General features: G+C 47.5%; 3 protein-coding genes and 2 long non-coding RNA genes across 11 annotated transcripts; 1 reads left to right on the top strand and 4 right to left on the bottom strand.

Annotated features, from left to right (window-relative positions):
• Window positions 1-695: 695 nt before the first annotated feature.
• On the bottom strand, window positions 696-4,050 carry LOC114094021 (uncharacterized). 3 transcript variants are annotated; one of them, XR_003582969.2, is made up of 3 exons: window positions 3,856-4,050; window positions 2,673-3,246; window positions 696-1,639 (listed from the first exon to the last, which is right to left on the bottom strand). It is a non-coding gene; the product is annotated as an uncharacterized lncRNA (long non-coding RNA). The 3 variants fall into 3 exon arrangements; XR_003582968.2 differs by having other exon boundaries at window positions 696-2,855; window positions 3,111-3,246; XR_003582970.2 differs by having other exon boundaries at window positions 696-3,246.
• Window positions 4,051-18,657: 14,607 nt separating this feature from the next.
• Window positions 18,658-43,070, top strand: Wnt4 (Wnt family member 4). Its single transcript, XM_027937665.2, has 5 exons — window positions 18,658-18,734; window positions 30,519-30,754; window positions 39,143-39,274; window positions 39,365-39,507; window positions 40,109-43,070. Exons 1-5 carry the CDS (start codon window positions 18,658-18,660, stop codon window positions 40,574-40,576), a joined length of 1,056 nt encoding a protein of 351 aa, XP_027793466.1. The 3' UTR covers window positions 40,577-43,070.
• Window positions 43,071-67,801: 24,731 nt separating this feature from the next.
• On the bottom strand, window positions 67,802-107,581 carry Cdc42 (cell division cycle 42). 4 transcript variants are annotated; one of them, XM_071617453.1, is made up of 8 exons: window positions 107,482-107,504; window positions 90,825-90,901; window positions 88,500-88,596; window positions 81,482-81,633; window positions 78,526-78,598; window positions 74,482-74,591; window positions 74,164-74,361; window positions 67,802-69,349 (listed from the first exon to the last, which is right to left on the bottom strand). In XM_071617453.1, exons 4-8 carry the CDS (start codon window positions 81,584-81,586, stop codon window positions 69,260-69,262), a joined length of 576 nt encoding a protein of 191 aa, XP_071473554.1. In that variant the 5' UTR covers window positions 81,587-81,633; window positions 88,500-88,596; window positions 90,825-90,901; window positions 107,482-107,504; the 3' UTR covers window positions 67,802-69,259. The 4 variants fall into 4 exon arrangements, with proteins under 4 accessions (XP_071473554.1, XP_071473555.1, XP_027793030.1 ...); XM_071617456.1 differs by lacking the exon at window positions 67,802-69,349 and adding an exon at window positions 70,638-70,822 and having other exon boundaries at window positions 107,482-107,505; XM_071617454.1 differs by lacking the exon at window positions 88,500-88,596 and having other exon boundaries at window positions 107,482-107,499.
• Window positions 107,582-111,516: 3,935 nt separating this feature from the next.
• LOC139707216 (uncharacterized) lies at window positions 111,517-120,133 on the bottom strand. 2 transcript variants are annotated; one of them, XR_011708784.1, is made up of 3 exons: window positions 119,756-120,133; window positions 119,560-119,666; window positions 111,517-112,037 (listed from the first exon to the last, which is right to left on the bottom strand). It is a non-coding gene; the product is annotated as an uncharacterized lncRNA (long non-coding RNA). The 2 variants fall into 2 exon arrangements; XR_011708783.1 differs by lacking the exon at window positions 111,517-112,037 and adding an exon at window positions 116,788-116,965.
• Window positions 120,134-130,020: 9,887 nt separating this feature from the next.
• LOC114094401 (chymotrypsin like elastase 3B) lies at window positions 130,021-142,163 on the bottom strand. The gene is made up of 8 exons (XM_027937553.2): window positions 142,014-142,163; window positions 135,315-135,400; window positions 133,800-133,897; window positions 133,566-133,700; window positions 132,437-132,573; window positions 131,961-132,103; window positions 130,962-131,114; window positions 130,021-130,113 (listed from the first exon to the last, which is right to left on the bottom strand). The coding sequence occupies exons 1-8, from the start codon at window positions 142,108-142,110 to the stop codon at window positions 130,096-130,098; spliced, it is 867 nt and encodes a 288-aa protein (XP_027793354.2). The 5' UTR covers window positions 142,111-142,163; the 3' UTR covers window positions 130,021-130,095.
• Between the last annotated feature and the right edge of the window lie 332 nt (window positions 142,164-142,495).

Genomic DNA, 142,495 nt, shown 5'->3' with positions numbered 1-142,495 from the left:
CCGTGTTGAAGGGCTGCTGGGAGCTCCCTGGCCCCGGGGGCTGGCACTCCGGGCTTGGGAGCCAGGGAGCCCCGAGGCGACTCACGGCTGGAGCAGGACAGTGTGGCTCCTGCCTCAGGGTGGACACAGCCATCTCTTAGCTCAGATTCGACTGCAGCAGAGGAGTTGCTGTGTAGCCCACCTGGAAGTGAGGCAAGGCGGGACCCCCCTCCCCCCGAGAGGAGAGGAACCCCGCGTGGTAGGCTTCCAGGGAGCCGATGCTGGGAGCCAGGAGCAAGGAACGTTCTCGAGGGTGACACACTCATCAGGTGGTCCCCAGGAGGACACGCCCCCTCCATCGGGAGCCCTCCCCTTAGAGTGGGGGGGTCAGTTACGTGGCTATTACAGTTACCACCACTCTCTCTTTTTTTTTTTCCTTTTTGGTTATTCTGGAACATTCGCTTGGATTTTTCCCTGCTCTGGTTTTCTTTATGTTTCCATAATCTCGCGGCTCCTGGGTGGTCTGGTTTCCGACAGGCAGCAGCGTCAGCTGGTTCTCACAGAAGTCCATGTGCTCATGGAGGAAATGTGGCCTGAGCCGATGTCACCCCACCCACAGAAAGGAAGTGACAGCTACACAAGGTGGAGAAATGTATGGGCTGAGCCCATAAGGATGATTTGGGTTACAAGGAACAGAAAAGCCAATTCAGACAGCCTTAAGCAGTAAAGTGATTTATTGGCACATGTTATTGAAAAGTCCTTCAGGAAAGGCTTGATCCAGCAGTTTAACAGTAATAGCAAGGGCCCATTTCTTGCTCTCTCACTTGACTGGCCTTTTTTAAGACTGGATCTCCTTACAGTTCCAAGTTTCTGGCCAGGAGATCCCAAGACCAAGACGGCCTCCTTAGAGAAGCATCTTTGCTCTAGAATTCCCAGGAAAATCTTGAACTTCCTGCTGAATGACAGATCTGGGTCATGTGGGTCATGTCCCCAACCCTAAACCAATCCCTAAGACCAAAGGTTGAAATGTACTTATTGACTTAGTCGCGCCCTCACCTGGCAGAGTCAGCCTTGGAACTCCCTGGATCCCCAACCAAATTCAAGTCTACCTGGGAGGGAGCGGGCCCACTGCTGTGGGGAGTCGAACTTGAGGCTCATCACTCATTGCAACTGCGACTCCTATTGTCGTCTTCAGTGGGCATCTCAGATGCCCGTGTCAGGGGATTTCGTGATTGTCACCACACCCTGGGGGGCAGCCCACTGATCCTCTTTTGCAGATAAGGAAGGAGGCCAAGGCAGGTGACTTGAAGCATCACAGCGGGGGTAAGTCCGAGGCAGGACTTCAAGTCGGGTGTATCAGACCCCCAAATCCCTGCTCCCAGCCTGGTCCCCGGCCTGCCACTCCGTCCTGGGCCAGGGTCTGAGGGGACACCAGGAGTGGGAGCACATTCACTCTCAGGCCTTACCTGAGCTCCTCTGAGGCCACGGGCCTCCTGCCCAGCTCCAAGTAGCCAGAGGCCTTGGGGGGGCGGGGTCAAGCCGGAGCCGGCACAGCCCAGCGACCCCCAGCAGGAAGCGGACGCACACTGCCTTGGACTTCCCATGCACGGTCCCTTCCAGTCGGACAAGCTCTGGGAGGTGGCCTTATCTCCTCTGGATCCTGAGTTAACAGCTGACAGTGAGGCTGAGGAACACCAGGTCCCCGGCTGCTGGGGAAGCCCCACCCGGTCTCGCTCTCTGGGGGCTGAGGGACCATTCCGGAAGGCTCCATCAGCAAGAAGGCAGCCATGTGGGACCCGGGTCTGCTGGGAACCCGGCCTGGAAGAGGGGAGGCGGCCCGCAGATGGGTGAGCAGAGGCCGCTTCCTGGAGGGGGCGAGCTTGCTGGGCGGGGAGGGCTGACATCCAAGGTTCAAGGAGCCCGGCGGGGAAGGGGCAGGGGCAGGGGCTGGCCCCCACCTCCGCCAGCCCTGGGGCACTTGCCCACACCTGGGAGTTTCCATCTCAGAATCTCCAGCAGGAAGACCCACTGGGCTCGAGCCACTCACACCCAGGCGGCCCAAGGGCGTGGCCATCGCTCTATCCCATGCAGGCCTCTGCGCAGGACCCAGCCGTGTCCACCCCGCAGGCAGCCCAGGGAGGGCTCAGAGACACCACCACACAAGGGAGGAGAGGGGTCTGAGACAGAGTTCAGAAGTCACAGAGCCAGAACTCACCTCCAGCCCTGGCCCCAGGTCCCTGCAGGTCCAAGGCACTGCCCCAGGTGACACAGGAGCACACACACACAGCCACATGTTCCTGGGCGTCAGCGTCCTTCGGGGCACCTCCCTCCAGGTCTCTCTGACCTGCTGTCTGACCCAGGGTCTGGGCTGGAACCCTCAGGCAGCTCGTTTGAGCGGGAACCTGAAGTCCCCAGGCCTCTCTGAACTTGCCCGGAGGGAGGAGGAGGGGACTCTGGAGATGGCATGTTTCAGGCACAGGCAGGACCTGAGTTTCCACCCACCAAGCTGCTCATGTGCTGTGTGATCTTGGGCAAGTAATTTCATGTCTCTGAGCCTCAAATATTTTTTTTTTAGTGCAGTTAAATGAGAACCACTAACCCACCGGCAGGACTGCCCGAGAGCCGGGAATCTCCCTAATGTGTCTGTCTCGTCCCACCCCCTGCTCCACCCAGTCAGGCACTGAGCATTTTACCTCCAACATGTGCTTCGAATTCCTCCTCCTCTGTCTGCTGTCACTTCCCCCGTTCCGGCCCTCTCCTGCCTGGCTGACCACAGCCAGCTGGGCTCGGGCACACGTCTTCCTCGGATTCCCAGGTGCAGCCGAGAGGCCTCTGCAGCGCACCTGTGCTCAGGTGGAAACTCCGCCAGCTCCCTGCTGCTCGCCAAGAAACCCCCAAATCTCACTCTTGCCTCCACAGAGAGGCCCTCGGGGCTGACCCTGCCGCCACCCTGCCCATTCCTGTCCACCTCGTGCCCTCTCCCTGGCGCCTTCTGTGCTGGGCCTCACAGCCGCTCCGTTCCCTGTGCTGGGAACGCTCTTCCCTGACCCGGCCTGCTACACGTGGCCTTCAAACCTCCATTCAGAGTCCATGAAGCCCTTGCAGATCAGATCCCCATTGGCTGAGCTCACCCTGTACTCCTCCTTCCTGGTGCCAGTCACCGGGCAAATAAGTATTGGTGAACTGGCCGGTGAATGGCTGTCTCACGCTGTTTTTGCCACGTCCTCCTCAGGAAAGTGACTTCTCCCGGTGGTTCCAGAGGTGGCCCTGGATTAAGACTGAAATAAGTGCCCAGTGCCGTGGCACACACCTGTAATCCCAGCGGCTCAGGAGGCTGAGGCAGGAGGATGGCGACTTCAAAGCCAGCCTCAGTAACTTAGCGAGGCCCTGAGCAACTCAGCGAGATCCTGTCTCTAAATAAAAACTAAAAAGGGCTGGGGTGTGACTCAGGGGCTAAGCACCCCTGGGTTCAATCCCTGGTACCAAAAAAATGACTGGAACCTGTGTATTAGTGGGGGACAGGGCTGCAGGGACGTGGGTTAAGGCCACAGTTGTCCCATCCCATGGAGAAAACCCAGGTGGGAGAGAAGCCCCAGAGAGAAGGTAGGAGACGGAGCAGCTGAGCCCCGACGGCCGGGGCCTGGAGCAGCCGTGTCTGAAGCCGTCCTGGGGCATGGCGCCCGCCACCCTGTTTGGCTTTGCTGAAGCTCTGTTCACGGGCGTGGCTGGGGCTGCAGCCCTCCCAGCACGAGCCAGGCCGGGGTTCCTTCCCCAGCACCCGGCGGCGGGGCCCAGTTCAACCTTCCCGGCCTGGGGGCCCCCGAGGGCAGCACCGGCTGTCCCCACCGCTGACCCCGAGTCCTGGCCAGAGCCCACCTTGGTCACTGTTGCCGATGAGCAGATGGAGTGGGAAGTGGGCAGCCTGGGATCGGCGTCAGCAGGAGCAGCGAGAGTCGGACACTTGGTGCCTCCGTCCGGCTGAGCACCACCTCCGGGGGTCCCACCGCCGGGACCCCCCAGGTCATCCCGGCGCCCCCAGGGGGGCAGCTCCTGCTGCGAGCCGGCTCCTCTCGCCCCGCAGCTCTGCCCCCCCCGCCCCGCCCTCAGAACCCAAGGCCTCCAGTTTCCTTCCTGGCTTCCCAGAATATTCCAGAGCTGACCCCTCACCCCCGTGGCACGCCCAAGCAGCCAAGGTGACTGTTTACCCTCTGCCCTTGGAAACCATCTCTGGCTGGTGGCATGGCCTCCCCACACAGCTGCCCTCTGCCCACAGCCTGGCCAAACAAGCCAAGGTGTTTCCTGCCCGGGGTTGGCACTGCCAGGCGGGGCTTCCTCCACTCCACCCCCCCACCCCCACCCCGCTCACGGTCCACCTGGCTCCCCAAAGCTGCGCACTCACCTTGGGGTCAGTGTGGGAGCCGAGAGGGTTGACAGTGGGTGCCCACCTCCCTCCGCCCCTCTGCCCACACTGCCTGGGGGCCAGCCAGCACCGGGGAGCCCAGTGGACAGTAAGCCCCAGGTCCCACTCCTAGCTCTTGCAGCTTTGTGACCCCGGGCAGGTTGCTGGCCCTCTCTGAGCCTGCTTACTCCGTAGGTAGCAAGGGAATGACGGGGACCACCCTGGGACGGCATGACTGTGAACACAGAGTAGCACCTAATTCTACACCCGAGTGGCCAGGCCCAGAGGGTCCGTCTGTCTTGAGGTCCTTCTTGGCTGGGAGACCCTGCCTCACCCGGCTGAGGTCCTTCTGCCAGGCAGCCTCTGGCTGTCTGGGAACCTCTGCCACCTGACTAGTGGTCACTTGGGGAGGCCCTGGGTGGCTGCTGGTGTCACGGGCCTGACGAGTTCCCCAGTCCCCTGTGTGACCTTCCTCCACCTCTTGGACACCTTCCCTGGTCACCTGTCTAGAACCCGGGCTTGTCGGCCTGTGCCCCACTCCCTGCTGGGAAACAGTCCCCTCCCCTGCCAGCCCTGCTCTGTGGCCCCCGCTCAGAGCAGCGCAGACCTTCTCCTGGCCACGGGGCCTTGGGCAGCCGCCCCCACCCCCAGCCTCCTGGGACAGGAAAACACCGAGGACGTGGAACCGAGGAAGCCGTAGCCGCTGCGCAAGCCCCGCACGGTGACCAGCGCACTGAGCCGTGAGTGCTCAATCCCGCCGCACAGCCGTCTGGAGGGTGTTGGGGTCCTCGGGGCTCCCCACGTATGCGTGGGTTAACAGCATCATATAAAGGACCCGTAGTGTCCACTCCCCTTCCGCCCCATGTCCTCCCAGGCCTCTGCAGCAGGCAGACCCTTAGAGTCCGCCGACCCCCCACCTCCAGGACCCCGAGGAACAGACTCCCACTCCACTTGCTGATGGCACAGATGACAGTGAGTCTATCACCCTCAGGGCCCCAGGGAGGTCAGGACCTGTGGCTGGCAGTGTCCCCCGGGGATGGCCCCCAGCCCGCTGCAGATTCCTGCCCTCCCCAGGTCCCTGGCACAGGCTCCATGGCCGCCGTCTTACTGGGTGAACCAGGGCGTCCTGACGCCCAACATTCAGGAACCAGGTGGGAGGGAACCTGCTTCGTGCATGTATCTGCATATTTTTATTGAGCACCTACTGGGTGCCTGGCCCACACAGGCACTGAAGACACACTTGAGGACAGACAGGGGCCATGGGATCAGGGAAGCCTGTTGGAAGAGGTGACACTTGAGCTGAGCCCTCAAGGATTCCAAGGCGGGTCCGACTGGCCTCATCCTACCCACCTTCGTCCTGCGGGCCCCGCAACCCCAGCTCTGAGGGACCAGGGCGGAGACAAGGGCAGGCCTCCTCCCCGGGGAGAAAACCCTTCATGAACCAAGAGAGGACGGAAGTGGTGATGAGGACCCGCCACATGTAAATAGGCCCGTCCACTCCAGAGTCGCCCTGGAAACCTGCGGTCAGCTTGGACTTTGCTGAAGGCCGAGCTGCCGGCCACCAGGAGCCCAGAACGGCTGAACAAACTTCGAGCTTCACATGGGGCCGGCCCGCGAGGAGTTCAAGGCCGGAGAATTTCTCCAAAGTCAAAACCGCAACAGGAAGGCCCAGAAACAGGCTCCGGAGGCGGGCGGCCTGGCACAGGGCTCCAGCCAGCCTTCCCGAAGGAGCAGGGCTGGAGGGAAGCCAGGAGTGTCTCCTGGCTCCCAAGTCTCTAGGGGCCACGGTGCCCAAAACCTCACCATGAGAACTGGGGTCCAGTGGAGCACTGCCCTGCCCCTCACCCCGGGGAAGCAGGGCACTCAGTCCCAACACAAGCCAGGGAGGGAAGAGGGGAACGTGCATCTCAGAGCTGTGCTGACTGTGAACCTCGGAGTCTCCTGGACAGTTGTAATTTCAGATCACCTGAACCCATTCCCAAGGGAACCAACTGGTGTCTGAGAGGGAAATGAGAGCATCCTAGCCAGGCATGGTGGCATACGCCTGTAATCCCAGCACCTTGGGAGGCTGAGGCAGGAGGATGGGGTCGGAGGCCAGCCTCAGCAACTTAGTGAGACCCTGGCTCAAGATTTAAAAATGAAATAAAATGATGATGTAGCTCAGTGGTAAAGTGGCCCTGGGTTCAGTCCCTAGCATCCCACAGCTGGCTAGAGAAGAGCCACACAGGTGTCTGGAGTCCTCGGTTCTGGCTCTGCCACTTGGAACAGTTGACCAGTTTCCCTCCCATCCTGGGGCCTCAGGTACAGGGAGGTGCCCCAAGTGCCCCCCCCCCCCAGGCTCTCCCTGCCGAGAGGAGGGTGCAGGATGCAGAGTGAAGGTGGTAGGAAGAGGCTGGCACTGGGGAAGAGGGAGACCCTGGGACACACATCACCTGCGGCCCTGGGCCACATCTGCCTACTTTCTCCCCCCACGGGCCCTCAGGGAGCTACACCCATGTGTCCCTGAGCAGACCTGAGCAGACATGAGCCCACACTCAGGCTGGGTGACAGCCAAAGCTAGGACCCCCAACAAGGATGCTGGGACGGTCAGTCTGGACCTCAGCGGTCAGTAGAGGCCGTGACCATCACAGAGGCCCCAGCACTGTCCAAACAGGTGAGAGCGGGGTTGGGGCATCAGGGACGTGGGCTGGAATCTGCCGTCGACCCTTCACTCACTGTGTGACGGGACCAGGCCGTCCCTGGAGAGCGGGGCTGGTGACCCCGAGAGCCCGCGCCAGGCTCCGAGAGGCCCCTGCTCTTCACAGCAGCGTCCGGCACCAGCGGGGGTTTCAGAAAAGAGGACTCCCCCCCCAGTCCAGCAGCACTGTGCACTGGACCTTGTCCTCCACTTCACCCAGGAGCCCAGCCTCCTCCACCAGAGGAACAGGGTCTGCTCAGTCCGACATGCAATCCCGCCACCACCCCAACTCCTGCCACCAAATCTCTGTCACAACCAGTGGTCGTCACCACGATGGACAGCACGCCTGCCACACGCTGGCACTTTGAGTGATCACTGCCCAGCCCCTTCCCACCGGACCCTCCAACCAAGGAAACCCCCATCTGACAGACGGGAAAACTGAGGCTCCGGGACCACAGAGGTGGAAAGGGACACGGTCCCATCGTCGGCAGTGCCCGAGTGCTGACCACTGAGTCACCTGCCTCTCAAGGCTGAGGGAAGCTCCCCATCCTGATTCTCCAGTGAGGGCTGCTGGGGAGACACGAGGGGACAGCAGAGGCCCAAGTGGCTCCCCTGACCCCCGGCATTGGGCAATTTCACTAACCCCCCATTTCCTCATATCGAGGGCTCCCCTTTCTTTCCAAAACAAGACCCAGGCTTCAGGGTGGACCCCAAAGCTGCTCTGAATTCTGGAAGGGCCAAGAGGGGTGTTGTGATACGTTTCTAGGGTGATGCGACCCAAACATACGTGTGTGAGGTCTTCAGAGGACATCGTCACAGTCAGACAGACATGGGTTTGAATTCTTGGATGGACGGATGGTGGGTGGATGGATGGATGGGTGGACAAATGGCAGATAGATGGATAGATAGATGGAAAGATAGTTGATGGATGGATGGACAGATGTATGGATGAATAGTTGATGGATAAATGGATAGATGGACAGATAGATGGGTGGATAGATAGATGGGCAGATGGACGGATGGACAGATGGATGGATGGATGGACAGATGGGTAGAGGGATCATGGATGGTGGATAGCTGGATGGATGGATAGAGGGATGGATGGATAGATGGATGAATGAATGGGAAGATGGGTGGAGAGATCGTGGATGGTGGATAGTTGGATGGATGGACAGGTGGATGGATGGATGGACAGATGGGTGGAGGGATGGTGGATGGTGGATAGTGGATGGGTGGACAGGTGGATGGATGGGTAACTATTTGAGAGCATGAAGAGAGGGAGGGAGGGAGGCCTGATTTGCCCCGGGCTGTATGTCTCTTGCTGCTCCCATCTGCCCCCACCCAGAAGCCACAGTGGACACTCTGGGCCATGCCACAGGGGATCAAGACAGGGAGGGTCTGGCCCTCGTCCACAATACATCCTTGTGGTCAGCAAGGGCCCTGCTCCATGTTGTGCTCCCTCAGGACCAAGTGGCCACCATCCTGCTAGGTGCTAGTTGTCCCCTTTCACTGGCCAAAGCTAGTCCAATGGCCACTCCAAACTTGACGAGGGAGGTGAGCCGAGCCTGCAGAGGGTCTGGAAAGAGGAACACTTGGACTTCTGAGAACAGCCCTGACCCTGCCACCCAGGCCATGTCCCAGGCCTGCTGCCTGGGAGCTCTGTCCCCAAGTCAGCAGGACGAGGACCAGGCAGGGAGGGGAAACAGAGTGGAGACCCCGGTCCCTTCTCCTCAGTCCGGCCATCCCCGGGGCTCGGGGAGGCGTGAGGGGGCTGGAGAGACTTGGCGGCCAGCCACGAGCCACATCTCTAGGGCTGGAGCGCAAATCTGTCCTTGAACAGTCTCAGATGGGCCTTTCTTCATGACGATGCCCTCATGAGCCCGAAGAGAGGCCAGGGGACACCTGGAGGGAAAACACGGGCATCCACGCTGAGACGTTCCCTCGGATCACCAAGTCGGACGCTTCATTCAGAGAGAAACCGAGGCGCAGAGAGAGGGGGCTGGACTCCCCAGGCCCCTTCCACCCTCCAACGCAGGCAGGAACCTTTGCCATAGGACACAAGGGACGAGGGCAAAACCTCTGCCTTCACCGGCGGGTCTTCCTGCTGAGCGAGGCTTGCAAATGTGGTCCTGGGTGGCAGTGCCCTCCCACTGGCCAGGGTCCCCCATCTGCCGGGATGGAGCACTGGACTTGAAGTCAAACAGGCTTATGTGCCCAGCACCCCCCTGCCATGTCACCCCCGGTGTCCTTGGCCACCCCTGGTGTCCTTGGGCAGGTCTCACCTATGGGCCTCTCCTGACCTCGGCTTCCTAATGGGCAACACTGGGACAGTGACACCGCCCTGCCTGGTTCCCTGGGCTCTTGGAAAGTGCGCAGATGCTTCTCCCACCGTGGTGAGCTCCGCAGAGGTGCCCGAGGGAGGCCCCTGTCCACTTCTCTCCAGCCCGCCCAACCAGACCCGGGGCCCGAGGCTGTCCCAAGTCCTGCCCAGAGGAGCACCCTGGACACGTCCTGATGAAGCGGATCGTCATGCTGAGCTCATTTCAGCAGGTACTAAGCCGACCTCAGGGCTGGCTGTGGGCGACCGGATGGCAACATTTCTTAGTCCTAGGAGGTGCCCACGTTTTTTTTTTGTTGTTGTTTGTTTGTTTTTGTTTTTGTTTTTTTGTGGGGCTGGGGATTGAACCCAGGGCCTTGTGCACATGAGGCCAACTGAGCTATGTCCCCAGCCCACGAACACATTTCTTCAAGAGGCAGAATGAAGGGTCCCTGGGCCACGCTGCGTGCTAGATGCTTGTCTATGGATTTCTCTGTTCACTGGGTCACAGTCTCTCTCTGAGCTCCGGGGACAAAGGGACCCGTCTGCCTGGTCAGGTCTCCAGCGCCCGGCCAGGGGCCAGCATGCTGCTGATCATGGATGAATACGTACTGACTGAGGAGAGGCTCTGATGGGTTCCTGCTCTGTCACTCCCCTCTGCGCCCCAGCATCTTTATCTGTAAATGGGGAGGTTGGCAAACCAACTGAGATCACCAGGGACAGGGAAGACTTAATCTGCAAAGCCCCAGGATCACCAAAGGCCAGCAGTGGGTGTAGCTGTGTCACCCTAGTCATTATTAAGCTCTGTAGAGATGAGAGGGGTCCTTGGGGGCTGCTGGCCGGCCATATGCCCCCAAATCCATTCAGCCCGCTGCCACGCCCACCATTCCAGTTCGGCCCCTGGACGGTGGGTTTGCTCCCCACATTTCAGGAGAGAAAGATCAAGATGGACAGAGATGCGAGCTCTCCCCGCTCACACCGCCCCGGGACTGGACCACGAGGGAGCCCTTCCTGAGTGTCCCCGTACCTGAGCAATGCCCCATCCCACAGACGAGGCCTGGAGGCTCACACAGGGGACGGGACTGGCCCGAGATCCACAGCACCTCCTCCCCCACCCAGGACCTGTCCCCCGTGTCCCCTCCACCCTGGAGGCTGGGATGGCGGCCGCGGCCTGGCCACCCTCCGCTGCTCCGGAAGTGCCCTGTGTCTGCACCTTGATCTCCACACCCACGGTGCCAGGAAAGCCCGCAGGGGCGGAGAGCCGCGAGATATTTATAGCGGACATGCCGAAAAACTGCCACCCCATCTGTTTACCCAAGACGCTGCTCCCCTGGACGCCGAGAGCCCCGCCGGCCACAGACAGACCCTCGCGGCCGCCTCATCTATTTTTTCCTCCCCACTTAATTTTGCATCATCGCGGCTTCCAAAATAAACTTCCCCACACCAGCCAAGCTCCTTCTGGCCCAGGATGCCTGCGCGAGAGCCCCCTCCAGCCCCTGCCCCCACGTCAGCCCGGGCAGAGCCACCAAGCCCAGCCTGGCCCCTTGGCTGCTTTTGGCCTTGATTTAGAAGCAGCTGCTCCTGCCCCGGCGGGTTTCTGACACCCCAGTGCCGGGGTGTCTGCATCTCTGGGGACGCCAGCTGGCATCTGTGCGCACGGCTCCTGGCTGCAGGCTAGGATGCTGGTCCCGAACTCTCCACCTGACCACACGCCCCACGAGCCTCCGCCTCCTCCCATGTTGGATGGCTCCTCTCTCAGCTCCCGCGTGGCACCTGCCACCCTCTTCCAGCTTCATCACGTGACCCACTCACGCGTTTGCCACCCAGCACCCCCAGGCTTCCTCCGCTCCCCAGACACCTCGCCAGCACCCCGCTGCACGTGCCATCCCAGTAGCCCAGCACTTGCTAAGCTGCCCTTACTAATCTCTTGGGACTCCGACGTCACCTCTTCCAGGAAGTCCCCCTGACCAGGGGAGGGGAGCAGGTGTTCTGAGCCCTCCCGCCCTGCACGTCCAAGGCTGTGAGAAGTGGCAGCCAGGACAGGGTGGAATGGGGCATCTAGCTCTCGGCGGATCCCTCCGCCCAGCCCTGGGCCCTGCCCACGCACAAACCAGCCTCCCACCCCCAGGCGAAAGGACTGCTCCTCCTCAGGACCTCAGAGGGCCACTTTACAGAACCCGAGGACGCGTCCACCATTCCAGAATGACAGCTCCACCTTATGTTTGACGTCTTGAGCTCTGGGGTTTTCAGACGAGCGATTCAAGAGACCATTTATCTTTTTCTGCGTTTTTTGCAAGCGAAGAGAAGAAGGCACCAGCGTCTGTCGGGAATATCCATTCCCCTTAACGAGAAAATGCTCATAGGCCCATTTTTTTGTTGTTTTTGTTTTTAGATGAAGAAACTGTGGTGAGAAGAACAGCACCCACTGGCTCATCCAGCACTTCCTAAGCTCCACTCTGGGCCAGGCACACGGTGACACCAGCGACACCGCAGTGAGCAAGACAGGCATCTTCTCTGCCCCCTCAGAGATCAGAGTCCACCAGATGAGACACATTCAACAGATTATTTTATGAACCTTTTTTGTTAGGTGGATAGTGCTTCAAAGAAAAAATTCAGGAGGCACCGAGAGAATATGTGACCAGGGGACCAAGGACCTCCCCACACCTGGGGTGTCAGTGGAGACCTGCAGGGAAGGAGCACAGTGACCGGAAGTCGTTTGGCATTCTGGGCAGAATGGAGGGCAGAGGAGGGACAGAATCCACGATTTGCCAACCAGCCAGCCAATGGGCAGCAGCAGGCCAGGGCCCCCCACATGAGGGCACCCTGAGAGTGCCCCGTGACCGTCTCCTTGTCCAGAAAGTTGGATCCCAGACAGAAGCCTGACAAGCAATGGCATCACGAACTCCAGCTGGGAATGTTAAGACAACAAAGACCTCCACCCAAACACCCAGGAACCCCCTTTTTTTTAAGCTTCTAATAAAAACAAGTCAAGAAAATAAATGTCCAAGAGCAACCTGGAACCTTCTGCAGTCATCCCAGGCTGTCAGTTACATTCCCTTTCACCGTGAACTTGACAGAACGCCTGCTCTAACCTACCCTGAATTTTTCTTTATAAGACACACCTTTTCCTGAGGCTGCAGGACTGCAGGGGCCTGAGGACTCCTGAGCTGTCTGCTTGCCTCTTCGTGGTGACGCCAGGCCTGGCTTTGGGTCCTCTGACTTCTTCCCTTGAAGGTGAAATGAACCAGCTTTGAGAAACAGTGGAGTTCACTGGGCCGCCTGGCAGCGAGGGTTCCAGCCTTCTGGGGCGGGCAAGATGGAGGCTAATTCCTGCTGGACGCAGAGATTCTCACGGGCAGCAGCTTCAACACAGGCTCCGCCAGGCGCCCATTTCCATGGTGCAAACACCCCACCTGACCTCCATGTTCCCTGGACACTGTGCGGCTTCCCGAAGGGCCAGCAGCCTCTGGCATAAGCCATGTTCAAGGTCAGGCAGAGGGCCCACGAGTGCTTCCCCTCGGCTCTCTGCTTCCCCAGGGAAAGTGCAGGCTCCCAGCTGACTTGAAGGAGCTGGGAGGAACCAGCGTCCAGGAGCGCATCCGGTTTGTGTCCAGGCAGGGACAGGAGCCTTGTCGGGGAGTCAGAATCACAACTTGAGGCTGGGCCTGTGGACAAGACCCCAAATTGCCCAGCCAGGGTACCCAGGGAGCCACCAGGCAAAGGCAAAAACCCCTTGTTCTGATCTCTGGGAAGCCCCTTTCTTCAGGTGGATGGAAAAGTTATGCCCAACTACTGGGCAGGGGCTGGGGACACTGCAAAATTACAAACATGATCATCAGTTCAGGTGTAGGACTTAGGGTCCTGGAATCACTGCATATTTGAGATAGTTTCTCTCCTCAACTCTCAAAGAGACCTGAAAGAGGTTGAGAAATTCCAACATTCCAGGTAAAGAAAATGGGCTTCGCTTAAAGCAGGAAAGACTGCAGTTAGACATGAGGTAGGAATACCTGCCAGTCCAAGTGACAGCATCCTGGTATGAACTCCAGGAGGCAGCTGCAGTTTCTTCATCCCCCAAGAGACCGGAATGCAGAAAGACCTGCCCTGACTAGTGAGGTCCAATCAGAGAGACCCAGTCTCCCTGAGTCTGTCGACCCCTCCTGAACAGCAAAAGGCTCTGTGATGTTGAGAGTTTAAAAAAAAAAAAAAGACTGAAATTTGAAAACACTTTTCAATGAGTTGATATTTCACATAAAATCATCTATAAACATTGAGAAAAATAATTGTGCAACCCGGAACCATCTACAAATCATCAGAAAAAGTTAAGCTGAGCAGACTCAGACTTCAGAGCCCACATAGGACGCACAGGGACCGAGGGACACACCGACTGTACAACAGGCACTGCGGACGGGGACCCTCAGATCAACCTGCTCTCTATCTGCCAAGATTAAGGGCCTTTAGAAACGCGTCAGGGGACACTGCTCCAGGTCAGGAAAAATTAAGACCCGTAATAAGACAATGTCACACGTGGACCTTGTTCAAGTCCTGACTCAACAGCCTGTTTGTAAACAGACATGCTTTTCAAGTCACTGGGGACATTTGATTAGGATGTTGGTGATCTTTTTTTTTAGGTAAGAAACTGTGACTTAGGCTGTGGCGAGGGCTCTCTGGAGTGTCGAGGTGGAGGAGGGGTGCAGCCCTGGTTTGTCCCGTCTGCCAATTTTCGTGGTGTAAACACCCCACTGTGGTCCATTCCAAGCTACCAGCATGCTGTCACCAGCACGGAGTTGGAAAGAGACACGCACAAGCCGGAACCAGCTGGTTCTCACATACCCTGGTCCTGCAGATGCACACCAGAGTCTGGGGGGAGAGGGGACAGCAAGATATGTTTTGAAATAATTCAGTAAGGATCTTTTTAAGTAAAGGAAGCAAAGAGGTAAAAATACCGACCGTCATTGACTTCAGGTGATTCAAATGGGGGTTATTGTACTGCTCCTCCTTCTATTGGGTATATTTGAACATGTTCCTGATAAAACATTTAAAGGCAGGATCATCACATATATATAGGAGAGAAACCTTTATTCTGGGAAGTCTAGGTGTGCACATTGGCTGCTGGACCCCTGCCCTCACTGCACAACCTGCAGGGGTCAGAAAGCCAAAGAACCACAGGCATTGACATCCGGGGCCTAAGTTCATCTGGCCAGTCCCCCACAGATCACACCACAGTTTCTCCAGAGATACTGTGCTGGGTGTGTCTGGAGAAACTGAGGGTGGAAAGAGAGCCTCCAAAAGCAGCAGGGACATGGTCCCTGAGCGGAGGCCTGGCTGTGCCGTCTGCTCACGCTGTGACCTTGGGCAGCTTCTTCCAGCTCTCTGAGCCTCTACTTCCCGATTGGCCACTGATGATTTCTGAAGAGGATCAAACACAATATGTCGGTGCAGCTCCTTCCACGGTCTCTGAAGCACAGTAGGTTGCTCAGGAAACCGGGCCCCTGTCCTCCCCAGAGGGATCTGACAGGGGCCGAAGGCACAGGAGTGAGCCATTTGAGGTGTGGTCCCTGTCCCAGGGCCGGTGGCTCTTCACCGTGGTGCTCAATCTCCATATCTTCAAGAGAAACAGGGGTTCTTAGGTGGAATCTCCCAATCTTGAACTCTTATCAACAAATCCATATATTTAAAAACACGGAGCAGGCCAAGCCAAGCACCTGCGGATCAGCCGTGGCCACTTCTGTTCGTGGCCACAGAACAAGCTGCCTCGCTCAGAGTGCAGCAGCCCCGCCTCAGGCCTCGGGGACTTGAAGTGACTTCCAGAAGCAGCCTGGAGAAAGCCCACGAGCCTTCCCCCTCTGGACCTAGACATCACTCCTCACCCGTGGAGAATTCTTGTCAGGAGAGTGAGGTCCAGGGCTGCGTCCGTACCTGGCAGGGCCACTGACCAGCTGTGTGACTTGAAGCACCCATTCAGCCCTCGGTGCCTCAGTTTCTCCATATGCAAAGTGGAAAGAGCAATCAATAACACCTAAGTCACGGGGTTGTGGGTACATTTAGAGCACTTTAGAACAGCATCCGGGATTCAACACTCCTAAATGGGACTCGTTCAATATCTACTTCCCAGGGCTGTGGCCAGGATTAAGTAGAGGATAGAGGACCGGGGAGGGGGCTCCGTGATAGAACACCTGCCTGGCCATGCGCACGGCCCTGGCCTTGATCCCCAGCACAACAGAGAGAAAGCCAGAATCAACAGAAGCAAAGCATTTGGCACAAAGGAGGCCCCGGATACACCTCACTACTGATACAAGAGCTGGTGGCGATTGAACTTTTTAATTAATTTGTTTTTATCTTCACAGGCTGTCCTTGAAGTTAGAAGAGCACTTTCCTCAAAGAGGCTTTCCTATTAAGACTTTCCACTGACTCAAACCAAGGCCCCTCCTGTCCCTTATCATACATCAGGGCGAGACTTTCTGGCCAGGGCTCCGGTGCCCCCCCTCCGCAGCTCAGCCTGTCCCCGCTCACAGGGCTCACACACACAGCTTCCTATGGGCCACCACACACCCCAGGAGGAGGAGCCGAGTCAGTGAACGTTGTCCCCTGATGCACAGAGACACAGAAGTTCCTGCAGCTTCCCAAAGGTCAAGGGCACATGCTTTGGGACAGGGAGACAAGTAAACTCCTGAACCATGTACACCACTTTTGGCAAATCACGACTTTCTCTCATTTCTGTACCTGCAAAATGCGGAAACGATGCGACCTACTTCCTAGATTTATTGCACAGCTTGCCGGAGGGAAGACACGCCCCTGACCCACGGGTTTGATATGCCGGCTTAGTCCTGGTTTATGCCTGACCCCCCCCCCCCAGAAAACCTTCCAGTTAAGGTCTCTTATCACTCTTAAAAATGTCCTGATTTTGAAGAAAACTATACGACCACCCTAAAGTAATTGCTTGCTGCTGTTTAATAATAATGATGATGGTGATTTCCCACCCTAACACACCGAGTCTCCAGGAAGTGCATGGATTGGCTAAAAAAGTGCTCAGTAATTCAGTACCACCCCTAGACCCAGGTGAAAGTGATCCCTACCCTGGGGGCTCCACACTGGGGCCCTTCTCCAGCTACCTTCCCATCACAGGGAATGGAGACCATGGGCCTAAGGGAAGGGGTTCCCTCCCCTGGGTCAAGGCTGGGATCCAAACCCCAGGATTCTCAATACAGATGATTCTCAGCCCACTTACACGACACGTAGTTTCTTTCCCTGAGGACAGACTGGACCTCTGGGTGTGCCCAGTTCTAAGGCTGAGGAGTGGCCAAGGGGCAGCTCTTGGGGGGGTGGGTAGAGGGTTGAGAGGGTGGACAGATCTTGCATATGGAGGCTGAGATGTTCGCATGTATTCACAAAGTCTCTTGGAGGACAGGATGGAGGCAGGGGTGGGAAAGGGTAGGGGACACAGGCCAGGCACCAGGGCCTCCTCTCTCTGCACACCCATGCTCCACTGCAGGGTCCAAAGAGCCCGAGGAGTCTACATTCAAAGCAGACCTTCCATGAAAGTGTATTTGTTAAGGTAGAAGACTAGAACATATTTTATTTCACATTTTGTTAGCTTGATTTATAACCTGCAAATATTTAGACATATGGTACGTGAACTTCCATCTGTACTCTTGCTGGGCTCCACAAATCCCTGCCACCTTCTGCCCAGCCTCAGTGCCAAATGTTTACAGAGCCCCTCCTCTGTGCTGAGCCCAGGCCGCTCTACGGAATGAAGAACACCATCTCAGCACCCCAACAAGACCTGTGGCCTCACTGCTCAGAAAACAATGAGGAGCACCAGGAGGGAGCTGAGGGCCTGATCCTTGCCTCTGTCCCCAGCCCCTAGTGAGGTGGGGTGAGCCCCTGCCCCTCTCAGGACTTTAGTTTCCGCATTTGGACAAGAGGTTCCTCTAGCACGGAGTGGCTGTGGCATGCAGGTGAAGGCAGGGGTGAGAAGGAACTGGAATAGTTTCGGTGACCTGGAGAGTGTGTGACCTGGCCATGGGCAGATAATTATTATGGGTTATTACTGTGTGAACTGAGCTCTCTGGGCCAGCCAGGCAGCCTATTCCATGTCATTCATTCATTCCACAAACATGGCCGCCCGGTACGAGCTAGGGGCTGAGAGTCGGCAAACCAACAAGGGGCTGACTCTGCCATGTGTGGGTGGGAAAATAAAACCAGCCCACGGAAAACCAAAACGCAAAGCAAGCCTCGGTGAGTGTGCTGAAAGGAGATCTTCCCTCAGCTCTTCCATCCCCAGGTTGGTGCGTCTAGTTCTCCGACGCGAAGGCGAAGGCTCGGATAGGTAAGGGACTTCGTCAAGACCTTGCTGCTTCGGGCGCGCCCAGAGCTTGCGGCTAGCCAGAAGCGAGGTTTCAGATTCCCGAAGTCTCAGGCCACTGTCCCAAGCTGCCCGAAGCTGGGAGGCCCCGTCCAGCTCCCGGAAGGCTGGAGGGAGGTGAGCGCCAGGGAGGGGCTGGGCCGCAGGACGCGCGGGCCGGGAGGCTGGGAGGGGCCTGGCGGGGGCGGCCGGGCGGCACCCAGAGCCCGGGTGTGCAGTCCTGGGCGTCCGGAGCGAAAGCTCCTGGGTGCGCGCGAGTGGCAGGCGCTCTCGGGTTGGTCCGCCTCGGTCGGGGATCTAGGCTCCTTCAGCGCCGGCTGGGGGCGGGGGGCGCGGCGAGGGCGGCGCTGCAGTGCCCTAAGCGGCGGGCTGGGGGAGCTGTGCCCGCCTGTCCCTAAGGCCCGGGTGGGGACCAGGCAGCTGGGTCGCCGCGCCTCTAGCGCGGCCGGACTAGGCGGCGCGCAGCCAGGCGTGCCCTGAGCGAGCTTGGGCCCCAAGTCTTCCTGGGCGCCCGGCCGGGGAGGCTCCGGGAGGAGCCCAGTCCCGCGGGTTAGGGTGGCCGCGTCCGCTGCCGCCGCGTCCCGCCCCCGGGGGGTGTCCCGGGCCGCTGGGCCCGCCCAGGTAACCCCATCCTCGGCCCGCCCCCGGCCCGCCCCCCCGGCAGCCCGCCCGCCTCCGCCGCCGCCGCTGCCGCCGCGGCATCCCGGCTCTGGGGCGGCGCTGACAGTCTGGTCCGCGCCGGGCAGCGGGCGCAGCAGCGGGCAGGGCGGCCGGCAGGCACGGAGGCAGAGCCCCGGCGCGCGCGCCCCGGCCCGCGCCCGGCGCCGCGCCCCAGCCCACCCGCGGAGCGCCCACCTGCCGCTCGGACAGGAGGCCCCCCGCGGCCGCAGCGCTGCCCGGGGCCGGGCGCCCGCGGCGGCACCATGAGTCCCCGCTCGTGCCTGCGTTCGCTGCGCCTCCTCGTCTTCGCTGTCTTCTCGGCCGCCGCGAGCAACTGGCTGTAAGTCGGGCCGGGACCGGCAGCGCCGGGCCGGGCGGGGCGGGGCGGGGCAGGCCCCGGGGGCAGCGGCCGGTGCCAGGCGGCGCGGGGCAGCGGGCGCGGGGGCGCCCGGCAGGTGTCTCGGCCGCCGGACAGAGGCTCGCTCGCTCTCTCTGCCGCCGCCGCCACTGCCGGGCCTCCATCTGGAGACCCTGGGTCCCGCTCTCCCCACGTCCCGCTTCCTGCCCAAAGGGGATGGCGGCGTAGTCCGCACCCATAGGCGGTCCTGGGCGCCCCAGGGCGCAAGGGGTGCGAACACGGGGCGGCGGCCCAGATGGGGTACCCTGCTCAGGGCGCAGCCCAGCGGGACTGACAGGTCACTGAGGAAGCCCATTACAGGGACATAATAGCAGGTTAATCCCGAGAAGTCTGGGAGCGAGCTCCCCGCGCGAAGCTGCGCCGCGCTGCGGGCTGGGCTGGAGGCGTGCAGGGACCTGTTTCTGCTGGGAGGGAGGGAACCAGGCTTAGAAGGAGGAAAGGGACCGGGACACCGAGCCTCTGAGAACCCGCTGCCGGCTCTGGTTGGACCTTGGTTTTCCCTGGAGCAAGAAGAAACTCCTTGCAGCCCTTAAAGAGGACAACAGCCCCCACCTCCACGCGTCTTGCCTAAGGAAGAAATGGGTGGTAACCACTGGTGACCTGTCTCTTTCTCCTTGACTGGGTCTGCTCAGAGGGTTTCCTGGGAAGGGGCAGGATGTTTGCTGGGGGAAAGAGAGCTAAAGGGATGAGCTGCTCTGAGCCAGTGAACGGGAAGCAAGAAGAGGACGCTGGACTCCTTCATCCCTCCCAAGTGACACTTCCCCATGCCCCAGGCTTAACCCTGGCCCCAACTCCTCCTGCCCAGAACTCTTCCCCCATCCGCTGTGGGCAGCCAGTGGGGAGCCAAGCTCCAATATTGATCTGAAAAGCATGAGGTGGGAAGGGGGATCGCCAACAGTGTAGCTGGGGTTTCCATGGAGACAGCAGGAGAGGAAAAAATTCTCTCTGCATCAAGACCAAAGAACAAATATCTCCCATGAAATTGCCCCGAGTGTCCAATGGCTGTTGCTATGAGGTCATTGTGGCCAGCCGGGGCCCTGCAGGCTGGAAGGAGTGTGTTTGTTGGGGTCAGAGCCACCCAGGGCTTTGGGGGACGGAGGTGATGTGGAATTCTCCCAGCTGTTCCGAGAGTGAGCTACTCCAAGACAGCCCAAAGTGGCTGTGGCGCTTTTGTTTTTCTTGGAGCCTTAATTTGATTAACACTTCAAGAGCAGTGGCAGTATGTACAGAAACCAGGGCACCACCACCTCGTCCCTCTGGCCCCCTGCAGACCACCCCCCTCAGTGGATTCTGGATCAGAGAGCTGAGGAGGGGAGCTGGTTTGAATGTGGGGGCTCTGGAGCTGGCTCTTAAATGCATGGGCTCAGAGCTGAGGTCCCCAAACAGGTCTGAGTATCAGGAAGAACAAGAACTGGGTTCGACCTGCCCAGCACAGAGGGAAGCAAAAAAGCAGAGGACAAAAGTGGCAATTTGAGTGCGTGACCCAGGCCTTCAGGGAATATGGGGATATCGGCAGTGGAAAGACAGGCCTGTAGAGCATTGTGGCCTTTTGGCTCCCTTTACAGATGAGGAAACTGAGACCAGGGAGCAGAAGTTACTTGCCAAACTCAAGTTGAGAATGGAACCCAGGCACTCAGACTCCCAGCCCCTCCCATGAGACTGTCCCAAACTGAGCCAGTGTGGCCCAGGTGATATTACCACACACCTTCAGCCACATCCACGCCCAGGATCTCAGGCAGAGACACAGCCCTGGCTTTAGGTCACACAAACCCCTGGGGAATTCCAGCTCCCTTCTTGAGCCTGTGCTGCCATGAGGGGTGGGTGAGGAGGGGGGCCTGGAGGGAGAAGGGAGTTGGCAAACCTGTTCTCGGTGACTGTGATGGTTCAGGTTGCCATGCAGCAGGCTCTGGGTGTCCCAGCTCGCTCCTGCTCCACCAGGGCTCCGAGCCAAGGGTCTCTCTGCTCAGCCCAAGGTGAGAGGAAGAGGGCCTTCCCAGGACCCTGTGGAACCCGGGGTTCTGAAGGAGAAGAGACCCAGGGCTCTGTCCCCCCAAGCCAGTGTCACTGCCTTATGTTTATCACCTCCGTCCCCAGGTCAGAGACTGGACCAGCCCTGGGGAAAATAGGTGTCACAGCCAGGCTTCCTAGGAGCTTGGGGTCCAAATAGAAGGACACATAAAACAAAGCCACAAATGGGTGGGACAGTGCATGCCACATGGCTGTCGGGGGAGAGAATTGAACAGGAGCAATCAACGGGGGAGTGGGGGACACACCACTTGGCCTGCAGGCTGTGGGATCCTGACAGCAATTCCAGGATAATAACTCCCTAGTCCAGAGTATATTCAAATCCCAATTTACAGATGAGAACAGTTGGGATCCCAGAGGTAGTTCTCCAAAGCCACCTAGCTGGTAAGTGCAGAGGTGTCTGGCCCAGAGCTGCCTCTAGAAGAAAAAGCTGCAGTCAGGCAGCTTCCATTCAGCAAGGTGGTGACACTGTATCTTTTCAAGGGTGAGCCAAGCTAGAGGCCTGACCCCGAAAGGATGGCTGGCAGCACCCACCAAGGGATGAGACCTAGGTGTCCCCTCCCGTCCCAGCAGAGGCGTCCATCCAGGGATGGTCAACTGGCCAGTAGCAGAGCTGGTACTGTCTGTTGTCTCAGAAGGGCAGGTGGCCCGGGGTGGGGGGAGGCCAGGTGTCCTGCTGTGTGCAGCTGTTGGGCAGGACAGAGCCTGGAGCTGGGAGGACTCTGCAGCCTGAGGCCTGGGCAAGCCCAGAGAAGCTGGGAGCTGCCGACTGGGCTTGCATCTGGCACCCAAAGCAGGCTGACAGCTTGTGGCAGCTCCTGCTCAGAGGGAGGGATGTGCACAGTCCTCTGCCTTCAAGGGGGCTGCCCTACTGCTAGGGTCAGAAATGATTCTGAATGGTCCCCCTGGCACTGAGACTGCACCAGGAGACAGGTGCCAGTCCCAGCTCTGTGCCAAGTGCTGGGCAGCCTTGGGTGGGCCTCTTTTCTTCCCTCTGGGCCACTATCCTCTGCAGCTTATTCTCAACCCCAAATGGAAGAACTGGCAAGAGCAAGGGAATAGATAAGCCAAGGCTTCATCACTGTGGGTTTCTGGGGGAGGTCAGTGGTGTGCTGGGCAGGAGCCCTACCAGGAACCCAGCAGGCCAGGGGAAGGAGTCCCTGCTGTACTCAGAGATGGGCCAGCAGAGTGGCCAAGTAAGTCTTGGGGACAGATAGCCTGGAGTTCCACCCCAGCTCTGCTACGGCCAGTCCAGTGACCTTAGACAGGTTACTTAACATCTTGGAGCCTCCAGTGCCGCATCTGTAAAAATGGTACCCATTGGTGCAGATGGGACATACACAGTGGTGTTGGGAGGAAAGAGCGAGCCCGTGCATGTATTGTGCTGGGCACAGTGCCAGGACACCAAGAGAAATGGTAGCCACGGGGGCTGGTGTCAGTGGGCTAGAGTCCTCTCTGTCTATGGGAGGATGGAGGGAGTGGCCTTCAGGTTGCCCTCCAGCCCAGTTTGTCCCAAACTCTCCCATCCCAAGCCCATGATTGTACACAAATAGGAAACTAGACTGCCACCCCCTCCTCCTCAACAAGGGTCTCCACAGGAGCCTCAGAGAGCCAGGGAGACCCAGCCTGGCTCAGAGGCAATCCTGCTGGCCAGGGGGACTGGCGCTGGAAATACCCTTCAGTGCCCATGGGGGAGGCGGAGGAGGCCCCAGTGCCCTGCTGGTCCAGGTCCCACAGGAGTGTGTCTCGAGGCTGAGCTCCTAGGTGCCTGCTTGCCCAGGGAGGATGTGTAACTCTTGGCATGGCAGAGTGAGGCCCAGCTCTCAGGTCGCGCCTCCCCAGTCCAGGTGTGGGGGAAAGCCAGCCCCACCAGGAAAGAAGTAGCCCATCTCCCCCAGGAATATCTCATGGTTCCCCAGCTAAAAAGAAGCTCTCCCTTCCCTCTAAAGAGTAAGAGCCCATCTCCTTGGAGCACCTCCCATGGTTCTGGGCAATGAATTACAATCACTACACCCAGAACTTTACAGTTTAAAGCAGGATTTCCCTCAACCTTGGTACCATTAATATTTGAGGCCAGATAATTTTTTGGTACGGGGCTGTCCTGTGTCCTGCAAGGTGCTTAGCAGTATCCCAAGCCCCAACCTGCTGGAAGCCAGGAGCACACACACTGCCCCCCCACCAGGTGACAACCAAAAATGTCTGCAGACATTGCCAAATGTCCCCTAGGGGCAAAAGCACACCCCACACTGCGAGTGAATGGTTCACAAAGCACTTTCACGCCACCCACCCTGAGCCACTCTACCTTCCTCTCCCCCCTTCAGAGGACAGGAGTGTCTTACTCTCAGCCCCACTTCAGAGGCCAGAGGTGCAGCAACTTCCCCAAAGAAGCAGCTTGGCTGACTCTCACATGTCCAGGTCTCACGGTTTTCGTCCCCTGCCTGTAGAACCATCTCACGTTATTTATAAGCTCAGCAGCATGGCTTCTGCTTCGGAAGGCCAAGGCAGTGGGATCCCAGCCCTGAGGACCCCCAGGCTGGCACCCCCAGCCTGTAGAAGGTGCTCAGCTCACACTCAGTGGACAAGGAAGGAAGGACTCCTTCACCCCAGAACATTCTTGTCAAATGGCGGCCCATCTTCAAAGCCCTTGAGTAGGAGGAAGGCTTCCCTCCACTGCCCCAAGGTTCGGTGATACTAAAATGCGCCCCAGTGGGTGTCAGGAAGGGTGGCTGACCCCAGCAGATCTGCAGACCTGCCGCTGTCCTTAGCCAAGGCAGACCCTCCGAGTCAGACGGGGCTGCTTCTCCCCTCCTCGGTGGGGCCTTGGGACCGGGCCTGCCGGAGGGGTTTGCTCAGCAGCAGGAGCCCCAGCTGTCTGCCGTGGTTAACTTTCTTCCCTCAACCCTGGATTAGCAGTTGAGCAACTCAGCAAGCTCCTGACAAGACAGCGCTCCCCAAACCTGTTGAAACTCGCCCAACTCTAGCCCTGTGGGTGCTCTTGGAAAAGCCAGTGTTTGCAGCAATCCTCCTCCAGTTCCTCCCTCTGGGAGGAAGAGCTCAGGCGGGGCACAGGCAGGCCAGGAGCTGGGGGTGACAGAGCCTGCCATTGGCCCCTGCAGTCACCCTCTGCTCCCAGGGAGCTTGCAGCAGCCAGGGCTGGTTTGTTCTGTAAACCCAGCTGGAAGGTGGAGCGGGACCCAGGGTTGCTTTCCAGATTTCCACAGGAGTTGCCAGGTTTTATCTCTGAGACCTGAACTGCATCTTCTGTGAATGAGCCAGACCCGGGAGAAGGCTCTCTCCCCACCCTGACCCCAGCAGCTCCCCCTTCCCCACGCAGTCCCTCTCCGCCTCCCCAACTCCTGGCAAACTGAAACCAAACTGCGTTTTAAGTTCCCGCCAAGTCAGGGCCAGGCCAACCCCTGTGGTGGAGGGGACCCGGTCTTCAGAGAGGAATGAAGGCAGGTGGGAGGGAGGGACGCACCCTCAGGGATGTCTCCTTCGGGGGCCCATTTTGCACAGCAGGGGATTGCTGACGGGCCTAGTGGGGCCTCTTTCCCTCTGGGACTCTGACTGAGCCCTTCCGACCCCATTTCTCATTCTGTAATCTCATGATGAGGTCCCAGGAGTTTTCCCCAAAGTGGGAGACGGCAATGTTCCCTTCTGAGTCAGGGGTGCCCTGCTTCAGGGTTTCAGAACAAAGCAGACATCAGAATTGGCCGCGGACAGTCCTCAGGGTCACAGCTTCCTGCATGGGGGTGCTCTGTCTGCCCCCCTCAAACACATCGAGTACTTCCTGGCATCAGGCACGGTGCGAGGCTCAGGGCCATGCAGCACACTTGTGGGAAAGCTGGAGTGCGCCCCCGGACTTCTCCTGCAGTCCACGAATCAGATCTGCAGCCCCAGAGCCCCAGCCGGTCACTCTGCACAGGAGGGGAGAACAACCAAGGTCTGCCCACCCGGCCTGCAGCGGGTAGGGGACATTCAGCCACAGGTTCTCCCAAGTGTGGGCCTTTAGAAGGTACCTGCCATAGCCAAGGAACTCGCTGGAAACTGGGAGCCACCCCAGCCTCACTCCAGGAAGCCAGTTCTGGCTGCAAACAGCTCAGCTGGGGTTTCCAATGTCCCTTCATGCCCCACCGCAGCCTCCCTCAGTTGGGGAGGACACTTCAGTGGTCCAATGGCCACAGGGCACAAAAGGCTTTCTAGCCTTCTGCTAGGGTAGGGGCAAGGTAGGTCAGGAAATGCCTTAGCCTTGACACCGCTCCCCCCCACAGCATTCCCTGCCAGGGCAGAGAAGGAAAGTTCTCACCAGCTGGCACAGCACTGGGCCATGCAGACCCAGGACTAAGTGGCTCCTCCTTGGCCCTGGGTCAGCCACCAGCTCTCCTGGGGACAAACACAGAGAGATGGGAAATGGGAGGGGAGTTCCCAGTAGGAAGTGGGGTATCTGGAGCTTCAGGAGTAAGACACATGGGGCTTGGGTGTCAGGAGGCTGCAGGTCATGGCCACAGGGGAGGCCAGAGGAGTGTGAGTGCTGAGGCTTCTGAGGGTAAAGGAGCCCAGGGATCCCAGGGATAACATGCAGGGGAAGGAGGGGAAGGCACTCCAGAAGAGGCCATCGTGTCCCTCCAACTGGGGGAGGCACCTGGAGCCCAGGGAAGTTGGCTAAGGCAGAGAAGGAGGTGGAGCAGAGGCAGCCCACTGCCCACCAGCTACCATGAGGGTCTCCACTGCCAGCCTCCCCACTCCTACGGCTGTCCTCCAGGGTTCCAGACCAGCAGCAGCACTTCCTTCACAACCCCAATGGCTAGGGACCCCAGGCCCAAAAAACATGGTCTAGGCAGATGCATGACCACTGAAACGCCTCCCTCCCCAACACTCCCCTCTCTTGTCCAGAAAACACGGGGCTCTAGAAAGATCCCTCCACAGAAGAATCAGGTCACCTCACCCAGTTCAGTGTCTGGGGACCGCAGTACCACAGGCCATCTTTGGAGCCTGAGCATCTAACCCCCAGGCTCAGGAGCCAGAATGACCTGTTTTGAACTTCTGACCACTCTGACCGGCTCATGACCTTGAACACGTGCCTCTTGAGTCTCAGTTTCCACATCTATGAAATGGAGAACAGCCTTCCTGACCCGCTCTGCATTGTTGTAACAGGACATGCTGAAGCATGTAACTGCTGATTAAGGGCACGGGTGGCAGGGGAAGGGAAGGTCCCTGCTTCCAGTCACCTCTCATTCCTAAAGTGATTCCCATGTCCCCTCAGCACCCTGACTGGTCTTGGATGCCACTGCCCTAGCCCTTGCACCCTAGGGTCCTAGCTTTTGGTCTCCTGACACCAGTACCATCCCCCCCGACCTTCCCTTGCAGTCCCTGTCCTAGGGTCCGCCACATGGGTCACAATCACCAGGAAACCCATTCTCCAATTCTGCAAACTCTGGAGATTCTGCCAAAAATCTGCAGTTGGGGGCTGGGGGTGTGGATCCATGGGAGAGTCCCTGTCTAGCATGTGGAAGGCTCTGGGTTCCATCTCCAGCACCACATTAACAACAAACAACAAAGAGAAACCCCTCCAGTTGGGATCCTGTCTGAAGTAATCCACATTCCCACTGGGAGTGTGTCTCTCTCCCTGGATGTGCTCAGCTGAAGGGTGGGGCCCAGGCCTAAGAGGGTCCAGAGAGCCCAGCATCTCCACTGAGATGGGCACAGGCTATGTGGGAGGCAGTGAGAGGGCCCCTGGAGTCCATCTAGATAATGATGGTGACCCAGTAGTGCCGCAGCGAGGAGCAGCACCCGCCACGCACACATTTCATTTAATTTAGTTTCAGGGGTTGAGCATCAGTCTCCCCATTTTATAGAACACACTGAGGCTCTGAGATGTTTGCTAACTTGCCTCCAGTGACACGGAGATGCAATTCTGACCAGGCTGCTCCCTACAGCCCTTACTACACTGCTTATCATAAAGGACAGGGTCTCTGGACCTGGGACAGCGTGGAGAGGAGGCCAGCCAGCCACTCTACAGTGGTTACAGGAGCACTGGGAGATCTGACATGATTGGGGGTGTGGCAAGGATCTGGTGGAACCAGGTACCCCTGGGTGCTCCTTAAGATCGTGGTCCTGGGTGGGGTCTATGGTCCTCTTGCTTCCACCCAGCCGTGTCCCCAAAGCAGCTCTCTGCTCAGCAGACACTCCATTTCCTTCCGGCTCCCCCTCCTGCCCGCCTGGCCTCCTTCCTCCCTGGTATTGCAGGCACAACCACTCCTGAGGAGGCTCTAAATGTGGCCAGGGCAGGCAGGGAGGCCAAAGGGAGGGGCAGAGAAGCCTGGGCTGGCGTCCCAGCCCCCACCTGGACACCCTCAGGCTGGGACCTGCGACACTGACCTGCTTGGCCTCCCCAAGGCTCCAGTTCTTTCCCTTCCCCTCTCCTCTCCATGTGCAGAGTGAGAGCCTGGGAGGAGTCACAGAGGTGCAGATTCTCCTCTAGGAATTTGTATATTTTGTTTAAAAAAGCAAGCAAACCTGGAAAAGCTTGGGACAAGCCCAGCTAATTTTAGTTTCTAATGAAAACAGCAGGTGGCCGAGAGGATCTGATCTCCCTGGCAGGGCCAGGGCTCTCCAGCCTTGCAGGCTGCGTGCACGGGCCTTGCGGGGAGGGCCTCCTGGGAGGAGCCTCAAGGACCCATAGCCCCCATTTGAGAAGACCAGGGCACGAGCTGGCGGGCAGCGGAGCCGGCAGGGGCAGTCTAGGCTGGTGGGGTAACCTGATCGATGGCAGGGCAGTGGCTGGAGTCCTGGGTGGCCAGGGCAGCAGGTGGCAGATTGCTAAGCCTGGACTCAGAAGCAGCAGGAAGAAGCCTACACGGGGACACCGCACCAGGGCGGGAGAAGCAGGGATGGTCGGGGCCTCCACACGCAGGCAGCCGGCACCAGCCAACACCCATCAGGCCCTGTCTCCCTGAGAAATGGCTTGGCAGTCAATATTCAAGCCCAACCCTGCTCCAGGGTCAGCAAGTGGCACATGTGTCTCTGGGGGAAAGGTTGAGCCACCTTAGGGCACCAGGAGGGACCCTGGAGGCCCTTGGGACCAACTGGGCCCAGCTCCTAGGGTCCCCAAAGCCCGCAGCAGCCCCGCCTTCCTTCCTCAGCCCTGCCCCTCCCTGCCCTGAGCACTCTGCCAGTAGGTGAGCACAGGGGACCCACCAAGACAAGCCCTATGTAAGGCCAGACATGATGCAGAGCGAGTTGGCAGCCCCTAGCCATCCAGCGGGGGCAGGTGCATGGCCAGGGACACAGGGAAGAGAGGGGACTCAGGGCCGCTGCTGCTGACTGGCTGTGGGGCTTTGGAAGTCATCTCACTTCTGTGGGCCTCAGTTTGCTCTTCTGTAAAACCACATGCTGGGATAGATACGCAGAGACGGTGCAGACCGAGGCCCCCGATGCGCTCCTCTCTCCAGCCCCCAGCCCTTCCTGTGTTCAGCTCTGGTGCCCGATTCCCATCACCACCACTCAGACAAGCTCCTAGGTTCTGGGAACACAGGGCTGGGGGAGGCTGGGCCTCACATGCTTGCAAGGGGCAAGGGTTGTGCCAGGGGAGGAAGGGGCTGGGCAGTGGGCATTGGTGCCCACCGAAGAGGTTTCTTCCTGGACACTACCCCAGTGACCCACAGCCATGGCAGGCTAGCAGCGCCCCCTAAATCCCTGTTGCTGTCATTTCAGCCTATCTTCCTGTTGCATTTCCGGCCTAGAGGAGGATGGTGCTGCCCTCTGATCCATCTCTCCCCTGGTAACAGCAGGGGCTCCATCTATCAGCCTGGCATGGGACCAGGGGTCTTTGAGGCCTGGAAACCCCTCCATACTTCTGCCAGTAGGAGGAAGACCACCGACTCTGACAGGGGGAAAGGCCCTAAGGACTTACCCATTTATTATGCCCATGAACAGAAGCTCTGAATGGGGAGGTGACTTGCCCCAGGTCACAGTAGGCCTCCAAAGCCTACTTCTCCTACCCAGGGACCCCCTGCCCTTGAATGACTTTCCTCACCAGAGGCTAGGGCCTGGCATAGCCAGAGGTGGTCCCCTTGCTGAATACAGAAGGAGTGGCCTAGCTGGGGACAGGCCAGTTCTATGCCCCTGTGTCAAAAGGCAATAGGGACCTCACCCTTTATCTAAGAGCCAAGCCTGGGTGGGAGCAGGAAAAGATCCAATGCTAGGTGCAACTCCTTATCCCCTCACAGAAAGATACCTGTGGCCTCCCCAAACGTGACCTGGCCCATCGCCAGTAGGTGTGCTGAGCTTTTGGCGCCCCCTGCAGGCCAAGCACGATAGGTGGGCCTGGCCCAGTAGGAGACCCCCAATTCCTTCAGCTATGATAGTGGGGAGCACCCAGGCAGCATTGAGATGCCAGTTGGCCCCCGTTCAAGATGCATCCTCTTCCCACTTCTCAGTCTTCTTCCTACTGTCCTCCCCTCCAAGAGGCTCAGGCTCCTGCCTGGGCCTCATCAGGACCCTATCAGTCTCTTCACATCCCCTGAGTAGGACCTGGTAGAAAGGAAAGGGACAGGAGAGGGTCCCTGGGAGACAGGAGTGCAGGAGGGAGGGGAGGTTGGGCACCTGAGCCCACCCACCTCCCACTCGCCCACTAGGCTGCAGGGAAGAGATTGTTACGACACCCCCCCTCCTAGGATGTGCCCAGCTGACACCCAGAGGCGTTGCCAATTATGTTCATCCCTCACAACTGCCCTCTGGGATAGGAACTGTCACTCCGTTACAAACAGGGAAAGCCAGACTCCAGCCCACACAGGGGATGAGGAAGCTGCCCCTGGGGCTGACACTGCAGAGAGGACAGTGGCACCCAGACTGAAGAAACATCACTGGTACTTACCCAGGCAAGTGGCTTCCCAGCTGTGCCTGGGGACATGTCCAAAACTGAGATGCACGCCAAGCCCTGCTTGAAGCGGGGCTCAGGAACCTGAGTGTTCCTCAAGCCCCATAAATGTTTCCAGTGCACAGCCAGATTGGAGAACCCTCCCTCATGCCCAGCCCACATGCCCGGCCAATAGAACCTGGCTGCTGCCTGCACACCTCCACAGCCAGCGGCAGCCGACTGCATCTTGGCCTGATCCCTAGGTTGAGCAAGCCCAGCTCCCAGCAGCTTCTGTCCACACTGTCAATTCTAGCCTTTGAGTCACATAAAGGAATTGTCATTACTGAAGGCTGTGAAGTCAGACAAACCAGGTTCAAGTCCTGCTCCACCTCTCACTGGCTGGGTAACTTTGCATATACACATATGCACCTAAGTGTCCCTCTCTTTAAAACGGGGGTTCACTGGCTTGCTGAGAGGATTAAATGCAATAAAGTACTTAGCCCAGTTGTGACTAGGTTCCATAAAAGTTGGCTACGCTAATTATCATCGTCATAAAATTCCCCACATTTTAATAGGCCTTTCTATGTACCTTTCGATTCGGTGGCCATTCATTCATTCCCTTTGCTCAGCAAACAATGACCGGTTCCTGTCTCATTGCCTCAGTCCCCGTGTCAAACTGCACACACAGATCCCCAGCCTGAGACCAGGAGAGGCAGGCCTGTCACTGGATCCAGAGAGAGGGACCAGTCCCTGGGACAAGTCGGCCCCCAGAGACCGTGGCGGGGTGCTGGAGCGGGCTCTGCAGGCCTCTCCCCTCTTCCCAGGTACCTGGCCAAGCTGTCTTCAGTGGGGAGCATCTCTGAGGAGGAGACATGTGAGAAGCTCAAGGGCCTGATCCAGAGGCAGGTGCAGATGTGCAAGCGGAACCTGGAGGTGATGGACTCGGTGCGCCGCGGCGCCCAGCTGGCCATCGAGGAATGCCAGTACCAGTTCCGGAACCGGCGCTGGAACTGCTCCACGCTCGACTCTCTGCCCGTCTTTGGCAAGGTGGTAACGCAAGGTGAGGGTGTGTGTGTGTGCGGTGGCAGCCAGGGACCAGCGTGTGAGACCCAGTGAGGAAATGACACTCTGGAGGGGCTGGACTAGTCAAAATCATTTCTGAAGCTAAACCAGCAGGAGGCCCAGGGAGGGGCGCCAGGTAGGGGGAGGACCCAGGCTGAGGCAAGCTGGGGATGGCCGTGGGAGGAGGCCGATGCAGTGCTGTTCCCCCCACCCCGACCCGGGCAGAATTCAGTAGTATGCAGCAGTTTCAGTGCTAGTCTCAAGGGAGTGTGAGCTGGGATCCTCCTTGTTTTAAGGAGGAAAAACTGAGGTTCAGGCAGGGGACAGGACTGCCCTGCCCAAGGCTTTTCAGAGGGTGAATAGCAGAATCAGGCTCAAGACCCAGGCTCGCGGCCCTCAGCCAGTGCTTCACCCCCTTGGCTCAGCCCAGGAGCTTGTTTCATGGATTTCTACACCTGACAAACCCCATGGAGCACCCTCAGTATGGCCTTCCCTGATACAGCCAGTTCCTGTCCCCCCCACTCCTCGCAGCCCAGCGGGGGGCAGACCACAGCATAGGAAGAGCAGCTCACCCGGCCGCAGCACTAACACGGGCAGATGTTGTTGTAACATTAATTCGGCTGCCATATTGCAGATGAAGAAAATAAAATACATACGTGGAGGCAAAGTAACTTGCCCAAGGTCACAGAGCTAGAAAGTCACAGAGCCAGGACCAAACCCACTGCAGGGTCTGTGCTCTTCGCCACAATAGAAAAGTCACCATGATGGACAGGATAGGAGGTTGACATTTCCCCTGGCAGGGCTGGGGTGCTCAGGAAAGGATTTCTCAAAGATAAAGGTTCTCGGCTCAGTCCAGAAACTTGAGAATGCGCTCAACCAAAGGGAGGTGGGCTAGAGCCCAGAGAAAGTTCTAGGGAACAGGAAGGTTTCTTGAGAGGCTCTGAGAAGCACTCTAACCCAGCTGCCTCTTTTTCTACTTCCTGAGCACAAAACTGACACTTCTAAGCCACCACAGTCAACGGGGCCCTCTGTGACTTGCTCAGGCAGCAGGAAAAGGTTCCTTGGGCCAACCTTTGTCTTGGCACTTGTGGGCTGGATGGCCAGGGCTGCCCAGCTCACTGCAAACCATTTGGATGTTGTTGGAAACCAACTGTGATAGAAATTTGGAAGCCATTCTCCTGGGAGCTGGCAGAGGCCAAAAAAGCACCATCATGCTTGGTGTTGCTGCTCTCGAAAAGAAGCACAGACCCGGGGAGCAGCCTGACAGCAGCAAACCTCCCGGGATGAAGGGGCGCTGCCTGGCTGGGGAGCCTCGCACAGTAGACCTGAGCTAGGAAAGTCCCTCGCACATGGTGGGTATTCAGAGAGTGTTTGGATGGATTGGTTGGATAGATCAGCAGGGTTTCATACACCATGTCTGCCAAAACCCCTCACCTTCGCGCACGCCATGTCCTGTACCCCAAACACCAAACCCCTTCTTAGGCTCAGCAGTCCCCTCTCTAAGCCCTGTCAGTCCTTTCCCCTGGGCTCTAAGTCTCTTTGTTCTTAGTGGGGATAGGGATTCTCCTCTTATTTTGTAACTTTTTGTTTTGATATAATTTCAACTTATAGAAAAGGTACAAAAAATAATAGAGGGTATTCCTATGGACCCATTACTGGATCCACCAAATGTTTGTACTTTATAAATAGAGGAGAGTAAGGCAAATGGTCAGACACACACACACACACACACACACACACACACACCTTTGTCTAAAGCACCCGTGTTCACACTGCAACATGACGCTTCCGGCCTGCAGTGTGAAGCCTCCACCAACCCATCACTAAGGCTTAGCTCCCCCCAGGCAAGGGGCTGGCTCAGCTGCCCATTTCCCCACACGTGACCCAGCCTGGCATGGAGGAGAGTCTGTGGATATAATCTAATGACAGCAGGTTGGGGACCGCAGGTTGAAGGTACATAAAAAGAGGGGAGGCAGGGTCAGTATTGGCCTAAAGGTAGTGTGTCCACAGGACTCTGCCATTAAGTGCCTTCCTCACCTAGGGACAGAAACCTAGGAGGGGACCTAGCCCTGCTAGAATCTACCAGGCCTGGTGAAAGCTGGTGACAGAGTAGCTTGGTCAAATGTCCTGTCCTCTTGGTGTGGAGTCGAGGCACCCAGAGATTGTCTTGGTCAGAGCAGGGAGAGACCAGCCATGTTCAGAGAACTCTTCTGAGCTCTTCCCATTCACCCAACTCCTTTTCCTATTTTTGGCTTATTCCCTAGTAGAATTCCTCTTGGGACATTCTTAAATGCTCTCCACAAACAAAAAGAAAAGGGACTTGTCCACCCAGTGGCCTGAGAGCCAGGAATCCCAGGGATTACTGATGAGGCAGATGGAGGGTGAGCATGGGCAAGCAGATCTTAGACAGGTGACTTCACTCCTCTGAGCCTCAGTGGCCTCGCCGAGCACGTGTCCCTCTTAGGACTGTCACCAAGATTCAGTGAGAAAGCCCGGGAAGTACTTCGTGTGGGCCCTGACCCCAGAGGAGCTGAGGCTGTTGCCTTTAGCAGCAACGCTAGCCTGGGCAGACCACTCATCCCCCGGCTCCCAGGATGGGGGACTTGGCAGGGGCCCACATGCATAAGCAGCTTGGCTGAGGTAGTGGCCTCAGATGTGAAAGGACAGAGCCAACAGATCCCACCCTGGGTAGCCAAGGAGCCCCATCTGTTACAGGACTCTCACATGCTTGTGCTGTCTTGCCTTAAAATCATCCTCTCAACAGCTCTGAGCTTGTGACATTGTTCCTATGTCACAGATGAGGAAGAAGGCTCAAGGAGCCAAAGGGTGGCAATGCACCCAGATCCTGGACCAGCCTGCCTGCTCTTGACTAAGATCATGGGTTAGGCCCATGCCCTCTCAAAGACTCAGTGTTCTCTTTCCTGTAACATGGGAATAAACCCAGAACCAACCTTCTAGGACTCCTGGGGGAGGATTCATACAGATGGTGCTTAAATAGGGCTAACTGATGCCCAGAGGGCCAGGGCAGGGGTTCACATATTGCCAGTACTACCCAAACTCTCACAGCCCCCAATTCCATACTTCCCCACTCCCAAGCTGTGGAGGCCTCTAGAGGCCGGACACGCAGAGAAATAATGATGAGGCCAGTGTGTGGTTTAGGGTCAAGCTATGTGTTCTAGCACAAAAAAAAATCTATCAGAAATTTGGTAAAGATGGTGTCTGGGGCAGCCAGGAATGTGGAATGTGGCAGTTCTTGCCTGAGCAGACATTAAGAACCAAGGCCTGTGTTTTAGTCATGGCCCAATCCCTGTCCTTGCTCGGCACTGTGCATAATGGTAAACTGTACTGAGTGAATGGAAAGGTCCAGGGCAGGGAGAGAAGCCATGGAGCTGGCACAGGTGTCCTGGGCCTCAAGGTGGGCTGCCCCTAGCAGGGTGGGATGACAAAAACCATTCTGCTTTCTTCCATCTGTGGACAGTGATGGGCCTCCTGCCTCATCACCTCTCTCTGTGACCTCAATCAAGTCCCTGTCCATAGAGGGGACTCAAAGAGCCCTGAGGCCCCTACAGGCTCTGCCATGGTTGGGAGGCACCGTGATGTGTTGGCCTGCAAAATGAGATTCAAACCCGGGCATGTCTTCCCACTCCCCACGTCTGCACTGTGTAGGACACCTCACTGACTGTCCCCTCTACCCTGGGCTGGACTTGAAATGCTCCGCAGCCCTAGGTACTCTTGCCTTTGTCCTCAGTGCCATATCAGGTGGACCCAGTGAAGGGAGAACATTCTTTCCTTCTGGGTGACCTTTTGGGCCACTTTCTGATGCCATCAGATATATTACAAGAGCTCTGGGAAAGCCAGGCGTGGTGGTGCTCGCCTATGATCCCCAGAAATTCAGGAGGCTGAGGCAGGAGAGTGGCAAGTTCAAGGCCAGCCTCAGCAACTTAGCAAGACCCTGTTTAAAAATTTAAAATAATAATAATAACAAAAGATGACAAAAACCCTTCTGCTATTATTTTTTTTAAATAACAAAAGGTTATGAATGTAGCTCAGTAACTAAGTGCTCCTGGGTTTAATCCCCAGTACACCCCTCACCCAAAATCAGCTCTGGGGAGGATGTGCTGCAGACACCTCCAGGCTGGAAGCCCCTGAAGGCTTCAGAGGGCAAACACACAAGATGATTGAGGGGGAAAAACTGTCTGTGGCCTGATTCTGACAGAGTAGGGCAGGCAGGTCAGAGAGAGCATCTGGAGTCCCAGGAAGATAGTGGGAAGGGATATGTAAGGGTCTGTTTGAGTTGTGGAAAAGGTCACTCTGCAAACGAGTCTAACAAATGCTCTACACTTTCTGGCCCCAAATGCTCTACACTTTCCCTGGTCACATAATTTTTCACAGGGCTGTCACCAAGATTCAGTGACAGAATGCAGGGGAAATACTTCTTATAGGCCATGACCCCAGGAGAGCCACTTATTCTCACATCCCCTAAATTCAGAGAGACTTCCTGGAGGGAGTTTTTCTCAGAGCCCAGGAGCCCAGGGCCGGGTCTGGCCTCACTTCCCTACAACTCCCCCAGGTCAACAGGAAATGCTGGCAGTGTAGGTATTCCCTGGCCTCAACCACAACACCCGCCCCGGTGCCCAGGGCATCACTGGGCCCATGGATTTCTTGCCAGCCCAACTCAACCTCAGACAGTTCCCCGAATACTCCTTCCTGCCGAAATGTCTTTCCTTTCAATATCTGGAGAGACAGCACGCATGATGCGCTCTGCAGAGCTCAGGTCTTGTGTCCCACAACCCTCCTTGGTTCCAGTTCCCATTCAGCCATTTGCTGAGGACTCCTCCAGAGTCTGACTGCTGAGATTGTTGTGACCCTAGAGAGCATGTGGAAAGGCTCCAGAACACAGTGGGGCCCTCAGAAAAAATAATATTGGATATATTGGATCTGCAGAATCACTCTGAATCCCCAGCCCCTTGGAAAAGATGTACTGAGGCCAGACCCAGAGGACACACAAGACTTAGACTGGTAGAGTCAGAAGACAGGGTACTCTGGGAAGGAAAATGGCAGGAAGGAGCTGAGTGTGAGAAGCAGCAAATGGCTTATGGAAAAGAAGGCCAGAGTATCCTTGGCACTTGAGAGTCCTGCCTTACCCTAGTCCAGTGAGCACAAAGCGAGGATCTACCCCTCCTGCAGCTGAACAGGCAAACCCCTGACCCAGAAGCAGTATCTACCATCTTGCTGGAGAAGCCCCTGCTGCTACAACTCCCAAGAGTACCAGGATGCTTTTTCCATGCCTGGGTGGCCTCTGGGGAAAACAGGCCCTGCTAGATCTTCAACTAATGAGCAAAACTTCAGCCTGGGACCTGGGTAGGGTGAGGAGCCCCCCAGGGCCATAAGTGATGGAGTTGAAGAGCTCAAACCTAGGGCCAGCTAGAGAAGGCTAAAGGAAGCCAGGCATGGTAGAGCACACCTGTAATCCTAGCGGCTCAGGAGGCTGAGGCAGGAAGATTGCAAGTTCAAAGCCAGCCTCAGCAACTTAGCAAGGCCCTGTCTCAAAATAAAATATTTAAAAAGGGCTGGGGGTGCTGGGATTGTGGCTCAGTGGTAGAGCGCTTGCATAGCATGTGTGAGGCACTGGGTTCAATTCTCAGCACCACATATAAATAAACAAAATAAAGGTCCATCAACCCCCCCCCAAAAAAAAAATTTTCTTTGTGACTCCCTATTTAAAAAAAAAAAAAAAAAAAACGGGGCTGGGAATGTGGCTTGGTGATTAAGCGCCCCTGGGTTCAATCCCTGGGAGGGAGGGAGGGAGGGAAGGAAGGAAGGAAGGAAGGAAGGAAGGAAGGGAGGGAGGGAGGGAAGAAAGGGAAGGAAGAAAGGAAATAAATGGGATTGGCGGGGCTGGAGGAGCCACTGCCTTTGGCTTTGCCTTTGGGGACACAGCAGCATGCCCCTGTCCTCCGGGCCTTCTGGGGTCTCCTGTGCTGAGCAGAGACTGACTGCTCATCACCTCTTAGAAAACCCCCCAAAGAGAGAGCTGATCCTGCAGCACATGAGACTTAAGGCACAGCTTTCTTGCCTTCATCCTTGGGAGGTAGGAGATGGACTACGTGTGCATTCCCAGACACTCAAGGCCTCTGTGAGGCAGAGAATGTCAAGATGGAAGCTCTGGAGCCAAGATTCTGGCCCCACCACTTCCTGGCTGGATGCTTCACCACTCAGCACCTGTTCTCTCATCTATAAAATGAAGTGGGGGGGTAGGTGTGTATGTGCACACACACACTGTGGTACTGGAGGTTGAAACCAGAAGTGCTCTACCACTGAGCTATGTCCCCAGCCCTTTTTATTTTGAGACAGGATCTCACTAAATTGCTGAGACTGGCCTCAAACTTGTGATCCTCCTGCCTCAGGCTCCCAATTTGCTGGGATTACAGGTGTGTACCACCATTCCCAGCTAACAAGGTTAAAAGTACTGATTTCACAGGGCTGTGAAGAGTACCCACAGTGCCCAGGCACCACCCAGCAGTGGGTCAAGCTCTAAGCTTTACCTTTTGTTTTACCTTCTTTTCAGAGTCTCTTCCTTCAGGGCCACTTCCAAGCTGAGAATATTATGGTGTCCTTGTTCCCCTGTGGCCAAGGCAAAAGGGACTCTGAATCCCAGGAGATGGATATTGATTCAGGGAATGAGGCAGTGGTCTCCCTGGCCACCTCAGAGGAAAGCCTGCACCCCAGGGGCCATTGGCTCTCAGGAGCAGAGGTCAGCCCAGAGCTGGGGCTGGGCCAGAGACTTCCTGAAAACCAAGAAAAGGAGAGGAGAAAGGACCAAGCAAGGTCAGGAGCTGAGGCCACCTGCCAGTTCCATCAGCCCTATCTCCTACTCGGACTTCCCCTCCCCCTTAGTCTTTGGGGTAAAGATTTGTGCTGGTTCAGGCCTGGAAATACCAGAAATACCAGAAACTGAAATCGGCTCTCTTTGGGCGGCCACAGCATAAAACCAACCAACATGATCCTGCTATTAACCTCGATTAACTTGGAGAAGATTCCACCTCCAGCCATCGAGGCTCCATTGCTCCAGCCAAGCCCCCCAGTACTGGCCCAAAGTGGCCAAGCCAGGGCAGAGAGTGGGCAGTGAAGAGGGTGGGGCAGTATCCCCAGCTCAAGGGCCACACCAAGAACAGGGCGTCCTGAGTGGTTGGGGGCCGAGCTGCCTCCCACCCTAGTACTCAGCTTCTGCTGCCTCTGTCCACAGACATGGGTACAGAGACAGCGATTGTTTCTGTCTGACCACGGTGACTGCTCCCTGGGGCAGCTGGGAGCACAGGCCTGGGTGTCACAGAGGTAATTGCCAACCATGAGGCCAAAGCCTGCCCCCGCCACTCTTGCGGACACAGACCCTCCAGCAAGAGACAGAAGGACAGTCACGGCACACAGAGGCCCTCACAGGACCCAAGAGAGGAGCAAGGCCTGCTGTCTGGTCACACACCCAGCCAGCCACGCACACTCTACTCACCCCCAGAAAGAGACTCCACAACAGCTACACCCCCAGGCACAGTTCCTAGGAGGATAAAAACATCCATTCAGGCAGGGGAGGAGGGCCGGCACCAAAATAGAATCACTGAGCAGTCGTGGGCAGAAGGAAAGAACCAGAACAGAGGAGAGGCCCAGACCTGTGCTGGAGCACTGGTCCTGTCGCCTGCTGGCAGCGAGACTGCGACCAAGTCCTTCTGTCTCTGAATCTGCATTTCACTGTAACTGGGGATGTAATTTAGGCACCTGGCTCATCAGTAGGAGGGATGAAGTATTAGGAGCTGATGTCATCTGGCTTAAAGGCATCCGAAGGCAAGGCATCTTGAGCAATGGGCCCAGCCTAGGAAGGGCCAGGGCAGAGTCAGGGAGAGGAACCCCTCAGAGCTGGAGGGGAGCAGCTGGGGAATAGGTCAAGAAGGTCAGGAAGGCTGGGGCTGCAGCGCCACTCGGCGGCCTCACAGCTGTGGCACGGAACCAGCTCACCTCACCCAGTCTGCCTGGTCTCCCTTACACGTCATATCACTCGACTCCTGGAAAGGCAGTGAGGACAGTGAGGCACAGGAGCCACGGCATGGCCCTGAAGCCAGACCCTCTGCCGGCTCAGCCACGTGCTGTGACAACCTAAGTAACCCCTCCGTAAGAAGTTGCCTCCTGCTGCCGAGAGGATGAGCTGGTCCACAGAGTGGTTGAGGTGGTCCCCGCTGTTGGTGCCCACTCGGCCCTGGCACACAGCACTCTGCCCGCCTTGCTCGCTCCTTGGCCTACAGCTCCCAGCAGGCCCCACGTACCCCTCCCTCATTACTAAGGAGGGTGCTGAGAAGGAGCCCTGGGACCCAGCCCTGTCCTCCCTCTGTCTCCCCAGGGACTCGGGAGGCGGCCTTTGTGTATGCCATCTCCTCAGCAGGTGTGGCCTTTGCGGTGACACGGGCCTGCAGCAGCGGGGAGCTGGAAAAGTGCGGCTGTGATCGGACGGTGCATGGGGTCAGTCCTCAGGGTAAGCTCAGGATGGGGTTAGGGGGAGGCAGGGCCCTGGGAACCTGGCCCACCCTCACTGGGACCTTCTTCCATGTCCTCTGCACCCCAGGCTTCCAGTGGTCGGGATGCTCAGACAACATCGCCTACGGCGTCGCCTTCTCCCAGTCATTTGTTGACGTGCGCGAGAGAAGCAAGGGGGCCTCGTCCAGCCGGGCCCTCATGAACCTCCACAACAACGAGGCCGGCAGGAAGGTAGTGTGGCACTACCCCCACCAGCACCAGAGTAGGGATGGCACAGGCAGGGTCCCCAAATACTCACCACATGGCCACTCAGGAAATGCTCAGGCTCTCACGGGCACAGGCACCTCAGTAGGCCCATGCCCATGGGGTGTGTGGAGCAGGCCCGGGAAGGAGTGGGTGCCACACAGAGCATGCGCGGCCCTGTCCCTGTACATATGCACCTGTGTACTGAGCACATATGCTCATCCAGCCCTGTCACCCCAGATATCATAAGCTCAACTATGACCCCATCAACGCCTACTCCCAAGGTGCCCTTCCCATCATATCACTTGTCGCTGTTTCATGTGGCACTGCCCTTTAGCATGTCTGAGTGCCCACATGTGGGGACAGCACCTTGTTCATCTGTCCCCAGTTGCTTACCAGCCCAGCATGGCAATTAGCAGGTCCTTATACAGAGAAAGCATGACAAGAACCCTCTGACTCTACAGAATCAGTCCCCAGGGGCTGGATTCTGGGGTGTCCCACATCCATGTGCCCCTATTAGCCCCCAGGGCCCTCCCCAACCTCCACTACCATCTCCTGATGGCCCCTTTCCCCCACCCCTCCCCCACAGGCCATCCTGTCACACATGCGGGTGGAGTGCAAGTGCCACGGGGTATCAGGATCCTGCGAAGTGAAAACGTGCTGGCGAGCCGTGCCACCATTCCGCCAGGTGGGCCACGCACTGAAGGAGAAGTTTGATGGCGCCACCGAGGTGGAGCCCCGCCGTGTGGGCTCCTCCCGGGCGTTGGTACCACGCAACGCACAGTTCAAGCCGCACACAGATGAGGACCTGGTGTACTTGGAGCCCAGCCCAGACTTCTGCGAACAGGACATGCGCAGTGGCGTGCTGGGCACGAGGGGCCGGACATGCAACAAGACGTCCAAGGCCATCGATGGCTGCGAGCTGCTGTGCTGTGGCCGCGGCTTCCACACGGCACAGGTGGAGCTGGCCGAGCGCTGCAGCTGCAAGTTCCACTGGTGCTGCTTCGTCAAGTGCCGACAGTGCCAGCGGCTTGTAGAGCTGCACACGTGCCGGTGACTGCACAGCCTGTGCTCAGCAACCACCTGAGTGGCCCAGGGAAGGCCAGTAATTTAAAGAGTCTCCCACCACCTCCCTGAGAGATCCTGGTTGTATTTTTTGTTCTGGTTTGGTTTTTGGGTCCTCATATTATTTATTGCCGAAACCAGGCAGGCGACCCTAAGAGTACCAACCGTGGCCTCCCACAAAGCCCAAGGCTTTGTGGCTGCCACTGACCAAAGGGACCTTGCTCATGGCTCTGGATGTCCACATAAGGCTGCTGCTGACCACTCAGTTGTTATCTGTGTCCATTTTCCTACTTGCAGACTTAAGATAGGTAACAAGGAGTGTTACAGCCACATGGCTACTGACCCCGCCGAGAAACAGGTGGCCCCTATGGCAGGGAAAATAGGTGCCATCTTGATGGAATTCACATCACCTGGAAAAAGAGCTGGCAACTCTCCACCCCACACATACACAAGGCCCTCTGGCAACTTGGCCCTGGTAGCCTTGCCTCTGGAACTCCCTGGAAAGAGCCTGGGCAGGTACCAGGTCAAAGGCAAAGAGTTCACTTCAGCTCGCACAAGGGCAGCTGGAAGGTCAGCCTCTGTGGGATCTTCCAGGTAGGAAGTACAGGTGAGGTGAGGGCAAGAGAAGGCTACAGTCCCACCCTGGAGCCCAGCCTGCCCCAGCACACCCTTTAGCGGAGCCATCTCGGTACTCCCCAGCCCCTCCTAGTCAGGCCCCAAGTGAGTCACCTCTCAGGGTGCTGTTCTCTTGTGAAACTGAGAATGGAAATCTCACACTCAGAGACAGGAAAGGACTGTGCAGAGAGTCCTCCTCCATTATCTTACTCACTTAACTAAATTTACTGAGTAAATACTGTCCAAGGCCTTGTATTGGGGCACCTCCCTTGATTATTACACCAGTCCTGGGACAGACAGGCACATGCCATTTTACAGCCGAGGGCAATGCTTACCAGCTCCGTAGCAAGCTGAGCAGAGGCAGAGCCACAAGAGTTCTCCAGCCAGGCTCCTCCATGGCCCCTGCACCCAAAGGCACAGACACAGAAGGTGTCTTGGACCTGAGCCTTGAGAGGGGTTCTGGCTGCAAGAAAAGGGATGGAAGCAGCAGGGGCCAGAGACCACAGGCTGGGCTAGAGCCCACGTGGCTGCAGAGAGAAAACAGGCTGTGAGAAAAGAGGCGAGTAACTGGAAGGCTCACCAGTGAAGTCTCGGCAGTGGAGACCCCTCCACCCCCAGACCTCCAGGTTTCCAAGGCCTTGGGTGCATGGGGACTCAAGATCCCCAAAAGAGCACCAGCAGTCCAGACTTCTGTCAACGGGGTGTGCACAGACACAGCTACTTCTCAGTTGGGCTCCCAACCACCAGAGGACCTTCTATCGACCCAAAGAGTGCCCTCCCCAACACTGTTTGAGGTCTTGAGTTCTAGGATCCCCATTTGGGGTTCCAAGACCCCAAGCTCTTGATTTTAGGGTTCAGTGTCTGAAAGCCAAGTCCAAGATTCAGAATCTGAACTCGAACCTGCAGAAACTCTCCTTTTGGTTTGTGCCGCCTGATGTTGGCTCCCCCTGCAAAGAGGGTCAACACCCTTGGCCCCCAACCAAGCTCTCTGCTTAATGCCTAACCAAGTAAGAGGCCAAAACCAAGTGACATGCTGGAGCCACATTCAAATACAGAGATAATCTTGGGACCGTCTGGTTCTGATGTGGATGAAAGCTAAGCTGACTAAGGGTCCCCACAGCTGCCCAGCTGGGCCCACTGCCACTTTAGCGGACTCAGTTCAGCTGCCTGCTCAGCGCCAGGGAAAACACTATGCCTCACTGGCAGAGCCAGATCCAGACAAAAGGCAGAGTGGGGACCACCCGGCTCCAGGGAGCTGAGCTACTTTCCCCCACCCTGGGGAACCGTGGGTCCAGGCTGCTTGCTGATTGGACGGGCAATGCCCCAAGAAGCAGCGAGAAGGTGTGTGCCCCATCACAGGCTTCAGCCACCTTTCCACCTGCCAGGGAGCACCTCGGAGCTGATCCTCCTGGGGTTATGAAAGCTGTGCCCTAGGTCAATCAGACCACATTCTAGGAACCTCTGAAGAGCCCTACTGCCACTGCCACCTTCACTGCCACTGCCACCTTCACTGCCACCAAGGCCAAAGAAACTCAAAACCACAGAAAAAAGCAGCTTCCTTGGACCCACTCAGCTCCAAACTGTCCCAAATGAAAAAAGAGGAGGACTGACAGAGGCCTGTCATAGCTGCATGGGGCTTGGAAAGCGGTCAGTAGGCTCACATCCTGCCCAAACCCTTCTCCACCACTCTTATACCAAGGCAAAAGTAATGTCCTCTGAGGCCTAGGGCTGGATAAACCCCAGCTCTGGATGCTGCTTCCCCACTCTGCTGCCCACCCATCCTTCAATTTTTATACTAGGCTCCTTGCCATTGTGACATCCCCATGACATAGTCTGATGCACGATAAAATGATTATTTCTTTATCTGGCAATTGTGGCAGTGACTCTTTCTTTAACATAACAGGAAGAAGACCTGGAAAGGCCATGGACAAAGCAATAAGTAACAGCAAATTCTAGATATGGGGACCACATTGATAATTTCTTCTGAAGAACTGGTTTGGGGAACCTCCTACATACTGTCTGCAACTTTTCCACTAACACACAGTGGCTCTATACACATTTCACCAAGCCATGACCAGCTATTTAAACTTTGGCCTTTCGTGATATAGACACGGGGAGGAGGGTCTGGTGAAGAGGGTGCTGACCCAGGACACAGGGGACAATGCAACAAAACTTAGTTCCTGTTGAGGGACAAAGGAATCTGAAGTCTGAGGCTAGAGGTAAACTCCAGGGTTGGGACCAGAGAACAGCAGGATGGAGAACCTGTAACTCTAAGCCTCAGCCCCAGGGATTCCCTGCTGCTCGCAGACCCAGAGTGGCTTCTCAGGACCCACCCCCTACTCCAGCTGGCGAGGTCCTCATCCTTACCGAAAGAGCTTGTCCCTCACATCCACGGAAGTAAATCCACACCAGCCTGCAAATAGCTAGGCTGTGTGCCGGGCTTTTACTGAGGTCAAGCTCTGGCTGAGGGAAAGTGTTCTCAGTCAGCGGGTACGCACGATTTGTGAAGGACTGGGAGGTTAAGAATGGATAGAAAAGGACATTCCAGGGCTGGGGCTGGGACTCAGTGGTAGAGCGCTTGCCTAGCATGTGTGGGGCACTGGGTTTGATTCTTAGCAACGCATATAAATAAAGGTCCATTGACAACTAAAAAAAAAATTAAAAAATAAAAGGACTTTCTGTCCTCACAATCAAGAGTCAAAGGTGGGAAGAAGGACTAGAGATGCAGAGGGTCTAGGACGGTGGAATAAAGTAACGGTATCCATGCCCTAGCATTTTCTAGAACTAGGAAAGGTTACAGCTTTGGAGTCAGACAGGCCCAGGTTTATATCCCAGAACTATAAGTTCTTTACTATATGAACCCTTAGAAAATTCACTGTTTCCTCTGGGACTTGCTTTCTCGTCTGTAATATGGAGCTTCCCCCAAATGCACACTGTAAATGGGGCTAAATAACAGAACCTGTTTCTTGAGGATGATGTTGCCTTAGCTAACAGACATGAAGCTCCACAAATGGCAATTCTTACTATAAATGCCATTATCCTCCCTTCCAGAACATAGGAGGTAGTTATAAGATGAAGGGGGCTGGACAAGGGAGGAAGCAGGGACAATGTGGAATGGTTAGGAGCCGAGGCAGGCACCCTAACTTTGGCCCCATCCCAGACATTAGAAGCAGGCTGGTCTCCCCGGGGTGGAAAGCCACAGGGAGGAGAGCAGGGACTCCCAGGGGCCAGGATACCCAAACAGCAGTGAGAAAGGTCAGGGCAAAGGGGCCGCAGACACCAGCTGTGCAAGTTGAGCTGAGGTCCCACTGTGAGCAGGAAGAGGGCGAGGCCAAGGAGCACCCTCAGAAGTGGAGGTGGGAGGGACAGGATCCCCCATGGGCGTGGAAGGCCTTCAGTCCTCAGGCTAGGCAGGCTGGCAGAGGCTGTGTCCAGGCTCCATCCTGGGCAGCTGTGCTCAGAGCTCAGACCTGAAGGTGTCTGGGAGAGCTGTCAGAACAGTGACAAAGTGGACCTCCAACTCCACCTCTTCCTGAAAAGAAGTGGTCCACAAAGTTTGGGGCACCACAGCAGGCTTAAGGTCAACCAGTGCCAAGCAAGGGCAAGAACATAGGACCACAGGGTTGAATAGAAGGGAGGGAACAGGGCAACCAAAGGGGGCTAAGAAGGGCTAGAAATTGGGGGGCAGACAAGACGAACAGAGGGAGAAAAGCCCAAGAAAGAGAAGGCACTGAGGGACCTAACGGCAGTGGCTGAGGTGAAGAGCCCAGCAGCTTCCTACTAAGACAAAGTGCTGGGCTGCAGGAGAAGGCATCTGAGGCAGAGTGGGGTGAGGGTGTCTAAGGATGTGGGGGAGGCTGTGGAGCGTGCCTGGCCCAGCCCAGGCGATGACTTCATAGACATCTCCCCCCATTCCTTCCTGAGCTGCCAGTCCTGGTAACCCCCTGCCCGCATCTCAAGGGTCTAGGCCAAGCAGGCGCTGACAGGGGAGAGAAGGGGCCCTTCTGGGCCAGGCCCCCAAGGCTGGCCCAGTGCCTGCTGGGGGAGGAGGGGACTAGAGGCCCAGCCCTTGTCAGCATCCCGGGCAGGCACTTTGGAGGCAATTAGCAGCCCAGCTGAGCTAATCCCCCGCCTTCGAGGCCAACACAAACAGGCCCAGGCCGGGTGCACACTCGCCTCCCTGTTTGCTGAGGGGCCCGGTGGTCCGCCAAGAACAACACCAATAACCCAGGGCCTACTCTAGGTTAAGAGCAGGACCGGGGCTCACTGAAGAGCTGACAGGGCCGATAGAGCATACTCTGGCCAGGGGCCCTGGCTGCCCCAGAAAGAAAGCCACTGTTCCCAAGCCCTGGGCCAGGCGGGAAGAGGAAGCTGGACACAAGGAGCCATGTATTCTGATTCGGCACACACTCCCATCCCCACCCATGCCACCTGTGAGGGAGAAGGCCCAACTCAGGCCTGCTCCTCCTTGGCCAGCCCAATAACTAAGGCCACAAGCGACTGGACCCTCTGGTCAGGGGCCAAGGATGTAGGCTCCATGCTGGTCATGGGAGCCAAGAGGTAATTCAGACCTGGCCCCTGCCCTCAAGGAGCTCACAATCTAATGAGGAAATCAACTATGCAGCACCCCGGAACAAGGCCAGCATCTAGCCCCATCAACACCTTCTAGTACTGGCAAGGATAAGGCAGAACCCCAAAAACAGAGCAGGCAAGAGGGACCCAGGAGAAGAAAAAATGAAAGTGACTGTGCCAAGGGAGGCGGAGGGGACCCAGGACAAGCTCTGCCAAACTGCTCCTAGACCAGGAAGTGGCTCTCTCAGGCACTCAGCAATGACAGGGCCAGCCTCAGGGGCACACAAGGCCTTAACTCCAGGCCAGCGCCACTTTCATCATCCCTAGGATTGGGGATGCCTTCTTATTAAGCCAAACCCTCTACTCTCATCGGTTCCTAACCTACTGAGACCCCACTTCTCCTCCTCCTCACAGACCTCCTGCCAGGGACAAAGGCCATAAATGGACTTAAAAGAACTACTGCACCCTGGGAGCTTCTACTTGGGAAAGCAACAGCTACAGCCTCCCCGGTGGGCAGGTCCCCTCAGGACACGGTGCTGGATCATCAGTGCTGGATCAACACCACCACTTCTTACAGAGTACTACATCAACTGTGGGTGAGGCCACAATAAAACTACTTACCAGCATCATTTTATGTCATGGAACGAGGAAATAGATGGACATAAATATTTCCCACTAGACAAGCCAACTTCAAGGCAGGTACATGCTTTATCTAACCTTTAGGGATGAGACTGAAGCCCACAGAAAAGAAACTTGCCTAAGGACACAGCCCAGGGCTTCAGGCTTCTGGTCATGGTACAGTGTGTCATGTCACCAGGGTCCCTCCCCAGTCCCTTAAGCCTTTCCATTTTCCTCACCCACTGCTGGCCTAAACCTGCCTTTGATGCTTCCTGGTTGGAGGGCCACAGAGCATTAAGCCCACACCCTCCCCTTGAAGAGGCATCCTCCGTCCCTGGCTGGGCCAGGCTGGATCCTGTCACTCTGCTGGGGATCTACACACTGTTCTGCAGACATCTTTCTCTTTAGAGCAGAGAGGGAGGGAGGCTGGAGTCTCACTGCTGGGCTAATAAAGCCATAGCAGGAAACAGCAGCCCTCCCCATCCCCCTGCCCAGCTCTGTGGCAGATGACTTCAAGCCCAGCTCCAAAGCTGCCAGATGGGCTGACAGGTTCCTGCCCACAACCAGAAGGGGCTGACAACCCACAGTCCCAACCCCTTTTGGGCTGTTGCACACCTGGCTCTAGAACATCTAGACCAAGGTATAGAGGAGATGAGTCCTTCCTCCTCCAGTTCAGCCAAATAGGGGGATATTTTTCAAAAATATCTTTTACTAGGAAACTGAAGGAAAACAAACAGATCATAAGCACACAAAAACAAGCAAATTCCTAAGCAGGACTTTAACCAACTCCTAACCAGAGCCTCTAGATGCCGCTCTCCCTTCCTTCTCAGGAAGCCTCATTTAGCCTCCACTGCTGGCAGCCCATGTAACCTGAAGCAAGTCAGTAAACTCCCCACTCATCTGTAAGGCAGAGATGGAGACAACACAGGCCAGGACTGGACGTGATCTGATCTCCGGGTCTAATCTAAAGTCCCTGCTTTACACAGCATTCCTGCCCCAGCTCTACACCATTCTGGTTGTGGGAAGACCAAGTGAGACGCTGATGGGGAAGTGCTCTGCAGACGGGGAAGGGGAAGGGCTGTCAGATGCTGATAGTAATCACAGGCCTGTGCCTGGCTTGCTCTTTAAAAGTGAGGGGCCAGGGGCTGGGGTTAAAGCTCAGTGGTAGAGCGCTTGCCTCACACATGTGAGGCCCTGGGTTCAATCCTCAGTATCACATAAAAATAAATAAAATATATTTTAAAAAAATAAAAGTGAGGAGCCAGGCATGGCAGCACACACCTATAATCCCAGAGACTCCAGAGGTGGAGGCAAGACTCAGCTACATAGTAAGACCTTCGGCAACTTAGCAAGACTGTATCAAAAGTAAAAATATTTAAGCTATGCACAGTGGCACACACCTGTAATCTCAGCAGCTCAGAAGGCTGAGGCAGGAGGATCGCAAGTTCAAAGCCAGACTCAGCAAAAGTGAGGCGCTAAGCAAATTTGTGTGTATCATGCTGGGGATCCAACCCTGTCTCTAAATAAAATACAAAAAAGCACTGGGGATGTAGCTCAGTAGTTGAGTGCCCCTGAGTTCAATCCCCAGTACCCACCTCCCCAAAAAAAAAAGAAAGAGTTGGCAATGTACATCAGTAGTAAAGTGCCCCTCAGTTTAATCCCCAGTACCAAAAACATTTAAAAATTTAAAGTGAGGTGTGGCACAGTGGTACACGCCTGTAATCCCAGCGGCTCGGGAGGCTGACACAGAAGAGTTCAAAGCCAGCCTCAGCAACAGTGAGGCCCTAAACAACTCAGCGAGATTCTGTCTCTAAATAAAATACAACACAGAGCTGGGGTTGTGGCTCAGCAGTAGAGCACTCGCCTAGTACATGAGGTCCTGGGTTCAATCCTCAGCACCACATAAAAATGAATAAATAAGTAAAATAAAGGTATAAAAATAAAATACAACATAAAGCTGGGGGTGTGGCTCAATGGTTGAGTGCCCGAGTTCAATCCGTGGTACCTAAATAAATAGACAAGGGGAAGTGTGTGTGTTGAGATGTGAGGGATGACATTGTAGGTTCCTGGGGCAGCAGGTTTAGCTGACACCAGGATTTGCTGGGTCTCTCTTCTCCTTGGAATCTTCCAATCCCTCCTTCTCCCTCCTTCCATCAACCCTTGTGGCCTGGGCCTCCTCCCCCATCCCTTCTTGGACAGCGCCTGGAGCCACCTGGGAAGCTTCAGGAATGGCTGATGGTTATCACAGCCAGGACAGGGCGAGTGGCTGCCCCTCTGATTCATCATGGTCCTGGAGTGGATCCAGAAAAATGACCAAGAGGATATGTGGCTGCTGCTATGAATTCAGGCCACTTCAATCCGGGAAGAGGGAGGCTGAGATGGGGGCAGCTCAGCCATTCAAATCAGATGTGAAAGAGGAGAGGGGGCTTTAGAATTGCTCTTCCAAAGAACAGTCATCGAAAGGCAGAAGCCTGAGAGCTAAAGTTGCACAGATCTAGGTGTGAACCCCTTTCTAGCCCCTCCATGGCTGGTGGCCTCAGATAAGTTAACCCTCATGAGTGTCAGCCTCCCCTTCTACACCATCTCAAAGGACTATGTGAGAAACAGACCATAATGGAGGGAGATACCAGAGCTCCCTCTCCTGTTCCCTGCACTGCAGACCTAGGCCATGCACTCCCCACCCCTGAGAAGTTACCAAGATTTTCAATACAGCACTCCACACACATGAACCCCAACCTTCTCCTCCAAGGACCTAGGATATTCTCAACATGGCATGTGATTCCTGGTCCTCAAGCTACTCAGAAGCCCAAATTCAACTAAGTAGGCCTCAGTTTGATAGGAAGAACCCAGCAGAGAGAGGGAAATAAGTGACTCTCCCCCAGCAGTCCTCAAAAGAACCGCATACAGTTCACTCAGCAGAAGCATTGTTTAAGGCTCCCAACCTTTAACCTACCTTCCCTCCTCTAGACACAAAACCCTCACCTTGTGCATTCTGACATTTCAGAATAACTCTATGACTAAAACCAAATCAACAGTGTTTTGTTGTTGAAGTTTTGTGTGTGTGGTGCTGGAGATCCAACCCAGGGCCTTGCTCATGGGAGACAAGAGCCACAGAGCCAACTCCCCCGCAGAAAGCAATAGTGATTCTAAAATAAGCATTTTAAACAGTACTCACTTTCTCTCCCTTGGCTATGCTATTACTCTCCCAAGGTAAGTTCAGTGGTTAAAAGCTCAGGAGTCAAATAATCTAGACTTCACCACCTCCTCGCTGTGTGTACCTTGGGCAAGTCATTTAACCTATTTTCTCAACCATACACTGGGAAAGAAAAGAGCAGCCATCTCAGAGCCATGTGAAGATAAAGTGTACGAAGCACTTAACACACTGCCTGTCATGTGCTAGAGCTTGGTCATCAGGTATGACAATGCTGAACAGTAATGTTCCTGCTTCTCCCCAGATCCCAAGAACCCTGTGCCAGCAGGTACTTGAAGTGAGGTCCCCAGACTTGAGTTGGGCAGAGCACATACTTCACAACAAAAAGGGCTAGTAGTATCCTTTTAAAGACCTGCACTTCCCCAAGTTACATTTACATGTCACATTGTCACATGCTATTGCTTACATGTTCAAATCTCTCCCAAATTGTGAGCTTCTTCAGCTTTGAACTGAAGTTTTGAACTTCTACTTCACATTGTGCAGGGTGGGGGGGGGGCAGTGCTACATAAAGGACAAATGAACTGAGGCATGCATGGACAGGTACAACATAGACTGACTCCCTGATGGGAGGCAGCACAAGAAGGGACTCTGATCCTTTATAAAGTTCCCAAAATGCTACATTCTATATCCATTCCTCTGGGCCCCTCCTCCAGAACAAAGGAGTCCGGGAAATGGACGAGGCCATCTGCACTGGCTACCCCCAGGTGTCAGGACCGAAAATTCCCCTTTCAGGGCCCCAGAGAAGAGCCTTGGCCTGGGTGTTTGACCCCTGGCCCCTGCACAAGGCCTCCCTGGAGGGCCAGCTCACACAGCTTTGTTATAATTGATGCCCTGGACGGCCATCTGACCCACTGTCTCCTGGTCTCATCTCCAAGTTCCTGAAGTCTCAGCCAAAGACAACAGTGTGGGCTCGTTTCTTTGGGGCCCAGAGTGGAAGGCTCCCCAGCACCTGGGAGCAGCTGGACACTGGAACTCAAGGACTCATCACGGCTGGTCTCCCTGTCCTGTGCCAAGTGCATCTATAAACAAGCCCTCTCAGTGGCTCCCTACAGCTGCTCCCTAAGGGTGGAACCAGGCTAGAATCAGGGCAGCCCACAGCCAGTGGAGCGTGGCCTGAAAGGTGGTCCCTGGGTAGAGTCAGACTTTGCACTGCTGGCTTTGTGCCCAGAGTCTTGGATGGATTCACCAATGCCCAGGGCTGTTGCCTTGTACCAAGCTGCTGGAACCCCAAGAGCCATGGGATGTGTGTCACACTGCTGTAGGTCCCACTGTGTTACAAGCTGGTGGGGAGCATGAGCCTGCTGGAGATGCCTGGATGCTGGGCTGTTGTGCGTGATCCTGTTTGCTATAAAACAGCCAGACATTCCTAGGACCTGGAATCACGCCGAGGCCAGGGAACTAGCCTTCCCAGCCATATATCTCCAGGCGGGGGACAGGCCTGAGACATCTGAGATAATAAAGACATGATTGTCTCAGTCCTGGGGCTTGTCTCCCCTTTGTCTCAGGACTCAACAGCCAGCAAGAAGTTGAAAGACATCCTCCCCCTTCTCCTGGGAAAGTACAAATTCATCAGCTTCTATAGCCCCTGGGGTGAGTGTCCCAAGAACCATGCCCAGGCTGAGCCTCCTGCTCTCAGTTCATCAGAGCAAAAGGTAGTCCAGGGCCCACCCATTGGCAGTAAATGGATTCACAGACAAACAGAGGCAGTGCACACTCACAACACACCATTTTCTGCACACACCTCTAGTTCTCACCACCCCTACTACACAGGAACTATTTAATTTTAGGGATGCAGAAATTTAGGAAAATTAATGGACTTTTCCCAAGTCACACCTATTATTAGATGGCACAGATGGGTCAGAAACCTACATCTGTTTTACTCCAAAACCTGTAATTTCTGAGGTATTTTCAACATTTTTCAACATTCCTTCCTCCACCTTCAGTTTTTCATCCCTTTAACATCTGAAAGGAAAAATGCATGTAAGGGAGGCAAAACCCAGACTCCTTAATCTGGAAGCCAAAGCAGCAGCTGCCAGCTGGTCCTCCCTGAGTCATTTCTACCTCTCTCTGACCAGGCAATAACAGAGCCTGCCACTAGGGTGTGTGGCTCCACGGAGGGAACACAGGGACATGAGAGGGGCTAAGGATGGACCTGGTCCACACTTTGTGAAGTAGTGGAAAGTTGGTCCTGGCCTTAGCCTCAGAACCCACTGGCTTGAAACAGAGCACCCCAACACCAAAGCAGAGGGAGCACCGACTCAATCAGACTTGGTCTACCTGGAGAGATCTTGTGCAAGCTCAATTCCAAATCAGTTTTTTCATTTATAAAATAAACCACCTGTTCTACTGGCCTCATGGGTCTTTATGAAAATGAACATGAATGCATTTCATCACAGCTTTATAAATAGATGGTATTCTGGCCCACGTGTGCTTTCCCCTGTTGGTTTCTTTGGCATTCCTGACACCTCCTTCTCCCTGCCTTTCTTCTCTTTAAACATGTGAAAGTACTACGTGCTCAACACCATGCTGGATATAGAAAAAGGCTCCAACACTGGTGAAGAAAAGACAATAGACATAATAATCATCAGGCACTAGAAGCCCGGAGCTGGCTGCAGGGCCAGATCTGCAAGGCACGGACACCGCAGGCCCATGCACTTTTGCCTGAACTTCAGGCTGGCAGCAGAGTCCAGTGTGTTGGCTTCCCCAGCTCAGGTTGTTCATTATAGGACCTCATGCTCTTTCCAAGCTACTTCCTTCCTGGCCCAGGATCCTACCAGACCTCTCCTAACTCACCTGACCTGCTTTTTCCATCCTCTACTCACTTGCCTATGCAAACTAGGGTGCTTCCACTCTTGGATCCACAACTGTTCTTGGGAGCAAGAGAAAGTTGACAGAAACCAAGCTGTAGGAAATCTTCCTAAACGGCCCAAGAAAAAGCGAACATTCCCCTTTCTGGCCATCTTGGCTGAGAACCATGAGAGAATGTGAAGGTCATCTGGTCTAATGGTCCCAGCACATCCCTGAAGATGTGCTGTCTGCCTGCACACATTCCAACCAACCCCAACTTCTTCACAGCTTGGAAACAAACCACTTACCTCTAAACCCCAACCCTCACGTGGCCATTTCACTATTCCATAACAACACAAATTTGATGCTTCTTATAGGGGCAGAACACATCTGTCTATACCAGACAATGTCTTGGTCTGCAAGCTTCCCAAAGACAGAGTCTGCACCAAGGCTTAATCATGACCCAATTCTTTAAAGTTAAAAAATCTGAGCCAGGCATGGTGATGTATCCCTGAAATCTCAGCTACCCAAGAAGCGGGGGCAGGAGGATCACAAGTTCAAGGCCAGTCTGGGAGATCTGGCAAGATATTGTCTCAAAATAAAATAAACAGGGCTGGGAGTATAACTCAGTGGTAGAGGGCTTGCCTAGCATGAGCTAGACCATGGGTTCCACCCCCAACTCCGCATATACATATATACACAAACAGTTTTAAAAAAAGAGACTAAAGACTGATCTTGGCTGAAGGTAACCTGAAAGGCAATTTCATGAGAATTAAGAAGACTGGTGTCTAAGGAACTGGCAGCAATTATTTGAGAAACGGAAAGGAAGATGATTGGTTTTGCAAGATAGTGGGCTTCTCAGAAATGGAAGTACAGGCTGCAGGTAGAGGATGATGAGACTCTGTGGGCTCCTTTTTCAGCTGTTGTGGAGTCTGTACTCTCCTTTCAGGGGCAATAAAAAAAAGACTCAGAGATCTTGCTAAGTCCCAGGTACATGAGTAGCCAGACTTTTCTTGCTATTTCTCTGCCACCTAGTGGCTGCTTTGGGTCATTACATGTCCACCTCAAGGCCTTCAGTATCTCTGAAATGATGGCACCATTTAGATAGCCAGCAGGCTGGTGGGTGCTTGACCTATATGATTGCTACTGTTCAGGACACCACAAGATAGGCATGAATTCCTTTTTTAAAAAAAGGAAAAACTAAGGCTTACACAAGTCACTTATCCCAGGCTTCAGGGTCAGTAGACATGTGACATCAAAGTGCATCCTCAAGTCACTGTGCACTCTTGAGCAAAAGGTGACCCCAAAACTAAGGCAACTTCATTCCTTCCACAAACCCCTACATGCCCTGAGTTCCTCACAGCTAGCTACCAGCCTGGTCAAGCAGATGGCACCACAGCCTTCCTGGCAATACATGTTTCTCCGTTCTGTTCCCCTTTCTGAAAAATGCAAGGCCACACAAAATGGGTACTTGAATGTTTGTTGGAACATTATCAATCATCAAAGAGTGGCTGGGGTGTGACTCAGTGGTAGAGTGCTTGCCTAGCATGAATGAGGCCCTGAGATCACTTCTCAGCAGCACAAAATAATTATAATAATAATAAATGTGACATACCACACAACAGAATGCCAGTTAGCCACAAAAAGGAATGAAGTAATGATACATGATACAATAAGGATGACCCTTGAAAACATATGCTAAGTGAAACAAGTCAGACACAAAAGACCATATAATATACAATTCCATTTAAATGAAATGACCAGCAAGGGCAAAGCCAGAGACAGAATGTAAATCAGCAATTGTTTAGGTCTGAAGGGATGTGGAGGCTTTAGGGGCGACAGCTGAAGAATACAGGGTTTTTTTTCCTGAAGTTAAAAAAAATATTCTAAAGTTTTTTTGTGGTGATAGTTTCACAACTCTGAATAGAATGCATACTACATGAGTCATATCTCAGTGAAGCTATTATACCCACCCCACCCAAAGTGATAGGTTGATCTAAATCACCTCGAAAGCCCCTTCCAGCTGCCTTTTTAGCTGACAGTCACCTATCATGTCATTCCCAGCATCAATATCTTAGTCTGAATGGACACAAACTGATGCCAACACCAGTCCCATCAAGGTTAACTTAATTGCTCCATGGCCTCCCTTCACCTGTCTACCCACAAGAGGCGCATGCCCTCTCTTCTTACCTTAAGGAACCCAAACCTCAGACACGTACCCACGGTCTCCGGGAAAGAAAAGCAGGGCACATCTCTAAATCTAAATTTCCTGTAAAATGGTTATAAATAAGCTTCCATCACTGTTACGGACACACCATGCCTCACTCAGAGGTAATGGCCAATAGGCCAGGCCCACTGAGACAGACATTAGAAACACAGTCTCTGCTCTGAGCCTGCTGAAGAGCTCTCTTCTTAATTTCTACCTGACAGTCCCAAATCACTAGCACCTTCAGTCTTCCAGGCACTTGGGGTATAGTATAATGGCCCATAAGCTCAGGAGGGAAACTCCCCTATGTCTGCTCAGTTCCTGTTTTCCTATTATGTGTTGCAGACTAAGTTCAGCTACTCTTCACTAGCAAGAACTGTTCATCTGATACAAAACAGCAAGCACCTGCCAGGCATAGTGGCACACGACTATAATCCTGTAATTTGGGAGGCTGAGGTAGGAGGATCACAAGTTCAAGGCCAGCCTCAACAACTTAGCGAGACCCTGTCTCAAAATAAAAAAAATGGCTGGGGATGTAGCTCAGTGGTTAAGTGCCCCGGGGTTCAATCCCCAATACAAAATGGGGAGAGGGGGGCTTCTGTTGCATACCTACTTCCTAAACTGTGTATAAGATCCAGGTTGGTTCTGCCACTAAATGAGCTTTGTATGCCTTTGAGCAAGTAGCTTCCCTTCTCCCTGTGTAAAATAAGGGACTGAAGATAATCCTGACTCTCTCCTCAACATATAAAACCTTCCTCTAAAACTTGTTTGTCACTAATACTGATTTGTTTAAAAAACAAACTTAAATAGGCAGGAAAGACACCTGAATAAGAAAGTAGGGGGTCAGACTGGGCACCTGCCAAACTCTGAGCCACATCAGGTTTCCTCTTTCTACAGGACTAAGCAGGGATTTGTTGCCCTGGCTTGGGTGGGGAGAGAGGTAGAGGGGGATGACACATGCCCCGACTTTTTGAGGACTTTAAGTATGTCTAAGACTGTAAACATTCTAGCTCTTCAAAATACTTACAGTTCTATGATACATATAAAACCTAGACTTTTGAAGACTTCCAAGGACATCCTTTCTCAAATCCCAGAAGTCTAAGGATTCAGAGATAAACAGTGGAGTCCCTACTCTGATTTCTCCTCAGCACTTAACACAATCTCTGACATGCCTTACACTTCACTCATGTGCCTGACACCCTCAACAAGAATATAAACTCCAAAAGAGAAAAGAATGTTGTCTTGTCACCCACCTCACAGTGAATACAGTATTCTAAAAACTCTACTGACAATCAGAGGTATTCCCAAAGTCAGCTCGAGCCACCCTTGATGGGATAAGCCACACTTTGTTTTTTCTTTTTATTATCATTATTCCCAGAGGGGCATCAGATCTACTATAGCACCAGGGACCAACACCATTAGCTCCTCTGAGAGCTCCATGAGCCAGAAGTGCATTGGTTACCATTCTTCCACCCCACAGATGGTAACCCTTGATTACCCCACATTTTAGAGCCCCCATTGAAACAGAGTAGGGTCAAGCTGCCATAAAGATCACAGGTGTAAACACAAAAGAGGCCTGGCGTTTAGTCACCAAATAGCTGTGCTAACCTAAGCAAACTGTTGTCTGTCCTAGAGCCCACACCTTTCGTTATTTTAAAACGTAATGGATTCGGAGCCCTAGCTTGCCCACCTCAGAGACTGTGGGAACACATTAAAAGGAAGTCAAACACTGTACAAATAGAAAATCTTGGTTGCCGTTTTTAGGGAAGAAATGGGCAACAACACATCTTAGCACGAGCTGGGTCTTACCCAAGGGACTTGAGGGTCCAGAAATGCTACTGGGACTGCTCGGCAGATTTTTACACTGCATTCCCCACCCGCAGACACTGCTAAGTGTGATCTCCAGGGAGGGTTCGGTTCAAATGAATCTGCCATTCAGGGCATCTTTAAAGTCCCTCGACTCTTCAGAAGCAAGTTTCCCTCAAGGTAATCACAAAACAGCTTAGAGCCAAATATGGCTCTAAGCACCTTACCAATGTGAACTCACTGAATCCTCATAAAAGCCCTATGAAGTAGGTACTGTGACAAGGAAGACATCAAATTTCATATAGCTGGAACAACCTGGGCAGTGTGGCTCTACGCCCACGTTCCCACTCACTACTCTATATTGCCTCCTGTCAAATGGACTCAATACAGACCAGCCACCCTGTGACGCCACAGTCAATCACAGTAAGTGACTGACCAACTAATGTTATAAAAGTGGACATTCGGGGCTGGGATTGTGGCTCAGTGGTAGAGTGCTCGCCTCGCATGCATGAGGCACTCGGTTCAATCCTCAGTACCACATAAATGTAAAATAAAGTGGATGTTCTTCTATGTGAAAAAGTCTTTCACAAAGTTTTGACTATCTGCCCTTTCATCTGAGTGTTCACTGAAGCGGAGTAAGAGGAGAGAACACCACATTACCCTAATCTTCATGACAATTCTGCAAAAGGTCAGCAGGTATTACTGGTTCAGTTTTAGAGACAGGCAAATCAAGCCTCAAAAGCCAAAGTTCTTTGCTCAAACCAGTTAGTTTAAAAGAAGCTAAAGCCGGGCACAGTGGCGCACACTGTAATCTCAGCAGCTTGGGAGGCTGACAGGAGAATTGCGAGTTCAAAGCCAACCTCAGCAACTGCGAGACGCTAAGCAACTCAGTGAGACCCTGTCTCTAAAAAAAATACAAAATAGAGCTGGAGATGTGGTTCAGTGATCAAGTGCCCCTGAGTTCAATCCCTGGTACCCTTAAAAAAAAAAAAAGCCAAGTTCAAATTCAGGTCTCCTACTCTGAAATGTGTATACTACTATTTCGCTTTAAAATTAAAAAGTTCTACACAAAATCTACACTAGAACGATTCCTGAAACAGAAACAAAAGCAGCAAATTTGCTACCTAATTTTGCAAGAATTATAAAAGTATCTAACTTCACCAATGAGTTGTATTTATGCTTGGATCCTACCAGTATTCCCAGAAGACAAAGTAATCCATAAGATAGGGAAATATCATGTCCACCACTGTTAAGAAGCCATATTGTACCTCCCAGCAAAACCTAAGTCAGCTTTTAGTGGACACTGCAAAAATTAAGCACTACACAATAAACCAAACCTAGAATCTCTCAAGTGTATCCATAAAAAGTCTAAACTCAGGACTGGGGATGTAGCTCAGTGCTAGAGCACATACTTAGCATGCATGAGGTACTGGGTTCAAATCCAAGGCCAAAAAAAACCTCCCTAAATTCACTGAAGAAGATCTTAAAATGGATAATAATCAAGATTCCTAAGGACAGTCTGGTGTGGTAGCACATGCCTATAATCCTCACAACTTGGGAGGCTGAGGCAGAAGGATCACAAGTTTGAGGCCAGCCTTAGCAACTTAGCAAAGCCCTAAGCAACTTAGCAAGATCCTGTCTCAAGATAAATAATTAAAATGGGGGAAGGGGGCTTGAGAATGTGGCTCAATGGTAAAGCACTCCCAGGTTTGATCTCTGGTACAAAAAAACGGAGGACTGGGGTTGTAGTTCAGTGGCAGAGCACCTGCCTCACACGTGTTGAGGCACTGGATTCAATCCTCAACACCACATAAATAAATAGATAGACTAAGTCTCCTAAAAACTCAAAAGTCTACTTGTATATTTACTACACCAATACCAACTGTATACATTTTTTATTAGCTACCTATTATTAGCTGGCAAAAAATATTCTTATAGCTATAAGAAGCTAGAGAAGCACCTGATCCTGTATAGGTAGTGTTCGACGATTCTCCTGGCAGTGCCTCAGAGGCCCCCAAAGGGAGCATACATGCATGCCCAGGACTTGAACCCAGGAGGCAGTGGTAGGAGCAAACCCGCTGGGCCCAAATCAACACAGCAGCTATTCATGACACCTTCTGTTTCTACAACAGGGTTCTATGTAAGATTTGTTGGAGTGGTGGATGAGGGGTCTATTACTAAAATACATATACCAAACAAGAACAGAAAACATAGGGCCCAAAGGAGTGCAGCAACTTGCCCAAGGCAATTCTAATGCCCCAATTAGAACCTGTGTCTCTAACTCCCAATCCAGGGCTTTTTCAAGTAGTATTATAACTATCATGGGGAAAATGAAGAAATAACATCAAACATCTTAATACAAGTTAACAGCAAAAATAGGCTCAACTAGTCACATATTAATTTACCAGGGTTCAAGGTCCCTAGGGGCTAAGGAAAGAGTGGTCTTGGAATAAACTGACAACCAAGACAAAGAAGTTTTATAACAGCAACAGAGATAAATGCAAACACAGCCTCCTTTGGTGAAATGGATGAGGTCATTCACACGAGAGGCCAATGAAGAACTCACAGGTGCTGCCCACCCTCCACAAGTTGCCAAAGGATGCATCTAACTCCATAACACCTCAATACCAACAGGACCGTGAAATTCTAAAGTAACAGGAAAAAAAAAAAAAAAAAAAAGGGCAGTCCTTTCAGAAGTACATACTTCAGAATCAAGCCCACAATCCCTCTCCATCAAACCAGGCAGACCTTGTGACACTTCACAAAGGGCTAAGATACAGGCATCAGGGCCCATGATAGGTCTAAAGCTCCAGACATATTTCCTGTGGTTAGAGTTGAGACATAATATAAAGCGAGGGAGGAGGACATACTCTCACATTCTCACATGAAGACTTTAAGCAACAGGCTAGGGGTCCCCTTAACTCCCCCAGCAGCCCAAGAACCCAAAGTTAACCGGGTTTTCTGATCCTGGTTTGCCATGAGTAAAAAATGATGATGGAAGTAATGACAACTACTGTTGATCCCATTTACAGATGGTACCTACAACTCTCAAAGTATAGCTATTTCCATCTCAAAGAAGGCAAGCCTCTAAATATGTAAGTTACTTGCCTAAAGGCAGAGATCAAATGACAGAGCCACTCAAATTCAAAGCCTACACGAGCACTTTGTAAAGCATCACAATGCCAGTTGTCTAGCTTAAGTTTTGCCATCTGACAAAGAATGGCAAAAAGAACACCATCTATTCCTGTCTCCCTTACAGGCTGTGTTTATGAGTTTACTACCCAAACTCAAAACTGCCCGAGGTCCCCTCACTGTTGAGCAGCAGATACAGCTAGAGCCCCAGCACAGCATTAGAGGTACTGGGTTTAAATCCAAGCCAACAGAAGGGAGACACATTTTAGAGGCAGCTTCCCATCCCCTGGCCTACGGTACTCAGCCAGGTCCAGTTTTCTCATCAAAAACCTGCTCTGTCAACTCACAGGGCTGCTATAATGAAACCAAGGGCAGCGAGGCACAGACTCTAGAGGCAGACTACCCAAATTCAACTTCCAGATCCCTCGCTCAGCTCTGAAGCCACATCTGAAAAATGGGGTTGCTATGAGGATTAATTCACAAAAGGGCTTAGGAGCACAGAATAAACACTCCAATGTTCTTATTCTAAAAGACCAAATGACACAATGGACAAGGTGCCTCAAGATCCTCTAAGTCCTGCAAGGGAAAAGGATGTCATTCTCTCATGCTATAACTGATTTCAAAGCCTGTTTCTCCAAAACGCTGCTTCCCAATCAACCTACCCTTGTACTGGAAGCCTTTTCTAGGATTTTACTTGCCCCGGCTACCATGAGATACTTGAGCTATAATTTCAGCTTTGTAATTAGTCACAAACACTTCATTTCCTCACAATAAGTAATAGTCAAGCCCATGGGGTTTCAGAATAAGAAAGATCTGCATTCTAACTTGATTGGAGATACTAAGCACACAGTTGGTCTGACCTTCAGAGATTTATTCCCCTGACACCCAGGAGTCCCAAAAAGACATGAGCAATTTTGAAGGGGAAGCATATAGAACTCTTGGGAAGTAATGCATTGTGCACATGAAGGCACCACCTATGAACCAAAAAGCACCCTCACTAGACACCAAATCTGCCACACCCTGACCATGAAATTAGAGAGCTTGAGAGAATGTCATCTCTGTGTCTTCTTCTTTTATATATATATACACATATATATATGTATGTGTGTGTGTATATACATATATATGTATATATAATATATATATATTAGTTGTAGTTGGACACAATACCTTTATTTTATTTATTTTTATGTGGTGCTGAGGATCGAATCCAGGGCCTCGCACATGCTAAGCAAGCGCTCTACTGCTGAGCCACAACCCCAGCCCCATCTCTGTCTTCTTAAAGAGAAGGTAAACTGCCTTGAGCTGAGACAGTCTACCTCTCAAAAACGCTAAATCTGCACTCCTATAGCAAATCAGAGAAAACACAAAATCCCTTACACACTCCCATGTGCACATCCAAATGCCATCAGTCCATACTTTACCCATGACCTAAACTCCTCCTACCACAATGCAAATCTGGTATCTGCTAATATTTGCATAGCACCTCTGTGTTCACAAAAAAACTTTCACAGATATGATCTCATTTCACCCTTTCAGCCTTGAGATGTAGATATTGCCATTATTCCTGATTTACTGATGTAGCTTAGGGACATTCAGAGACTTTTCCAAAATTACACAGTAAAGGCAGAGTCAAGGCTTTGGGCAATTATTTCCCTAGGGTAGACACTACCTTGAATTTTAGAGTTGGATTACCTATGAATTCCCAGGCTGACTCCTAACAGTCTCTCTTGAATAATTCAATAGTCTCTCCAGTTCACCGAGGTACTGTACCAATCTCTATTATTTTATGCCATAAATCAAGACTCCATAAGAAAATGGTTTAGGTAGAGGGTGCCATGGATCCAACCACCAAAGTTTTAACAAATTCACCACTAGGTGGAGCTAATCTCAACCACGCAAAATGCTCATGGGTTAGCTCATGGGAAAAACAACAAAAAAGGCCAGAGTTAAAATTAGCTGGATAAAAGAAGCAAGAAACAGCCTGGTACTGGGACAAGCTTTCCCACTCTCATGAGGCTATGCTACAAAACCCATGATCAGAGAGTTAGAATTTTCAGTTCAAGGCTCACAGCTCAATCACTGAGTATTTAGAAACCCACAAAGGCACACCCTCTCCAGTTCCTGCCTCTGAGAAGATGTTTTCTTGTGACTGCCTCAATTTACAAATAAGCCATAAATCAAGACACAGAAACTAAGACTTTATGCAGTCAAATGTTAATCCATTACTATCAAACTAATCCACGAATGCAGCAGCTACTTGTTTAATCATTCAGTCTTAAAATTCAAACCATCTGAAACTAGATATGCACTGATACAAATGAGAGCCATATTAACACTATCCTGCCCAAAGGTCTCACAAATAATGGGGTGGGGGTGGCATCTTAGAAAGGAATAAACTCTTTTTTGTTTGTTTGTTTGTTTGAATATTTATTTTTTAGTTCTCGGTGGACACAACATCATTGTACGTGATGCTGAGGATCGAACCCGGGCCGCACGCATGCCAGGTGAGCGTGCTACCGCTTGAGCCACATCCCCAGCCCAATAAACTGTTTTTAAGTTAGCAAGAAATTTCCTTTCCCAAAAAATCCAATTTAGTTTGCCAGATAGTTTCAATTTCATTCATTTCTAGCACTAACTTGTACTATTTGGAATTTAATCCTCTATACACTCTGTGGACGAATTAAAATGTTTCTGAGTACAAAGAAAATCCATTTCCAGTAAAATTTGTCCAGTACAGGTGTCTTGAAATTAGTGGGGAAATATAGCCCTCTTCTACATTTTAGCTTTGAGTTGAAAACCTTAGCTGATCTTTACAGTTCAAATGCCTGCCCTCTCTCAAATGGCTGCTTACGTAATTTAATTACTTTGGAGTCTACCCCAAGTATCTTCAGTGCTATTTAGCCAATAAGATTATATGAGTGCCAGGTGCAGCAGTACACACACCTGTAACCCTAGATACTCAGGAGGCTGAGGCAGGTGGATCCCAGCCCAGGGAACATAGAAAGATCCTATCTCAAAATATAAAGGACCAGGGATATAGCTCTCAGTGGTAGAACACTTGTCTATTATGTGCAAGGCCCTGGGTTCAATCCCTAGTATCACCAATTAAAAAATAAGAATTTATATGACTATGAACCCACTTTCCGATTAAGGAATCAAGAACCAAATGCTTGTTTGGGACAAGTGTGGAAAACCTTATTCCTCAAATAAAGAGCAGCTCAGTGAAAGAGTGCTTAACTAGCATGAGATAGGCCCTGGATTCAATCCCAACACTGGGAAAAGAAAAGATAAACCTTTAAAGAATAATGTCCCCAAAATATTTTTTATAAAAATGTGATAACCAGACCCTATGTCCATAAAATGACTAAAATATAGGTCCAAGCATTATTTTCCTTTTTAAAGCAGGGCACAGTGGCAGCACAGGAAGCTGAAGCAGAAAGATGGCGAGTTCAAAGCCAGCCTCAGCAACTTAGCAAGACGCTGTCTCTAGATAAAATATTTAAAAAGGGTTGGGGGGACTGGAGTTACATGTAGCTCAGCAGTAGAGTGCTCACCTAACATGTGTGACACACTGGGTTCGATCCTCAGGACCACATAAAAGTAAATAAACAAAATAAAAGTGTTGTGTCCATCTACAACTAAAAAAATTTTAAAAGGTGAGGGTGGGGCTAGGGATGTGGCTCCATGGTTAAGTGCCCCTGGGTTCAATCCTTAGTACCTAAATAAATAAGTCATTGAAAAAAATGTCTGTAGGTGATATTCACCAAAACTGTTCTGTCACCAAAGTGTGCACTGGTCCCCAAACATAGCTAGCCAATATTATATGTAAGAAACTTTTAAAACTTCGACTGATCCCCAAGTTCCACCCCATACCTGTAAATTCAGCATCTCAAGGAATTTTTTTAACCTTCTGGTGTAACTGCTGACCAACCAGACACCTGACTTACCTTTGAGATCTGAACACTGACCAAGTGCAGTTATTTTACAGAACCTGCCAAAGGGAGTGCTGTGAGCATAGCCCCCACCGACTTCATCGCAGTGGAGGGAGGCCTGTTTAAACTGAAAGCGCCTCATCTCTACCCTCAGAGATTCACATTCACCGAGTTTTGCAGGGTCCAGGAAGCCTGGTGACTGAGAGGTGTCCACAGCTCACACTGAGAAAAACACTGCCACGGAGCAGAGAGCTGATTATGAGCCTGTACTCTATTTTAATAGGTTAGAAAATACTTACCTCTTTTTGAAAAATGTTTTTTAGTTGTAGATGGACACAATACATTTATTTATTTATGTTTATGTGGTGCTGAAGATCAAACCCAGGGCCTCACAATGCTAGGTGAGCGCTCTACCACTGATCCACAACCCCAGCCCCTTAGCTTACCTTTTATCTTGAAATATCTGTCACTTCTACTTCATGGTTGTCCATTTACAACTATGACACCACACTAAATTTAAGGCTTTCTTTACATTTTAATCCCACTAATCTGCAAAATGACCTTAAAACTCCTAATACACTCCTTTATTATACTTTTTCTGCAATATAAGGCTTCAATGACTCACTGGATATGCCTCTAAGTTTAATAGTTCTGTGAAAAATCTAATTCTAATGCCAAAATTACCTGAAGGCAGCCAGACAAGAAGTACAGAAAGATTCTAGGAGAAACTAAGTAAAGCAGGAAGGCAGTGCTCACATTTGAGTAGGACACAAAGATGCAGACCTAAGATGCAAACCTATACCTAGCAAGACAGCACCGAAATGGGAAGCCAGGAATGTAGGTTTTAAGCCACTATACAGCTGTGCAGTGACAGGCAAGTCACCTATATTTCCTCAACTTTCCTCCCATGTGTAAGATTAAGGGCTTATACTACCTATTTCCAATTCTGTGAATGTAGCATATAAACCAAAAAGCATTATAAAATTGTTCCACCACCCAGCTGCTCTTAGTGTATTCTAAATCCCACCACTTAAGTCCATTACAGAGTAACAACACCAAATATAAACTGTGCAAGGTACATACAAGGTATATAGAGTTGGTGCACAGGGCATCAACTCTAAGGCAGTACTCTTAGCCTCACAGTCAAAGTTGATTTGTGTATTTACTATGACAATTATAATACCAAATGGCAGCCAAATGTCTTGTTCTTAAAAAAAAAAAATCAGAATATTATCACAACACTTTCATAGAGACTTGGGACTTTTCCAATTGGCACAAAGGTTCCATGTGGGCTGGCAATGGCCCAGATACCCATTGGGGCTCCAGCTGACCACCACACTGCAGCACATGGAACACAATGCTCAGAGTACCCTATGGGATGGTAGGTGGAAGTCTTTATCTCTGCCTGCTTACATCTACACTGCTTGAAACTACCATTCTCCAAAGTCTCCAGTGGCCAATACAGAAAGTGCTCAATAAATAATGACAAATGAGTGTGTCATGGGTATGCACACACAGACAAGGCTTTGACTCTCTTGGAAGCAGTTTGAAGTGGGATGAAACCACATGGTTATTAAAGAAGATGCAGCTATCAAAACCACAAGGGAAAGAAAATTCCAACCAAAAGTCAGGAGATATTTATTTATTCTCTCCTATATTCTCAATGCCTTAAGCCCTTAAGAAAATAAAACTATTTACTGAATTTACAAATGAGTGTAGGAATAAGTGAGTGGCACTAACTTTAGCTTGGCTATGTGACACCATCTAGACAACAGAATATAAGAAACTGTAAATGTGTTTGACTTGGCCCTCTTTTGCCCACCATGAAGGTCCACTCAGGTAGACCTTGCTCTCTGAAGATAGTCTCCATAATGAGAAAGAGAGTCCAGCTGAGCCCAATCTGAAGCCTAGAGGCAAATCTGACTGTCCCAGAAGTGAGAAAAACAAGTGCTTACTGCAGTAAGCTTCTGTTCTGATGATTAATAATGCAGTATTATGGCAGCACCAGCTAATAAAATGGGGCTTTAAAAAAAAAGGTGGGGGAGGGAAGAAAGGTGGGAAAGGATAAGTACTGGGGACTAAAATGAAGCAAACTGTTATATACATTTATAAGTATGTCAAAATGAACCCCACTATTATGTATAACTACAATGCACTAAGGAAAACATTTTTAAATGTAAAAGAAAAAAAGCAAGAGAATATATTCAGATTCTGAAGTCTCTTTACTGTGGGTTTTCATTTAAAAAAAAAAAAGTGGGACCACTTTGGGTAAAAAGACTCAAAGCAATACTTAGGCAATAACATGTTGGTGAGGTCTTCAGTTGTTCTATGTAATTAAATCACCATTCTCTGAAGTTCAGTGAACATAGGGTAAGACTCACAGAGAACAAGGAAAGCTACAGTAAGAGTGATTTAAAGCCACTTTGCTGATAAAATTTATCAAGATACCCTAATCATGAAGAATCCAGCCCTTCCTTAAAGACAATGGAGCTGCTACTTCCAGGTGAGATGCTATCCCTTCCCTGTTACATAATTAACTCCTAATGTGGGTCAGCTGTGTCCAGCAGGGACTAAGTTTCAATCTTTCTTCAACAAAGCTGTGGTACACTATGTTTCTCAGCACCCAAAACACAAATAACCATTAATAACCTCAAAACTGGAGAAAGAAAAGGGGAAAATAATCCAAACTCAACAATGAAGAAAAGGGACATAGCACTATTATACTCATTCTATAGATAACAACTATAAGACACCACTGATTTAATATCAGTTCTTCAAAGCAAAAGGGGGCAGGGTGCACAATTTTAGACATACACAAATTGGAGGTCTTCTGACTATACTGTGAAAAAAAAGTCACTTCAGAATAAAAGACACATTGCAATGGTTCCACAATCCTTTCTTCCCCTTTAACAAACTACAGAGCCTACTTCCAAGATCTTCAGTAAAACACATTTTAGAACACCAGTGATATATATTCATGTTGTATCAGACTAAATACTGTAAATTTTGCTTCAAGCTAAGTCTGCAATAATCATTCACAATAATCCTTTTCCAACCTCTAAACCACACTCCCTGGGCAACATCACTTATCTACTATAAACAATTTGAACAATTTGTTGAGTCAATGAGAAAACAATATTTAAATAGAAAACCATGCCTCTTCATCTGCTCCGCTACCCATGTTCTTTTGATATGCAAAAGTCAAATTGTTCTTCATTACCCTTGTTCTGATGCATGCATAATTCATCAACTCAGCCATGTGACCTATGTACTTTACTTGACTCATTCATTCTTAACATCATGTATCCATCCAATGACTACTTTCAGAGCCATATCTTAGGTCCATCACTGCCCTCAATCAGGGGTACAGTAATAATTAAGGACCTACAAGTAAGGATACACATCTCTGCTCTCCAGGGTATCAAGTAAGATCCAGATACCTCTCCCTCGTATAGTAAACAATAAATATGATACATTGGTTTAAAACTGGTAAAGTTTAGATGCGCCTCTTCCTAACCCCTTCCCAAACAACCCTGCTTAATTCTAGCACAGTATGAAATCGTGGGAATTATGGCAAATATAACTCCCTACGGAGAACTATCAAACCGAAATATCAACCTTAAATGAATTAAGGTTTTAAGATTCTCATACAGGTCCATACAGAGCCCTTAGAGCAAATATACTATTCTTGCCATCTAAAGAAAATGCTTCAGAAGGATGAGATGTACTTGCCTGGCATGAGTAAAGTCCTGGGTTTGATACCTAACACTGGGGAGTGGGGAGATGGAAGGAAGAATCAATGACTCAGATTCACAATAATCTAAAATAAAATCTGAGAGTCACAGTTTGGGACAACAACCTAGGAGCACTGGTTCTCAAACTTAGCTGTACTTTAAAAATATTTGGAAATTTTTTAAAATTCTAATGCTCAAGCTGCACTCTAGTTAAGTTACTAGTCAAATTTGAGAACTACTAATGCAGATAACCTAGGGCAAACTGGCTTCTTTCCAATTAATGATTAGAGATGTGCTAACATTTCCTTCCAACAACACAGCAGTGAGCTTCCTGAACAGTTCTGCACTAAGAACTGATGCTTACCTATTCAGTGTAAGGAAAGTAGTTTCTGGGCTGCCTGTCAAACTTAGGGAAAAGGCACAAACCTGAACATACAGAGGGGAAAATATCTCAAAGTGAATGCCAGTAAAGAAACAAAAATAATAAAGCTTTAAAATCTTACTTCAAAATTTGATAGAATTTGGTGCTATGAAAGAGTCAAGTTCCCACTCCTAAATACCTGAAAAATAAGAGGCGGAGGGAAAATAACAACCCTCAGGCTGGCTTGTGAAGGGTTTTTGTTTGTTTAATACATCTGAAAAGAATGCATATACAAAGAATTGAGACAGGAAAAAGCATTGGTTCAACACTAATGAATCTACAAGTTTTAGGATTTGGGGAAGGTGGAAAAAGATTATCTAAACATTTTTAAAAACTGGAAACTGCAACCAAATAAGCTTGGAAAAAAAAAAAAAATCCCTATTAACACTTATGAAGAGTCTCCACAATCAAGACTCTTGCCATGATTTTCATTAAAGAATATCAGTGAGCTAGGGGGGCCTCATATGCAAAACAGAAATAAGGGGATTCCCAACTGGTCAATCCCCTTGTTGGTAAATGTTCTCCCACCCCATCCACCACCAGCTTCTTTATGAAGCAGGCCCACATCCTCAAACCTGAAAGGATGCCAATCATCCTGCAGGCATCTGTCTTCTAGCACCACCCCTCATAGTTCCTCTGTGTGTCAGGTCTTCAGCTGGGTTCTAGGACCACCACACAGTGAGTTGCAAATCTATGCTAAGTATATAAAACAATGACTGACAGGGGAAAAAAATGTTTTTTAATTACAAAACAAATTCATTTGGTGTATTTCAAAAGGTGCAATACTTTTCTTCATTTATCAATGAAAGAAGTTAGAAATGAACCCACCCACCCCCCCAAAAAAAAAAAAAAAAAAACAGCAAATGGCAAACAAATTTCCTTGAAAGTCACAGTCACATATAGAGTGCATCCTAGAAAAGAGGAGGGGCAAGACAGCTGCCACCCATTTTCATGAATTTCATCAAATACTGGATCTACTCAAGGGTGGAGAGAAAAGGCAACTTTCAAAAAGGAGTATATTATTAAACGAGGCATTTACTATACTCCTTCCTAAGAGCACCAGGTGGGGAACACATGTTCTAAACTAGATCTAGGAAGCGGAATGTGGAATCAATTTGTCCTCCTCTCCTAAGGGCTGTCCATCAGTTAATTTAAAAAAAAAAAAAAAAGACTAAAAAATAAACCCCACACACACTCCCCCCCCAACCAAAAGGGGGGGGGGGGGGGGGCAAAAGTGTCCCAGATTACTCATTACTCTCCAGGTTGGAACCAGGGAACGGCTTCAACAAATTAGTCTGTTACAAAGTCATCACAAGCATGCCTTGCTCTTAAACAAACAAACAACAACAACAAAAAAAAAGTGGTTTGGGTTTTTTTTTTTTGTTTTTTTTTTTTTTAAACAACAGAAACTAGTACTTATCACTTTCTGACAATACACAATTACTCAAAATTAACTAGTATGGCGGGGTGGGGGGGCATACCTATGGGCCTTGTCTCACATGAGTGCATGTGGGTAGGTGCAGGGCATTTGTCATTATTGCAGAAACGAATTTTAATTTTTAATCTTTAGTTTGATTTAAACATTGCTTTTAGTATGATGCCGACACCAGCTGTGCAGAAAGGACTCTGAAGAGATGTTCATAGCAGCACACACCTGCGGCTCTTCTTCGGTTCTGGAGGCTCCAGGGCAGCCAATATTGCTTCATCAAACACATTCTTTAGGCCTTTCTGAAAAGGGGTAGAAAGAAGAAATCGGCAGTCTGATTTTCAGTATAATAGAGTTGGAGTTCAAGTTTTCAAAACAGTCAAACCTTCAAGAGTGGGCAAATGAAGAAACATTAAGAACAACCCTGAATATCAACATCACAGTCTCACTTCACCAAGTTTTGTCCAGGCAGGGCACTGGAAGGATTCAGCAATGCCAGAGCAGAGGAACAAATACTCATGTGTAAGACAATGGTCCCTTCATACAAGTTTTTACAGACCAATGTATGTCACAAAAAGCAAACAAGCACATTTGCTCATTCAATGAGTTTTGTTAACGTGCCACTGAAACACTTCACACAGAAACAGGGCAGCAGCTCTGCATTCAAATGAAACAACTGGATGTGAAAAAGGACTGAGAGGCCACCCAGGCAGTGGCATCCTTACTGTATGGAAGGCACAGGCAAAGAGCACAGTTATGGCAGCTGCGTAGATATTCACTTTGAACTCCCTTTATCCCACCAATTAGAACCAAGGGGATTCAAGGAAGCAAAGAGATGGGTACCTGATACATCTGTAGTTAGAGCCAGTCAATGCAACAGGAATAAAGCTTCATCAGCCATTTATACAAACAATTGTATATTTTTAATTTCAAAATTTAAAGGTAACCACAATTGTATGTTTCCCTCACAACAATAAATCAGAAGCAAGAAAATATAAAGGTGGTAGCTTTACATCTCAATGTTAACAAACCTTAAGTCAACTATTAAAATGGAAGCTATTCTTAAAAGATAATGTAACAAATGAACTCATAAAGCAGTAGCAGATACATCAATATCTTCCCCACCCCACACTGACAAATACTCCACTACAGCACAGACAGCCAAAGCAATAGCAACACAAAGTTTCACTACACAAAGGAAAACCAGAAAAGAATCCTCCCTTCCCCATTACACTCTACTAGCAAGTCACCCTTTTTTCATAAAGTTCATCATGCAATTACAATTAACAATTGATCATAAGAGTAAAAAGACGTTTGTGTTGCTTTCTCCATCTAGAACTAAGATCTAGAAGTGTTAAAAACTCTTCTTATTTTCTCCAAGAGGACATTCTTAATGCCAGACCACATTCCCTTTTGCAACAGTAATTTCAAACCAAAAAGCTCTGAGCATCAGGCAACTCAAGCAGCAGAAAGTTAAACAAGCCCAACTTGACTACTGATCACAAAAAATAGTCTATTAAGATATTGCATTGTTGATCAAAAACTAATACAGAGATTGCTCTAAGGTGGTGAGTAAAAAGACGCAGAGGCTTTCAAACAGGATGATTTTATTCCTTTGTTTTTAAATTAATTTTCTACAGTAGTGGGACAGAAAGCAGCAGCAAAGAGGGGAAGGAGAAAACAGTTTAGAATATACAGCACTTCCTTTTGGGTTGAGTTTCCGGAGGCTCGAGGGCAGCTAGGATAGCCTCATCAAACACATTCTTCAGACCTCTCTACAAGACAGAGGGGAGGAGAGAGAATAGCAGCCAGGTTAGAGGATTAGAAAGACTAGCAGATACAATAGCAGTCTGGATTAAATGAGCTGAATTCACAGAAGCAATGTGCTTTTAGAAAAATAAATGCCACAATGTTAGATCTTCAACTCAATATTGGGAAAGTATATAACTGAACAGGAACTTCACCTCAAAAAAAGGTTCACTGAGCACTCAAGACAACAATTTTTATGAAAGTGCACTATTTTGATTTCTAAAATAATCATACAATGAAATCTAATATTACAACATTTTAATGTAAATAATGCCCAGGAAGAAGAATGGATATGTAAACACAAGATACTTGTGTTGGAAAATTAAGCCTCGTAAAATCTCCTAGTATTTCTATGGAAAGAATGGCATACATACTTTGGAAATAAATCTATTGCAATTTCAGGCTTATGTGAATTCAGCCCCTGAATAACTGAAGGACACAAATAGCGACTAACAGGCATGCTACATGTTTCTAGATTCAGTGATATATCTGGATGGGATTAATCAGAATTTCAGAGTACATCAATTTCTTAGAACAAAAAAGTTAATTTAGAAGTGATTCACTGTGCAACAGTAGCAACTGAGAGGAGTCTTAATGAATGGACTCTAGAAACAGCATACACTTCAGTTATTCAGCAATGTTATTAGAGCAAGTAACCACCACCCGAATCATAAGAAAACAAAGAATGGGGTCCTAGAATGAGTTTTAGCAAGCAGTCGGTGCTTTAAGATGTCTGCATGGTATCAGGGCATAAAGCATGGAGTGAAAACAAATAATATTCTCAGATCTACAGCGATTAAGATGTAGAAATACACTTACACCTCAGCCAGAAACTCCACCATGACAGTGTGACTTGGTAGTAGTGGTACCTGGGCCCAGATCTATAGATTCATCTAAACTCACCTAAATCTGAAGCCACAAGTTTACCACCCAAAGCAGTTTCACATGTTCTTTAGGTCAATTTGATCCCAGGTAAAAATGTCCCCAAAAGTCCCAGAACACAGCTCCAATGGTTGTGAGCCCCAGAAGGTGTGTTCCTTCTCACACCCTTACCCCACAATGGTGTCTCAGAGGAATGGTACTCACACATTCCATTAGATTAAAAAAAAAAAAAAAAATTAGCAAGACAGTAATCAGTACTTAAAAAGAGGGAAAGAGACTAAAAAGTTATCTTCTTTCTACCTTATTTTCATAGAAGAAATGCTATACAAAACTTAAAAGTTCCTCTACAATTCTTTCTATACATCTAGAAACAAATCCTCACAGTCAAATATAAAAGTAAGAGGTAGAAAAGGAAATAAACTTTATTTAAAAAAAAAAAAAAAGAGGAGGAAGATCATTAGAAATTAGGGTATAATCCATAACAAGAAGGAAATCCTTTCTTATTATGGACAAAGCATAAATACCTTAGAAACCAAACTAATCTTGGCTTTACCCACTATCTGTTTACACAGAGTTTAGTTTTAGTGAATCTGCAGTCTTGAAAGTACTCATTCATATACACAATCACAGACCCCATTTTCTATTTTCTCTTGCTTCAATGTCTAGCTTCAGAATCTGTTTAAAAAAAAAAAAAAAAATACCTGCTATACCCTTCTAAACTCATTCTCTGCAAAGTGATTCACTATGTACACCTGTTCACAATGTACAAATCTTAAGTGAAGCATCTAATTATCTAAAATAAGCTTCATCAGTGATCTAAAACTAGGTCCATGTGGCCTATTGCCTCCATTTTCCCAAAAACAGCCCATATCTAGCAACACAGGACATGAAACAGAGTCTGTGGTGTCCAACTCTGAGGTGGATGTTCCACACACATCCCTCTCGCCTCACCCAATAATACATACTGGGACACTTTTCTAGGAAATGCAATGAGGCTTTTTTTTTTTTTAAATTGTCATCTGTGTTGTATGAGAAATATAAATTCTTCTGGACATCTAAATATTTGCTTTTACAATAGCATTAAATAGCTTGGGAAAACTTTTAGGAAAATGTGTTCAAATCGTCTGATAGTAGGACTTGAAGTTATTCTGGGGAATATCCATTTAAGCATAAAAGGGCAGGTACTGAGGACTGAATGCAATGATGCTTTATCACTGAGCTACATCCCCAGATCTTTTCTTAAGACAGGGTCTTATTAAGTTGCTGAGGCTAGCCTCAAACTTGCAATCCTCCTGCCTCAGCCTCCTCAGTCATTTGGGATTACAGGTGGGTGCCACCACACCCAGCATAAAAGTATTATCTTTAAATATCCAACCAAGCACAAAATGGGAAACACTAAGTTATGTGTTAGGTCCTATATACTAAATACCTAATGCAAATATAATATACATAATTATATATGCCACTTACCCATATAATCAAGAATCCAATAGTGTTTTTTAAAAACTTAATAAAAACAATTACCTAAAAAGCATGATAATAAATGTAAGTGGGTTTAATACAATTATTAGTAACTTCTACATTATCAGGCATGTCTTCTCATTGTTCAAATTTCAAAGCACCAGTACCAGTAGACGATAGAGCTCTGTGCTCATTATTTCCATAATTCTTTCCTTTGCCCGCAAAACAATACTCCAAGGAGGGGATCGGCAATAACAAAAAGGTAAAGATACTGAAGTATATAAATGGTTTACAACTCTCCCACTCAATGCTTCCTATCCTCAGAACCTGAGTTCCCATTAACTATTAGGAGAAATCGAAAGCACTCAGAAATGGCCAGAAGAGATCAGCATGAGGAAGGAATGCCTCCAAAAAGACAGGAATAGTGACACTACATGAAGCATGCTTGAGGACTATGGCAGAAATAGCCAAGGGAGCCTCTTCTGACCCGAAAAGTCTCAAAATATTTTAACTGATTCTCTGCCCCAATTGAATTGCCCCAGAAACAATATAGCATCAATTTTGTCAAAATTGGCCAAAAAAAAAAAAACACACATATTTAAATGAAAATTTAAGCCTCCAAAGAGAAAAAATGTCATTTGTATTCTCTCCCATAAGTCTGGACCTCTCCTGAAAGTTTTTTTTCTTCTTATTTTGTTTTTTGTTTGTTTTTAAACAGACTTGACCACTTCAAATCATTCAGTAAAACAACATGGGAACCCACCAATGCAAGAGCTTTAGAGACTAATAATGTTCTCCATAAACCCAGAGGCCTCCATCAAAACAACATACAATGTATGAAGCCAATCGTATTCTTCCTGGGAAGCTTTGAGGACTGTTGACCACTGTTAGAAATTATCTCTGCATCTCAATGCTACAAGCAACTCTCAACCATAAAGAAACATAGGTTCACCACAGTCCTTACCTGTGTGAGTGCAGAACACTCCACATACTTGACAGCCTTCAGATCACGGGCCAGCTTTTCAGCAGTTTCTGGAGTGATAGGCTTCTGTTTGTTCTTGGCAAGTTTCTCGATAGTAGATGGGTCATCTCTGAGATCAATTTGGGTCCCGACAAGCAAGAAAGGAGTCTTTGGACAGTGGTGAGTTATCTCAGGCACCCACTAAAGAAAAGGTATTTTAAATAGACCTTTATTAATCTGAAAGCCTCCAAAGTTTTTTTATGACAGATCAACACAAATTGTGAAGACCTTTTTCAGGAGAAGAGCATCTTACCAACTTACCTTTTCTTTCACATTTTCAAATGAGGACGGAGAGACCACTGAAAAACAGACTAGAAATACATCTGTTTGTGGATAACTCAGCGGTCGTAATCTGTCATAATCCTCTTGCCCTAAAGCAAAAAATTGGAGAGAATTCAGCAACTGAATTTTGGTGTTCTCATGTTAAAATCACAAGTCAGTCAACAGATTAAGCATGCAGCTTAACAACACACTAATCATTAGCCAGAAAGCAAATTATCTAATGAAAAGTCATATTTTTTTTAGACTTATAAAATGGTTCAGTAATAAAATACTTGGGGGCAATATTCTCACTTAACTAATTCCATTTATATATGTCAAGAATTCAGAACAGCAACAATTATATTAATTACTTGCTTTTATTTCCAGTTTATAGTTTTCAATCATTTAGTCCATTAGTAGTAATTCAACGATAATGCAATAACAATAAACTGTTGCTACAGATATGGTTAAAAATCAGTCCTAATCATATCTAAGAAGCAATCATAGTGAAACCACTTGAGGGAACAAAAATCTCAAACTCTGCTGATAAAATCCATTACTTCTCATGACTATCAAAGTAAATAATATGTATAGTTAATGTGTTCATAGAAGACCAGTATCTGAAACTGAGAAGACCTGGGGGGAAAATGGCAAGAATCAATGGATACTCAAAAAGAATAAAATACTTAGGAATTAACCAAAAGAGATGAAAGATTAGTAGAGTGAAAATTACAAAACTGCTAAAAGAAACAAAAGAAGACATAAATAAGTGGGAACACATTCCACACTCATGGATTAGAAGACTTAATATTGGGTTTTTTTGTTTGTTTTTTATATTTATTTTTTAGTTGTGGTTGGACACAATATCTTTATTTTAGGGATCGAACCCTGGGCCTCGCAAACACTAGGCCAGCGCTCTACCGCTGAGCCACAACCCCAGCCCCAAACAATATTAAGATGTCAACGCTACCCAAAGGAACCTACAGATTCAATACAATCCCTTCAAAAATCCCAAAGAATTATTTGGGGGCTGGGGTTATGGCTCAGTGGTAGCGCACTTGCCTGGCATGCATGAGGCACTGGGTTCAAGTCTCAGCACCACATATAAATAAATAAATAAGTTCAATTAATAAATTTTTTTAAAAAAGAATTATTTGGAATAGAAAAAATTTATAATTTTATCAATAATAAAAATTAAAAGCTTCATAGCATTGGACATGGCAATAATTTTTTTTATTTTTTTAGTTGTAGTTGGACACAACACCTTTATTTATTTATTTATTTATTTTTATTTATTTATATGTGGTACTGAGGATTGAACCCAGCGTCTCACAAGCACTAGGCGAGCACTCTACCGCTGAGCCACAACCCAGCCCCATGGCAATGATTTTTTTATATAATAACAAAGGCACAGGCAACCAAACAACAAACTGGACTTCATGACAATTTAAAATGTTTATGTATCAAACGGCAACATCAAGGGGCTGGGGTTGCAGCTCAGCAGTGGAGCACTTACCTAGCACATGTGAGGCCCTGGGTTTGATCCCCAGCATCACACAAAACTAAACAAACAAAATAAGGATATTGGGTCCATCTACAACTAAAAATATATTTTAAAAAAAGACAATACCAAGGTTGGGAGTAGAGCTCAGTGGTATATCCCCTGGACTTAATCCCTAGCTTGGAAAAGGGTGGTGGAGGGGAGGCCAGTATCGACAAGAGTAAAAGGTTCCACAAAAATATATGCAAATCACACATATCTGATAAAGAATTAACATCCAGAATCTACGGAGACATCCCGAAACTCAAAACCAAAAAAAAAAAAAAAAACATTTCAAAAGAGGGCTGGGGTTGTAGCTCAGTGGCAGAATGTTTGCCTGGCATGTGTGAGGCACACTGAGTTTTATCAGCACATTATTTAAAAAAAAAAAAAAAAAAAGACTTTTGGTTTTTTTTAGAGGGCAAAGAACTAAAATAAACATTTCTCCAAAGAAGACGTGCAAACAGTTAATGAATGTATGAAAAGATGCTCAAGATCACAAATCATTAGTGATCAAGTCAAAATTATAATGAAGTCAGATGTGGCAGCATGTGCCTAGAGTTCCAGCTATTTAGAAGGCTGAGACAGCAAGTTCTATTGAACCCAGAAGTTCATGACCAGGCTGTGCAAGATAAAAAGACCCCATGTCAAAACAAACAAACAAACAAACAAAAAACCCTACACTATAATATCTTATACACATTAGGATGATTAGTATCAAAAAAAACAAAACAGTAAGTGTTGGCAAGGATGTGGAGAAACTGAATCCTTGTGCATAGTTGGCAGGAACATAAAATGGCACTGCGCTGTGGAAAACAGGTTGCTCAAAAAATTAAAAATAGAATTATCACATGATCTAACAACTCCATCTCTGGGTATATACCCAAAAGAATCGAAAGCAAGGTCTCAAGGAGGTATTCAAACACTCGTATTTATAGCAGCTAAAATATGGAAGCAGTTCACAGCACAAGCATTTATAATAGCTTAAACCTGGAACCCAGACATCCATCAACTTGTAAATGGTATGCCCGTAGAATGGAAAACTACTCAGCAATAAAGAGAAACTATCGATACACACAACATTGATGGCTCTCACAAACATGCCAAATGAAAGTAGTCAAACACAAAAACTATACATTATTTGATTCCAGATACATGAAATACTAGAAAAGCAAACTATAGAAACCAAAAAGAAGATCTATGGTTGTCTGAGGTCAGTTCAAAGAAGGAAAAAATGGACTATAAAAGGGCACAAGAAAACTTTTTAGGATGATAAAAAAAAGTTATATATCTTGATTATGGTGAATGTAAAACTCAAACTGAATACTTAAAATGAGTGAATTTTATTGCATTATACATCCACAAAACTTTTTAAAGTGGTATTAAAATTTTGTAAAGGCTTACAAAAATAAGCTTGGAAGTCTGGAAGCAAAATTTAATTTTCAATCATAAGTGGCCATAAATTGTCTTTTTTCAGCATACCAATTCCTCCAAAGGCACACAGAAAACGTCCTTCGCCTATCATGAGATTATAGGTCACTGTTTTCTCTATTTTTCAAGTTGCCTCTAATATGCCATTACTTTTACTACTTAAAGTCATTAAAATTTTCTCTAAACTTAACTATTTTCTATTATCTTTCCATTTCACCCTCCCAATTAAATCCAGACAGTTCCTCAAAGTGGGCGTAAACACACTCCATGAGAGCTGACAGACAATGGCAGAATTAACTCATAAAAAGAAGACAGTTTAGAATTCCTATAAATTGAAAGATCACTTTTCTAAAATTTCTTTTAGGTTGAATTCATAAGAGACTAGAGAGAGAAGTCAGAAATTAAGACATGTAGCCACTGTTAAAAACAAGTAGAAAATAAAACTGAGGACACTGAAGAGTAAGGTACATTCAAGGAAGCAGACAGTTTGTTCTTATAATCTTGATTAGCTGAAAACAAATGTAAATACTGTAGGATAAATTTGGTTCACCTGTAAAACTATTTTCAGATACAGTATAAAATAACAAGCTACTTACTATAAGCAGCTTTCTAAACACATACTACACTACATACTACATAAGCCTTCAAATGAAAGCAATCATAATGGTTTACAAAATTACAACCTTGGGCATATTTAGGAAACTCTAGGCACTAAAAAAGGGGAAGGTATGAATGCAGTGAGACAATCAATAGTCATTTTTCCTCTGAATTCATTCCCTTAGTTACTCCCCAACCATCAACATAGTTCCCAAATCTCTGCAAGGTGTACACGTCAGGGTGTTGGTTCAATTAGAGCTTCTCTAATGCAGTCTGCTCTATTTGATCTCCTACCACACCATCCATCAGCATACTCTAAACTCCTAGTAGTCCTCCCAGGTTTGGGACTGCTCTTTGGTCATTATATTCAATCCTGCTAACTATTAACATAAGGTAAATGATTTGCTATGTATAAATTTCCCAAATGTCAAAAAAAATCAATAACTATTACATTATAAAAGACAGTAAGTTTTCACCTGCAGTATCAAAAAGTCCAAGAGTATATGGCTCTCCACCAATCATAACTGTGACTGCATAGTTGTCAAAAACCTAAAAACAAAACAATACACCATTGTTAATGTGTGAAGGGTGCGTCAAAATGGAACAGGACTGTTCCTAAGGCAACGTTTCCTTCCTAAGATTTATCATTCACATATATATATATATATATATATATATATATTTTTTTTTTTTTTTTTTTTTTTAAGTTGTCAATGGACCTTTATTTATTTATATGTAGTGCTGAGAATCGAACCCAGTGCCTCACACGATAGGCAAGGGCTCTACCACTGAGCTACAACCCCAGCCTCCTTCCTAAGACTTAATCCTCCTTTAGTCAATCTTCCTTATATAACCAACCTTGCCAACCAAACCCTTGCATGAACTAAATGGTTCTAGGAAAAAGTAACCTGGGATGGCTGCTCTACCCCCAGCAGACTAGATAAAGAGCCACAAAAGGGTTATAGGTATCATGGGAGGAGCCCCTACTTAAGCAAAATTATCCTATTCAAGTCAGAAACATTTAAGATAACAGTTTACTTCAAGGTTCAATCTGCTTTCTAAGGAAGTTTTTCTTCCTAGACCATTTCCTTTTAAACTAGAATTAAAATCTCCTAGATCCATGATAATCTTTTTTTTTCTTTCAGAGTCTCAGAGGAGAAGAGCCTTGTGGCAAAAAAGCCCACATAAGAGACGTAGTAAAGCACTCCAGGAAAGTGTGAAAGAAAAAGCTGACAGATTATTTATTTAGAATTTCATAGTGAAATTCATGTTGGGCTGGGAGTATAGGACAATGACAGAGCATTTGCCAGCATGTGTGAAGCCCTGCATTTGATACCGGGCACCAGAAAATATAGTAAAAATTCATGTTATTGGGTACAAGCTACATGACCTAAGATATCGTCTTTGACTAGATATATATTAGGTATATATAATTGGTTGTACTAAGTTATTTGTGAAAATGGGAGGTAATGGTAAGTGGGCAAAGACCCAATATTAATCCATGGATTCCTCTGAATTCGTTTACAACCAAAAAGCAATGTTTGGGGGCTGAGGTTGTGGCTCAGTGGTAGAGCGCTTGCCTACACATGTGAGGCACTAGGTTTGATCCCCAGCACCACATAAAAATAAACAACAATTTTTTTTAAAAAGCAATGTTTTTATATATATCACTGTAATTTTGTCAAAGTACAATAAAAATGTCTAAATTAAATTATTTTAATCAATTTTTTGGGAAAAAAAAAAAAAAGCTATGCTTCTAAACTGGAAAGTGTACCACATTTGAAGACTAGCCCTGCTTAACCTTTTAGCTCCCTACTCAAATTTTCTGGTTCATGTTTTAATAAGTTGTTTGGGAGCTTGTTAAAATGTAAAGGTTGGAAGCAAGGACAGCAGTGAAATGGTAAAGAAGTCAATTCTGGTTCACAAGGAAATGGAATGAATTGTACTTCAAGTCTCAAACCACATAGGTTATTTTCTTAAGTTACGTGTTAGAAGAGCCTAAAAAATAACCCTCAGCAACTTGATGATACCCTGCCTCAAAATAAAAAGAATGTAGCTCAGTGTCAGAGCATACCTGGGTTCAATTCCCAATATCAAAAAAAAAAAAAAAAGTAAAAAGCCCTCATATACAAGACTAGAATAAGAATCAGTTGTTGCACATGGTAGCATGCAGCTATAGTCCCAGCTTCTCTGGAAGCTAAGACAGGAGAGAATCACTCAAACCCAGAAGCTGAAGATTAGCCTACGCAACATAGTGAAACAAAACAAAAACAAAAACAAAAAAAGGGAATCATAAATCTTTAAAACAAAACAACAACAACAAAAAAAAAACAGGGAATCATAAAAGCTTGTCATCCATTCCAGACTCTACTCATAACTAGTGTTTGATTACTTAAGACATCTAAGTTTCATCCCCAGGTTGGGCCTGAATTCCTCATCAATAGAAGATAAATAAGGTGATAGATATATTTGATGCTTTCAGTTCTAAATTTCTATTATCTTATGTTATCTCAGTTCATAGGTGAACACAAATATGCATTTTATACCAAATCTATTTTTATAATAACTTAAACAGGAACTATGGGTACATTATATGTGCTTCACAGATCTATTTTTACCTAAATAATAGGTTCATTTAAAACTTTATTTTACTATTCCTCTCCCTTCTTTATCCTTTTCTCAGAGATCCATATATACACATATAAAAACCATATAAACCATATATACACATATAGAGATCCATATATACATATAAAAACTTTTGATATTACACCAAATAATAAAAGTCTTATAATACAGACTCAGAAATGTTTACAAGTGAAACAAACACTGTATCCCCAAAAGTATGTTTTCACAAGTGTGTTGTCACTCTAAATATGTTTCATCTTATTATCCCCATTTTACCTCTACTCTTACAAGGAGTTATTTAAAAAAAAAAAAAAATATATATATATATATATATATATATATATATATATATGGGGGAAAGACAAACAAAGGCTTCTGTCTGTACTCTCATAACCAAACAGGTTTTCCCTAGAACTTCATTACTGCTAAGAAAACAGCTCCATAAGATACATACTACTTTCTCTGAAGTTACACGACTCTGAAAAGCACCCCAGAAGACCTCGAAGCATTGATCAATCATTGGCCAAGATATCAAAAAAAGTCATCTCATTCAAGATGTAGGGCATACTTCTCCAAGACCACTCTTTAGAATCTTATCTACTGGAGTTTTGCCTCCCTTTGCAAACTCTTGTGTCACCCTTTCTGGCTTTCCACTGTTTTTTTTAACTGTTTAATTAAAGTGTATATAATTTACCCATGAGAAATTAAGATTTTTAAAAACAGAAAATTTCAGTACATAAAGAAATTTCTAAGGATATCAAGTTATAATACATTTCACTAACAGACAGAAGTCTTTATACTTACAGTTGGTACATATTCGGATGGAAATTTGTTTGTTGTATAGGATATCAGGAGGCATGTTTTACCAACAGCACCATCGCCCACAACAACGCACTTAATTGTCTGCATTGCGGAAATAGTTTTGTATCCACTTTAAATATTTCAAATTTGATGACCTACAAAAGATTAAAGATATTTGTTTTATTGATTTGTACTTTTATATTTATATGTATTTACATATATATACTTTCCCTCAACTAGCAACAAGTATATTCATAGAAACAGCACAATTACTACGGCTGAAAGATCCTAAAAAGAAAAATGGTGACTTGCTGAAAGTCACAATAACAAATAAGAGTCAATTTTCTGTTTCCATCCCTGGTAGTTTCAACTACTTAAGTGTTATTTTTTAAGAGTCCAATACAAAAATGAGCAGTATGTTTCTTTTCATAATGAAGGAGAAGAGGCTTCTATCAGAATCAGAACCCTGCAGTGTATCAGCTATTATTTTGTGAAACCTTTCCTTCAGTTGTATGTACACACATGTGCATTACGTATACCCCTATGCAAACTACACTGCCACACAAAGACCATTGCTTTAATGAACAGCTCATCTACTCAGCCTTAGAGCTATAGTTACTCAGGCTATAACCAACAAACAGCAGAACACCACCACTAACACCAGAATATGTGAACAGCATGAACTGGACAAATATCCAAGTGATCCCTAGTCTCAGCAGCTACTGTAGCACCAGGTTGCATAGTTACTAGTTCAATATTCATGACATGAAGAATCCAAAATCTGCATTTCTAAGATTGCTCTAAAACATACTGACAGAATTACTTCAGCTTCATACTAATAGTCCTCCATTCTAAGAAGCTTCAATGACAGATTTGCCAAAGATTTATTGTATTTCATCAATACTGATACTTTCTGTCACATCTGTATCTCTAAAATCAGAATGTATCTTTATTGAGGACATCTTACAATTAATATCAGCCATTTTCCCCTCATATTTTGACATCTATGAAACTGGGATAAATGGAATCTTAGATTCAATGAAATACTTTAACTGTTTTCCTGGGAGAATTTTTAAAAAGAAAACACACTGTACACACCTAGATTTCAACATTAAAACCTATTTCAATTACAGCCCTGAAGGGGTTACAATTTTTGGCTAGAACTGCAACCCTATGGAATGAAAATAAAGACCCACCTAACTTTGAGTTCGAAATCAGGGCTATTTGCTTACAGAGCTCCCTTCATAATACTTAATCATGATGATTTACAAATGCCTATTAATATTTTTGAATATAGGTATATATTACTTCACACATCATGTATGAATATGACATAATGAATCCCACTATTAAGTATAAATATAATGAACCAATCAAAAAAAATTTTAAAGATCCTGATCCCTAGCCTAAATCAGTAACTGGTTCAACTTAAAATTGTTCTCAAATAACAACCGTTATGGGTCTGGGGTTGTGGCTCAGTGGTACAGTGTCTGCCTAGGACAAGTGAGGCCCTAGGTTCAATCCTCAACACCACATAAAAATAAATAAAACAGGGCTGGGGATGTGGCTCAAGCGGTAGCGCGCTCGCCTGGCATGCGTGCGGCCCAGGTTCGATCCTCAGCACCACATACAAAGATGTTGTGTCCGCCAATAACTAAAAGAAATAAATGTTTAAAAAATTCTCTCTCTCTTTAAAAAAAAATAAATAAATAAAACAACTAACAAATAAAGGTTAAATTTCTTTAATTTTTTTAAAAACAGAGATAATGAAAACACTTACATAGCACTTACTAGATGCCATGCATGCACTCTTCTAAACACACTACACATACTCACACATTTCATCCTCCCAACATTCATATACAATATGATACTGTTATTACCCTACCCTACAGGTAAAAAGATGAGACATAGTTAAGTAATCAGGCCAAGGTTACTCAGCCAATAAGTGGTAGAATTGGGATTTAAACCCAAGAAGTCTGGCTCTAAAGTCTTTGCTCTTAAACATCATACCATACTTCCTCTCCTGAAAAGTAATATTAATAAAAACAAATATGATCACAGCTAGTGGAGTGGCAATTATATGGCTATGAGAGTTGCCAGCAATGCAAAGAAGGTGGCAAAAATAAAGAGGAAGTAAGAAGTAGGATCTAAGTTCATTTCCCCATTTCTTCACCCTACAGACAACTAGTGAATTTTTAATAGAAGTGTGTCAAACAAGAATAGAGAGTAAGAAAGATAGAGTAACCCACAAATCTTTATATTGACCCACAAATCTTTCATTTCTTAGGCTTCCCAACCTGACAGCTCAGCAATTTGTTAGAAACTAATGTTATCTGTTACGAACAGCCTGGGTTCTAGAGTCAGACTGGCTCTACCATACTCTAGCTATGGGAGCTTAGGGTTTTTTGTTGTTTCTGTTGTTTACTGTTGTTGTGGTACTGGGAAATGAACCCAGAGTTTTATACGTACTAGGCAAGCATTTGACCACTGAGATACATCCCCAGCCCTTTTTTATTTTGAGACAGGGTCCCGCTAGATTGTTACAGCTGACTTCAAACTTGAATCCTTTTGCCTCAGCCTTCCAAGTAGTTGGGATCACAGGTGTGTACCACTGTGCCTAGCTTGCACAAATTATTTAACTTTTCTGTGGCTTAGCTTCCCCTTCTCTAAAAATGAAGACAGCAATACACACCATCTTCATAGGGTAAACTGAATACATAATACATGCAAATTTAAAACAGTGTCTACATACACTAAGAGTTTAGTAAATGTTAGTTATTAGTATTGACTGAGTAAAGGCAACCTTAAGTCAATATAAGGAGTTATAACGAACTCCTTAGAAAGGAATACAATTTTTCTTTTTTTTTTTTTTTTTTTGGTGCCAAGAATTGAACTTAGGGGCACGTAACCACTGAGCCACATTCCCAGCATTTTTTTGTATTTTATTTAGAAACAGAGTCTCACCGAATTGATTAGGGCCTTGCTAAATTGCTGAGGCTGGCTTTGAACTCGTGATCCTTCTGCCTCAGCCTCCCAAGATGCTGGGATTACAGGCGTGCATTATGGCACCCTGTACAATTTCTTTTTATTTCCAGAATAATTATAGTACTCATGGTTCTTTTTTTAAGTTATTATTTTTATACCTTTATTTATTTTTATGTGGTGCTAAGAATCAAACCCAGTGCCTCACATGCTAGGTGAGACACGTGCTCTACCACTGAGCCACAACCCCAGCCCAGTACTCATACTTCTCACCAAATATATAATTGAATTTTGAGCTACCTACCATTACAAAGGGGGTCATTTCAGAATCAAGCTCGAATATAATTAAGACTATTCTGCAAAGCCCTTAGCAGGTATTAATAGTTATTTCATATACTAAAATGAGCACTTGCCTCACACAGGTGAGGCTCTGTGTTCGATTCTCAACACTACATATAAATAAATGAATAAAATAAAGGTCCAGGGCTGAGGTTGTGGCTCAATGGTAGAGCATGTGTCGCATACATGTGAAGCACTGGGTTCAGTTCTCAGCACCACATATAAGTAAATGAATAAAATAAAAGTCCACCAACAACTAAAAAGATATTTTAAAAAATTATAAAGATCCTTCAACAACTGAGAAATATTAAAAAACAAAACAAAACCCTTTAAAAAAATGATACCAGATGACCCACAAATTGTGGCCAGAAAAGACACTTTGCTTTTGCAATATATATATAATGACAGCTTCAACAGCTTCAGGGGAAACTAGGCCAGATATATTAGTATATCCCATGTTAACCTGTCAAAATAAGGTCAAATCACTATAGCAGGAAAAAAACGATTACCATTTTGCTATCCAATGTTCTAGTGACTTGGCTAGAACAGTTATTTTGCACCAATAATTAAACACTATACCTCTATACAAATGATGTTCATTTGTACCATAACTTACAACTCGAATTGGGCAATTTACAGTACAAAAAATGATTCTGCCGATCATAAAAGGAAAAACATTGTGAAAGAGCATGTATCTTCCACTTTCTTTGCCAGTATTTATTCCTCCATCAGACAGCCACACCAATATCCGTATCTTCTAGGTTGTTAAAGTTTTAAGAGTCTAATCACCCTTGAGAATCTCAAAGTTAAATCCCAAGTTTTGTGGAGTCCATGCACTACACATTTAAAAAGGCTATGAACTCTCTCTTTACTTCATTATTACTGGCGAACACTCAAATAAACTCCACAATCAACAATTCCTGGGAAAAGGATTTGTATGGAAGAATGGGAGGATCCCAGCAACACATCCCAAGGTTCTCCTGGAACAAGGCACATACAATATATTGAAAGATTTGAGATTAAGTACTTACTAACAAGTGTTTTTTGAAAATTTTATAATAATAAGATCTCCCCAGACTGGTCCTGAACTTTTATTCTTCTTGCCTCAGTTTCTGTGCCCAGCTATGGGTTTTGTTATGGTACTGAGGACTGAACCTAAGGGCACGCTACCACTGAGCTACATCCCCAACTCTTTTTATTTTATTTGAGACTGGGTCTCATGAAATTGCACAGAGAATTCAAATTGGCTACAAATTTGCAATACTCTGCCTCAGTATCCCAATAGCTAGAATTATAGACATGTGCTACCACCCTGATAAAGTGTACTTTTTAAAAACATTTACTATATGATTCTTAAGAAACCACAAATGGGACAGGATTGTGGCTCAATGGTAGAGCACTTGGCTAGCATGAGTGAGGCACTGGGTTCAATCCCCAGCACCACGTACAAATAAGCAAATAAAATAAAGGTATTGTGTCCATCTATAACTAAAAAAAAAAATTTTTTAAAAAGAAACCACAAGTATCCAAACTAAAGATATATACTATGCACTCACATGTATGCAGATGTTGAATATTGTTGTTTAGTCTACATCACAGAATATATATAAAAAAATTAAATTAATATAGCTGACCTTATTTGTTTAACCAAGAATACGATATTGCTTAGAAAGTCCTAATGAAAGTCCTTAATGAACTAACTTTACCCCCAACATCTTACATATAAGAAAATTCTGGCCAAAACACAAGGATTTGTTGCAAAGCTAGACAGCACCCAAATATCTTTTTTTTTTAATATTTATTTTTTAGTTGTAGTTGGACACAATACCTTTATTTTATTTATTTATTTTTATGTGGTGCTGAGGATCAAACCCAGGGCCTCACATATGCTAGGCGAGCACTCTATTGCTGAGCCACAGCCTCAGCCCAGCACCCAAATTCTTTTCCAACTTTTTTAGACTGCAAACAAATACAGAACAGGCCTCGGAAAGATAGTTACAATTTATTTTCAGAATACACAATAAACAATCTTAGAAAACTTTGGGATCCCTTCAAAAAGTCAAAGAAAAAACATCCCTGCTCAAAGCATCTGTCCTAATAAAAATCCAAAAGAAACTTTTCAATAATAAATATATCCATTTCAACTTGAAAACTCAACTAAAATTGGAATTCTATAAGATATTTTTTAGTAAAAAGTAGATAATTTAGAAAGCTAAAGCAGGAGGACTGCAAGTTCAAAGCCTCAACAACTTAGCGAGACCCTGTCTCAAAAATAAAATAAAATTAAAAGGACTAAGAATGAAGCTCAGTGGTAAAGCACTCCTGGGTTCAATCCCCCCCTCCAAAAAAATAAGTAGATAACGTTGTGCTAGAAAATATAGTCCTGATGGGTCTCTTGTACCCCTATAGTTACATCTTGCTGGTAAGCCAAAAATTTAAGTTCCCCATTTACCCAGGGAATTCCACAAAGCTGTGTCTTGGGACTAAGAGAAGTAACACAGAGATTAACATCATGCTACATACTATGCCTTAAGTAATAAACTTCTTTGTCTATGACCCACAAGTCTCCTGTCTTATGCAAACATCCATAAAACAGTACACAGCTAATGCATTAACTCCTAAGTAGGGTTAAAAAAAAAAAAATATTCCAGACCATGTTCACGTGTTTGACTAAGATTTGTGAGAAATAATTTGTTAAAAGTTTGTTTTCAAAATATATATATAGCAATTAGATAGTTTCTTAGCATAATTATTAAAATTAATGCAATGTAATAATGTCCAATCTTACATATTTTATTCATTACCCTAACTTTTCTTTATAAAATATGTTCCTTAAAAATTTTTTTAATTATTTTCTACCATCTTCTCTCATTTCTAGGCCAGTCAGCACATCTCTAAGAATTAAATAGTTTTCTTTTGTTTATGTTTCATCTATTCTAACAAGGAAGAAATTAATAAAGACCCAATCCTGCCATCAAGAAAGGTAGGAGCCGAGCATGGTGACACATGCCTATAATCCCAGCAGCTCAGGAGGCTGAGGCAGGAGGATGGAAAGTTCAAAGCCAGCCTCAGCAACTTAGCAAGGCCCTCAGCAACTGGTGAGACCCTGTCTCTAAATAAGATATTAAAGAAGGCTGGATGTGGCTCAGTTGTTACACCAAAGTCCAAAGTCAGCCTCAACTATTTAGAAAGCCCCTGTCTCAAAATAAAAAATAGAAAAGAGCTGTGGATGTGGTTTAGTGCCCTGGGTTCAAGCCCCAGTGCTCCAACCACACACACACACACAAAAAAAAAAAAACTCAGCTAGGTTTAACCTGATTTAAACATTACACAATACATATACAAGGCACCACATAAACATGTACAAGTTTTATGTTTTAACACATCAGTTAACAACAAATTTAGTTTTGGGGGCTGGGGTTATGGCTTAGTGGTAGAGTGCTTGCCTAGCACGCATGAGGCCCTGGGTTCAATCCTCACCACATAAATATAAAATGAAGATATTGTGTCCACCTAAATAAAACTAAATAATATTTTTTTTTAAAAATTCGTTTTAAATTTTAAACAGTTGTAAGCAAAGTGGCTTCTCACAGTGAACATATAAAAAGAAATGAAACAATTACAAACATTAAATAAGACAATATTTAACTTGTTTTACTTTAAATTAGCAAGACTAGCCACACACAGTAGCACACACCTGTAATCTCAGCAACTCAGGAAGCTAAAGCAGGAAGAACCCAAATTCAAGGCCAGTCTCAGAAACTTAGCAAGGACCTAGGCAACTTTGCAAGACCCTGTCTCAAAAGATAAAAAGGGATGGGAATGTGATTCAGTTATTAAGCGCCTCTGGGTTCAATCCCCAGCACCAAAATAACAACAAAACAATAATAAATTAACAACATTAATCAATTAATTTTTCAAAATAATCAAATCTCATTTTGATTTCTATCCTTAAATAGTTGTAACTTCATTTTCCCCCCCAAACACTCCATTTATTCACTCTTAATATTGAATCATTATAGAAATTTAACGGACAAGGTATCCATGGCACAGAGTCCTACTGCTGTTTTTTTTTTTTTCCTTGCTTTTGACATGAGACTGGTGAATATGTGAAAAATTGGTAGATATTTTACCAATAGTCAAATCTGAGGTAGACTAGAACAGAAATATTAGTAACATGGGCTATATCATCTTTTGATTGTTGGAACAGATACTGGGATTTATTCCCTCTCCCCTCTAACCCATTTTGTCCCACTGTCCAAGATATCATATTTGCCCATTGTCCCTTTTTACTGGGCAGTTTATATATGTAAAAGACAATAATGTCCCATTGTCTTTTTATAGGACAATGTCTTTTTAAGATAGGAGTTTGTAAATTGCCCACGCTGGGATCTTCCTGCCTCTCAAATATCTGGCATTATTGGCATGCACCATTGCGCACAACTCATCTTACTTTATACTATCTTTCTACCCAAAAATCTCACCTTCCGTCGCAATGGTCTGACCTCCTGGTATGATCGAAATGTTTTGGGTCCCTTTAAAATTAATGAAACCTATCCCTGTGGTGATAGTTATTAGGAAACAGGGTCTTTTGGAAGGCAATTAAGTCTTAATTGGTGAATGGGATCAGTGAAAAGGCACCATCTAAGTACCAAAAAGCCATCAACCACCAGAAATTAAATCTGTTGGTGCCTTGATCTTGGACATCGCAGCCTCTAGACTTGTGAGATAAATTTCAGTTGTTTACCCAGTCCATGGTATTTTGCTATAGCAGCCAGAGCAGATTAAGACAGCTCTCAAGACAAGGCCTTTCTTAACTTTCAAAACTCCTATCACATCCTCATCTCCCCATCTTCACTCTCCATGTTCTCGCCACTTAGGTTTTTGTTTTGTTTTCTTATGTACTCAAACATGCCAGTCTCTGTCCTGCCTTTGGTCTTTAACAACAATACTCCTTCCCATTGTTCCTGAAGCTGTTGACTTCCAACCTTTCAGATCTCAGCTCAATCACCACTTGTCCTCACAAAGTCCTCCCCTGAATATACTATGTGAGTAATAACTTCCTCCCTCCTTACACTCTATCATATTACCCTGTTTATTTCCTCTACAGTTTGGTCATAATCTATAATTATCTTGTTTATTTGTAATATTGCAGTAAAGAAGACAGATCTTTAAAATAAGGACATTTCCAAAAAGGCAAAAAGACTTGTTTTATGCTCCGAAAAACAGTACAATACCAGCCACATAGCAGTCACTCCAGTGAATAAATTAATCACATGAGTACTATCATGTTATTTCTTATTCATATGTGATTGCCTTTATTCTAACAGATTTTAAGCTCTCTGGGGGTAGTACTAGGCTTATATTTCTTTATCTCCCTCCCAAGGCTTCTAACATAATATTGAGCCATATATTAAAAGGAGAAAATTAAATTTTAAAAATTTATTTAAAACATTGTTGACTAAATAATAATATGGGAGGGAAGCATGAGCTTTTCAAACTTTTTTTATTGGGCGGTGGGGGAGGGCCAGGGGTACCGGGGACTGAACTCAGGGGCATTTGACCACTGAGTCACATCCCCAGTCCTACTTTTATTTTATTTAGAGACAGGGTCTTACTGAGTTGTTAAGCACCTCACCATTGCTGAGGATGGCTTTGAACTTGTGATCCTCCTATCTCAGCCTCCCAAGCCACTGGGATTACAGGCATGTGCCACTGTGCCCAGCCTCAAACATAATTTTGAAAAGCAAACAAACCTAAGTTCCAATCTCAGCTCCACTTTACATGTGTGATCCTGGCAAGTTACTTCACTTCTATACCTTAATTTTCTCATCTACAAAATAAATCTGATTCACAAAACTACTATGAGGCAACTAAAATGAGGTAACTAATACACCACCCAGCAGTGAGTAAATAATTAATATGGCACTTTACTGTTATTCCCAGTTAAAACAAATAAACCAAATGGCCCTACTGTAAAGATCAGAATTATTGCTGTTAAGTCAGGTGCAGTGGTACACACCTGTAATCCCAGCAATTTGGGGCGCTGAAGCAGGAGGATCACAATTCTGAGGCCAGCATCAGCAAATTAGGGAGACCCTGTCTCAAAATAAAAAAAAATTTTAAAAGGGCTGTGGACATAGCTCAGTAATAAAGTGCTCCTGGTTTCAATTCCCAGTACCTCCCCACACCAAAAAAAAGAAAAGAAAGAAAGAAAAAACTACTTAAGCAAAAGCATCCAAACACTATAAATAAGAGGGAACTCAAGTATCCTTGCTTCTACTTGAAAGGGTATTTTGCTAATTTGATCAATCCTTTCAGAAATCTCATTCTAATCTCAAAGAGCAGTTTTAACTGAATGTAACATTTATTAATCAAAATGTTACAGAATAGAACCCACCTCTATTTTAAGAAGAGACAATATTACTTAATCAAATTAAAGTCAGCATATTATAGCAATGCATATCCACATTTATAGCAACACAATTCACAATAGTCAAACACAGAAACAGCCTAAGTGTCCATCAACAGATGAATGGATAAAGAAAATATGGTATATATAAACATGGAGTTTTATTTAGTCATAAAAAAATAAAATTGTGTCATTTGCAGGAGATGGATGAAACTTGAGAACATGACATTAAGCAAAATAAGTCAAACTCAAAAAGTCAAGGGTCATATGTATTTTCTTATGTGGAAGCTAGACAGGAAAAACAAAAAGAAAGGTAGAGGTAGATCTCATGAAAATCAAAGGGAGATCAACAGAGTAGAAGTAAGGAATCAGAGGCACAGAAGGAGAGAGAGAAAGGGGAAATACTGGGGAATGACACTGGACAAAATATGTTGTTATACTGCATGTATATACGAATATGTAACAATGAGCCCCCATTACTTATAAATTATAATTTAGCAACAAAAATTTTAGAAAAAAATTAATATTACTTAATCATACAACAAATATTTAACAAGCCTATAATATACCAATGGCCCTACTGAAAAGATCAGAACTATAATAAGACAATAATTAGAATAGCAGCAAACAGCATAAGCTTTCAGACCAGTCAGCCCTACAGCTCATATTCCCATTCTTGCATGACTCTGGGCAATCTTCATCTCTCCATTTGTGAAAAGAAACAGTAATACTAGCATCATAGGTTGTTTTAAGAATCAACTAGCTTACTCCATATACACTAGCATATGAGTTCCTATTACCCTTATATAATAATCCAGATAAGCAGCCAATTTAGAATCTTGTCTAGGGAATCAACTATAGGAGGCTATATTCTATATTGCATTAAAGTCAAAGCCTATTGTGCAACCCTGAAAATAAAATAAAAGCACTATCAAAGTGTGTGACTTTGAGAGAGATTAAGGTAAGATTTTTCCCTCAAAATATGGCCTAGGGGCTGGGGATGTGGCTCAGTGGTGTAGTGCTTGCCTAGCATACATGAGGCCCTGGATTCAATTCTTAGCATCACAAAAAAAAAAAAAAAACCCACCAGAAAGAGAAGATTAGGACAGACAGGCAGAAGACCATGCAATAACATTCAAAGTTAGCAATGTTTAAGCCAAGGAGAGAGGCACTCATAAGAAATTAACCCTACCAACACCTTCATCTCAGACTTCTAGCCTCCAGAACTATAAGGAAACAAATGTGTATGTTTAAATCATCCAGTCTGTGGTATTCTGTCAAGATAGCTCCAGCAAACAAATAAAGTACCAACATGGAATATCTCTAAATATTAAGTTTTTAAAAACAGGTACAAGGGCTGGGGTTGTGGCTCAGTTGGTACAGCGCTTGCCTAGCACATGTGAGGCACTGGGTTCAATCCTCAGCACCACATTAAAAAATAAAATAAAGGTACTGTGACCATCTACTATAAAAAATATTTTTAAAAAAAAAACAGGTATAGAACAATGTGTGTAACATGCCGGTTTATTTGTGTTTTTTCTTTAATGTAAAGGATATACACATACTACAGATGTAGGGACCACCTGAAAAGTCATGAAAGAAACTGGTAAGAAGGGCTGCTTCTAGGGAGGGGATATAGGTGTCTGGAATAAGTAGTCTCATTTTCTATCATGTTCTCATTAGTACTGAAGTTTTCACCATGTGCATGTAGTAGCTAATTTTAAAAAACAAAACTATGGGGGCTGGGGTTATGGTTCAGCGGTAGAGCACTCACCTAGCACCTGCAAGACCCTAAGTTCAATCCTCAGCACCACATAAAAATAAATAAATAAAATAAAGGCAGTGTCCAACTACACCTAAAAAATAAATATTTTTTTAAAAAACCTACGTACTAAAATCAAAGGATTTACAAAACAATTCAACAATTAAAAAAAAAAAATCCACCAGCAAATCTGAGGTCTAACAACTAACAAGTACTGAAAAACCAAAATCCTTCATCTATTCATTATCTCAGGCCACTTTTTAAAAATGGCCTGCATGTATATTCAAAGAGTCATAAAAAATATTCACATCATTTGTCTAAGTCCATTTCAAACCATGTATCCAAAAGGAAGAAAACACTTCATCAACAATGTGAAGGCATGGCTGTACAGGTCTGTAATCCCAGCAATTTGGGAGGCTGAAACAGGAGGACTGCAAATTCCAAGCTAGCCTAGGCAACTTAGCAAGACTCTGCCTCAAAATAAAAATAAATTTTAAAAAGGGATGGGGGTCTCGGGTGGTGGCTCAGCAGTAGAGCTCTCACCTAGCACATGCAAGACGCTGGGTTTGATCCTCAGCACCATATAAAAATAAATAAAAATAAAGGTATGTGTCCAACTACAACTAAAAAAATATTTAAAAAAAAAAAAAAAAAGGAGGGGGATGGGAATGTAGCTCAATGGGAGAGTGTCCCTGGGTTCAATCCCCAATGGGGAGAGGGGTGTAAAAACAAATTAATAATAGGTATGTCTATTAGTTAAAAAAAAAAAAAACCAAGACCCTCAAGCACCTAAAAGACCTTCTCCAATCAGGATATAAGTTAGGACCTAAAACATGTTACAATAGGCTTCTGTTCTTCTATTAACCAAAAAAAAAAGGCAGCAAAACATCTTAGGTGCCCATTATAGTGATACACTGGGTAAGATATAAACTATGCCTTCAAAAGCCTTCAAACATTTCAATAATTTACTGAATGCTTATACTGTGCCAAACACTATGCTAGGATATTGAACATACATCATCTTATACACTTTTCTAGTTATAAATATAAAAGGCTAACAATTGTAGTCTCCAACTGCTACAAATTTACACTATAAATAAGTGCCATAGGTGTTCATAGGAGTAGTAAATATGGGGCCAAATGTGGTGGCACACGCCTATAATCCCTGCAGCTCAGGAAGCTGAGGCAGGAGGATCACCAGTTTGAAGCCAGCCTCAGAAACTTGGACAGATCCTAAGCAACTTAGCAAGACCCTTTCTCAAAACAGAACATTGAAAGGGCTGGGGATGTGGCTCTGTGGTTAAGCACGCCTGGTTCAACCCCTGCCCCCTCTCCCAAAAAAAGATAGCAGCAAATGTGGAGAGCCAGCAGGCATGGTGGCACACACCTATAATCCCAGCAATTCAAGGACAGTAATTTAGTAAGGCCCTAAGCAATTAATTTAGTGAGACCATGTCTCAAAATTAAAAAGAAAAGTGGGGGGTGTAGTTCAGTGGTAAAGCACCTCTGGGTTCAATCCCCAATTAAAAATATTTTTTTTTAAAGTAGCAAATACATAACAGTGGTCTACAAAGTAAGAATAAGTCTCTAATTAGATGAAATATCAGGAGATAGGATTCCAAAGTGAGAAACAACAACAAAAATATCACACCTGAATAAGTCCAAGTCACAAAGAGGCTGAAAGCCAGGCAAGAAGAGATTTAACCTGGGTGAGGTACAGTGAGCTACCATTTCTTTTATATCCATCAACAACAGGGTTTTTTGTTTGTTTGATTGTTTTTAAGGAGTACCAATACCGTATTTGTATCCCCAGGTGAACTATCAAAGAAAATCAGATAAAGTCAGAAAACTTAGTTAAAGTACTGTAATACTACACAAGAGGCTAAAGTAGGAGGATCTCAAGCTCAAAGTTAACCTGGACAACTTAGCAAGACCTCATCTCAAAATAAAATAAAAAAGCACTGGGTATGTGGCTCAGTGGTAAAGGGCCCTGGGTTCAATCCCCAGTACCACAAAAAAAAAATGTTAATTTTTAAATTTTGATCAGGTTGTGGAGGCTTTGTATAAAGGGGGGGCAAATCTGAAGAAGTCTTGTTTTTGTTTCTTGCTGTACTGGGGATCAAACTCAAAAAATAAAAAGGGCTAGGGATGTAGGTCATTAGGAGACCACCCCTGGGTTCCATCCCCAGTACCACCAAAAAGAAAAATGAAAAGACCACTTGGCAGGGACTAGGGATGCAGCTTGGTGATAAACTGACTGCCTACCATGCATGAGACCCCGGTTTCAATCGCAACACTGCAAAATCTTAATAATAAATACATATCATTCAAAAAAGAATAACAAGAAATGCTGTAACATTTGCTTTGAAGGCTGCATCAGTAGGCACAGGTATTTCAGCTTGATGACACAGAAAATTAACAATGTGTTTTACCTAAAAACTTTAAAAACTCAAGAGAAACAAAGAGTGGCAAAGAGTGAAAAATAACCAATACATGTTGGCAACAACCTGGGCTTTTCAAGCATACTTTGAAACTAAGAACACCACCATGCAGATTTCTACCTTGACTATCAACTGTTTCTTCAAATATTAAACACATTTGGTAACTAAGCTCCTATAATGGTTCTATAAATAGATTATGGACTACAATTGCTTAAAGTCTATTTTTAAGGAACATCTTACAAAATTAAGTTTAATACTGTCATTGATTGAAAGTGATTACAGCTGTTCCTGCTTCCTGTCATGTTCTTGCCTGAATGGCTGTCACATCCTCTACGGATCTTTGCTGGTATGCCATTTTTAGAGTGAGAACTCCTCTGCCTACCCTATTTTAAAATGCAACCCAAGTTCTACTAGACCCTCAACACTTTACAACACTTTACTCCATGAGCATCTCTATACTGTTGAGTGAATACACAATTCTACTGCCTTTTTTTTTTGTGGTGGTGATATGGGGGATTGAACCCAGAGGCACTGCAATCTACCACTGATCTATATGCCCAGCCCCTTTTTATTTATTTACTTATTTTATATTTTTAGTTATAGATAGACACAATACCTTTATTTATTTTTATGGTACTGAGGATAAAACCAGTGCCTCACACCTGTTAGGCAAGCACTCTACCACTGAATCATAACCCCAGCTCCCAGCCCTTTTAAGACAGGGTCACTCTCAGTTGCCCAAGCTGGCCTCAAATCTGCAATCTTCTTGCCTCAGCCTCCATCCAGATAGCTGAAAATACAGGTGTGCACCACCCACCATACCCAGATCTACTGACTGGTTTTTTTTGTTTGTTTGTTTTTTGGCTTTTTGTACCAGGGATTGAACTCAGGGGTACTCGACAACTGAGCCACATTCTCAGCCCTATTTTATGTTTTACTTGGAAACAGTATCTCACTGACTTGCTTAGAGCCTCACCATTGCTGAAGCTAACTTTGAACTCCTGTCTCAGCCTCCCCAGCTGCTGGGATTACAGGAGTGTGCCACAGATCCACTTTTTTTTTTTTTTTTTAGTTGTTGACAGACCTTTATTTTATTTATTTATTTATATAAGGTGCTGAGAACCGAACCCAGTGTCTCACACATGCCAGGCAAGTGCACTAATGCTGAGCCCCAGCCCCCGCCCAATACAGATCTACTTTTAAATGGGCAAAAACAGAACAAAAACCTTTCCTTAGAAAAGCAGCATCCCAAAAAAGTACACATGCACCACACTGTGCCTGCAACTGTATCAGAGTCAAATCCTTAATGTAAACAATCCTATACTCCTTGGTTTTGGATTAAAATATGCCTCTAATTCTGAACAACTCATTTAGATTTTTTTTACTCTGGTACTGACAATTGAACCCAGGGAGCACTCAACCACTGAACTACATTCTCAGTTCTTTTTTTTTTAAATTAGTTATTGATGGACCTTTATTCATTTATTCGTTTATATGCGGTGTTGAAAATCAAACTCAGTGCCTCACACATGCTAGGGAAGCGCACTACCACTGAGCCACAACCCCAGCACATTCTCAGTTCTTTTTAATTTTTTATTTTGAGACATGGTCTTGCTAAACTGCCAAGGTTAAACTTGCCATCTTCCTGCCTCACTCTCCTGAGTTCTTGGAATTACAAATGTGCACCACCACACCAAGTTCTTTTAGATTTAAAATCAATTAAAGGGGGCTGGGGATGTGGCTCAAGCAGTAGCGCGCTTGCCTGGCATGCATGCGGCCCGGGGTTCGATACTCAGCACCACATACAAACAAAGAAGTTGTGTCCACCGAAAACTAAAAAATAAATATTAAAAAATTCTCTCTCTCTCTCAAAAATAAAATTTAAAAAAATAATAATAAAATAAAATCAATTAAAGCACATAATGTTAAGGAATCACATAACTGCAAATAATTATCTCCAGAATTTAAAAGTTGCTTCTACCAGGCACAGTGGCATATATCTAATCCCAGTGATTCAGGAGACTAAGGCAGGAAGATCACAAATTTAAGCCTGGCCTCAGCGACTTAGCAATACCCTGTCTCAAAATAAGAAATAAAAAAAGACTGGGGATGTAACTCAGTGGCAGAGTGCCCCCTGGGTTCAATCCTCAGAACCTCAAAAGGAAAATTAAAAAAAAAAAAAAAAGGTAAACTTTTAAAGAAATAGGATAAGGGATAGGGATGTGGCTCAGTGGTAGAGCACTTGCCTAGCGTGGGCAAGACCCCAGGGTCAATCTCTAGCATCATAAAAATCAAATAAAAATAAAGAAATAGAGTAACCCAAACCAAGTTCCTAGTCCCAACCCTTATAAAGTTCCCCATTCCATCTCTCTTGAATAACTGGTAACAGCAATATAATATGTGAAATAACTGTTCTGTTCATGGTTGTGATTTAACTAGAACCAAGGACACCTGTTAAGGATAATATATCATCACTTCCATGTAATATATACGAGGGAGGGAAGTCAATCTAAAAGATGAGGACTTGACTTTTTCAGGATGGAATAAGGGGATTTGGGGCAGTATGTTACAAGGAAAAACAGCAAAACTATATACCACATTATAAAATACAAAGAAAGGGCTGGGGATGTGGCTCAAGCGGTAGCGCGTTCACCTGGCATGCGTGTGGCCCGGGTTCGATCCTCAGCACCACATACAAAGATGTTGTGTCTGCCAAAAACTAAAAAACAAATATTTAAAAAATTCTCTTTCTTTAAAAAAATAATAAAAAATAAAATAAAATACAAAGAATTGTGTCATACCACAAGTTCCTAAAAAAAATTACATATGTGAACAATTACTAGGAAAAATTTTAGAGCAAAAATATAAAACAAATTATTTGAATCACAAATGGAACAGCTAATTATAGAACTTTCAGAATGTTAAAATATTGGCTTTGAAGTACTGTAAACTTTGCAGAATACTAGAAAACAAATTACTCAAACTAGGACCAATGACCCAAGAAGAGAAAAAATTGGAGACAATGACTCCATTTCAAAATTTCCTTTGCAGCCAGTGGACAATCAATTCTTCAGTCCCAATACTGGTCTCCCTTCTAACACACCTTGCCTAATTTTAACTTGAGATGAAGCTACACCCCAAAGATCTCTTTCATATATATCAGGTTCGGTTCCATCTCAAGAAAGTCCAAACTAAAGTACTTGTACAATTCTTCTGTGAGGTTTAAGCCAAAGCAATAATAAATCCTATGTGTCTCTACCATTCACCTGTATTAGAAACTTAAGGGAAATTTTATTTCTACTTTTCTACTCATAGCAAACATTAATTGACACCCCAACAGCCTTGGATGTAATGGAGATTACTAATCCACCATTTTCTCAAAACTTTAAATTTTTCCATGGTAGGGGCTGGGGATGTGGCTCAAGCAGCAGCACGCTTGCCTGGCATGCACGGGGCACTGGGTTCTATCCTCAGCACCACATAAAAATAAAATAAAGATGTTGTGTCCACCGAAAACTAAAAAATAAATATTAAAAAAATTCTCTCTCTCTTTAAAAAAATAAAAAATAAAAATCCATGGGAAAGAAAAAAAACTTCATCAAACAAGCATAAGAAATACCAAGCTAAACAGATTCTCTGATGATCTAACTTCTCTGAATTTTTAATAAACTTACATACATTATGAATTCCAAGATCAGGATATAATAAGTAGAATTTCTAATTTATTTGACACCCAAACCCATAGAAACATCTTTTAGGTATTATGAAATACACTAAACACAGGCACTATTCTAACAATTAAAATTATCCCCTACCTCCATATTTAGAAATTTACAAACTATTACAATGATTGAACATTCCCTTTTGCCCTATAATGAACAGAGCAAATAAATAACATAACCCAAAATAATTCATACATTTCCTAGCTTACATTTTAGGAATATATTTGTATACTCTGTGAAACAAAGGAAGATATTAGACATTGTTTAAATCCTAGCCCTGATATTAACAGAAAATATCCATTAATTTCAAGTTATCTGATAAATAAAAATTTACATTTTAAAATATAATAATTTATTTTAAAACCTTACTTTTGGGGTTGGGGATATGGATCAATGTGTTTGCCTACCATGCACACAACCCTGGGTTCAATCCCCAGCACCACAAAATATAAAAATAATCTGTTAATCTTAAACCCTACAATAAAAGTATGTTTTTTCTGGAAAAAAAAATAAGTGATACATAGATGGTTCAATTTCAGAAGAGCTCTAAAACAGAGCTCCTCTCAAAGCATTCAGCTAGTAAAACAAGTACTAGTAGTTATAGTAATTATATTATGATGAAAGTGTATGAAACAGGGTGGGGGGGGTTGGGGGGGTGGGGGGGGGTTGGGGGGGTGGGGGGGGGGTTGGGGGGGGTGGAGGGGGTAGTTTACCAGAGATTGAACCCAGGGGTGCTCAACCAATGAGCTACATCCCCAGCCCTTTTTATACTTTATTTAGAGAAAAGTTCTCACTAAGTTGCTGAGGCTGGCTTTGAACTCAAGTTCCTTCTGATCCCGATGAGATTATAGGCATGTGCTACCACACCAAGTCCAGATATTATTCTTCAAAAAAAAAAAAGTATTCTTTTAATTTTCCTACTCTTCTTCATCTGCTTTTAACAGATTAAAAAACAAACCAAAAATATTACAAATAAACTGCCTACTAAGAGAACAAATGGGGGGGCCGGGGTTCAGTGGTAGAGCACTCCCCTAGCATGTGCGTACCCTGGGTTCGATCCTCAGCACTGCATAAAAATAAATAAAGGTATTGTGTCCAACTACAACTAAAAAATAAATTCTTTAAAAAAAAAGAGACAAAGGGACTGAGCTTAAATATTGCTTATTCTTTCTTCTAAATTTATGTTCTTCTCACACTCATTTTAGCACTAACACAGTATACCTTTATTCCACCACAACTTCTTCCTCTGATTTCACTTGTTCTTCCTTTGAACTGTTCTCTGACAGCTTTTCTCTTTTCAGTAACAAATACTGATAATCTCTTCACTGAAAGGATAGCTTTATAGCTAACAATATAATAGATGGCTTCAGACTGCCACCTGGGAGGAAGAGGATGGACACAGGTGTGCCTGAGATACTGATCCCCCAGCTCTCCTGGCATACTGAGTCTCCTCTGACCAGCAAGAACAGCCTCTCCATTTACCCTAGGGTGGCATACAGATACCCTTCTATGGCTACTTTGATTTGTAAAGGGTTGGGAAGCATTATTCTAGAGCATATACTGCACAAAAATAATGCTGGTGAATTTCTCCTACACCCAATAGTTTAAGAAAAAGGAAACATATTAGGGAAATAAATTCAATGTATTCCTTGAAGAATAGCAATAATTTTTCAGGATGGCAGCTTAAGTATTAGTTATTAACATTTCTCCCCTGAGATTAGAGATGTGGCTTATTTTTACTTCATTTATTTATTTTAGTACTGGAGATTGAACCCAGGGGTGCTCTCCCATTGCACTGAACTACATCCCTAGCCCTTTTTTATTTTGAGACAAGGTCTTGAACACTAAGCAAACTTTCGATCTTCCTGTCTCAGTCTCCCAAGCAGCTGGAATGGGCTTAGAGCATAGCACCACTATGTACAGCTAGTTATGATTTATTTTAACAAAGAAACCAGAAAATACTTTTCAAGTTGGACCACCTAAATGCCAACTTTGTATTTCACCTCTAAGCTTTCATAACCAATATGAATTATCCTGATCATAAACTTAGACCATTCCTCAACCAGAGCAACTGGTTTTCAATAAAATGTCATTTAAGTTCAAAAGTAAACTCATAAGCTAAACTAGAACTTATGATTATTACTAAGGGAAGCAATAGCACTTTAATAACTTCAAACAATTCACTAGTTCCTCATAAGGAACACAGACAAGGAGGTGATTCTACACCATAAGCAAGAAAGCATAATTCCTTTACATGCCAAACAGAGCTGGGCACAAAGGTGCATGCCTATGATCCCAGAGGCTCAGGAGGCTGAGGCAGGAGGATTTCAAGTTCAAAGTCAGCCTCAGCAATTTAGCAAGGCCCTAGGCAACTCAGTGAGACCCTGTCTCTAAACAAAATACAAAAAAGGGCTGGGGATATAGCTCAGTTAAAGCACCCCTGGGTTCAATACCCAGTACCAAAAAAAAAAAAAAAAGGCAAGCATAATTCCTTTAAAATCCAAACAGGCTTCAGATTCATTTTCAAATTAAAATCCTTGCAATTCTTACATGGCCTAAAAGAAACCTGGCTATCCTTCAGTAGAGGGGAAAAAATAATGCACCCAACATTGTTTCTGAAATACCTTACAACATCACCATAGCAGTTCCAGTTTCGAAAAGAATGCTTCAAAACTTAATACACGGGGACTAGGGATCAGCAGTAGTGCACTTGCCTGGCATGTGTGAGGTTCAATACTCAGCATCACATATAAATAAATAAATGAAATAAAGGTCTATTAACAACTAAAAAAAAAGATCAAATTTAAAAAAAAAAAAAAAAAACATGCTGGGGCTCAGTGGTAGAGTGCTTGCCTGGCATGTATGAGGCACTGGGTTCAATCCCCAGCACCACATAAAAAAACTAATAAACAAAATAAAGGTATTGTGTCCATCTACAACTAAAAATATTTTTTTAAAAAAAACAATACAGGGGCTGGGGTTGTGGCTCATTGATAGAGAGCTCGCCTACCGCATGCGAGGCCCTGGGTTCGAATCTCAGCACTACTTAAAAAAATAAAGGTCATGACAACTACAACTAAAAATAAATATTTTTAAAAAATTCAAATTATAAAAATAAATAATAAAAATTTTAAGAATACAAATAAAAATAACGCAGGGATTGCTAAAATACAGTCTGACTCAGAAAAACTGGGATGGATCCTGAGATTTCTAATGAGTTCCCAGGTGGGCTTATGTAGCTGGGTCCATAGACCGTATGTATATTGCCTATCTGATTCCTCACACTCTAACTTCTATCATATTGGTAAAGATAACTTATAAAAATGTTTATTAAAAAAAAAAAAAGCCAGGTATGATGGAACATGCCTATAATCTCAGCTACTGGGAAGGCAGAAGCAGAAGAACCACAAGTTCAAGATCAGTCAGTGTGGGCAACTGAAAAAGGCCCTGTCTCGAAACAAAAAATAAAATGGGCTGGGAATGTAGCTCAGTGGTACAGCACCCTTGGATTCAATCCCTAGTACCACACATTTAAAAAAAAAAAAAAAAAGTGAAAAGGCAACATACCCACTTCATTTTTTTAAATTTTATGGATTTAGTCTGGGGGAGGGATGGTTATTAAAATGTTTATGTTTAGAGTAAACACAATTTCTCAAAGGTTGGAGGGGGTCTAAAAAGTTAGAATAGTGAGAGCCAACACCTATATAGCACTGTGTCACTGAAGTTAAGTACTTCACATATCAACTGATTTAATCTTCAACACTGTAAGATAGGTATTATTGCCAGCTCTATTTTATAGGAGGAAAACCAGTCACAAAGATGTTACTTAGACTGTGTTTAACTAATAAATGGTAAGGCTAGAATTTGGACCCAGAAAATACAAAATGAAAATCTACACTTTGAATCACTATAATAGCAGTATATCTCCCAAGGACACACAGCAGCAGAATTAAAATGGCAAATGGAAATAAATGGCTTACTTTGAGAAATGGTGTTAAAGTGCATAGTGTTAAAGAACAAAAGCAAGGCCAAATGTGGTGGTGCACACCTGTAATCCCAGCCACCCAGGAATCTGAGGCAGAAGGATCCAAAAATTTTAGGTCAATTGGGTAACTTAGCAAGAACCTATCTCAAAATAAAAAGGGCTAGCAATGTAGGGATGGTAGAGTGCCCCTGGATTCAATCCCAGTATGGGGTTGGGGGTGACATACACAAGTGAGCAACACAGCTTAAATCAGAGGTTTTATTCAGGTGACAGAGCACTTACACTTTCTGAATCCATAACTTAACAATTCATCTTTTGCTGTATTAGAAACCATTCTGGCCAGGTGTGATAGCACATGCCTGGAAATCCAGCTATCTGAGATACTGAGGGAGGATTACTAGAGCCCAAGAGTTGTCAACCTGGGCAACATAGCAGTTTTTTTTGTTGTTTTTTTTTTTTAAGTTGTACATGGACACAATATCTTTATTTTTTTTTTTTTTTAATATGGTGCCGAAGATCAAATGCAGTGCCTCTTCCATGCGAGGCAAGAGCTCAACCACTAAGCCACAAACCCAGCCCAACATAGCAGTTACAAAAGGAAAGGAGAGAAGGAAAAGAAATTGTTTTGGAATTTTGCATAATCATAAAGCCAATAATAGGTTAAAATAATTTTTTTTCTAAAATTGCAAGGAGGAATACCATTTTGGTGGCAAGAGATTTGATTTCACTTCATCTAATTAAGCAGTGAAAACAATCTTCTGAGCAACTAGTGAAGTATTCTGACATCTGGGATTTACAATAGCAGCAATGGCAAACACAGCTGAGATGGCATTAATAAAAAATTGTTTTAGTAAAAATCCTTTGGACTAAAGACATGAGCAACTAAAAGTAGAAACTCCTAAGAGACAAAGCATAACAGAACCAAGAATGTGATAGTGTAGAGAAGCAGCAAAACTAAGCTGTTGTTTGGAAATAAAGAAATAGAAGAAGATAAGGAAACAAATGTTAAATCAGAATAATTTTTAGGAGAATAAGCTAATCACCAAAAGAGTTTCTAAATGGTGGCAAATTGTCCACAGATAGTGCAGCTGCAGAAGATATAGGACTTAACAGATGGAGAAGGTAAAGCAGAGATTAGTAATCACCACTTCAATGGGCCCAAATATGGATATAGCTGACCAAGCACAAAACTTGTCTCAGAAAAAACAGCATGAAAGCCTAGGAAATATTCAGAAAGAGAAAATGTTAACACTCTGACATCACCAAATTCATTCATTTGATAAATATTTCTTGAAATCTATTATGTGTCTGGCAATATTCTAGGTGCTAGAAATCCGTGATGCCATACCAAGATAAAGCCCCAGTCTCTTGGAATTCACATTCTAACAGGGGAAATTACCAAATATATTTGGAAGAAAACACTGAATAAACATTATCATAAAACAATGGAGACCTTTAATATATAGGTATATAAAGAGCATAAGTGAACACAATATTAATCCTCCCTCCCTATCAGACAAAGTCTTATAGCCTAAAGTGATTATTGTCTTCCTTATCCTCTAGGGATAATCAATAGAGAAATTCATTTAAAATGTATCTACAAAGAAAAGTACAATTTGATTTTTACTTTTAAGAAAGCCTGTCAACATTACAACCCAGGGGCTGAGGCTATGGCTCAGTGGTGGAGCACTTGCCCAGAATGTGTGAGGCACTAGGTTTAATCCTTAGCACCACATAGAAATAGAATAGAGGCATGCTGTCCATGTACAACTATAAAATTTTTAAAAATATATATATATACATATATTACAATCCAGACCAGGCAAAGTAATGGTACTTCAAAGTTTCTCAAATTTGACAGCTATTGGATCAAAACATTTTATTAGTGTAACTTTGTAGTATAAAAATAACTATAAATGATTCCCTAATATACCATACAATTATAAGTGGAAAAAATATTCCAAAAAAGCAATATGAATCTTGAAGCAAAAACTTCAATATATGGTCTTGATGGGCTTTAAGAATCACACTAATTCACACCCACATATTACTCTAGGCTGCAACATTTGGTTTAGATTCCTAAAAAATAATTTGGTTTACTAAGCATGGGTGTTGGCCATAATATGAAAACATATTTTAGGGGTAAGGAGAGGATTTGATCTTTCAGGCCTTAAAGAAATTAATGGGGGCTGGTGTTGTGGCTCAGCGGTAGAGCACTTGCCTGGCATGCCCAGGGCCCTGGGTTTGACCCTCAGCACCACATAAAAATAAATAAATAAAATAAAGGTATCGTGTCTAACCAAAAAAAAAAAAAAAAATCGTAAAAAAAAAAAATTAATGGAAAGCAGCTCATTTCCCACCCCGCCACTGCCCCTGTGTACTGGAGACTGAACCTAGGAGCACTCAGTCCTTTCTATTTTGAGACAGCATTTTACAAAGTTGCCAAGACTGGCCTTAAACTTGTGATATCCCTGCCTCAGCCTCCAGAGTAGGACATGAGCCACCACACCTGGCTAGGAGCTCATTTTTAATATGTGATTACCAATCTCTTATCTTCTTGTCTCAGTGTAAGTATTGCAAATCCAAATTATTGTTAATATAAGAGACAAATGTGTGTATATATAAATCTGTTGCAGAAGACTCAAGAAATAGATAAGTGTTCCAATTTTATGCTTCTAAAATATGATACCATGTTAAAGTTAACAAATGTATTTCAAAAGATCCAAGCTCCATACCTATCCAATCTTCTGTAACACCTACATACTACAGAAATCTGATTTCAACCTACCACTCCTTTTAAGTGTTTCTTAACAAGTAATCTGTTCTCTATATACAAATGAGTAACAATGGGAAAGCAGTTGTTCCAACAGGAGCTACCCTTGATTATAAAGAAGCATAATATAATTGGATCTCACTTGCTTTAAAATGTTAATATTACTAGGGGTTTCTTTGATTAAAAATGCAAAATTCATTTTTAGTAACAACACTAAAGTCCCCAGCAAACAAAGATTAGGCATAAAAATAACTGGTTCTCTTTTCAACATATCCTTGCCACAAAGAGGGAGCTTGAGCAGACTTGGGCTTATTCTCTACATCAAATAAGTCATTGAGAAGTCGAACAGTCTAGGAAAGCCATTTTGGACCAAGGAATTGCTCCCTCAAATAAGTTGACTGGGGACCTTAAAGTTAACGCCTAAGAGACTACAGATGGTGTGTCTTAGGTTTTATTCCCTGGCACAAACTAATTCTGAGATGTTTTAACCTTCCTGGCTTTTAACACATTTGAAGCGGCCAAGAACGCAGATACCAGGATTTCAAAACCTCATGTCTGAACCCGATGTGTTTGGGAAGCCGGCAGAACGGGCCCCTGGGTGATGGCCGGACCAAGTCCGCAGGAAGCTGTCTTAACTTGGTGAGCCCCTGACTTGTAGGAGTTAAAACTCTCACCCCTTATATACTGCGATGACGTAATCTTCCACACTGCATTTCTCTTGGACTTAAAGGGGAGGTGGGGGGGGAACGAACAAAGAAAATTTCCCCCTAGCAAGGGGAATTAAGGAAGCGGCCGACGAGGGTTTCGGGAGGTGGTTAGGTAACTCCCTGAAAGCGAAGCCTGAGCTGAACAAGAGCAGAGTCTGAGAAGCAAACGGCACGACCAGGAACTCAACCCAAGGCAGGAGTCGGTGCAACCGGGGGCGCCGGGCAGAGACCCGCCCTGCCCAGCCAAGCACCGGGCGGAGCGGCGCCCGGCGGTGGCCCATCCGGCAGCCGGGCGGACCCTCCCCGCCGCGGTCGCAATTCCGCTCCCCTCCCCCGCCCGCCGCAAAATGTCCGCGGCGGCGCCCCGCGAAGCAGGAAGTCCACGCCGGAGCGCAGCGGGCAGGACCCAGCCCCCGAGCTCCGAGAACCGGCCCCAGCCCGCCCCGGCGCCCAAGCGCCCGCAGGCGGTCCTGCGGCCCTGAGCCCGGCATCCCGCCCGCAGGACCTCGGGAGCCCGAGGGCCGAAGGGAGGGGGAGGGGAGCCGGCGGCTGGATGGGTGTGACCCCTTCCTTCCGCCGCTGCCGGTGACAGCCCGGGCCGGCCGCGCCCTCAGTCCGGCACCCCGGGCCCGGCCGCGCACCTCCCGCGGGCGAGCGCCCCGCCGCGACCCCTCCCCTCAGCTCCCGCAGAATCCGGACCCGCGCGAGCCCGCGGGCGCACGCGAGCCCGGCGCTGCCCAGCGCTCTATGCCCCCTGCCCCCCGGGGGCCCCAGAGACCCGACGCCCTCGAAGACCGAAGAGGGCTGGGGGGACCGCGCGGGGTGACCGGACGGTGGGGGATCCGCTCTCGCTGGGAGCCTCAGGCCCCGCACTCACCTCAGCTTCTCCGCCGGGGCGTTGGCAGCGCTGCGCGGGGTCTCCTCGGCTGCCGGACAGGGGCACGCACCTGACGTCAGCACGCAGGAGACGCACGGTTGGGTGCCCGCGGAAGTGGGTGGGACGAGGAGGTAAAAGAGGCGGGAGCGGTCCGGGGAAGGGCGGGGCGGGGAGGGGCGGAGTCTGAGTCTCCTCCCACCGGCCGGGATTGCGGCGGTTTGCCCGCCTCCCACCTTCCCAGCTATGCTCCGCACCTCTTTCCTTATGATTGAGTATAAAGCGCTGACACTAACGTTTGTTTTGAAACTTGCAACCTCTTGAAGCAAAGAATTATTCCCTTTGCTTCTGAGAGAGTAGTGACTTGTCCGAGATCACTGCAAGTGGATGACTTCCTAATAACCCCGGGCGTACGTTCAATCCGCTCTGCTTGAGAGGTGAACACCGCTCTTCTTATCTCTGCCCAGACCTCGGTGTCCCTGGCTGCAGCCACATGAGTTTGCTTTTGGGTTGGAGACTTCCTCCCTTCCCAAGGCCTTGCATTTGTTGCTCTGCCTTCCTCTTTTTCCCTGCACCTCATATGTCCCTGCCCTCCCTGATCATCCTATCTTGGTTTTTGTTTTTGTTTTCCTGGTACCGGGAATTGAACTCAGGGGCGCTCAACCACGGAGCCACATCCCCAGCCCTATGTTGTATTTTATTTAGAGACAGGGTCTCACTGAGATGCTTAGTGCCTCACCGTTGTTAGAGACAGGGTCTCACTGAGATGCTTAGTGCCTCACCGTTGCTGAGGCTGGCTTTGAACTTCCGATCCTCCTGCCTCAGCCTCCCCAGGCAGGCGCCACCCGGTTTGCTTATTTCATTCATTCATATATATATATATATATATATATATATATATATATATATATATATATATTTTTTTTTTTTTTTTTTTTTTTTAAGAGAGAGAGGGCTGGGGATGTCTTCGGCGGACACAACATCTTTGTTTGTATGTGGTGCTGAGGATCGAACCTGGGCCGCAAGCATGCCAGGCAACCTCGCTACCGCTTGAGCCACATCCCCAGCCCCTATTTTTTTTTTTATTATATTTATTCACCTGTCTTCCCTGACACTGTGCAAGCTGCGGGAAAATAGAGATCTTCCCTTTTTCATTCACAGATGCATTCTAATGATGGAGAAAATAACTTATTTTAATAATATTTCACATATTTGGCCAAGAAAGTCTCCTAACTCCAATATAGCTGATCTAATAGTCATGTGTTTTTTTTAGGTGTACATGGACATAATATATTTTGTTTATTTTTATGTGATGCCAGGGATCGAACCCAGTGCCTCACGCATGCTAGGCAATCTTTCTACCACTGAGCCACAATCCCAGTCCTAATAGTCATGTTTTCTTTTGTATTTTTTAATTACAAGAGCAACTACATTTTTTAGTGTTTACTACAGGCCTGATGCTAACAGTTTTCCATGTGGTAATAGATTATTTATTTATTTCTTTGTGTACTGAGGATTGAACCCAGGGATGTTTTACCACTGAACTACATCTCCAGTCCTTTTTATTTATTTTGAGAGAGGTTCTCACCAAATTGCTTAGGCTGATGAACTTGAAAAATCCTCCTGCCTCAACCTCCCAAGTAACTGGGATTACAAGTGTGCAACCACCAAGCCCAGTAATAGTTACTAATTTAATACAACCAACCTGTGAGTTAGGAAGTATCACCCTCGTTTTGTGGATGCATGAATTGATTCTCAGAGGCATTAAGAGACTTGCCTAAGGTCATCACAGCAGGCAGTGGCAGAGCAGGGACTTGCTCTGCAGAGTCTGGCTCTAGTTGACAACTATGATATCACACCACCCAGCATATATAATTTTTTAAGTCTTTTTTTTAGTTGTAGTTGGACACAATACCTTTATTGTATTTATTTTATTTTTATGTGGTGCTGAGAATTGAACCTGCGTCCCACACGTGCTAGGCGAGTACTCTACCGCTGAGCCACAATCCCAGCCCTCAGCATATTTATTCTAAAGAAATCATAAGCCTGGGCTGGGGATGTGGCTCAAGCGGTAGAGCACTCGCCTGGCATGCGTGCAGCCCGGGTTCGATCCTCAGCACCAATACAAAGATGTGTCAGCCAAAAACTGAAAAATAAATATTAAAAAAAAAAAAATTCTCTCTCTCTCACTTTCTCTTTAAAAAAAAAAGAAAGAAAGAAAGAAATCATAAGCCAGTCTGGGATTGTGGCTCAGAGGTAGAGCTCTTGCCTAGAGCGTGCAAGGCCCTGGGTTCGATCCTCAGCATCACAAAAATAAATAAATAAATAAAGGTATTGACAACTACAACTAAAAAATAAATATTAAAAAATATATTTAAGGGACTGGGGTTGTGGCTCAGTAGTAACGTGCTTGACTAGCATGCGTGAGGCACTGGGTTCGATTCTCAGCACCACATACAAGTAAATAAAATAAAGGTCCATCAACAATTAAAAAATACTTTTAAAATATATATTTTTTAAAATAAATCATAAGCCTCTGTGTAGTACCACACCTAATGATACCAACTGTGAACATGTTGGTATACATGTTTTCACAGTATGCATTTTTCTATGGATATACATTTATTGCAGAAAAATAAAACTGTAAGCTCCTTCTCTCAAAAACTACACTATGGACGTCTTTCCAAGTCAAATAAAGCATCATTTGTAATGGCTCATTCTACTATGTGGGCATTACAATATTTACTCAATCTCCTACTGTTGGAATTTAGTTTGGGCTATTATAAAATTCTTTTTCATTGCTGGTAATCAAACCCAAGTCCTTCTCCATACTAAGCAAATGCTCTGCCCCTGAGCTGCACCATCTCTAGCCCAGGCTACTGTGATTTTTGACTATCATAAATGTATAAGCTTAGTTTCTTAAACTGCAGGGGGATGTGGTGTTTCCTTCCACAAGGCACTGCCCTTTCCTTCATCCCATGTCACAAAATCCCATGAATGTTCCCAAACAAAATCTGCCCTTTCCCTAGTAGCAGTATCAGCTATTAGGCTTTTCCTGCCTTTATTCTGAGGACAGGAACTCACTTAGCACTTCGTTAGGTTTTTGTCAGTCTCTCCTTGACATTTCACTGACCCCAATTAGAAAGGTGTTACTATTTGACCCCAACCTCTGCTGTGCTGCCAGCCCAGACTCCAGCTTCTCTCTCCTAGTAACTGGGGAGCCGCCCGTGAGCCTCCAGTTCCCCTTTGCCTGTGGATCGCATTCCAATATCCACCATCTCTCCTGGAGGAGCCCCTGCCTCCACTCTCAATCTAAGTACCACTAGAAGAGAAGACCCTGTCCCTATATGCAGGGACAAACATGTGACCCAGGCTTGGCCAATCAGAGCACTGTAGAAAGACCCTTTGCCGCTGCATTTCAACAACTGGCATGTGATCCAATAAGCTCCAATTATGGAACTTGGACAGAACTGTCCAGTTCAATGGATCTATTTGCTGGGAGCTGTGTGTGATGGTGGCACTACTGGCAGCCAGCTTCCCACAGGGAGGAGAGAGTCTGCCTGAGAATGAGACCAAGGCAGAGGGGGGAAGCAGAGCAGAGAGACGGAGATGAGATGTAAAACCAAGTCCCAGTAACCTTGCATGAGCCACTGGGTCCAGTCTTGCTTCAGTTTTTGGTCATATGAGCCTACAAATTCCCTCTGCTGCCTGAACCAGGTGGAGTTACGTTTCTCTTACAATCCAAGATTCTGCAATCCCTGTCCCCCAGGGGCCCTGTGTAATATGTCACTACCCTCTGTGCAGAGAACTCCCAGATCTCTACCTCCTCCAGCCCCTGTTCTCACCCCCATTTCCAAATCCCCAGCTTCTCCAAGGTTCCACTAGCATTGTCAAGTCTGTCCTCCATTCCTATCTTCTGCAGGTGCTACAGGACCTCTATTTGTACTTGGCTCCTGTACCCTTGACATCCAAGGGAACCCAACCTTTTCTGCCTTGTAGACTCTATGTCCATGAAACTCAGGTCCAGTCTCTAGAGGCTTCCTTTAAGAATCTGTGCTTTAATTCATTTTACTCAGGGAAACATTCACCTTCACAGATCTCAGCTCCAATGAGTCATTCCTTGGTTTTCTCTTTTGTCTTCAGAAGAAGATTCAAAGTTCTTTAGTTGGGCATATATACTGGGCCTCCGCAGTCTGGCACCAACTTGCTATTCTAAGTTCTTGCTATTTCCCTTTGGTATTAGCAGGGTTCTCCAGAGAAACCAACCAATAGGATGTAAACAGATATAAAGATCCATAGACAGGCAGAGAACTGGCCTATGTAATTACAGAGGCTGGCAAGTCCCAAGGTCTGCAGGATGGGTGGGCAAGCTGGGGATCCAGGACAGTCAAGGGTTGTCATTCCAGTCCAAGTTGAAAGGCCTGAGACCCAGGAGAGCTGATGCTTAGACTCATTGTTTGAGCAGGGCACAGTGGTGCACACCCATAATCCCAGCAGCCTGGGTGGCTGAAACAGGAAGATTGCAAGTCCAAGGCCAGCCTCAGCAACTTAGTGAGACCCTGGCTCAAAATAAAACATAAAAAGGGCTGTGGATGTAGTTCCGTGGCAAAGCACCCCTGGATTCAATCCCCAGTACCAGAAGGGAAAAAAAGAAAGAATTCGTGTTTTAGCTTGAGTCTGAAAATGAGAAAAAATTTTTTGCCTTACTTGGGGGAGGGTCAGCCTTCATGTTTTACGCAAGCCTTCAACTGATCAGATGAGGCTCGCCCACATAAGGAACAGCAACTTGCCTTGCACACTCTCTTCTAGAAACATGCTCACAGACACTCCCAACACAATCTTTGATCAAACATCTAGGCACAAATCAAGTTGACATAAAAGTAACCATCACACCTTCCCTCACACAGCTAGACTGGATTTCTTAGCATTACACATACAGGCACCATGATTTCTTAGCTCTCTGCCCCTGCTCTTGCTATCTAAAACACCTTTCCTGTTCACCCATCCTATCCGTCAAGTCCCACTCTCCTTCCCAAATGGACCATACCTTTCACCAACACTGACCCTGTGTCCCCACTCCGCCAAACTCCAATTCTTCTTTCCTTCACTGAGTAACCTGGGTCTCGGCTCGGAAGCCTCCTGGACAACCCCTGGCAACCAGTCGTTTCAAGATTTTGTATTTAAAACATACCATACTGGAATCATTCACTGGTGTCTACACCAGCGGCTGCTTGAGAGAAAGCCTGGAGCTGCATTCCGTGCCAAATGGCAAAGACCACAAAGCCGCTGCCATCTATCTCCTGGAACCTGCCAAGGTTCACTAAAGGGGAAGAGGATCTACCTCAAAGACGCAGTTCTCTGTGGTCTGCAGTTTTAGAATTTATGTGAGAAAATCCTAATTTAAGGCTTTCAATGTGATTCATAGGCAGCAAAACTAGAAAAAAAAAAAAAAGGATGAAGAGATTATCCTAAAAACCGAGCTACTGGCCACATCTAAAGGGGGTTATAATCCGGAAGGGAGGGGGAGGGAGCAGTGTTGGCAACATCCATGACCTGGGTGATGCATGGGTATTTGTTTCATAATTATTTGTTATACTTGGGCGTTTTATGTGCTTTTCTCATATGCAGTAATTCATAAAAATGAAAGTTAAAAATAATAGCATTGTGGGCTGGGGCTGTAGCTCAGGGGCAGAGCACTTGCCTAGCATGGTGTGAGGCACTGAGTTCAATTCTTAACACCACATAAAAATAAACAAATAAAGGCATTCTGTCCATACACAACTATAAAATTTAAAAAATAATAATAATAGCATTAAGACAAAATCTCTCAGCTTGAAACTGTGGTGAACCCCTATAATCCCAGCAACTCAGGAGGCTGAAGCAGGAGGATCACAAGTTCAAGGCCAGCCTCAGCATCTTAGTGAGGCCCTAAGCAACTTAGGGAGACCCTGACTTAAAATAAAAAATAGGGGCTGGGGATGTGGCTCAAGTGGTAGCGCGCTCGCCTGGCATGCGTGCGGCCCGGGTTCAATCCTCAGCACCACATACAAAGATGTTGTGTCTGCCAAGAACTAAAAAAAATAAATATTAAAAACTCTCTCTCTCTAAAAAAAAAAAAAAAAAAAGCGGTAGCGCACTCACCTGGCATGCATGAGGCACTGGGTTCGATCCTCAGCACCACATAAAAATAAAATGAAGATATTGTGTCCACCTAAAACTAAAAAATAAATATTTTAAAAAAATTAAAAATAAAGGGCTGGGGTTGTGGCTCAGTGGTAGAGTGCTTGCCTGGCACGTGTGAGGCACTGGGTTTGATCCTCAGAACCACATAAAAAATAAATTTAAAAAGGTATGTGTCCATCTGCAACTAAAAAAATTAATAAAAATAATGTCTTTCTTGTTAAAAGGCTAATATCCTTGCATGAAATCTGTATCAATAAGTCTCGAGCTGCACCTTCATCCTGACTGCTCTGGCCGCTCATGGGCCAGGCCTTGCAGCGATCCCCAACCTGCTGCTGGGACTCCAGAAATGTTCCTGTTTGGTGGCCATACTTTAAGGGGCTCTCACTGAGGGACTCCTTCTTGTGCAGCCCCCTGCTATGTCCGTGTTCCATATCATTATGCTTGCTCAGAGACCTGAACCCTTGTTGGAGTTGAAAAAAGGAGAGGAACTGACCAAACCTGTTTCGTTCCTGACTTTTCTCTAACTGGTCCAGGCTTGCCTCCCTCATCTCAGTTACACCTCTCCAGGGTCACTGCAGATAGGTGGATGAGTTGGGACAGGGGAGGGAAGAAAGTCTACCAGTAACAGAACTCCATCCCCATCCCTGCAAGGTTTGGTAAGAATCCACAACCAGGTGTGGTGGTACACACCCGTAGTCTCAGAAACTCAGGAGGCTGAGGCAGGAGGATCCCAAGTTTGAGGCCAGCCTCAGCAACCTAGTGAGGCCCTAAGCAATTAGCAAGACCCTATCTCAAAAAAAAAAAAAAAAAAAACAGAGTATCACATGTCACAACTTCAGCTTGAAAACTATCTAGAATTGCTCATGTTGGCTGGTTGGTCAGGAGCATGTTGTAGTCTATATTCAATAGTTAGTGTGTCTTTCGTGCTCAGTGCCTTGGATACAAAGAATGACATTCCCCTCTTATTAATGCCTTCAAAGGATTAATGGATTTCCCCTCCCTTGGGATAAAATCCAAAGCTGTGACCTACAAGGCCCTCGGCAACCGGCCCTTGTCCATCACTCCATCCTCAAGTAGACCACGCACTCTCTGGGCTCCAGCCACACTGCTCTCTTCAATGTCCTTAGACATCCTGGGTTTATTATGCCTGCCTCGATGCCTCTGCACATCCCTGCTGCTTTCTACCTGCAGATCTTTGCTCAATGCCATCTCTTCAAGAAGAGCTTTTCCAACCACTATCACCTCACGCTGCCTTATTTCCTTCCTCAAGTTTATCACTACCTCCATATTGTCTCACTTTTTAGTTTTCTTAGTATCTCTCTCCTCCCACTAAAAAGTCAATTCAGGGGTTTCCTTCACCACTGGACCCTCAGTGCCAGAACATAGTGCACACTGAATATGTCTCTGTTGTGGAAATACAAGGAAATGAAAATCTATGTGCTACTCAAGGAATTAAGTTCTCACAGTGAGGCAAACAAGATTTAAATCTTTGGACAGATGTAGGGGAATGAGGAAAGCAGAGCACTCACAATAGTCACAGCTGCCACTTATTAAGTTCTTCCTCTGCTTCAAGCACTGCTCTAAGTATTTAATATGTATCAGCTCACTTGAAATTCAGAGAACTCTGAAATAGGAAAACTGATCAACCAAAATCAGGCATGGAGAGGTTGGTAACATTTGCCATCATACAGCTGAAAGGTGGAGGAGCTGGGATTCAGACTCACAGGTGACCAAGGAAGGTTTTCCCAAAGGGGGAAGGTTTGATCTGGGCCTCAAGAAGGTGCCCAGACTGGGTGGGCCAGGAGAGGGCACGCCACATCCTGGCAGAAAGAACTGGCATGTCCAGGTGCCCAGGCATGGAAAACAGGATGCTCGATGTCATCTACCCAGCACAAGAAGCCACATACGAAATGATCTCACTGGTTCAGAAACAGGAAACTCTACTCTAGGGCAGTTAGAAATGCAGAAATCATATTAAAGAGCAGTTATCTCTCAGAGGATTAATGGCTGGAGGAGGACATGAGGAAATATTCAGATTTTTGTTATTGTTGTTGTTTTCATTTTGGAGACTTGGTCTCACCATGTTGCCCAGGTTGGCATGGAACTCACAAACTCAAGCAATCCTCCTGCCTCGGCCTCCCAAGTGGTTGGGACTACAGGCATGTGCCACTATGTCTGGGTCAACCTTCTATATTTTGATCTGGAGGGCAGCTATTCCAATATGCCCACTTCTACAAATTCATTGAGCTGTTAAGATTTGTGTACTTTACAAGAGGCATGCTATATTTAAATTGTTACAAAACGAAAGATCACTACAGCAATAGTAATGACCTAAAAAAAAAAAAAAAAAAAACGCTTGTGATTTGCCAAGATGTAGATGTTTGGGAGTCTTGACAAGATTTGTCTGTGCAAAAGATAATCCTAGGGGAAAGGGAGGCAGGGGGAGTGGGAAGGCAGGACAGGATCTGTAGAAATCAGGACTGAGAAGATGAGGCTGGCTTGGCAGAGGGGCTCAGAGGAAAGAGCAAGATCAGACAGATGGGGAAGAATGACTCAGTCCTCCCCTCACCAAGCAGACTCAGGTACTTATGGAGTACTTATGGAGGTCTTCTGTTCCTCCAGTGCTGTGCCAGGATGGCCTTACCTGGGAACGAGACAGGGACAAAGCCAATATAGGAACTGAAACTCAGAGAGGTGACACAACTTGTCTGAGATCATACACCTCATTAGTGGAGATGTGACCACTGCTAGGGACTTCTCATTTGTGCTCCTAAGATAGGGCTCCAAAACACTGTGGGCCCAGCCGGGGGTGGAGTTTGGAGGGAGGAAGTGCAGGAGGCCCAGGCTGTTTTGGTGGTGGTGGTGGCTTCCTGCCCAGGAGCCACACCCAGCTTCAAAATCATCATTCTAAGCACTCAAGGTTGTTGCTAAGCACCAAAGGGGCCCTTGAGCTTTTAAGCAGAGCCAGCCAAGGGCAGTTAACCTCACCTCATTGCAAGGTCAGGTGCTGACAGAGCAGGAAGCAGCCTCCTGAGTGAAGCTTCCCCCCTATTTTTGTTTTATTTTTACCTCCATCCCCAACCCACCCACAGGAATTAGTGGTCCCATTCTTTGTTCCCTCCCCAATGTAACATTTAATGGTCACCCATTTACTACAGTTAATTACGTTCACTAGAAAGAAAAGCCATAAGTCAGGTAGCAGCCACGTGTCCCACAAATGTCAGGCTGTGTGCTAAGATCAGCCCAACGCAGGCCCTATGTCAGATGACAGAAATGCAGATTCCTTCTTGGAGGAGCTCACAACCTGCCAGGGGACAGAAAGGAGAGGGTGTGCTGTAGTGTAATACCCAGAACACGGATGGCACATCAGGTACATAATGCATATGTGCTGAATGAACAGGGACTGAGAGAGAACGACAACTAAGGTGTTACTGGAACGCATGGGAGGACCTCAAATGTAGGTTCAAAGCAGAAATCAAAGAAGGCTTCATTAAGGTCACCAGGTTCATATCATAAAGAACGAGGGGCCCGGGTACAGTTCAGGGGTAGAGCAGTTTCTCAGGATGTGCGAGACCCTGGGTTCAACTCCTAGCACTGAAAAAGAAAGACAGGCAGGCTGGCCGGCACGGTGGGCTGTGCTGCAGTCCAAGCTACTCAGGAGGCTAGGCAAGAGGATCACTGAGCCCAGGACCACAATCAATCCCAGGAGTTGAAAGCCAGCCTGGCATCATAGTGAGATCACAACTCGAAAAAAAAAAAAAGAAAGAAGGAAAAGAAAAAAGAATAGGAGTAGGCTGGCAAAGACGGGGGAGGCAAAGTGGAGGGACATTCTGGGCCAAGGGAAAATGCCCAATAAATGCACAGCAGTGGGTGGGAAGAAAATGTTTAGAAGAACAGTCAGGCCATTGTCAAGTGCCTTGCACTGAGCCACCTATGGAAACTGACCACACATGATATTCCTGGGAAGGCCAGCTGCACCAGAGTCCTCCAGCCACCACCCCCATCGTGGTGGACTCCTCGAGGCCTCCATGTCCCCTGGAGCTGGCTTCCTCCCAGCAGCCAGGGCCTGGCACCCACTCACTGCTCAGGGAGTAGCTGCCCAACAGATGACATGTTTTTCCATGTCACCAGTAGGTCACTAGGAATCTCAGGTTACCTGTCCTCCCAGCACCAGCTTTCACTGCAGCCACCTGGTAGGGACATTTCTTCATCACCCTCCTCCTTCCACATCACTCGCACGTCTATAAGTTCTCGATTCTTTAGAATCAGGGTCTGGATTGACTCAAGAACACACAATCGACTGGCTACACAGACATACCAGAGCCACTCAGGGAGGGGCACTAGGTATGGGGAATTTTTCTACCCTGAATTCCAAGGGTCTCGAGACATTGGAGCTGGTCCACTCTGACATTCAGATAGTGTGGCCTATAGCAAAGGCATGAGGGGCTAGGGCCAGAAGAAATGCAGATGAACTCCAGCCTCCCCACTTCTTGTTTATGTGGGAAAAGAAATCTCATCTGGAAATTCACTTCCTTGGAAAAGAACTGGTATCCCGGGGCTGTTGGGAGAAACTAGTGATGGTTTCAAAACATGGAAAACTGAGTCCTGGCTCTGTCACTCACCTCTCTAAACCTCCCCTGTGCTTCAAAGGTGTGACTCCATGCCTAAATCCTGACCTTGCACTTCCTATTGGAAAGCCGAACAAGGCGACATTAAACAGCTGCAAAGTAAAGAAAGCAAATCTCTCTATATTGGTAAGCAAAAGACCACTAGGTCTCACCGGGCAATAAAGAAATTTATGGCACAGGAAGTACTGAATGAACATCACCAAGGACTGGGTTATAGCTCAATGGTACAGTGCTTGCCTAGCATGTGTGTCACTGGGTTTGATTCTTAGCACCACATATAAATAAAATAAAAGTCCACTGACAACTAAAAAAATTTTAAAAAAAATATATACCAAACATGCTTATGTATTTTGTGTAAATAAAAAACAGTTATATAATGTGTGTGTATGTTTCTGCTCACATATGATTTTCTGGAAGAAACTAATAAAAAATTAATATAACAAGCTAATTAGTTTTTACTTTTATACCATACTCTTTTATATTATTGAACTTTTTTTATCCACAGGCAAATATTTCTTTCACCTTTAAAAAATGTCAGTAGGGCCAGGCGCAGTGGTGCACTCTTGTAATTCCAGCAGCTCAGGAGGCTGAGGCAGGAGGATCACAAGTTTGAGACCAGCCTCAATAACTTAGCGAGACCCTGTCTCCAAATAAAAATAAAAAGGGCTGGGGATGTGGCTCAATGTAAAGTGCCCCTGTGTTCAATCCCCAGTACCAAAAAAAAAAAAAAAAAAAAATAGTACATAGCTCAGTGGTAGAACAATTAACAAGCATGTGTGAGATCCTGGTTCATACCTCAGGACAGAAGAAGAGAAGACGGGAGGGAAAGGAAAAGAAAGAAAAAAGTCAGTGAATAAGGGTCATTTTTGATTTAGGGTTCCCCCCATATTCTGTGTGTGTCAATAAATGTTATTTTTCTGGAATATAGCTCAGTGGTACAGCACATGCCTACCATGCATCAGACCCTGGGCTCAATCCCTATCATGGCCAAATAAATAAATAATCTAACTAAAGAGCTTAGAAATATGTTATTTTAAATTGTAAAATAATAATTTTTATTGATTGATTGATTGTACTGAGGATTGAACCCAGGGGTGCTAACCACTGAGCCACATCCCCAGCCCTTTTTATGTTTTATTTGGAGACAGGGTGTCACTTAATTGCTTTGGCTGGCCTTGAAGTTGTAATCCCCCTTTCTCAGCCTCCAGAGCCCCTAGGATTACAGGCATGTGCCACCATCCCCTGCTCCTAAGAGCTTCTTAAGACTTACCAGAGCCAGGCATGGTGATGCACGCCTGTAATCCCAGTGGCTCGGGACGCTGAGGCAGGAGGATCACAACTTCAAGAACAGTTGAGCAACTTTGTGAGACCCTGTGTCTAAAGAAAAAATAAAAAGATTTTTAAACGCTGCTTCTAGAAAACTACACACTTCCATAAAACTGGGTTTTGTATTTGTATTCTAGCACCTAGAACCCTCCTGGAGGCAAAGGAAGTCCTGAATGAGCATCAGCAGAAGACATAAAAGTGCCACACCGAGCAATCAGCCTCAAAAGCCATTTCTGAATTGGCACCAAGCTTGTCACAGGAGCAGATCTACAAGCCCAAGAACCAAGACAGAGGCAGAAAGGTTCCTCCAGACTGGGTTGAGCTGGGGAAGCAGCTGCTGTTTACTCAGTCACCACCACAGCCACTGCTCTGTTTCAGTTGTCAGTCAAAACACAGGTCTCAGAACACAGAAAAGCAAGCGTGATCTCTGTTGCAGGCAGAGCAGAATGGAACAGTGTCTCAGCTTCAAAGGGAGGTGTCTGCCCAAGGACAAGCAGCAGCACAGAGGGAATGGAAATGGAGAAGGAGCAAGTGGGACAGCTCTGCCTAAGTGCAACTCACCTCTTGTGACCCTGTTTAATCCCTTTCTCAGTTTTGTCCAATTTAAATCCTGTTTTGAAAACAAAGGCCACAACTGTTCCTGTCTCTGCTCAGTGAAAACGGCCATAGTTCTTACCGCCAGGTCACACCCACTCCTGAGAATCTTACCTTACCCAAACACTGACCGCGGTGATTACCACAGGACATATTATTATCAAGAACCAAATTTTAATACTTCAAGAGCGTCCCAAACAAGTTACGGTGGGGTTTTGGAAACTTTCATGTCATGTCATCAAAGTGAGAATCATGAACTCTGAAAATTAAAGCTGATTACCTCTTTGGATACAAAAAAAAAAAAAAAAAAAACATTAAACATATTACAAAGTACAAAAGAAGGAGGCATCTCTTAGAAGAAAAACAAACTCTTGTTCCAAGCAGCAGGACACTTGTCCTAACAAGAGGGCAAAGCAATTCCTTCTGGAATTTACAGTCCCAGGAACTAAAGCTGCTCCAGCCAAAAGGAGGTCCAGTCACGGGCTTTGAAGGATTCTTATTTCAACTAGTCAAAAACAAGCTCAAAGATGGAGGCTCAGATTTCCCAAAGCCAAAGTTGGATTCTACAACAAAGAGAAGCTCTGCTTTACTTCTCACAAGCAGGCAGAGAGCCAGTGATTCTGACTCCAGGTTGACCCCTCAGCACTTGAGCGCTGAGCTTCTCAGGCAGCACAGCCTGGAACTGCTCCTCGCCAGCATCTCTCCTTCACGTGACTATCAAAATCTCAACCGCTGTTCAGCAAGCTCCCGAGATGTCTGAGGATGTCCCCGGGCCCAGCTGCAACTTCATAACAGGACTTCCTCAACCTCTCCCTGGAGGTTGAAGGGTTGAGGGAACTGCTTTGTGGCACAGCAGTGAGGGTCTCTGGAGGGAGTCCAGCAGGTTCCCATGGAACCTGAACCCAGGAAGCCAATACTAGGATGGCTTCCAGCTCCCCGGCTACCGTCTCAGTTGGTGGTGAGCTCATTTGATCACTCTGTACTTCTTTATCTGCAGCCCTAGGGAAACTTCAGTCTCCATTCTGGAACTCTGCACATATTTCAGACTCCCAGGCACAATTACAAAAGTCAAGGTCAGCTAAAACAGACCAAAAAGATCCACCCTGATCTCGTGGATCTTGTCCAGACCCAGGTTGTGTAAGCTTTCCAAATTTAACAAGGTTTTCTTAAAAAGCTACTAGAAATTTTATTTTTGTTTTCTTTTTGCTGGATCAATTGACACAATTGAGAAAATGTGCGAACGGTTTGCCAAAATGAGAAACAGTTTTGTTTTATCGTTGAGGAGGCGCTGTACCAGGGATTGAACCCAGAGGCGCTTAATCATTGAGCCACATCCCCAGTCTTTTTTAAATTTTGAGACAGGGTCTCACTAAGTTGCTTAGGGCCATGACAAGTGGCTGAGGCTGGCCTTGAACTTGCAATCCTCCTACCTCAGTCTCCCAAGTCGATGGGATTAGCAGCACTTGCCACCAACCCCAACAAAGAGAAACATGGATTTTTTTGTTGTTCTTTTTAGTTATATATTATAATAAAATCTGTTTTGGTATATTTATATAAGCACGGAATATATCTTATTCTAATTAGGATCCAAGTATTGTGAATGTATACAATGTTGAGATTCACTATGGTGTATTCACATATGTACACAGGAAAGTATAATAAATCTGACAAAAGTATCTTTCCTATTGAGAAATGTAGATTTTTTTGTTGTTGTTAAATATTTGTAGTTGTAGATGGATACTTTATTTTTATGAGGATCCAACCCAGTGCCTCACATATGCTAGGCAAGCACTCTGCCACTGAGCTACAGCCCCAGCCCCAAGAAGAAACGTAGACTCTTAACAGCAGAAAGAATGAATGACCTTGCTTGCACTTCCTGGCATTCTATCTGACATTAGGCTACAACAGTGAGAATCATATACACACACAGGAGTGGGACTTTAAAATCAAGGGTGCTCGCTTCTTCCAGCCATCTTTACAAAACATTTTCCAGATCCGTAAAACAATTGATAAAGATGTACCAAAACAGAGAAAAACTCCCCATCTACTCTACAATCTGTTCTACCTCCCTACAACTCTCAGAGCTACTTAGAAGAGCAGGGGCTAAGGCTAAAAAAACAAAACATCCCTCTGCTTTAGGATCCTCCTCCTCCTCCAGTACCAGTATAAGGGAGCATGTCAGAATCCTAGCAGTGCAGAACTCCCACCCTTTGGGTGTACGACAGCCCCAGGACTTTCAAACAGCTGTAACAGAAAGGGAGTATAGCACACAGTGATCCCAGCGACTAGGGTGGCTCAGGCAGGAGGATCACAAGTTCAAGCTCAAGGCCAGGCTGGGCGATTCAGTGAGACTCTGTCTCTAAGTATAAAAAATGAAGGGCTGGGGATGTGGCTCAGTAGTAGACCATTTGCCTAGCATACATGCCATTCAATCCCCTGCCTCAGTCTCCCAAGTCGATGGGAAAAAAAAGTGTTCAAGTGACAGAAATTTCTGAATTCTCACATCGGGGTACATCCAATAACACCATTACAATGACCCTTTTTTAAAAATATTTTTTAGTTGGTGACAGACCTTTATTTCATTTATATGTGATGCTGAGACTCAGACCCAGTGCTTCACACAGCTAGGCAAGCACTCTACCACTAAGCTACAGCTATAGCCCTACAATGATCCTTTCTAAGGATCATCTTTTTCATGAAGATCCCTCCCAGAGTTCCATAGCAGGAGTATTGATATTTAGGATCCCTCTCACCTCAGTCTCTCAAATCTGTTTCCTGGACAACTGACAGAGGTAAGCACTAATCAGTTGTCCTGCATTTACTAGTTCTCAGTGCCTAGTTACCTCTTCTCTAAAAAGTTTCCCTGACCTATTTTCTAATGGCCTTAAACTAACCTTAAGGTTATCAAATAGTTTGTTTATTTCTGAAAGACCTTGTAGGTTGGATATTCTGGGGAGTATACCAGCCCTCATGTAATCTGGGGTTTCTGCTCAGTCAATAGGGTACTCATCCCCAAATGTAAGTTGTTACCAACCTAAATGATGAAAAGGGCGGTGCTGCTGCAGTTTGGATGTGGTTTACCTCTGTGGGTTCACGGTTAGAAGCCAGGACCCCAGTGTGATATTAAGAGGTGGTGGGGCTGGGCACCATGGTTCACACCTATAATCCCAATGACTCCAGAGGTTGAGGCAGGAGGATCATAAGTTTGAGTCCAGCCCCAGCAACTTAGCAAGGCCCTGTCTCAAAAGTAAAGAGCTGGAGATATGGGAAGTCATTAGGCTACTGGAAGTGATGCCTTGGGAAAAAATGGATATTGACCTTCTGGTGTGAATTGGTTGTTCTGGAGAGTGAGCTGTTGTTAAGAGAGAGACTGGTGTCTCCCTGGTCTCTGTTTCCTGTCTCAACACGTGATCTCTGGATCCTGCACAACCTTCTGCAGCTGTAATGCCATCCACCAGGAGGTCCTCAGCAGAGGCAGTGCCATGCCCTTGAGCCTCCAAAACTGAACTGAATAAGCCTCTTTCTTTATAAAGGACCCAGGCTCACAAATTTTGCTATGGCCACAGAAAGCAAACAGGTACCTTGACTAAAAAAGAAATATCCAGTCAAGGAAAGCAAAACATTGGGTACAACTGAAGCGATCAACAGGTAAATGATTAAAAGTATTGGCAAGCAGTCCGTGGAATATTATACAGCCTTGTAAACAATGAAGCAGGCCTGAATACCTAAGTGAAGTCATCCATAATATATCACATGTAATCATGTTAGTTATATGATTCCATTTGAGGAAATTAAAAATATATGCACATAAGCATATGTAACCTGACCTATTCAAAAACAATATCTGAAGGTTATCAAATAGTTTGTTTACTTCTGAACGGCAGGAACACTAAAAGAAATGGGGAACATTCCTCACTGTTTCTGTATTTTTTTTTTTTTTCTTAACTACAAGTATGTGTCACTTTCACATCAAGACGGAGAAAAACTTTTCTGGTTTCCCCTCCCGCCCCAGACCTTTCTGAGTGGAAATCCCTAAACCACTCAGAAAACACCTTTAAAAAAAAAAAAAAGTCAAGAGCTTTGTAATATTTTGAACAACCAATAAAAAAAAAAAAAAGGAAAAAAAATTGTTCTAGTTCCCAGCACCAGGCCTTCACAAACCTGGCTTCTAGAAATAGTCTCAATGGTCAGTAAGACCATTTTCAAGGTCAGATCTAAAAGATGGACTAGCTCCACAGGTGAGCTATCCTATAAACCCGACCAGTTCTGCCCCAGCTCTCTTCATCAGCAGGAGCAGCTGCTAACGCTGTTGCATTTGAGGGACAGACACCCAGAACCTTTCCTTCACCCAACCCTCGGGATGACCCACGGGGCAGACACTGTCATCGCCATTTACAGAGAAGCACACTGAGACATGGAGTGAGGGGCCCCCTCAAGGTCACAAAACTAGAAGGCAATGCAACGGCTCAGTCCAGTAAAGAAAAGCCTGGACTCCTCCCGTCGCACTGCCCGGACTCAGGGGCCCAGGCTGGAGGCCGAAACGGGCTTCCGGGGCTCCACTTCCGGCGGAGGGGAAGCGAAATGCAAGGTCACGCCAGACCGAGGGGGCCACAGATCGCAAGGGCAGGGCCTCCCCACTCCTAGAGCTGCCACCACCAGGCCGCCCGCTCGCAGCTACCAAGAGCGAGGGAGGATGAAGAGGGAAGGAGGGAGGAAGCGTTCACCCGCGCAGGTGCCACGCCGGAGGGCGGGGAACCTGGCGGAGAGAACCACAACAACACCCAAAACCAACGACGGCATCCAGGAAAGGAACACCACCTCAGGCCCCGAGCTCGGTGGCGCACCGCCGGAACCGGAAGCCGCACCCCCGGAAGTTGGAGGAGACTAGGTTAGAGGGACTAGGCCTCTCTAGGCCTCGGCGGTGCTCGCCAACTTTATGATTTTAACCCTTGGTGGTCTCTGGGCGTCTTGGGTCCTCAGGCCTCCCGACCGCGCGGGTACAGCCAAGGCCGCTTTCTTGCTGGGGAGAAGTTCTTCGTATTTCGGAGCCGCAGTTTGCCCAGTTACAAAATGGGAAGAAAGGAGCGGGAATTGAGATCCTCTGTGAGCCCGCCTGCCGCTGAGTCAGCGCGCCCCACCCTGAGGTTCCACCCTTGGGCCTTTGCACCACCCAAAGGAAAGAAACCAAAAAGAGAGGCTGCAGGCTGCTATTTGGAGACAGCGGTCCAGTGCGGTGCACCTGGTGGAAGTCAGTCCAGACGACGCAGGGCCCAGTCTATAAAATAGGCCCTGCCTCTTTGTACCCAGACAGCAGTGGGCATATGCTCGAGAGGTTTGACCGTCTGTCCAGGAAGGGACCCTCTGTGTATAGGACGGTAAATCTTAGCCCTATGTGTCTCTGCCCCAGGTCTTTCCAGTTGCTACCAGGGTAGGCACGCCAGCCTCATGTTTAAGAAATGAAGCTTTAGGTGGGCTCAGTGGCATGTGCCTGTAATCCCAGCGATTTTTCAGGAGGCTGAGGAAGGAGGATTGCAAGTTTGAGGCCAGTGTCAGCAACTTAGTAAGACTCTGTCTCAAGACTTAAAAAATAAAAATAAAATGTACTGGGAATATAGCTCAGTGGAATGCCATCCTGGGTTCAATGCCCAGTACAAAGTACAAGTGTGTGTGTGTGTGTGTGTGTGTGTGTAATCATCTAGCGACATCATAGCCATCTTAGTAAGCAGAATATACTTCAGGATGTTTGAGCAACAACATCACCCGATGCATTCCTGTTCATATCTCTGGTTAAGAGTTTATTTTCTATCTTGGGCTGGGGTTGTGGCTCAGTGGTAGAGTGCCCTAGCACATGTGAGCCCCAGGGTTCGATCCTCAGCACCACATAAAAAAATAAACAAAATTTTTAAAATGCATTTAAAAAAATAAAAATGAATCATGTAACTTAAAAAAAAAAAAGAGTTTATTTTTCTATGTTACTGCTGGAGGTAGATCAACAGGACCAAGGGCCTTGTCTGTCCTCTCACCATCAAGTCCCCAGCACTTAAAACTGAGCATAGACTGAGTAAGCATTGGTTGAATTAAGAAGGAAAAGAGATACAGAGAAGAGTTTTATGATAAAGCCAATCTGATACCGATCACCAGCAACCTAGCTGTGATTTCACAGAATTAGGTTTCTGAACTTGACGTAGCAAGGGAAACAGCACACCAAAGAAACTGGAGTGTCTCCCCAAAAGAAAGGGAAGGGTGGGCTGGTGCGATGGCCCACACCTGTCATCCCAGCGGTTTGGGAGGCCGAGGCAGGAGGATCGCATTGGCAAGGCGCTAAGCAACTCAGTGAGACCATGTCTCTAAATAAAATACAGAATAGGGCTGGGGATGTGGCTCAGTGGCTGAGTGCCCCTAATTTCAATTTCAATGCCTGGTACCTGCCTCCCCCCACCAAGAAAAAAAGGAAAAGAAAGGGAAGGGTGGAGTTGAGGTAAAATTAAAATGAATCGGGTGGATGGGCGCAGAGCAACCCTGGCAGTGTGTAAAGGTCTAACATCTGGCTTGGACTAAAAATCAGACTAACAGTTCTGTTTCCTTGGACACCACAAAGTTAACATAAATATAGACTGTAGTTCAGAAGCCTCTTTTCAGAAGCTATGCACCTGGGCTGGAAATCTAGGCTGCTTCTCTTATGTTGAATCCGGCTCCAACCAACTAGGCAAGAGTGGGGTGTTCTGTTCTCAGGGATGTGATTCTAAACAGCAGAGTTTCCAACAGTCTCTGACTTTAGACAAGGTTTCTCAGCACTATGTCTTTGAAACTGATTAACACAAGGAAGTTTGACAGAGTCACATTTGATGGGCATCCCTGTCTGCCTCTGTCATCTGGTGAACGGGCCATTGAGACCTCCAGTCTTCTGGCCCCAATGTGACCCATCTCCTGGGGCCCCTCAACGTCATAGGTCTCCATTAGAACGTGGAGCCAAGTCATAACCCTTGCTTGGGGGGATCCAGCATCCCAGTTCGGGTCATCTTCCTGTGTCTCCCAAACCTGACACAGAAAACCAGTAGGTATGCAGCCTATGTCCAGTAAATCTAGTTGCTGGTGGGTTTTCTAAATGCAAAGAAAAAGAAATGGAAGCAATAAACAAATGGGTGGAAGCTGTAAGAGAAGTGGGAAAGGGGGTGACTTGGGAGGGGGATACCAGAAATTGAACCCAGAGGTGCTTTACCACTGAGCTACATCCCCAGCCCTTTGTATTTTTTTATTTTGAGAAATTTCACTAAATTGCTGAAGTTGGCCCTCCTGCATCAACCTCCCAAATTGCTGGGATTACAGGCATGTGCCACAGTACCCATAACAGAGTTAATTATTTATTTGTTTATTAGGGGATTGAACTCAGGGACACTCGACCATTGAGCCACACCCCCAGCCCTAGTTTGTAATTTATTTAGAGACAGGGTTTCACTGAGTTGGTTAGCACCTCCCTTTTGCTGAGGCTGGCTTTGAACTCGAGATCCTCCCGTCTCAGCCTCCCATCTCAGCCTCCCATGCCACTGGAATTACAGGCGTGCGCCACCATGCCCAGCTGGAGTAACTTTTTGAGAGCTCTATTTCCCAAAGTCAACACGTCTGAACTATGGCCAATATCAATGTTCCAGGAAAGGAAAAAGAAACAAATAAAATGGAATCGTTGACTTTTACGATTAAATGAATGGCTCGTTTGACACTTTGATGATTTTAACAGGAGAATGAAATTGTTAGCATCAGGCATTAAAGAGAGAGCATCCCAGTGCTGATCCTTTACCATCTTTAAAAGATGCTTTTTAAATGGAGATTGTTGATTTTTCATGATTTAGAAAGCAAAAGTGAAAATTGTTGTTGTTGATGACTCCAATTGTTGCCCCAAAACTTAAATTATTGACTAGATGGTCTTTAAAACGATTTAAATTGTTGAGATTTGGAGATTTAAGGATAGGAAGACTGGATGGTCAAATTGTTGAGTTTTAGGAAAGATTCCTTGACTCTCTGCCGCCCTTGTGTGGCCCATAGAGGGTCATAGCAGCCCCTAGCCTCCCCCAGTGGCTGGGTGGAGGCCCCTGGGCCTGCAGCTTGGTCACAGTGTGGGATCACACAGGACTCACTTCCCTTCATTCTGAAACTGTTTTGGAAAATTATCCAAGGGCCCCTCCCTGGGCTGTGGGGAGGAGAGGACTTTGCAGCCCGCCTGCAGTCGCCCGCACCTGCTTGGCTCTGTGGTCAGACTCAGTAAAAATGATTCATGTTTGTGTGGTTCCAGAACTTCCTCTCGCCCTCCCCCACACCCCCTTGATGCAGAAGTCTCCTTCCTTGCCTGCCCTCGCTCTGGCCTTGCCAGACCAGTTCTTGGGTTTTGTAAGAGCCAGAGTAGGGCTGAGGGCTGGAAGAAAGTTTTGTGGAGACGGTTGAAATCCCATGAGTGGCCTTAGGAGAAAAATGTGGGCAGTTTGTCATGTGTGGGGGCAGTGTTAGAGAAAAGGGAAAAGAGGGGGGATTTTAGGAAGTATTGTTGATACAATCATTTTGAAGAACCATTTGGTAATTGGTAAAGTTGAAAAGGAGTACACCCTCCCACTCAGCAATCCCATTTCTTGGAATATTCCCTAGAGAAATCTCGCACATGTGCATCTGGAGGTAAGTCCAAGGACATCCACTGAAGCATTGGTTGTAATCACAAAAACATTGGCTCTGTGTAAATGTCCACTGTTGGGGGGAAAAGCATAAATAATTGGTGGTGTTATGTAATAAGGTACCCTACAAGCTCTCAGCAGTGAACTAGAGATAGATAAAGCAGCACAATTGCAGCTCAAAAAAGTAAACATTAAATGGAGAAGTGAGTTACATGTCAGATCACATAACATGTCTGTATTTTAAAAAAATGTAATATATTGTTTATGGATATTTATATGTGCAGTACAGCATGGAGCAGAAGGATAATCACCAAACTCATTTTGTCAGCCAGAATAAGTTAAGTCCTTGCTGCTGTGACAAACATTACCCCCAAGCTTAGTGTTATGACAAACAGAATTTATTTCTTGGTTGTGTGACATGTTCATCAGGGGTTTGGTGGAGTTTCTGCTCCACAACAGCTCACTCTGGGACCACGTTGACCAGCAGCCACCAGATGCCGTGGCAGAGGGAACAAGAGCTTGGCAGACAGCCCTCGTATGCCTGTGTGGACATCTCCTTCCCTATGCACCTAGGCTAACTGTGAGGTTGGCCGACTTACCTGTACTCCCAGCCCTCAACCTGCTCTAGGTAGGTAGCTAGTAAATGTTTAATGACTCTGATTTACTCATTTCTCTTTAAATAATGAGCCATATCAGCGCAGGAACCGTATCTTCCTCCCCCTCTGAGCCTTCTTCTGGAACAACGAACGAATGTTCGATGAGTGAATGAACAACCATGGCCCTCCTTCTCCAGCCCCAGAATAGAACCCACGGCCCTCCCCACTGTACCGTGAGCCTTCCAGGAGGCTGACAAGGTCAGTTTTCCTGCAGGTTTTTATTCTATTTTTAACACCTTTATTAAAAGCCACTGGTTTGTGTGTGACTGTATACTAGGGTGAACACCTTGTCCCAGTTTTCCAGGGACTTTCTGCACTAAAAGTCCTTGGAAACCCTCAGGCAACCAGGATGGCGGGGCGCCCCTTCTTCTCTATGGGCCTCGTGTTTTTCTCATCTTCATCTGAGAGGGTTGGATCTGGCCTCCCCTGAGCATTTCAGATCTAAGATTTTAAGAACCAGTCAGAGGGGAAACGGTAAGTCAACGAAGGCAGACAGACTCGGGGCTTTCTGAGATCTTTATTCTTTATTCTCCAGGGGGGAGTGAGGTCCACACTGCCGGCTGGGCCGTGGTGCTAGTGGCTTGCTATGGTCTGTAAAAACACAAGACAGAATAGCCTAGTTAGGAGGGCAGATTCCGGAACGGGATGGAACTGGGCTCCACTCCCAGCCCTGCCACTCACCACCCTGTAGTGTGACCCTGGAAGAGCGACTGCACCTCTTTGAGCCCTAGCTTCCTCATCTCTATAGCGGGAGGAGGAGGAGGACTTGCCAGGGGCTTCTGGATCCAGCTCTCGGCCAGGTTCTGTTCTCACCCTGGGCCTGGAACTCCTGTACGCGGGCTACTACTGTTACCATGAACAATAGTCGTCCTCGCTGACTCCTGTCCCCACATGAGGGCTGTGTTCTCCCTGGGGCCTGAAGTGTCCCCTGTCCCATGATGCTCACCACCTTCTTTTTTATTTTATTTATTTATTTGGTATTTGGGGTTGAACCCAGAGGCACTGAGCCACATCCCCATCCCTTTTTATTTTATTATTTTTATTTTGAGACAAGGTCTCAATGAGTTGCTGAGGCTGGTCTTGAACTTGCGATCTTCCTGCCTCAGCCTTGCCAGGTGCTGGGATTAGAGGTGTGCACCGAGGCACCCAGCCCGCCTCCCTTATTCTTGTTGTTTTCCCATCTGTCCCCTCTCAGGCAGCCCTTTGTCGGGCATCTCTCTCTGTCCTCCAGAATAAGAAAGGTCGTGATCCAGAGAAAACGCCTCATAAACACCCCAACGCTCCCCAGAAAACTAAGGGGCCCTTGGGGCCCCACTACAGCAGACAACACCCCCAAGGCCCATGGAATGTCTTCACGGCCCTGCCCTGGCCTCAGGAGCCTCCCAGGCCCCTCAGGCTGTGGCTCCTCTCCAGAGCCCCCCCCCCCCAGGCCTCCTCACCTCCTCTATCCACTCATTGAAGGCGGAGACGCGGGTGAACACCGTGGGCTTCTTCAGGGTGTTGCAGCCGTAGGCAGACACAAAGCTGGTCACCCCGTGGACCTGCCAGGAGCCATCCTCTGTGGGGCAGTTGAGGGGTCCTCCAGAGTCACCCTGGAACATCAGGGAGGGGTGAGTTGGTTCTGAACCTTAGAGCTTTTGAGCAACCCTCATAGGAGTTGAATTCTCTGGGAATTGGTTTGCTTATCTTTTTGTTTGTTTTTTATTTTTGGTAACAGGGATTGAACCCAGGGCCCCTAACTGCTGAGTCACACGCCAAGCCCTTTTTATGTTTTATTTTGAGACAGGGTCTCACTGAGTTGCTTAGGGCCTCACTAAACCGCTGAGACTGGCTTTGAACTCATGATCCTCCTTCCTCGGCCTCCTGACCCACTGGGATTACAGGTGTGGGCCACTGCGCCCATCTCCGTGTGCTTATTTGTGATGGGAAAAATAGTATCTGCCTTATACAATTTTGTGTGGATTAAATAAGATGATACAAGATCTTAGCACAGCACAGATGAAGTACTCGTTAGTTTCCATTCACGCCCCCAGAACAAAGAGAACTTTTTTTTTTTTTTTTAATGGTGCTGGGGATTGAACCCAGGGCCTTGAGCTTGCAAGACTAGCACTCTACCAACTGAGCTATATCTCCAGCCCTGAGGACATTCTTAATGTTATAACCTCAGAGCCAACGTTGACAGGGCTTTGGAACTGATGGGGAAGCCTGAGGACCCCGGGAAACGGTGACTTCTGCAGGTCAAGTCTGCATGCGAACTGGGCCTAGGAGCCAGGGCTCCTCACTCCCAGGCCCGGCTCTGTCTGGGCTCCACTCTTGCCTAGTCTGGGGGTGGAAGGAGCAAGTGGGCAAGGTACCTCCTCCACCTTCAGGCAGGTGGCAGAGGGACTTCAGGGAACTGCACACCCCACACCACCACCGACAGGTGAGAGCTGACTCACGTTGCAGCCGGAGCGGATGTCCCCACCAGCGCACACCATGGTCCTCTTCACAGAGAAGCCCCACCAGTCCCACTGGGAGCAGTGCTGGTAGTCCACCACGGGCAGCAGCGCCTGCTGCAGCTTGTCCGGCAGAGGCCCGTTGGCTGTGGGGATAGAGAGCGCTGAGAGGGAGACCTGGGGGTGGGGGCGAGGAGCCCGACAGTGGGGGGCATTCAAGGCACACAGCTCTTCTGATCTGAGGGGGCCCTTGTAGTCCTGCATCTGATTGACACCGCTCCATCCTTGGCACCTGGCACCCGACAGATACCCCAAAATGTTTGATTGAACACATTCACGTCTGGGAGGAGGGGGGACAGGTTGTAGCTGGAAAGGGACGGGAGTAAGGTGCAAGGACCCATCCTGGTGTGGCCTCTGACCCCCCAGCCCTTGCCCTTCTGCCACTGTCCCTGGGGCTGGCTAGAGGGGTCAGCACTTACTGTAAAGGCGGCCCCAGCCGCTGATGTAGCAGGGGGTCTCATTGGGCAGGATGTCACCAGGTGGAGGGAGGCTGGCGAGCTGGACAGTGTCCCCTAGCCGGGCGCTGCGTGAGAGCTTCACAAGGGCGATGTCATTGCTGGGGAGCAGGGGGAGAGTCACACGGAGCCGGGCCTCCAGGGGATCAGCTCCCACCTGTGGCCCTTAGTGCGGGCATTTTGGGCTCCAGGGGCCCCTCTTCTACCCTGCTCTTAAATCTGTCAAGCAGTTTAGAAAAGCCCCCAGAGCCCCTTCAGCCTTGCTGGCCTTGGCCTTCATGGTGGTCCTGGCCATGTTCCCAATGGCCCTGTCACTTTAGCTGCATGGGAGACACCTGGAGGGCTGGTCAACACAGGTTGCTGGGGCCCGGCCCAGTATCTCCAAGGCAGTGGGTCTGGGCCCAGAGGACTAAGAATCCGGGGTTCCCAAGGGCCACAGCCGCTGCTGCCCCAGGACGGCACTTGGAGAAATCCCGCCCTCTGTCTTCCTGTGCCTGCTTGTCCCTCAAGCCGTTTCTCCAGGGTCTGAGTTGTCTCTCTGCTCACCCCAGCAGCCCTGCGAGGATGGGTGGGGTCTCATCGTTGTGGCCCCAGACGCCTACGCTGCACTTTCAAGGGCTCTGCTTAGGAGAAAGCTGAGCTTGAAAGGCTTAAGGTGGTCTCCTTGACCTTCCCACCACCCAGGAAGTCCTGCTTCATGGACACCCTTTGACAAGTGGCAAAACTGTGATCCAGAGAAGGACAGTGATTTGCCCAGGCTACTCGGAGCTGTGCCGGAGCCTGACTCCCAGTCCCCACGGCGCTGGGGACCCAGGATGGCCATCTGTTGAAGAAGAAGCCTTGGATTTGGGCGAAGGGGGCCAGAGGAGCCCTTGGTTTGGCAAGTTCCTATTCATCCCTGGGCTCTGCTGTCCCCTCCGTAGGGAGAGGTCTGGTGTCGGTCCTTGAAGGCTCTGCTGGCTCCTGCCTTGGTGATGGGGCCTGGGCCGAGGCTGCTGGCAGACCCCCTCTCCCTGCGGTTCTCCTCAGGTTCATCTTGGGTCGTGGAGGGACAGGTGGAAGAGCCCGGTCCCACACCTGAGTGTTTACTCACCCACAGGCCACGCAGCTGGGGTTCCACTTTGGATGTACGAAGAGGTCCCCTCGGTTGATGGGGATCACCTGCTCGGGGCCTTCCTCCACACTCTGGTCGTACTCGCCCAACACCACCTGGTAGGTCAGGGAGCTCCTGCAGGTGGAGGTTGGGTGAGTCTAGGCCTCAGCCAACCCAGTGTCCCAGGCTGCCTGAGTCACACAGGGGAGGGCCGGGGCAAGTGAGAGAACTCACGAGATGCAGTGGCCTGCAGTCAGAACCCAGTCAGGGGCGATGAGGCTGCCGCCACAGGTGTGGTAGAAGACGCCGTTCTTCTCATACTGCAGGGAGACCTGGTGGCCAAGGAGGAAAGAACCGGAGTGGTCTGGGCCCCACTGTTTGGGTCATCAGCAATGATTTTATTGGTTGTACACTGTACAACTCTAGAGGGCGCTGTCCACACAGAAAGAAATGTGCAGTGCATAACCTACACAGCTGCTCAAGGCGGATTTTCCCTCTGGGATCATATTCTGATTTTGCTAAAGCTTTATGTCCCCAGGCTCTGTGACTTCTCTGGGAACCCCAGCATTCTCTGATCTGTAGGGCATCCCCAAACCTTCCGTACCTTGAGAGTTTCCCAAGACCCTCTGTTCTGTCACCACCCCCTTCCACTCTTCTGACCCTCAGATCTCTCAAGGACTCTGGGATCTGGTGGCGCACAGCTCACCCAGAATCCTTTGCCTCATTTCTCATTCTCTACACATTCCTGATTTTAGAAATTCCCTCTAGACCAAGGGTTGGCAAGCTACGGTCCACGGGCCAAACCAGGCTCACACTCATTCATTTATGTGTTGTCTGTGGCTGCTCTCGGGCTACAGTGGCAGAGTTAAGTTGCTGATGCAGACACCATAAGGCCAGTAAGGCCTTCCATATTGACTGTGTGTCCCTTCACAGAACAAGCAGGCTGACCCTATCAGCTGGACTTTCTGTGATAATAGGAATGTCTTTGCTGTCCAATATGGCAGCCACCATGTCTTGATCCCCAATATGGAAGCCACCATGTCCCATTTTTAACTTTGGTTCCCAAGATGGCAACCACTAGCCTCATGTGGTTAATGAGTATTTGGAAAGTGGCTACCAAGGAAGAACTGAATTTTTAACTTCGTTTAATTTTAGTTAAATATAAATAGCCCCACGTGGCTGGTTTCTACTATGGCTGACAGTACAGTGGCTCTGACTCTCTGGGCTTCCCTCCACTGGCTTCTAGAAAGTTCCTATCTTTTTGCTGCTCTCAGACTGTACAACCCTGTTGTGGGATTCAAGGAATCTAGAAAGGAGTCCCCCAAAATCTCCTTCCCTAAACACAGTGCCTGAAGTTCTACCCTTAGTGTGCCACATCCTTAAACATTGCCCTCACTCCAGGTTCTATATATATATATATATATAGTTGTAGATGAACATAATACCTTTAGTTTATTTATGTATTTTTATATGGTGCTGAGAATCGAACCCAGTGCCTCACACGTGCTAGGCAAGTGCTCTACCACTGAGCTACAGCCCCAGCCCCCAGTTTCTATTTTTAAACAGCAAACGGCCCCGTGAGATGTTACACATGGGCAAAACCTCTGTGAGAAGCAGATTGTCCAAGGGGTTTGGAAGCTGAAGCAGATATTGGAAAGGAAGCAATGCAGCCGGAACTGGATGCTGTGTGACCAGAGGCTGGGGTCCAGAGCCCACAGTGGGGACGAGTGTGGCTGCCATTACTCTTACCTGCCAGGGCCAGCTGTAAGGAACCGCGTCCTCACCGTTGACAACACGGCCGATGGACTTGTAGGAAGGTCGGGCGCAAACTGAGGCTAGAGTGAGGAGTAGATGTGTCAGTCCTCCAGAGGGTTCAGGGTCCTGGTCCTATTTGTGCCACCGATTGGCTGTGTGACTCTATACAAGCCCCTCTCCCTCTCTGGACCTCAGTAGCCACATTTGAACTAGCATCCCCAGAGTGTAGGTCCCCTTTAGTGAGAGGATTGAATGGTACCTGGCCAATGAGCCCTTGGGAATGATAGCTATTGTCACACAGAGAGGAAGCTTCGAAGGAAGACTGCCTGGGTTCAAGGTGCAACTAGGTCACTTGTTTTAGGATGAGCTACTTTACTTCTCTGAGGGTCAGTTTCCCCATCTATAAAACGGGAACAGCAGAACTGTCCTCATGGGACCCTGATGATGCTATGAGGTCATCTACAAAAAAGCCCTGAGCATTCTGCCAGGTACACAGTAAGCACTCAGTAAATGTTATCCTTTACCATTATGGTCAGTCAAGGGAGACTGCTTGGAGGAGGTGGCCCTGAGATGGACAGTAATATGGCAGAGAGATGAGGAAGAGGATGTGAGCTGGGTGGAGGGAGAGGAAGAGGAGAGTTGGAGTGTTCAGCCCAGGAGTGGAAATTCCAACCCAGCCATCCAAGTGCAGGGTTCACCCTCTCGACCATGAGACATTGTTCAAGGACTCCCACAGCCTTTGGGGGCATCTGGTTTCTGCTGACCTACTCTGGCCACAGCTTCCCTCCAGCCCCCAGCTGAAGGCCCCACAGTCATGCCCTGGGTTCACCAAGATTCCCTCCTATGGAACCAGAGATGGATGCAGAGTTCAAGGGCTCCCAGGCCAACGCAGCTCAGGGACAGAGGTACAGGTCGGGGGTCTTACCAAGGGCCACACATAGGAGGGAACTCAGCAGCCGGAGCATGGTGAGTTTTGAGACGAATAGAAAGAATCAGGGAGCCGGGGCTCTAATATAATGCAGAAGGCAGGCGGAAGGGGCCGACATGGCCCCAGAACAGGTGGTAGAAGACCAAGTTTCCCACGGTCAAGGCCATGGCTTTTCCCACGGCAGACAGAGGACCAACAGCCAATACAAGGGCCCAGGGTCCCCTCCAACATGTGACTGCACAGGTGGCCCGGAAGAGCCGGCTGATAACAAGGGACTGGGGAAAAGGGTTCCATCAGAAGGGCCAGCCTCTTCCAGGAAAGCAAGTGGGGCTAGGAGGAGGGCAGACCTGGCCAATCGGATCCCGGCTCTGTCACGTCCAAACTCTGTGACCTTGAGCTCACGGTTCAACCTCTCAGAGTCTCAGATTGATATTGGTCTCTACCTCAATTAAAGTGATTTTGTTGGTAGGCGCAGTAGCACCCACCTGGTAATCTCAGCTACTCTAGAGGCTTGAGGCAGGGGGATTCCAGGTTCAAGGCCAGCCCCAGCAACTTAACCAGAGACTGTGTCTCCAGAGAAAAAGCGTTAGGATATAGCTTGGTGGTAGAGCATCCCTGGGTTAAATCCTCGGTACCTTATAAAAAAAGTAAAAGTATTTCACTGGGCACTTTCTGTCCCAGGCCATGAGCTCCAGTCTAGTGGGGTGAGCAATGAGGAATCAGCATAAGTGAGTGAAGCCTATTTCCAGGGGAAAGAGGTGGTGGGTGCTATGACGGGAAGCATCGTGGCTGGGATGGGAACAGAAGGAACCCCTCCTTTAGGTGGGAACGAGGGAAAGGGGCATTTGGGCTGCGAGTAGCCATTGGATTGAGTCCTAAAGGATAAGTAAAAGCCAGTCACGGGAAGTCCTGCTGGTAAAGCGCTCTGGATGGAGGGGACAGCAAGCGTGGAGCTCTGGAGGCAAAAATGGACTTGGTTTGTTCGAGAAAAGGGAGCCTGGTGTGGCTGGAGCTCAGAAATCCGCGTGGAGAGAGTGGGGAGATCCTGCCAGCCAAGGGGACGCTTCTGGAGCAGAAGTCACATGTGACCCAGCAGTTCCACCCCAGGGGACGTGGACATTCATCTGTAGGAAAGACCGAGCCCCTCCTGGTCATTTGTTGGGAACAGCCTCCCAGCCCAGGGCCTGGCACTTTGGAGCGCTCCACACGATGTTTGCTCAATAAGGCCAGCAGCTCCGGCTCCCCCGGGGACTCCTCCTGTCCATCCCCGGCACCCTAGGGCAGCGTGTGGCTCCCTCTGGGGCACCCACAGTTTGGAAGCCTGGGGAAGGGCAAAGCTTAGCTGTGCTAAGTGAACCGGTGGCAGGTGGGGCACCTGGCTAGAGCGGACCCCCTGCAGTCACACCCACAGTGACACCTGCCACTCCAGTAGCCTGGGTCTGTGGAAAATGTGTGGAGGCAACTGAAGCAGCTGTGAAAGTCCTTCACACTGTGATACCATCAGCCTGGGTGTGTTTGTTTACCCAGCTTTGACACTCGGAGCCAGTCCCCAGACCCCCGCCCAGGAGGAAGGAGAGAGGGCCCGGAGCGGGCAGCATGGAGAGGCAGGTCAGCACTCCCAGATGCCACCACAGAGGGCCTGACACCCACGGAGCCAAAACACCACCTAGTGCAACCTCTGCTATCTCAGAGAGGGGGACGTCATTCCAGAGAAAAGCTGGGACTTGCTCAAGGTCCTCCGGTTTGTCACTGTTTGGCCTGGCAGAGGCTCTCCCAAGGGCATAGGGGAGGGTTCAAACCCTCTGCCAACTTCAAACAAGAAACCTCCTCAGCCCTTATCCAGGTGGCCTTGAGCAAGTCCTAGTCACACTGTACGCTCCACAGACACGCGGCCACCTGGCCTCTGCTTGGTCCCGAGAGAGAGAGAGACGGCCCTCTGAGGCCAGCTGTCCATCACCGTCCCTGCCAGGTGGGTCTCATCCTTAAGGCATGTATGTGGGCGGACACTGGCACTGCACTGCTGATTAACCCTGGGGAGGGGGCTGGCCCGGGAGATACCTGAGTAAAACCACAGGAGAACGTGTGCCCAGCCAGGAGAGGGGGGGTCCATCCCATGAGCCTAGGCAGGAAGCAGGGCGAGCCACCCCTGGAGAGGGACGTGTTAGTGAACGTCTGGTGGGAGAGCGTGAGGGGTTAGGAGGTAGGTCTAGGAAGCCGGGGAGACTTTATCTTGGAGCGTGGTCCATTATTTCCACCCAGTAGGAAGATCCATGGGGACCACAAGTTCATTCATCTTCAAATCCTCAGTGCCTAGAAGGCAGCTCAGCACGTAGTAGGTTTTCAATAACACTTACTAAAGGAGGCGACAAAGGGTAGCTGAAGGGACTGTTTGTTTGTTTTGCAGTGCTAGGGATTGAACTCAGGGGCACTAGACTACTGAGCCACATCCCCAGCCCATTTTTTATTTTAAGAGAAGGTCTCACTGAGTTGCTTATGCCTCATAAGTTGCTGAGGCTAGCCTCAAACTTGTGATCCTCCTGCCTCAGCCTCCTGAGTGGCTGGGATTACGGGAGTGCACCCCTGAAGGACTCTAAATGCCGTCCTCTTCCTACTCTGAAAGCGCAGTTGACCCTGACATTCATACTGGACACATCTGGAGGCCACCCCTGTGTGTCCCCAAAAAGCTTAGTAGCAGCTCTTGGATGGGGACTCCGAAGAGCAGTGTCTAGAGGAGATGAAGAGAGTTTCTGGATCGACGAACCCACCAGCGCAGAGCCCCACGTAGCCAGGGGCTTTGTCTGCTTGGTTCATTGCTATGGCATCACCTCTCAGAGCAGAACCCAGGGGGCATTCAGTAACGCGCCAATAACCTGATGAGATTGGGCGCGGTGGCACACACCTGTAATCCCAGCTGCTCAGAAGCCTGAGGCAGGAGGATCGTAAGTTCAAAGCCAGCCTCAGCAATTTAGCAAGATGCTAAGCAACTCAGTGAGACCCTGTCTCTAAATAAAACAAAGAATAGGGCTGGGGTTGTGGCTCAGTGGTTGAGTGCCCCTGAATTCAATCCCTGGTACTCCTCCCCAGAAAAAGATTGGGAAATATGAGGTCAAACAAAATCCAAACGGCTGTTTCCTACCGCACTTCCCTGAGCCTTTGATGTGGGGGTGAACTGTGAGTCACACACAATGGTGTAAGCCCAGGCCCCTCGGGAGCTCCACCGCCCTGAAGCTCCCCGCTACCAGCCCATCTCTCTCTGATGGGCAGCCCAGCACTGGGGAGGAGAAAGAGGCCCACGGTCAGACAGGTGCCCCGTCTGTGGCCCAAAAAAAGCCACTGAGAGGACCCAGGCTGGGACAAGCACAGGTGTCTCTTGTCTCAAGGAAGGTGCCACCTCACCTGGAACCCAAGGAGCCGCTGGGCAACGGGCACAGCCTCATTCCCATGGCAGGTGCCACGGTTTCCGGGGTGAGCGGGGGTGGGGGCCGGGAGAAGCCCTCCAGCTGCCGTGGGGGGAGGGACAGAGGCACCAGGACCCCTCCTGTCACATACGCACTCAACAACAGGGCACCTTCCAGAGCCCGGGCACTCTTCAGCCACCAGGGAACCTCTGTGCAGCCTGCAGAGGTACCTCACCAGCTTATAGATGCAGTGGGGGCCTCCGGGATTAGGGGTGGCCCCACTGAGCAGCCCCCGGCTGGCTGACCCTGTGGGTAGCCTCTGGGGGCTCCTATGTGCCCTGGCCTTGGTCCGGCCAATGGGAGATGCCAGCAGGAGACTGGGGGACAGAGAGCAATTTGGGAATTTGTCCCTTGGCTCCCCACACATGAGCCTCAGGCGTGTGATGGCTGCAGTCTTCCCCAGAGACCCTCGCTCATGGCCAGTGGCCTTCTCTTTTCCCCACCTCTGGGCTCCATTAACTGCTCCCTCCCTTTGCCCCTTGAGGCCTGGGTGGGGGGACCTGTTCCTCACTGTAGCTGGCCTCTGGACACTTCACTGGCCCTGGGTAAGTTACCCAACCCTGTCCCAGCTTCTATTAAATAGTCCCCAGTGACCCTTTGGGGTTGACGTCTGTTCCCTTCAAGACTCTTACTGTGATGAGGGTTTGGTTGAATAAAACCGAAGTCACGAATAACACAGAAGAAGAGAGACGTTTACTGCCCTCGACGTCAAAGCCCATGCTAACTTCGCACCTCTGCTCTGTGGCCTTATCTGCTCCCTCTCAGGCGCTTCCGTCCCCAAGATGGGCCCTCTTTACCAAGGCGTGTATTACGGGTCAAGTCGTGTTCCCCAGAATTCCTCCACGGAAGAAGCCTCACCCCTTGTGTCAGTCAGCTTTGTTTCACTATAATGAGTGCCTGAGACCATCACCTTATAAAGAGAAAAGGTTCACAGCTGTAGAGGTTTCAGTCTGTGGTTGGTCGCTCCTGTTGCTTTGGGCCTGTGGCAAGGCAGCCCATTGTGGTGGAGTGCATGGGGAGCAGAACCCCTCACCCGTGGCAGGAAGCAGAAGAGGAGGAGACCTTCGGTATCCCACAGTCCCCTTCCTCGGCACCCCCCCCAGTGACCTGAAGACCTTTCCTAGGCCCCACTTCTTAAAGGTTTCACCCCCTCCCAGTACTGCCATGAGCACCTGGTTCTTTAAGGGCCATCTGACATCCAGACTGTAGCACCAGGTACCCTATTTTGGAAATAAGGTCATTGCCAATGTAATTAATGAAGATGGGGTCCTTAGGGTTGGCCCTCATCTAGTATAACTGATGTTTTGATAAAAAGGGGAAATTGGGACACAGAGAGACCCAGAGAGAGGAGAGATGGCCTTCCACAAGCCACGGAGAGAAGCCTGGAACCGGTTCGTTCCTCGTGGCCCTCCGAAGGGATCAACCTGCCTCTGTGGAGGCAGCCCTAATAGTCCAGCATGTGACGGCTGTGATCACACCGCATTCCAGACCGAGAGAGGGCAAGGGCCGGCTTCATCTGTATTTATTTACTTTCAGTCCTGGGAATTGAACCCAGGAGCATTTTACGACTGAGCCACGTCCCAGCCCTTTTTATTTGCTTATTTATTTTTGAGTCAGGGCCTTAGTAAGTCACCCAGGCTGGCCTCAAGTGTACAGTTCTCCTGGGATCACAGGCAGGTGCCAGCTCACCGAGGGGCAGGCCTTATCTTTAAGCTCTCGACCTGGAATTTGCAGGCATCCCTTCTGCCTGCCCAGGAATCAGCCCCCGGCCTCCTCTGTCTGCCTGGGGGGCAGGAGAACGTGGCTTTCCTTCTGCACAGCCCTGCACACAGTGAAAATCCTCCTAGTGGGGAGGAGGGGGAGAATGGATGGCAGGGGCAGCTACAGGTCTCTGCTACGAAGTACAAACATTCTCGGACGCAAGTGACAGAATCACAGTTATGAGATTTATAACCTCACGGGACTGGATTGGGGTTGAGAGGTGGCGGGGGGCGGTGTCAGAGTGAGGCTACCAGGGCCCAGCTGCAGTTCTCTGCAGTTCTCTTGGCTGTGCCTGGTATAAGCCACCAGCCTCTTCCTCAGGCTGGAAGTAAGAGGGCCACCCGGGGCCAGCCAGGTCACACCAGAAGAGAGAACTCTCAAGTATGGAGTTTAGTCCAGGGAACTGGCTACCTAGGCAGGGGAAGTGCTGAGAGGGAAGGTCAGAGAGCCCAGGGACCCGACCCTGCCACTTCCCGGGATCACCCAGCAGAAACTGGGCCCAAGCCTGTCCTGGGGGCCATGCAGGAGGCACAGGGAGAGAGATACCTTGGTTTCTCTTTTCCTTATCGGCTCCCACCAGGAGCCTGCAGACACAGTTGGCTCCTGCCCACCAGGTGCAGTCAGAGGGGGCCCGGGCTTCCATGGGGGCAGGGTGGGGCAGAGGGAAGCTGCTCTGCTCACAGCAGCTAGGAAGTGGGGGGGAGGCGTGTCCCCAGTGACCTACTTCCTCCAACTAGGTCCCTTCTCCCCACAGCCCATTCAGCCATCAGCAGATTAATCCACTGGTGAGATCAGAGCCCTCATGATCCAATCACTACCCCAAAGCCCCACCTCTGAACACATGAGGCTTTGGGGGACATTTCAGATTCAAACTGTAACAGCCACTTCACAGGGCCCTGTACACAGCAGGCGTCAATGCACACAGGGTACACACACACACACACACACACACACTCAGCAGTGCGCTGCAACCTCCGGGACAAGGCCACACCTGGCTACTGACCTGCCTCCCACATGGCATGCACCTG

The sequence above is a fragment of the Marmota flaviventris genome, chromosome 10, assembly GCF_047511675.1.
Source record: "Marmota flaviventris isolate mMarFla1 chromosome 10, mMarFla1.hap1, whole genome shotgun sequence".
Taxonomy (NCBI): domain Eukaryota; kingdom Metazoa; phylum Chordata; class Mammalia; order Rodentia; family Sciuridae; genus Marmota; species Marmota flaviventris.
Note: the sequence above shows the minus strand (reverse complement) of the source record. Positions and strands in the feature narration are given on the sequence as shown.

What these genes read in the sequence shown, in the direction of transcription:
- Wnt4 (XM_027937665.2), top strand. Translation starts at nt 18,658, where the DNA reads ATGAGTCCCCGCTCGTGCCTGCGTTCGCTGCGCCTCCTCGTCTTCGCT. An exon ending in GCCGCCGCGAGCAACTGGCT is followed by an intron (nt 18,735 to 30,518) that starts GTAAGTCGGGCC and finishes CCCTCTTCCCAG; the next exon opens with GTACCTGGCCAAGCTGTCTT. An exon ending in ACAACGAGGCCGGCAGGAAG is followed by an intron (nt 39,508 to 40,108) that starts GTAGTGTGGCAC and finishes CCTCCCCCACAG; the next exon opens with GCCATCCTGTCACACATGCG.
- Cdc42 (XM_027937229.2), bottom strand. Translation starts at nt 81,586, where the DNA reads ATGCAGACAATTAAGTGCGTTGTTGTGGGCGATGGTGCTGTTGGTAAA. An exon ending in CATCCGAATATGTACCAACT is followed by an intron (nt 78,599 to 81,481) that starts GTAAGTATAAAG and finishes TTTTGTTTTTAG; the next exon opens with GTTTTTGACAACTATGCAGT. An exon ending in AGTGTTCTGCACTCACACAG is followed by an intron (nt 69,350 to 74,163) that starts GTAAGGACTGTG and finishes ACCCCTTTTCAG; the next exon opens with AAAGGCCTAAAGAATGTGTT.
- LOC114094401 (XM_027937553.2), bottom strand. Translation starts at nt 142,110, where the DNA reads ATGGAAGCCCGGGCCCCCTCTGACTGCACCTGGTGGGCAGGAGCCAAC. An exon ending in TAAGGAAAAGAGAAACCAAG is followed by an intron (nt 135,401 to 142,013) that starts GTATCTCTCTCC and finishes TCCTCACTCTAG; the next exon opens with CCTCAGTTTGCGCCCGACCT. An exon ending in CGGCTGGGGCCGCCTTTACA is followed by an intron (nt 132,104 to 132,436) that starts GTAAGTGCTGAC and finishes CTATCCCCACAG; the next exon opens with CCAACGGGCCTCTGCCGGAC.